The sequence below is a fragment of the Haliotis rubra genome, unplaced genomic scaffold (assembly GCF_003918875.1).
Source record: "Haliotis rubra isolate DU_JTF1 unplaced genomic scaffold, ASM391887v1 Scf216, whole genome shotgun sequence".
NCBI lineage: Eukaryota > Metazoa > Mollusca > Gastropoda > Lepetellida > Haliotidae > Haliotis > Haliotis rubra.
In genome coordinates this window covers 833,615-960,792 of record NW_025766181.1, presented here as the reverse complement: position 1 = coordinate 960,792, position 127,178 = coordinate 833,615, and the positions used below count along the sequence as shown (strand labels likewise).

Here is a 127,178-nt window from a genome sequence, read left to right as displayed (position 1 = left end):
AGGATGGCGCAACACAGGTCGCGAACTAGTCGAGATTTCTAGGATATAATCCGGGTATTTACTGGAAGAAAACAACAAAGACCGAATGCGGTCCCGGAGCATTGACAGAGACAAGTACCCCTTTAAGTTGATAACATAACAGAGAATAACCTCACCAAACCTGAACAAACCGACAGTTGAAATAACGAACTGTTCTTTTTGTCGGGGGCCCATGATGTATATTTAGTCGAAATGCGCACTTTACAACCGTAAACCCATGAAGATCGGGGTTAGAACTGATCTTCATGCTTCTCGTAAGAAGCGACTAACGAGGTCGGGTGGTCAGGCTCGCTGATATGGTTGACACATGACCGTATGCCAGTTGCGTAGATCGATACTCATGCTATTGACCACTACATTGTCTGGGCCAGGCTCGATTATTTACAGACCGCCGCCATATAGCTGGAATATATACCAGTGCAGCGCTAAACCGTAGTTTCTGAAAATACCTATACATTAGTTGAAATCTGTGAGTGAGTGAGTGAGTTTAGTTTTACGCCGCACTCAGCAATATCTCAGCTATATGGCGGCGATCTGTAAATAATCGAGTCTGGACCAGACAATCCAGTGATAAACAGCATGAGCATCGATCTGCGCAATTGGGAACCGATGACATGTGTCAACCAAGTCAGCGAAAATGACCACCCGATCCCGTTAGTCGCCTCTTCCGACAAGCATAGTTGCCTTTTATGGCAAGCACATGGGTTGCTGAAGACCTATTCTACCCCGGGTCTTCACGGGTCTGTTGAAATTTGTACTCTTATGTAATACACCTTTGTCTTTCGCGAAGATCAATACAACGATACAACCATATCAGCGTCCAACAAGATATATATAACTACATGTATTACATACTAAATTATATATCAATGTCTCTTGAGATGCACAACAATAGTTACTATAGGAATCAAAATCAATAAACACCAAGAGACACAATATGATATTACTTGTACACTAGCAGGGGACTTTTGTCCGAAGATTTAATCAATAATACATAATGTACTCCGAACAGCGTGAGGCCTGACAGAGAATATGTTCACCTCATTTGTACTTATCTAATGACCCACATCCTGGGCGCGCTGATGTCAGAGTCGGAGACCTCACGAGGTCACCACTGGGGTGTCACTGCGAGGCGTCACAAGGAATACTGGCACGCCAGGGGTTGTATCAGGATACTAGTTAGACTTGAGCAATCTCCATTGTATTCTTGTAACGCACTTATTGTCTCAAAAATCTTAAACAAATGAACAACATTTCAAAGTTTGAACAAAGTTTCAAATTTTATATTAAACAGATATCCTTGAGAGAGTATTGATTCAATGGAACACGCTAAGGAAGGGCCGGGGTTCCCATATGCAACAGAAGTTCATTCAGTCTGGGTTAGATGGAGGGCCTGTCCTTACCCAGGGGTGGTTTGGGTAGCCTAGTGGTTAAAGCGTTTGCTCGTCACGCCGAAGACCTGGTTTCAAGTCATACATAGGTACAATGTGTGAAGCAGATTTCTGGTGTCCCCCGCCGTGATATTGCTGAAATATTGCTAAAATCGGCGTAAAACTAAACTCACTCACTCACTGACGTTTCTTATCCCGGTGCTAACACAACAGGTAAAAGGGAAAAGTTCTAAAACAGAAGCTGTTATACATGCGCGCTGCCAGTATGAAACAGTCTGATTCATACACTCTGTTAGATATGCATTTAGAAACCCCAGATGCAGTTACATGTCGATGAACATGCGGACTGCGGGTTAATTAAAGATGTACATATTCTGGTTGCTGATGTTGTCAATGTTATGAATGCACGCACTATATGCACTGGATTCTCGAGTTGTCATGCTTTGCTATCACCAGACAAAGTGGGGAATCCCCGTTCTTCCCCGATCTTGATAGCATACTATTATCATAGTCGTGACCATTCATCTCATTACGTCATTATCGATAGGGAAGTAGCGCGAAGGAACGTTCGAGGAACAGACTGGAAAGGCGGGTCAGTGTAATTCCAGACACTTGATATTTTTACCGCATTGTCAACTGCGTATTGTCCCTTGTCCGTCGTCAATTTTAGTCCTCTGTTATCTATATCGATCGAAACATATTCTTTTCTGCTGACTATCAGATATGGCTGGGTGACAAACGGGAAACCCGGGAGTTCCCAGGCTCCGGGAGATTCCAGGTCCCCGGTCTTTCCCCATAAAAAAAACACGTTAGATGTGGTGTTATACTAACAGCCCGATTACGCAGCTTCATTTAATACTCCCCGGGAAGCTGAGTATATTAAGGTGAGCGCTTCTAAGCATGCTTGAGTGGATATATACTTGACATAAACACTCATTATAGTGACGCGAGGTAATCTTGGGGACAGAAGAACACAACCGACGTGACATCTATAAATGAAACAAACACGATATTGTTGATTATGAAATACATTTACAATCAATCGATAAGAAACACAAGTGATAGGATTCTTTCCAATGTACAGTAATTCGTATGTTTATTTCAAAACAAATACACATACACAAATGATCCCTTACATAACCGATACGTATACTATACGTACACATATTCAACATTTTGCAGAAAACATCTATTGAGATGACCCCTCGCCCGAGCGTGTGTTCAGGTGTCAATTTCACCTGTCGATACCGTGGATGCTGATGACGTAACACAGGCAGTTAATGTTTGTATCAAATAACGCCCCACTACCCCTTATTTTTCTAAGTTTTTGGTATTTTCATCAGTAAATCACATTTTAGAGCATGTCTCAAAATTTATTCCCTCGGTCTACATTAGGTAGATGTTTCTTGAAGTGATATTTGTTATTTAAGTAACTGTAATACCTCTGAATTTTAAGTAAAAGTCAAAAAGCATTTTTCTAGCATTTCCGACAGTACTTTAGTTAGACTTGAGCAGTCGCCATTGTATTCTTGTAACGCACTTATTGTCTCAAAAATCTTAAGGAAATGAACATCAGAACAAAGTTTCAAATGTTATATTAAACCAAGATCATTGAGAGAGTATTGATTCAATGGGAACGCGCTGTGGAATGCGCATTTCCATAAACAACAAAGTTTTATTCAATCTTAGTTAGATGGAGGGCCAGTTCTTACCCAGGGGTGGTGGGGTAGCCTAGTCGTTAAAGCGTTCGCTCGTCACGCCGAAGACCTTGTTTCAAGTCATATATAGGTACAATGTGTGAAGCAGATTTCTGGTGTCCACCGCCGTGATATTGCTGAAATATTGCTAAAATCGGCGTAAAACTAAACTCACTCACTCACTGACGTTTCTTATCCCGGTGCTAACACAACAGGTATAAGGGAAAAGGTCTAAAACAGAAGCTGTTATACATGCGCGCTGCCAGTATGAAACAGTCTGATTCATACACTCTGTTAGATATGCATTTAGAACCCCAGATGCAGTTACATGTCGATGAACATGCGGACTGCGGGTTAATTAAAGATGTATATATTCTGGTTGCTGATGTTGTCAATGTTATGAATGCACGCACTATATGCACTGGATTCTCGAGTTGTCATGCTTTGCTATCACGTGACAAAGTGGGGAATCCCCGTTCTTCCCCGATCTTGATAGCATACTATTATCATAGTCGTGACCATTCATCTCATTACGTCATTATCGATAGGGAAGTAGCGCGAAGGAACATTCGAGGAACAGACTGGAAAGGCGGGTCAGTGTAATTCCAGACACTGGATATTTTTACCGCATTGTCAACTGCGTATTGTCCCTTGTCCGTCGTCAATTTTAGTCCTCTGTTATCTATATCGATCGAAACATATTCTTTTCTGCTGACTATCAGATATGGCTGGGTGACAAACGGGAAACCCGGGAGTTTCCAGGCTCCGGGAGATTCCAGGTCCCCGGTCTTTCCCCATAAGAAAACACGTTAGGTGTGGTGTTATACTAACCGCCCGATTACGCAGCTTCATTTAATACTCCCCGGGAAGCTGAGTATATTAAGGTGAGCGTTTCTAAGCATGCTTGAGTGGATATATACTTGACATAAACACTCATTATAGTGACGCGAGGTAATCTTGGGGACAGAAGAACACACCGACGTGACATCTATAAATGAAACAAACACGATATTGTTGATTATGAAATATTTGATGCTGATATTTTAAACTAATGCTTTGAATTGTTTCGATCTAGTAACGTTTTGACGTTGGTAACATTATGTTCAAGTCCATTTTAAAACGTAAACTTTCTTTTGCCTTGTAATTAACAACATATCGAGTTCCAGCGAGGTTTTAACACCAAACTACATGTAAATCGACACATTTGCGAAATGAAAATTAATCACTACATTTGACGGGCTTGTATAACGGTACATTATTCCCATACTGTTAATATCATCACTTTCAATCCGAATGTTTACGTTTCTCACGCCGAACCCAACACATGGCGAGATATATGATTTCTCTTGCTATACAAGTTAATGTTTAGCTCTATTTTCACCTGTCCGCCACACCTGTAATTAGCTATTAATACCACGTGATCATAGCACGGAGGTCTATTGTACGAACGTTTACCTTGCTACACCCAACATAGTACATATTTGTTCTTGACCGCTCGGACAAACAGTCCGTGCCCTAAGTAGGGACGCTCTCAAAAGTGAACAAATTACTTGTTTATGTTCATTTCATCTGAAACCCTATCCATTCAGGTTTGAAGTAAATGGAAAATGAGTTCTAGGAATGGCAACTCATACTACGTATTCAAAATTAAAACTTTATTCAAAATGATTTGACATACTTTAATATATTTTGATACGACCCTTTTTTCGCCCTAGACTATCGGTAACAGCATGATCAACAGTCATACAATTAGCCGATATATTACAGTAACCATACTTAGCTACACGTGCGTTCTCCTGGCGCCCCCTGCAACGAATTGTAATGATAACTAGTCACTAGGTAAACTGTATTATGTAAATGAACTGACTGGTGGACAGCTATTAACTCATGACCTAGTTAATTAGCTCTGTCAGAACGTATACTTTGAGACTGTACTGGGGTACGGGGCCACCCAATGACCTTATAAGGCCGGAATGTGTTTGTCTATTGGTATCGGTGGGGGTGCAAATACTGATAGTTTTTACTTTAAAAATATTCTGGAAAATGTTGAATAAAAATTTCATCAGGGTTTTACAAATCTTACAATGGAGATGAAGGGTGTGCGGAATGATCTGACAAATTGTGCTTTTCGACCAGAAGATGTTTTATGTAATTGTGATAATTACAAGAAAGATTAAGAAACACAATTCATATGCCTTAAAATGATAAACTAGGGCTCAGTTTTGATACATTGCTTTACAATGAACCTGAAAAATCAATCAAACATATGACACACGTATATGATCGGTGGGCGGTGGGGTAGCCTTGCAGTTAAATCGTTCGCTCGTTACGCGTGAGTGAGTGAGTGAGTTTAGTTTGACGACGCACTCAGCAATATTCCAGCTATATGGCGGCGGTCTGTAAATAATCGAGTCTGGACCAGACAATCCAGTGATCAACATCATGAGCATCGATCTGCGCAAATGGAAACCGATGACATGTGTCAACCAAGTCAGCCAGCCTGACCACCCGATCTCGTCAGTCGCCACTTAAACAAGCATGGGTTACTGAAGGCTCATTCTAACCCGGACCTTCACGGGTTCGCTCGTTACGCCGAGGACCTGGGTTCGATTCCCCACATGGATACAATGTGTGAAGCCCATTTCTGGTGTTCCCCATCGTGATATTACTGGAAGCTAAACTCACTCGCCCACTCACATGAATGATCCTTCTCATTACCATGGATACATCTAATAAATCGTTGTACGTTGCTGTACATTTCCAATGACTCATAGTAAATTAGTTACGGTAATACCTTTTACTGTAGTCTATTGCAGTGACTTAACACTTCCGCCTTGACTACACAGTTATTGACGACTCACCGACATATCAACGCACGCTGTTTCTCTGCTTTCAGCCCTCTGGATTCATATATGGTTCACGGATTGCTCTTTGTCAATATATTTTTTATAATATAAATATTATCCATAGGATGGAAACAAAATGTGAAATATATTTGCAACTTTGGTACTTTTTGCAATAACGGTAAAATTCGTTAATTCCCTTCCATAGCTTTACCACCCTTATTGAGTGAAAGAGTTTAGTTCTGTGTTGTGGATGTTACTTTTCTCACTTTGTCTTTGAGATGTGTCATTTACCTGCTTTTGCATGTGTTTAGGTCGGATGGGCCAGGATACGCCAACCCCTAATCATCGATATTTAATAATAATTCATGCTCATGATATGTTTTTTTCTGCTTATTTCATAGGACTGTTTTTGTCACTTTATCCACCATTTTTTTTATAACAAGACGAATGAAATGTAAATTTGACTGATCAAACTCACCCATCTAAATATCAGGGTCCTGATCCACAAATCGTGCGTAGCGCTACGACATCCGCAAGCCTACGATTAAGTATGGAGTTAGGGCAGGTCGTAACGTTACGAACGCTTCATGGATAAGGACACAGATCGCATGAATTTGGTCAGACAGACAAGAATGTCCTCTCAGGCGTGCAATATAGGCCAATGGGTATAAGAGTTCCGCCCACGTATGTGTAAAGAAATTACCGTAATGAGTAATGTGGCGCAAATTCCTCACGAGGAATGGCATTGACTTAATCCACAAGAAACATTTGCTGACTGGGTTTAGTCTACCAACGCACAGACCGGTATTGTAACGTAGCGACAATACATCTACTTGGTTATTCACGATCATGAGGTTGCGCAATATAAATAAATATTGGTTGGTACTGAATAGTTTGCTTCATTCTTTCAGACTTGTCTAATTTCCAATATATTACGAATATTAGCTCCAAACATTGCTGGTTTGCCATGGCCTATAACTGAATTGGTAGTTAATCCCTCTTGGCTATCTACTTCTTGGGCGATCTATGTTGCCAACAGCATGTCCACATCGATAATAGAAGGCCACTTTCATTTCAAGGGATTCAGAGATCTCTTTAGAGGGTATACTCGGTACTGACAAGTGTGGTATGGGGGACGCACATGACATGATGTTGGGTACGCAGTTGACATGTTGTAATTGTTTTATATTTCCGATATTTCTGCACATGTAAAACTTTTGTATTTTCGATATTTCTTCCTAAGTTCACTTCAAATTGCACCTTTTTATGTCCGAATTGGGGCGTCAATTTTTTTATGTGATTCACGTAGCTACCAAATTCTGAACATGGGTCGGTCGGTCGTGGAAAAAAATTAAAACATTTAATAATAATAAAGACAAAATTATCCGAATAATGTTCTTGACTCTCATTTATTGTAATTCTTATTACAATGTCTCGCGTACTTTGGACTTGTGGCAGCGAATGATTAAAACATTTTAGATAGATAAACATTTATATGACGAGGCAGTACGTTTAAGGTTCGAGTCGGCGGCGTTGGAACGAAAAAAACGTCTTGTGGGGGAATCGGCAAAATAATTAGAAGGGTCAGTCGGGCGGTGAGAAACAAAATAATAAAAATGCTGCTCTTATCATGGCTGCCTTTTTAGAGTGAATTCTGACATGTGCTGTAGTGATTTGAGTTAAGTTGTATTCGCCAGTGAATGAGTGAGTCAACAGTTAACGTCACATCGGCAGTATTTTAGCCATACCTTGACGGGGAGTAAAACGTTTGCGGGCATTTGGCATTCAGGAGGGAGGGGTTAGCACCCACCGAACAGCAAATGGAGTCTTCTGCCACGACGACATAAAATACAATAAGGAGACTGAACAATTCAAGTAACTACGACTAATAGTGAGAACGTTTGTGCATATGTTTGAGTATATAAGTACATGTATCTGTGATTTTGGTTGATTTTCATTACAAAACACGACAAAATAGAAGAAAAGCACACTCGTACTGATTTGTGGTGTTTGGTCATGAAGCCCATTTCTGGTGTCCCCCGCCGTGATATTGCTGGAGCATTTGCTAAAAGCTGCGTAAAACCGTACTCACCCACTGTGTTTGGTCACAATAGGCCCATGAACATGGACAGGTGAAAATTAGGCGATAGATGTGCTCGCGTTGTTCCCGTGTACTTCCCGCCCCAGACCATGTATTGCGTAACCCGAGTAGCGAAAGCACGTGCTGTACGTGAGAACGGCACAGGGAGCATGTTTCTCGTGCACCAGGCAGTGTCGACTTCACGATCGCGCAGTGTTCTTAGTTGCACGTGCAGTTTACGAATATGTGATTAAATACAGTTATCAAAACAACGTTGTTCAACATTTCAGCTGCTGAGGCACTTGGAATGCCGACAAGGGAATTACAAGGTATATACAATTCTAGTACTATTGTGGGGTTGAGTCCCATCCGGGATTAGAACCCATACCCTCAGAGTCAGGTACTATCGCCAGCACACAAAGTCAGCCGGCTAAGCGGCTTCCACAAAAGTACTAGAATCTGTACTTTACTCAGAAATGTAATCATACATATATCTAATGTTACCTTTGACAACTTTCTAAATGGCATTGTGTATTATTATCATTTACTGTCAATAATCGGTTGTTTAATATGTGGGAATCCTGTCAATAGCTGCTCGATATACCGTTCGCAATAAGGAAATTGATCTACATGCATCAATAATGAATAACTGATTTCGACAAAAAGGTACAGCTGAAATGCAAAGGGTAACATGACTGTATTCCTCGATATATCGGGTAATTATTGGCAGGAAAGGTATAACATGAACTGTCTCTGAAGGTTGAATAGTAGTATAGTCAGACAATCAGTTCATCGCCCACTTGCAGGGTGGTGCCGTACGACTTTCGTTTTAAATATGTTTAGGGAAACCATTGTCTGAAATGTGCAAAACATGCGCCATATGTCTATGCCGTTACCACAAGAAGACACTGACGAATAACGTGTGTCTGTGCACATGGATTTCATCGGATTTCAATATAAATCATTCACATTTCCAAAGCCGTTTATACAGATATCCCATGCCCCATCTGCAAATTGGTTTGTGTTCATGCTTGGAAGTCCGTGGACATATAAACAGGAACTCTGGCTTTTGTCGGCATGGGTATGTTGGTCTGGACTCAGTTCGATTTGGAACATCCGTACATTCTGAATTTCAATTCTGGTGTCCCTGGAGCTAGTTGGTTTTGGTTTTGAAAAATGTAAACTTTTATTTAGTCAGGCATCCACTGATGCCAGATAACATTTATCAATCCACAACCGGGGCGGAAGGGAACGACCATTTAATTTGGGGTTTAAGGTTGGCATTTGCATTTGAAATGGCGATTGCTATTCTGCCTATATTAATAAATGCACTTTATTTTAATAACAATAAACCATGTCCTGCCAGCATTATTGTTATTATAATTGGTTTCATTTTTATTAATCCCAGGTGCCACCAGGTTTTGAGATGTACTGTGACGTAACTGAAGTTGGTGTCATACTTGTTCTACTATAGATGACGGCGTGTACCACCCAAATGGTACATTTGTACCACCAAATGGGAGCATTTGTACCTCTTTAAGAGCACATTCGTATTTCGTCGAGGGGCCCATGCACCATCCATAGGCATGTTGGAACACGGTAGATATGTGCCACCGTAGGCGTACCTTGTACCACTTCAGAGCACTTGTGTACCACTTTAAGAGTAGATCCACGGGGCACACGTTTTACCAAACCCTTCATTGCTGCAACCCTCATCTCTTAACATCACCAACATGTGCTTATAAGGCAGAAATGCTCGGATAGGCATCTCTTAAAAAAAATCGGTTAATTGAACTGGCGTTGTTTTCAACACGTTCGAAACTGTGAAAACTGTCTCTGTGAAGGTGAGATATTTTACTAACTGACAAGCTCCTCAGGATTTCATAAATCATGCTGTAATTTGTCTTCGTTAAATATATGTAGATACACACATTTTTTAAATTAAGTTTAAAAATGCTAAGCCTTCACAAATGACTGCCATTGATGTCTGTATAGAGGTTTGGTTTGCTGTTTTACGCCGCACTCAGCAATATTTCAGCCATCTGGCGGCGGTCATTAAATAATCCAGTCAATTCAGTGATCATCAGCATGAACTTCGATTTACGCAACTGGGATACGATGACAACCAAGTAAGCGAGCCTGACCACTCGATCCCGTTAGTGAGGTGAGGTGAGGTGAAATTGGGTTTTACGTCGTGCTTGAGAATATTTTGCTCATATGACGACGTGCATGCATGTGTATGTGTATGTGCGGCTGCTTGTACTAGCCCAGACTGAAGCTGGTTTTACAGTGCTAGCCCACTGAGATACCATGCCGCAGTGAAGCATGAATACCCCACTCAGACACATTATACTGACTTAGAGCCGACCAGTCCTTGGTGTACCCATTAATGCCGAGCGCCAGACAGGGACAACAAGTACCATATTTTAACGTCTTTTCGGTCGATCCCGTTAGTCGCCTCTTACGACAGGTATGGGTTACTGAAGACCAATTCTAACCTGGATCTTCGCGGGTCTTCTGTATGGAGGATTATCATCAAGACAATATGACTTGTTGACACTGTCGGTGACACACTCACTTATAAATCTTTGCATTTGCTGTGACGTATATGTGTGAACTTCTGATGCGAACTTCTGCCGAAGAAAGCTGGGTTCGATTCCCCAATTTGGTACAGTTGACGAAACCAATTTTTCCCTGAGATATTACGGGGACGATGCTAAAACCTGCGTAAAGACCATAGTACCCCAATCACTCAATTCGACGTGGAAACTCGGTTAATAGTGCAGTGGAGAATATATGGCATTGTTAGTCGCACCTGGTGCCGTGTGTGGAATGGTATTTTTAACGTGCGAAAGTACGCAACACCTTCTGCAATGTCAATAACCGATGCCGTTCATCATGTGACCAAAAAGGTCAGAATAGGATGTGATGATTTTAATCAGCGCATTGCAGCTCCTGTTAGAGGTTGTCAATTATTTTGATGCCATGCATTACTTAATATGTCCAATGTATAGGGATGTTAGAAACGATGCAGTTTTCTATACCACGGTCGTATCCTTACAAACTTGTATTGAGGGGAAACCGTGATACGGCAGCTGCAAGTCAGGTCCCAGCTGTACATCGTTGACCAAAAGGATATCACATAGCACTAGTAAACTTTGAAAGCTTCTATAAAATTTCTTAAAATAAACTGATCATGAACGTCAAATAATTATTGTCTATTTTATCAAATTTAGATATAACAACGCAATGCTTTATATTGTGCTCTCGTTACAGTCGAGCCTTTGCTTTTGGAACTCGTGGATACCTGCGACCTGATTTCGACCTGAAGAAGCGCTAACATAAGATGGGTTTGGTTTTACACTGACGATTCACTCTAGATAAAGGGCGGTGGGGTGGCCTAGTGGTTGAAGCATTGGTTAGTTTCCCCACATGGGTACAATGTTTGAAGCCCCGCGCCGTGATATTGCTAAAAGCGGCGGCAAACCAAACTCACTCACTCACTCACTGCCCGTGGATTTCAGACTTGAGTTTAAACTTCTCTGCCTTGTCTTCCGCTGTTTGTCTGGAACTTCCCGTACATATTTATCCAGCCTTCTTTCTCTGTACAAGCCTTTTCGTTCGCTCCATGAACAAGATAAAAGTCTTCTTCTTGTCCCTAAAACTAGAACAGTGCAGTATGGAAACAGATCATTTGCCTATGCAGCACCAGTGGCCTGGAACAAACTTCCACAGAATCTCAGGGACTGTACTGACTTTGTCACTTTCAAATCCCAGTTAAAAACACATTTGTTCAGGACAGCCTGACTGTGTAATTTGTTACATTCTATCTGCGCTTTGGGCATGGACTGCATGGATACCAGGGCATTACAAATGTGTTATGATGATGATGATGATGATGATGATGATGATGATGAACTGCTGGACAGAGCAATCTTTAATTCATTTTTTTCATGACGTGAATATTGTGTTTCAGAACCGTTCGTTTTTATTGTTATCATGTTTTGTTGTTTTTTTTAACCATATAAGTCATACCTTCCAAAGCTCACGACTTTGGCTTGAGACTCACATTCTTATTATTCATGTCACGCCATCATGGCAAAACTCATCAATCTCACGCTAAACTAGGTTAAGATGAAAATATAGAAATAAAAATCCATTAAGTATCTCTCAAATGGGTCTGAATACATTTCGGTGGGGTTTTTTTCAGTGACATTTCTGAAAAGGGAATTTTATTTATGCGTTGGCTTCAGATGGGCTTGTGGACCCGGCCGTGATCTGAGGCCCTTGGAACCAGGCATCTCAAGCTTATTCTTTCTCTTGGGGCTGGAAGCCCTGCATACATTTATGATATAGGCGTCATATACTGAAATCAAATGGCTGAGGATTATTTATATTTCTCTTGCTGTCATTTTGAAGAAAATAAAGAAGCCCGGTCTCATCTACAGACTTCGTCCGCATAAAAACGGTCTAATGTTTCATATTCATTTAAAGGAGACCCCTGTGGAAATGAAAATTGTTTTGAAAATATAAACTAATCTTCGTGAAACATTCTTTTAATAGTTTTTTAATCATCGCATCTGAAACATTCACAGGTTGCAATCAGTGGCTAGTTAATCCAGGTAACCTATTCCATCCCCTCAGGTGTTGGAGGGTCGTCAGTTGATGACATATCAGATAACAACATGACATCTAACAAGGGAAACAGTGTTTTCAAGCAACCGGCATGAGCTGATGGCGCCAAGGGAGTGTTCAGCAACACTACTCCCTTATTAGGGATGAATGACCTGTCAATCATTGTTGTAATGTACACGGAATCCACACGTTTGACCTTTTTTTCCGGAATCAGCGATCAGGGGAAAGATTAATCTGGTGTGCATTTCACCAACACAATACTGACAGTTTGACAGTGTGTACCCTACAGAACATGCGGGTGAATATAGTAACGTTATACTAGTGAAATATACTTCGATAACCTGTCTACATGCTTTCTTTATATAGAAGACAGTTCAAATCTAATACCTTCTGTAGGAAGGTCCCCCTTGCTGATGGAAATATTAATATACAGTACATTGTCACAGGATTTTATTATTAAATTCAGCGTTATATTATAAATATTAAACCTCAAAGCCTGAGAGAGCAAAAACGTGGCGATCATCAGTCGAAACATATTCCATTTGGCGTAAAAACAAAGTATCGGTGAAGATAGTATGAATTGATCTGTGGGCAATGTCATTTATAGATCGTTTATTAACGGTATTAACGTTCGTGTAAAATTCACCTAATTATACTGCTGTTTTAATGCTTATTAATCCATGTAGTAAGAGTTTCAATATGCAAATCTTTTAGTGAGTATGGTTTTACACCGCTTTTACGAATATTGCAGCAATATCACGGCGGGGGACACCAGAAATGGGCTGCGCACATTGTATTCATGTGGTAATCGAACTCAGGACTTCAGCGTGACGAGCGGACGCTTTAACCACTAGGCCACCCGGTCACCCCTGCAATTATTTTAAGTGGAGGGCAGGATTTAATAATTAGTATGCAATAACACAGTTTAACCATATTTAGAAATCAGAAATAACCAATGAGCAATTGAGTTTCTATTTGTATAACATGAGAACCAATCCATTGTTTCCAGTAAATGCAGCAAGAGGCCATTTTGTCGAAACAAACCGGCGGTCAAACGGTTGTTCCTTAATTTCCAATCCGGCAAAGAGTGTTATAGTGTAGGTCAGGTCGCAGTCCCATTGTGATCTAATGAAATGTGTTTTACATAAGTAACTGACTGCCTGAACATATATAAGGTTATATCAAGCAATTTTATTGAAATCATTTGTTTTTACTCAGAAACGATTGAAGATTCGTCACCACTCGCCCCTTTCCGTAACCTTCAAAAGGCGGCTGGTCCCGGAATAACACGAGTGCGTGACGAATGGATCTGACACCTCCATGGAAGGTCATGTCAGGTGAACGCTCAGTGGAACTTTACTGTCCAATCCAAATCAAGGATGCATAGATTCTTTTGCCAATCACATCATCATGTCAGTTTTCTGTAACGATTCGGCTTCACTCTTTCACCAGTTCAACTTGGAAATTCGTTTATGCTAAAGAAACCCCACGCAGGGAACAAATATGAGTACAACATGATGTATAAAATAGCCACTTTAGTCTGTTTGCAGTGAAAACGTACAGGTGAATTTAACTTTAAACAAAAATGTAAATCAAATAAAGAGAAATTAAGATTGCGAATCCTCATAATTCTACCTTGCCAATTTCAAAATTAAATCTTAGATTTTTATTCAACTTAGGAAAAAAGTTGTTTAACAAACGATCATTGTTTCAAATCGCTTATATTGGTTTGTATTACAAGGGGGTAAGCGCAGTAGTTGGAACAGTGAAACAAATGCACGTGCGGTACGTGATGAGCGTTAACTTAGACCAACCCTCCTTGTTCTCGGTATTTCATTTAATGTGCATACCCCCTTGAAATACAAACCAATAATACCGATTTGAAACTATGATCGTTTGTTAAACAACTTTTATCCTAAGTTGAATAAAAATCTGAGATTTAAATTTTGAAAAGTTAAATTCATCGGTACGTTTTCACCGCAACAGACTCAAATACAACACTACGGGTCAATGGCAACGTCTACAATCAACGGCGTAACAGCCAACTGTTTACCTGTGTCACAGTATATACAGATTTCTAGTGGTCACGTCTTTTAAAGTCCCTCCACAAATGTGCAAAAATGTATATGCATAACATACATAAGAAAAGTACTCATATATTTGAGGTGAGGTGAGGTGAGGTGGGGTGAGGTAAGGTGAAATTTGGTTTTACGTCGTGCTTGAGAATAGTTCGCTCACATGACGACGTGCATGCGTGTGTATGTGTATGTGCGGCTGCTTGTACTAGCCCAGACTTAAGCTGGTTTTATAGTGCTTGCCCACTGAGATACCATGCCGCAGTGAAGCATGAATACCCGACTCAGACACATTATACTGACTCCGTGCCGACCAGTCCTTGTTGTACCCATTAATGTCGAGCGCCAGGCAGGGACCAACAAGTGCCATATTTTAACGTCTTTTGGTACGACGCGGTCGGGGATCCCGCTCTCCGGGCGGACGCTCTTACCACTACACCACGGAGGCGGTCTCATATATTTGAATACATGTGAATACTTTGTTTACATGATCATGAAAAATATAATTCATCGCGTCTTTTGATAGCTGATCCATTTGTATTTGTTTTTAATAGGTATATGGAAGGGGCTAAATCCAAATGTTATGCATCAGTAACAAGAATCAATGTGTTGAACAAATGACGTGTCTTTGCGTGTCTTTGGAACGGATGCCACTACTCGGGTATGAGAACTTTCTTGGAGTGATTCATAAGAACGTGATCATGATAGAGTCGGAATGTTACAATCATCTCTGCTTTAAGGAGGCAGTGGTGTAGCCACGTGGTTAAAGCGTTCGCTCGTCACTTTGAAAACCCGAGTTTGCTTCCCCACATGGGTCAATATGTCAAGCCCATTTCTGGTGACCACCCTGATATTGCGGAAATGGTGTTAAAAATGACATAAAACTCAACTCACTCACTCTGTGCTTTTAGCAATCAATTGTGTGACTTTTGAAAACGTTCGACATTCTTATTTCAACATATGTCCTCGCGTTTACATGTACAAAATCTATTGGAAATGGATAAGAACTGACCTCCAGTTGGTCTCAGAGGCTACTTAGTGGACTAGGTGGTTAGGCTGGGCATATTGGTCAATAGTGTATCACCACCCACAAACGGATGCTCGTAATATCATCCACTCGTATGCCTGGCTCAGAGAAGTACTTTTACACACCAATGTCTTATATTTCAATATTGCCGAGCGCGTCATTAAACAACAAACTCTCATAACACTTAAATGTTTATTAAAAATCAAATTAGGCGGGTAGAAAAATATTTTTGATGGTGTAAACAAACCAATTCTTCGGAAAAAACTACTGAGTACTTGGGCGCATTTAATTGGTCACCAAGCTAAAGCCAGGATCAGATCACTTCAAGCAACAGTTGACCCACCACTTAAAAAGAGGGGCGGTAGGGTAGCCTAGTGGTTAAAGCGTTCGCTCGTCAAGCCGAAGGCCCGGGTTCGATTCCTCACATGGGTACAATGTGTGACGTCCATTTCTGGTGTCCCCCCGCCTTGATGCTGCTGGAATACTGCTATAAGCGGCGTAAAACCCAACTCACTCACTCACTCTCAATACAAGATATTGAACCCAGTCCTGAGCACCCAACAGGGGAAGTAACTCTATCAGTTGTACTCCTGTTGTTTAAATGGACATTGGACGTCTAGGTAGGTAGGTAGGTAGGTAGTAGGTAGGTAGGTAGGTAGGTAGGTAGGTACGCAGGTAGGTAGGTAAGGTTTTAGGGCGACCTTGGGCCTATATGCGCCCAACACTTAACAAACTGTTATATTTTTGTTCAGTTAAATTACGTTGTACTTACCCATTTTAACTAGGAAGTCTAAAACAGCTCTTTGTATGCAACCATATATAAAATTATCGCCAAGTATTGCGTTCATTGTAAAAGTATTTTTGGCTTTGTTAAGCACAGTTTCTTTAAGAGCCTTACGTGGATTTTCATGCTCTGGACATTCAATCATTGGAAGTCTCATAGCATAACGACTTATCTCCCTTTATCATACCACTCAATAAAATGTTCATTTTAGTTTATTTTGAATACAGTATTGTTTTAAATATATATATTGTTTTAATCAGCGACAGATGTTCTATTCTAAGTTATCTATACTGGTACAGAGGTCGTGACGTCACTTCCGCAAAGAAGCTTTGCGTCAATGGCTTGTACGTACTGCCTATGTCTGTGTACAATGTTGTTTTAATGGTTTTCTTCGTGTCAGATGGTGTATCTGAATGACAGATCAATACCCGTCATCCGATCCTTGTATACTTGATCAAACCATTCATTATCAGCAATGGTAAACCAGTTCTTCCAGTCCCCCACCTCACCTGGAAATAACATTGAGATTATAAGTGTGACTCAACCCCGCTTTAAACAGAACTTCATATCACTGCATTTCAGCATGGGCGGAAAGCTCAAAGTGATAGAGGGATATGGGTCTACAAGCACGGGTCTGGTGCTAAAGTTGGTTGTTGAACGCCGCACGCGGTAATATTCCAGCTATATAGCGGCGATCTGTAAATATTCGAGTCTTGTCCAGATAATCCAGTGATCAACATCATGAGCATCGATCACGTTAGTCGCCTCTTACGACAAGCATGGGTTACTGAAGACAAATTCTTAGTCGGATCTTCACGGGTGCATGTTACTAAAGAACCTTTAAACAAAATCATGGCAAACAGGGATTCGAACCCGCTGAGAGAAATCAAGCCGATACGGAAGTTCTGAGACAAAGTATAATTTGGTATTTTGGGCATACGGTATTAAAAATCTACAAAACGGAAAAGGAGCCACATTGATACTGCAGCACGTACCTTTGCGATACATGATTGGCTGCCCTTCAGGGGTCAGGTCATACTTCCCCTTCCGTTCGCGCATGCGCTTAAAGGAGCACCAGTCATCTACTTTCCGTAAGAAGGCGTCGTCATGAGACAAACCCAGAAAATGAGATATTCTTCGTATCTGGGATAAAGCATCCTGGAAAGACAAAACGCCTGTTGTGTGACAAGCATCTATTTGTATATCACACATGGACATAATCCTACATTGCCATAATGGTGGGACACACATGCCAGGTGGTTTGTAAATCAAACTAAAAAAATCCATCTTAAAAAGGTAAAACAGCCAGAGAGTCGGTACCCATTGGTCCCGAAAAGCTAGTTGCAGTCAAACACGGAAACAGAAGACACCTATGTGTACAGTTCGAGTTAGCCGGCTTTCGACATAACCGAAAACAAAATTCTTAAAGAAGGAACTACTTCGAGATAACTTAATGTTCGACATAAAACTGTACGGCTGCATAATGACTATTTCAAAGATGCCAAATTACAAAGAAATGCCGTGTTACAAGACTCGCTATATTGTTTTAAGATTCCTTGTTTTCCCCATGGAGTTTTTGGAGTCATGGTTTGTTCCGTGTCAAACCCTATACTTAGCTTGCAGATCAACAGTGTCATTAAAATTAGATGCTTTACACCAGTGTATGAAATAAGGCCCGTCCGACCGCCGAGACGGGCTAGATTTCTGACGGACGGTCTAAATTTACAGCTAGCAAGCCCGACGGTCTGGTGCTAATTTTAGATGTTACATACATTTGACTGAATTCTCGGTGTCTGGTCTGGTTAAATCCATTTTGGGCTGATGGCTGGCTGGGTTTATTCCACACACTGTTTACACCGATACTACTTACATTCATTTTCACGTTAGAGAGGTATTTTATCGAAGTGAAATATCCAATCTCAATTTAATACAGTCCCGTAAATTTACTTATACAGAGGCAGGCAGACAGAGAGACAGACAGAGACAGAGAAGCAGGTAGAGAGAGACAGGCGGAGAGAGACAGACAGAGAGAGACACAGAGACAGACAGACGGAGAGAGAGACAGATAGAGACAGACGGAGAGACAGACAGACAGAGAGAGACAGAAAGACAGACTGAGCGAGACAGAAAGACAGACTGAGAGAGACAGACAGACAGACAGAGAGATGCGTTGAAAGTACGACTGGTGAACAATCTGTATACTCCATTAAACCCAAAACGTATGAGAAACCGGAAGCTAGTCATATCTGGGTAACGTGATTGTTGTGTATTCACACCTGACATAACACGTTGTAATGTGTGTAATGTAAATATGGCTGCCATGTCACCTACTTCCTTCATGTCTTCATACACCACAGAGAGCGAGGGGATGTCAGGGTGGCTTCTCAGACCTTCATGCCAACTTCGGACGTAATTAAACCACGACCCATAGTCAACTGTTGGCGAATACGTCATCATCATCATCGTCATCATCATCGTCATCACATCGTCATCATCATCACCATGTCGACATTTTAGAAAGAGGAGTGAGTGAGTTGAGTTTTACGCCGCACTCAGCAATATTCCATCTATATGACGGCGGACTGTAAATAATCGAGTCTGGACCAGACAATCCAGTGATCAACAGCATGAGCATCGATCTACGCAACTGGGATACGATGACATGTGTCAACCCAGTCAGCGAGCCTGACCACTCGATCCCGTTAGTCGCCTCTTACGACAAGCATGAGTAACTGAAGATCAATATTTTAACCCGGATCTTCACGGGTTTAGAAAAGAGGAAAACTGTGAGGTAATCATAACGTTAGAACATTAAATGCATCCTTTCAGAGAATTGGTAACATGAGAAAAGACTGAAAACGACCAAATAGGCCCCGAGTCATAATCCACCTCCCCTCCCCTCTCCTTCCCCTTCTGCTCAATGGAAACACTCCCAAAATATCAAATGCTGACCCCCTTGGTGACAAAAGCTTCAAACCTTTTCCTCCAACCCACAACCGCAGATAATCCTTCAACTTTCCATGATAATCGTAATATTCCACCAGTTTCCGATGATGGTTATAAAACGACACGGCCGAATCTTTTGGGTTCCGTAGCAGGTATATAATCTTGGTCTTTCGTTTGTGTATTTCCTTGGGCAGCGATGTAAACTGGACGTGCGTGTTTAATATTCTGGGGGAGGGCTTTTTGGCCAGTTGATCCTGGGGCACCATCTCGATCATGAAGTCATCTTTCTCCATCCCTCCCCCGTCGCATGAACCTCTGAGTAGAACACGCAACACTTCAAACAGCCAATGGGTGCCTGGAATAGAACCCAGAAACAAATACAATACGTACGTGCGTATGGCTGCTTATACTAATACGGACATGTGCTGTTTTTTATATCGCACGACCACTTCGGATCCATTCAGTCACACTGACCCCATGCCGATCAGTCATTGTCTCATCGGGGCGGTGGGGTAGCCAAGTGGCTAAAGCATTCGCTCGTCTCGCCGAAGACCCGGGTTCGATTCTCCACATGGGCACAATGTGTGAAGCCCATTTGTGGTGTCCCCTGCCGTGATATTGCTGGAATATTGCTAAAAAATGCGTAAAAACCATACTCACTCACTCACTCATTGTCTCATCCCTTTTAAACCAAGCAGGCCAGGGTAACATCAAGTCCCATCTTGTGGCATGGGTTTGGACCACCGACCATCCGATCTACATTGCTACCACAGGGACAGGGTCTAACGCAGAATAGGTATTGCAGAGGTGCTGATATATGATCACGCAGTTTGCTAGAGTATCATGCTATATAAATGATCACATTGACAGTGTAAAACCGGTTAGAAGTGAAGAAATTATATCTGTACCAATGATCTTCCGACTTTTGTCTTTTGTGTATACATACTGAAAAAATATTCTTTTGTCTTCTTTTGTCAATATTTGTTTTACTGCTGTACACCGCTGAACTTCAGGGAACATTGTGTGTGACAATGTTGTTTTGGGGTAGTTATTTGTGTTTGTTTGTTTTTTGTTTTGTTTTTATTTTGCGTTGTTGTTGGTTTTGTTGTGTGTGTGTGTGCGTGCGTGCGTGCGTGCGTGTGTGTGTGTGTGTGTGTGTACTCGACAATGTTTGTGTTAGTAGAAGTCATGGAAATAGAAAGTGGTATACCATGAATTTTTTAAAGGACTGTTAATAGTCCCTTCAATCATCACTTAATAATGATGAATCGAAATCTTCCAGTATTACGAGATTTTATTCCTACCTGCTTTAGGGTAGCCAGATATAAGAATATCGTCGTCCCTCAACTCGAGATCAGGAACGCCCCTGATGACGTCAGCAGGGAAGGTCGGGAACATGAGCCCGTCCACTTCCAGCAAGGTCAAAGTGCATCCTTCAGCATCCGGGACTTTCTTCACAGACATGATCACCCGCTCAACGTCCCTGCAAGTACACCAGAACCGTTTGATCAAAGCAATGTCGAAACTGATGGAGAAATGTCAACAAGTCCAATTGCCAAAGATCAATAGAGAGTTGCATGTACATACTTGACAGGTTGAGTTTGAGTGAGAGGAAATGTCCAATCAACACCAAAAACCGGAGACACCATACGTATTATGCTGGGAATCGAACCAGGGCCTTCGTCGAGTTGGGCGAACGCTTTAACTACTTGGCTATGACACCGCCCACCACACCTCCATAGATACATAGGTACCGATATAGATATGCTGTATTTACACCGAAGGGAGGTGATAAGAACATGACGCCCATCCAATTGATATGTTTGTCAAGCAGTCCTTTCACTGGCGATTAACATTAATTGCACTTAGGTCACCTTAATGGGCTTGGATATTGTTATATCTTAACTTCGTTTGCTATCTTTGACAGCTTACAATTAAATATCCGTTTACTTAACTACTTGCTATCATTATAAGTATTCTAATCGCTAAAAATGACAACAAAAATAACAGCGAGTGTGTTATATTTAGTGATGGAGGGAGGTGGTGTAGCCTAGTGGTTAAAGTGTCCGCTCGTCACGCCGATGACCCGGGTTCAATTCCCCTCATGGGTACAATGTGTAAAGCCCATTTCTGGTGTCCCCCGTCGTGATATTGCTTTAACATCGCTAAAAGAAGCGTACGACTAAACCCACTCACTCGTGACGCTAATGAAAGTCATAGACAAGTTATGAAGATTTTATGTTAGCTTCAACTGCTTTCAGTATCCAGGTCGCCGATACATGGGTTAAAGCCCTAAGAGATGTGTTTGTAATATGTGGGTTCCGCGTATGTGAGAGACGATCCCAATACGTTTTAATGAGGTTGCTACCAGTGTATCCTGCAATGAAATACACCTAGCCCGACTCCCTAAATCATACGCTAGACGACAGCCATTCAATTACACCGTGCATTTAATAACAGCTATTGATTTTATCTCGCGGTCCGACCCGTCGTCTCAATTCCCACTCAACACGCTCAGCATAACGCTCGATTAGGGCAGACAAGATCCTGTCAGCCAATACCGAGAATGGTTTTTTCCTTATGGGATTTTGGAACCTACCGTATGTCAAGGCAACCAGGGGAAAGGTCATGGGTTAAAAATAGTTCCACTTTGAATGTTTCCGGTGCATTCATGTGCAGCGAGAACTTATCTGGGTCATGTATTATATACAGTAAATATTACACATGTGCACATCTAACGGTAAAACGTATAAATAGTTAGTTTACTATAAGACATGAACAAAACAGACGCAAGAATGCGTCAATGCATTTTTCCTGGTACAAACTATGCTGCTGCACACAAAAACTGTCTCCCCTCAGACATTTTGCCACGTATTAAGTTGTTGCACCATTACCAGTTGTGCTTTTGCACTAAACTGTTAATTCATGTAACTGGAATCTTTAAAAGCAGTATTGCGATTATCACCTGACAAGCCTTACCTGTAACAGTAAAATGTGCTGATTAAGCGAAGTTGATAAGTGACCGGGACTGCTCACTGGTCAATGCATATTCCAATGAGGAAAAGACGCATTTACGGATGGATGAACGTGTCGGTATTCACTGTCAATTCACCCTCGGTCTGTTTGTCAGGTCGTCACTGGCTGACAGCGTGTCCTGTCGCCCGGAGATTAGAGGCTGAAGCGTGCAAGAGTTACTTCCCTTGCATAATAATTTATGCTTGACTTTAAGCCAAGTTAACAGCGTTCAAGTCTAATGACACTTCACAAGAGATTTTAGGGCTTGTAGTGGGAATTATTATCATTGCGTCGCTATCAGAAGGGCCACTTGCCATAATCCCACCCAACCAAACCCCATCCCATTAAATATTACTGACCCTTCAACCTGAAGTATACCCTGTTGAGAGGCCTATCGAACCTGTCACTGACTACGTTGTCACTTTCCATGTACTGTTTTATTACCCGTAGAGGCCATACCAGGGAGCCGTTTCACAAAGCGATCTTAGGGTAACCGTTGTAATAAACCTATGTTCAATATTTGGAGTGAAGACAGTAATAGCGCTAAGGTCGCTTTGTGCACCCGGCAGAGTACGTGACCAGCTATGTTAATTTTGTTTGTATGAACCTTTCAAAATCGCTATATATATTCCAGCTATATGACTCTGGCCTGTAGGTAATCGAGATTCAATTCAAGGGCCGGCCGGTTTTGTTTTTTTTTACAATCTCTGGCATAACTGAAGTACAAACTAGATCTATGAATGATAATAAAATTTAACGATGAACTGTGTTATACAACGTGTTTGTTATCATGGGTTCAAGAAAGATATGTACAGGGCACCACTTCTATTGATGCTTGTTTGCTTCTACTAGCAGAGAACGTGAATTGTGATTAGAGATATGGCGTTAATTTACAGAAAGCATGACTTGGAGGCCGTCTATGAGAGAACTGGTCAAGGATGATATCATCTGCTTGTGTTTGAGTGTATATCCAAACCTTTCTGACGGAGGAGAGGTTTCTCAAACGCTCTTCAGTAACAACCATGGAGAACGCGGGAGATAGTATACTACCTTGTCTTACCCCATGTGTATTCGGAACCAGCATGCTTGAGCGCTGTTTGTGAGCACACTACTCGTCATATCTTTGTGTTTAGTCAACGTTTCTTCTTCTACAGGTTATGTAAAGAGTCGGCGAAGAATATCATAGAGTGACTGAGTGAGTTTTAGTTTTACGCCGCTTTCAGCAATATTCCAGCAATATCACGGCGGGGGACACCAGAAATGGGCTTCACACATTGTACCCATGTGGGGAATCGAACCCGAGTCTTCGGCGTGACGAGCGAACCCTTTAACAACTAGGCTACCCACCGCCCAGGACAGCTTAGAAAGGGACTACATTTTAATCAGATATTAATTTTTACATTCTTCTCATCTCGATCAGATCTATGATTTCAATGCTGTGTACGTGACTCTGACAAAAGTTGCTACTTGCGTTATCTAGGGCGGTGGGGTAGCCTAGTGGTTGAAGCGTTCGCTCGTCACGCCGACGACCCAAGTTCGATTCCCCACATGGGTACAATGTGTGAAGCCCATTTCTGGTATTGCTGGAACTCCCTCACTCACTTGCGTTATCTGGTTATTATACCCATTGCTACCGTTGTCTCGATAGGAGAGATTAAGGATGAGCATGTGGATTATGATATAATCCAATGTAGATAATTTGAATGTAATAGGCACAAGTGAACATAAGTAAATGTTATACAATCTTCTTTTAGAATACGCTTCTAGTTTTCAAAGTTTACTTTCTGTAATGAAAAAGTGTATGTATGGAGAATGTGTTTGTACGTTGTTGGAACTTCTATACTTTCATTTTAACATCGGAGATACATCTTCACACACAAAACACACACTTGCCTCTCATATATGAGCATAATGGGAAAGCCATCAAAGTATCATGTTTTAAACAGATCAAGAATCACCTGCTAATGTGAAATCAATAAAATTTGTCCATGAGCAGCATGCTATTTATTTGCATTTCTTAGTTATAATTGTTCAAAATATAAGAGGTGCGGTAGGGTAGCCTAGTGGTTAAAGCGTTGGCTCGTCACGCCGAAGGGCAAGGTTCGATTCCCTACATGGGTACAATGTGCCGGAATAGTGCTAAAAAGCGACGTAAAATCCAACTCACTCACTCACTCAGGATATAAGATCAGGCCCCGATTTCTCCAAACATTTACTCAAGTAAAACTGAATTTGACAATTTGAGACAGTTGAAATTTTAACTCAACTGCATTTTTAAAATAAAAAAGCCCAAACAACTTAAGTAATCTATCCACCCAACTCAAATTGTCACAATTGTTTGACTTTAACATCGATTTCAGTTTATTCTGGGAAATGCATTTTCCTGCGTTTTCTCAAATTTGAGTAAAAACTCTAACTTAAGTCAAAACGCAGACTTCAGTTTGTTTCGAGAAATTGGGGCCAGATGTTCAACCCAAACGCACAAATCGAGATTTCAGAACCGATGTCGTATAGCAGCTTATACATTCTTAAGTTCTCTCGCAGTACACCCATCGCAACAACGTATAGAAGACGCAATAACAATAGAGATCTTCTCCCACAGAGATGTCGTATAGGATCAATATTCACAAATACAGTGCTTAAAATGTTTCTATATCACCATTAAGAAGCAATGCGTTGGAACCAGATATATATTTCCAACTGTAAATTCGACATAACGGGTATTCAACACATCCGAGTTCAAGACAACGGGTATATGGAGACTTGACTACATACATGTTGCAATCTTGTCCTTTCTTTCATTTGAAATCCAACGTTCATATCTAATTCAAATGCAGCCCTTTCCTCGTGCACCCGAGTGAGTGAGTTTAGTTTTACGCCGCACTCAGCAATATTCAAGCTATATGGACAAGCATGGGTTACTGAAGATCTATATTCTAACCCGGACCTTCACGGGTCTTCGTGCATTTGAACATAAAATAGGAAGATCAGTTGTGATAGTGTAGTGATCCTGTCGCCAGATGGAAACACAGCGACACTGGCTTTCAATACATACGTCAAATATTGACCCCTGAAGGTCCGGGTTAGAATTGATCTTTAGTAACCCATGTTTGTCGTAAGAGGCAACTAACCGGATCGGGTGGTCAGGTTCGCTGACTTGGTTGACATATGTCATCGTATCTCAATTGTGTAGAACGATGTTCATGCTGTTGATCACTGGATTGTCTGGTCCAGACTCAATTATTTACAGACCGCCACCATATAGCTGGAATATTGTTGAGTGTGGCGTAAAACTAGACTCAGTCACCCATACGTTAAATGTAAGCATTACTGTGTAGTAGACACTGATACGGGAATGGGTATAACACGACAGGTGAGAGATTTCAGTTATAACATTTATTTGGCAACTTGACAATACATGTACTAGTCATCTTTGTGACATCGACGGAATACAAATACATCAGGCTGTCTTTAAATGTTATGATCCACAACCATTAGAATAACCGTCAGCCCATATCGTCAAGGCTTCGGGATTGACATCAGAATAGACTCGTCGTGCTGCGCACTAGGCTCGGCAGTCCAGGCACATTTATTATTTTGAATAACGTAAATCCAGATTGTTTCTCTGCAGGCTACAATTTTACACTGAATATGAATCTAAATCTTTAGCCTACACAGAAAATATCCAAGATTGCCGCTTGACCCTAATCTATACTCAGACGCAAATGGAGACACTCTTTCGCTTACTCATGACCATTTCCAAGAGTCCCACCACGTCTTTTGGTGTCGACTTTTGCCACATTGCCAGGGTTACCAAGATTACCTTTGCTGCGAAGATTTCCCGATATGCCGTGATTTTCAAGATTTGTTGTTCCGCTGAAGAATTGGTCGTTTTTAAAGCTGTCCGGCGCTGCTTGTGGTGCACCAGGGAATCGAAGGCTGCCGGTCTTGAAAGGACGTCCTTGAACGTCGGAAGCAGCGTAAACTTGTCCCACGTTGCCGAAGACGTCATTACTTCCGTAACTACTTCTTCCCTCCCTGTCTTCGCCAACAGCACCAGCCACACCCAAGTGGTTGTTTTGACCATGAAGTATGTTGTTGTTTTGACCATAAGGTATGTTGTTGTTTTGACCATAAGGTATGTTGTTGTTTTGACCATAAGGAATGTTGTTGTTCAGACCGTCGTGTGCGGTATTGGCTCCGAGGTCGACGTTCCTAATACCAAGTCTGTACGTGGAGATACCGGCGTTGATGTCACCGTATCCCTTCAGTCTGCTGTGGACTGGTCTGCTTGCCACGGGGACGCCGACGTGGATGTTGTCAGTGTTGATGACGTGACCTGTCGTCGGTAAGAAGGGTTGGACGGTCGGTGGAACTCACTATTACTAGAACCAAAGGGGTTAAACTCTTTACCAAAGCTAGCGCCAATTCTGTTAAATCCACTGCCTATTTGAGAATATCCTCCTGTGTTGCCTCCGAACGAAGCTCGACCTTGCAAGTGATTGCCAATGTTGCCATTAACCAAACCACCGTTACTATGGACACCATTGTTGCCATGGACAACGCCGGACAAACCACTATTACTATGGACACTATGTATTGGACCACTGTTGCTATGAGCAACATTGATTAAACCACCGTTGCTATTGGAACCATGTACTAAACCACCATTACCAAGGGAACCATGTACTAAACCACCATTGCCATGGGAACCATGTACTAAACCACCGTTGTCATGGGAACCATGTATTAAACCACCGTTGCTATTAAAACCATTGCCAAAACCTCCATGACTGTTTCCTCCGTGGTTGTACCGGACGGGACTAAATTTGGTTTGCCTGTGTGCTACGGCGATTCCAATACCGAAGTTAGCGATTTCCGTGAGTTGTTCCCTGTCCGGATAGCCGTCGTCTAACCTGTCAAAGGTCACGGGTTTGTTGATGAAGTTCCCGTAGCCAACGTTGTTGACTCTGTGCAGGCCAGACGTGGCACCGCTCTTTCCGTCATTTCCTTTCTTTCCAGAACTTGGCAGAGTGTTTTCGTGGGTCAGTGGCCCTTTAGCCAATCGATGTTCACCACTGGGGGCATGTTGTTGCCCGCTTTGCTTTGGTGCAGCTCCTGCGTTGACTACAACAGCACCGACTGCAACAACCAGTACAATAGCGGTGACCTGAAGTACAAGACAGGAATTTGATATATGAGTATGGCATAGAACTTATGAATAATTCATTATAACAATGTATGTACTGTTGGTTGAATGGTTTGTTGTTTAACGCCACACGCCATATTCCAGCTATATGGAGGTATGTACCGTTATGTCTGGGTGAGAGAAAAAGAAGAGTGTGAGAGAGAGAGAGAGAGAATGAGAGAGAGACAATGAGACCAGGGGAGTACAACAAAGGGTACATCTTCATATACATGTATGTGGTAAATCCTGCGTTAGATATATATAACTTTCGTGTAATAATGACACGTTATACAGGTGATATATTTCTTTTTTCAGCCCTATCCTCAATGCTAAACTCATAGATAAATAGCAGTTTTATCCCGTAAAAGGTGAGTGAGTATGGTTTTACGCCGCTTTTAGCAATATTCCAGCAATATCACGGCGGGGGACATGTCTAGATTAGCGGACAATACACTAACAACACAGTTTGTTCGAGGGACGATGTGTTTTATCCATATTCTTTTAGAACTTTGAAAATTAGAAATTTATTATTTATTACCTTAAAGACTTGTGCAAGTCTAATTTCTTCTCTTTAGAACTTGTAATAGGAATGTACTCAAGCGTTATATATTGTCACATAAAGTCACATAAAGGTTTCAGCTGCTGATGGGTTAATCATATTATGTCGAATACTGTCTCTTCTCACTTTGGAATATCTACTGCATATTAGCAGGAAGTTCATCTGCTTAACAGTCGAAGCCCGTAGTATGGCAGACTATATACCATATCCACCATCTGGAGTATTTGTATGGTAACCACGTTCACCTGCAAGTCTGAAGTTGCTGTATGAAACAAGGTCGTTACTTTCTACTGACAAGAGAGAAGTTCACTGGTTAAATGGGGTCCAATGTTAATAATTATTCTCAAGTGTAATATTTACATTCGGGTGAAGTCTGACTGAGACAATTGTTGAAGGAAGCGGTCATAAAATTTGAAAGTTACTATAAAGTTTGAGATACATCCTATATCTTGTGATATTCCACAGGCATCCAGATCCCGGGTTAAATGATATTCTAACATGGGTGAGCTGAGGTGAAATTGGGTTTAACGTCGTGCTTGAGAATATTTCGCTTATACGACGACGTGCATGCGTGTGTATGTGCGGCTGCTTGTACTAGCCCAGACTTAAGCTGGTTTTATAGTGCTAGCCCACTGAGATACCATGCCGCAGTGAAGCATGAATACCCCACTCAGACACATTATGCTGACTCCGAGCCGACCAGTCCTTGTTGTACCCATTTATGCCGAGCGCCAGGCAGGGACCAACAAGTACCATATTTTAACGTCTTTTGGTATGACGCGGTCTGGGATCGAACCCGCGACCTTCCGCTCTCCGGGCGGACGCTCTAACCACTACAACATGGAGGCGGTCTCTGACATGAGAAGTCCACGAGCTTTGATCATATAAGTTTGGTGAGGAAGTATTTTTGTAAAGGTGAATCAATGTGCGAAAGTGAGATGTGTTTTGCTCAATTGAAAACATTTATGCTGGCGTAATTTGACCAGCCGATCCCGTTAGTCGCCTCTTACGACAAGCATGGGTTGCTGAAGATAAATTCTAACCCGGATCTTCACAGTTGGATCATTCACAGCCAGTTTGAAAACGGATTCGAACCCATGACAAAAGCAACATAAACAACCTTGATAACATAGAACTGCTTACTTATATCCACTTTACTTTTTAAAAATATTTCTGTTTTCAAAATCCCCAAGCCCCCAAACCGTAACTGTCCTTGTCTGACCTAATGCATATTCACCACGATATATTCACCACGATATATTCACCACAATATTCCACTCACATTTACTACAGACTGCTCATCATAAAAGTGCAGCACGCACTCAGCTGAACATGAAATATACAACCGGTCACTGAAAGTAACATCCATGTTTGAATGTGGGCAGGTATGAAACAAACAATAATTGTTGTTTGATGGTGATGTATCTAAAGCCGGCATTATGGTTGAGTTTGGACATTAAGTTTGCAGTATTTCGATGAGGGTTTTCACTCGAGTAACGTTTCTTATTATTTGGTCAAATTCTGTTCTAAGTTTATATTTAGCTCGGTAGTATATGTTCCAAATTTTAAGCAAATATTAACCCATTGTGCCATGGCACAAATTGGAAAAAAAACATGTACAAGAAAAAATGAATTATCATTTTAACAATAAATAAATAAGTAAGTAAGTAAGTAAGTAAGTAAGTAAGTAAGTAAGTAAGTAAGTAAGTAAGTAAGTAAGAAACGGAAAAGAAGTATGCTTTATGGAAACTCATTACGTAATGACTTGCCGTCTTGGTACAGAAATCGACTTACCTTCATCCTGCTGAATGCCTTCCAACAGGTGGCGCCTCTCACAACCCAGGTGATATTGACAAGGGTCCCTGGGTGTGATATGTTTATATACATGCCTACATGTAAAGTTCAGCTGATTTATTCCAAACATGATAGACAATCATTGTTTTATAATGAATGCAAGTAATTATGATTCCTAACTGCAGGTTTAGACAGGCTGTTCAATAAAAGTCCATGTTTATGGTCACTCGACTCATACTGTAGGAAACTTATTTCTGCATGTGCAATAAAACAAAATAACCAGTGTTCATTAAATCTTGAATAGTTTGGTCGCATTCTCGCGCTGTCACATTTTCACACTTGTGGCATAAAGGTTTTTTCCAAAGATCGAGGTTGCGAGAATGTCCCAAGATGATAGGCAGTCACAGCTGCTAAAAAGGGTTGATGGGGTGGATTTGGCCATTTAATTATACAATCACATATGTATCTTATACGATAAAACCACAGAGTGCACAGACTCAAACATATAATTTGTACAATCACACAAGCGCGGGCAATCATATATTTATCGTATACAATCACATATAGTGTATACAATGACACATCTAGCGCATACAATAACACATGTAGCGCATACAATGACACATTTAGTGTGTATGCAACCACACAATGACACATATGGTGCATACAATGACACATGTAGTGTATGCAACCACATACAGTGTATACAATCACATATAGTGTATACAATCCCATATTGTGTATACAATCCCATATAGTGTATACAATCCCATATAGTGTATACAATCCCATATAGGGTATACAATGGCACATATAGCGTATACAATCCCATATAGTGTATACAATTGCACATATAGTGAATACAACCACATATTGTGTATACAATGGCACATATAGTGTATACAATCCCATATAGTGTATACAATCCCATATAGTGTATACAATCACATAGTGTGTTTACAATGACATATATGTCGTACACAATCACACATATAGAAGAAGAAGAAGAAGATTTTTTTTATTTAGGTGTCACACAAGGTACATTCTCAATAGATTAAAAATTACACATATTCACAGTACGTTGTCCGGCCAGAAATGGCCTATGAGACACTAAAATACAATAAAAAGTCTTTAAGAGCGCGAAAGCGCTAAAATATAATTAAAATATATCACATAAGAGAGGTATCAGTACAATAGTCACGGATATTTGTTTAAATTATTACATTATAAAAGTAGTTTTTCTGCGCCTGAGCATAGGGCTCAATGTAGCGGCAAGTGGTGTGGAGAGCTGAGGATACTGCATAAGAAATATAGTTTGGTCTGTTGAGGACAGATTAACAAATTGTGGGTTAATTTCATTGGCTTTGAGCCATAACAAAGATCGGATATCTGAATAAAATGGACATGGGGATAGAAAATGTATCTCATCTTCAACTTCAGAGTAATTGCAGTATTTACATATACGTTGATTTAATGGAGTTTGGGGGCGGGAAAATCGACCAACTTCTACCTCTAAGGGGAGAGAGCCACATCTCAATTTTGCGAGGACACTTCGGAGACTAGGAACGAACATCAGATGAAACTACCAGAGTATTTTTGAATAATCTAAATGTTCTCATAATCTAAATGTTCATATATACTTTATGCAATCACACATTACGGAGGTAGACGCGCCATGTTCTCTGTCGGATACAATGACGCTCCCCGGAGCGGAGGTACAATGTGTCACAGTGACGCCCCCCACAGTGGATTTTACGTGGCACAGTGATGCTTCCTACAGTTGGGTATCATGGCATTTGACCACACAGCTTTCCCCTTGTCACGGCCGGATTGAGTTATAGCCAACCCGACTGAGCTAACTTCCACTTCCTTGACGGGGGTACACAGGGTTGGATAGTTAAACACTGTGAACCTTTCTACACTAGGGCTGCACCAGATTGTTTATCAATAAATATTGTTTATGTCACACAAGTTCGAATGTGAAGTATGCATGAGGGTCTAATTGCATAGTTGGGCTTAAATTACTTCCGTACATTAGCATTAACGTGTGTTATTTCTCAGTAGAACTTTTAATAAAATAAAGAAGAATAGAATAAATGTTCTTAGAGTAGGCTATTTTATGAGCGCAGGTTTCAATTCTGACAGCATAAGCATGATAAGGGCATCATGTTTTTAATGTGTTTCAGGTAGCCACCAGATTCTCAACATGGGTCGGTCGGGTTGAAAATTTAAAAAAAAAATTAATAAAGACAAAATTATCCGAATAATGTTCTTGATTCTCGTGTATTGTAATTCGTATTACAATTCTCGCGTTCTTTTGACTTGTGGCAGCGACTGATTAAAACATTTTAGATATAGATAAACATTTTATATGACGGGGAGGCGGTACGTTTTATGTTCGAGTCGGCGGTAATACAAGACACTTGCTATGGATGTGCAACTTCTTTATTGTACACACGACGTTTCTGGGATAATAAATTCACCTTATGAAGGGGCAAGTATAAGACTCATACATTCACCTGATGAAGGGGCATCATTCACCTGATGAAGGGGCAAGTATTAGCCCAGAAACGTCCACCTGATGAAGGGGCAAGTATTAGCCCAGAAACGTCCACCTGATGAAGGGGCAAGTATTAGCCCAGAAACGTCCACCTGATGAAGGGGCAAGTATTAGCCCAGAAACGTCGTGTGTATTTTTTTGGTAAAGATAAAGAAGTTGCACATCCATAGCAAGTGTCTTGTATTACCCTACCAAATTCTAAGTCTGAGTCTAACATCTGAGTCGGCGGTGTTGGAATGAGGAAACAAAGTTTTTTGGGGGTGTCGGCAATAAAATTAAAAGGGTGGGTCGGGCGATGAGAAACACAAAAAATAAAAATGCTGCCCAAATAGGACGGCGTCATATTAATTTTGCATGGTCCCGAAGGAGCGACCGCTGCATACTGTTATCGAGTTTAGACATTTGAAATAATAAATATATGTTGGGCTAGATTCGAAAATATTGCATTTGGCCTAGGAGTAATCAGCGACATCTGTCTTCATGTTTCTCTGACAGGCTGAGGTTCTGCATTCGCATAAAGATGATTTCGCATTTTAGATTGCGACAGTTTTTTACCCCGACTTAATACGAAGTGGGGAAAAGCCTGTTAACGGTCTATAATTGTCTGAGCGGAACATTCGCGGACGACGGACGACTCCCAAATCCTCGACCACTCCCATAACACACACTTCAGTTCATGCCATCGACATCCTCACAAATAGGCCTTTCAAATTAATAAATGGCGACATAATCCTGCACGCGTTTATTCAAATATTCAATGAAGATTGTTGCGTAACTATTTCATACCCTCACCACGTGGCTGTTGTCAACTAGCGGTCGGAGCGGACTGACATCAAGTGCTTGAAATAGAGGTGTATTTTTTGAAAATATATATAAACACATAAATAGAATAAAAAAGGCGCCAGGACATTTTTAATTTCAGGCAGAACCTTGCGGCAACACGCAAAATCATTCTAGGTAGTTTTAGGTGCATGACAACTAGATCCGGTCGAAGATGCATATATTCTACACTGTCTTGTGTTAAAATTTAAGTCGAGGATGGATATTATAAATTGTAACAGATTGTTTATGTGCAGGCTTGCGGGAAAATATCAAAACCAATGGTGAACAGCACATATACGTGTCTATTCAAATGAGATTCGTTTTCACTCATATTTCCACTTAGAGATTTTTAGATCGCCCCTCAAAGCGAAAGCTCTCGTCAGGGTCCAGCGGAAACTGTACGCTTTATGCATATAGGAGCGCATTCTATAACGATGCAAGGAGCGCAAGAACAAAGCCGAGTTGTCAGGACAAGTACAGCAGATACGGTGTTTTATTTGCAATGGTAGGTTGAATGTTGACTCTTCCAATCAGTTGTTTGATTCGTTTTGAAGGCATATCCACTTTTTGAAACTGCCAAATTATTGATTTGACGACAATTGCAGCAGTTATCCAGAATCGTTCGTACGTTAACACAACATGAACACTGCACGAAATGATCAATTTTACAATATGAGGCGTGTCCTGTTAAATCTAGGTTACAGGGTTTACTTCCAAGTTCAAAATGACATGCATCGGCCCGTTTTAACATGTTGTAAACACAACGAAGCATGATATTGACGGTGACATACTCTCTCTTAGCAAATACCGTGTCAGTGTATCAGTTAGGAAAATAGACCTACTTTTGTTTCGGATGGAAAATCATTGGTTAATGATTGGCAGATGTGTCAGTGTGGTTGCAGTGAAAACTGAACCAACACCCGAAATTGCCAAATTATGGATATGACTTCCTAGAGATGTCACAGTGCACACTTATTTTGATAGATGTATATACGGCAATACTTTAATTACCGTATTTAGTTGATTAAACACATTCCTTGAATAAATACTTGGTCCTCAATCAGTGTTTGCTATACTCTAATTTGCCAGTTGGCCATCAGGGCTTGCTGTCGCCTGCAGGCTTTAGAATCTATTTTGTTAAGTCAAACCAATAAAAACAAAATAGACTACACTGTACACAGTTTCAGTGTTTCTACAAAACGAATAAGCGAAGCCTATGGTGCAGAGTGACGTTTTTATTTTGTTAAAGACTGGTGTTGACATTCCTATGTGCAAAGCGCTGAAATACCAGGAAGTGAAACTGTAGGTTATCGTAACATGATGGATCATGAATGATTTCCAGATAATTTACTGAAGGCCACAAAGACCTGCTAATATATGAAATTCACGGCCGGCCCGATACAATAACAATTAACCAGCACTGGGCCTCCCGATTATTTCAAACGCTGTACTCAATTCAAACAGCTAATTTCAATTTGATGCTTATTCATGGAATTCTCCCCATTTTTAACTTTGCATTAGAAAATCTGAGTATAAGACATCCTGGTATTTAATCAAGGAAATATGGTAATGTTTAAGCATTCACAAATTCAAGCACTTGCTGGAATGTGTTGATTTTTTGCTCATTCGTAACAATTTTATACTGTTCAAAATATTTCTGAACTTTTCAATACCATTTCTAATCATTTAATTTTAGCATATTTGAAAGAAGTCAAACCATATAATCAGATGTAGATTTTAATTCTGAATGTCAGTGTGTTTTTTACTGTTTACTGTGATAGTGGACTAAGGTTTTAGTGATCTTTGTCATCACTTTTAATGCATATTGAGTCTTTCCCATAACAAAAATATCTGTTTTTCTACTCACAAATAGCTGCAAAATTGCTGATGCTGCTTTGAGCAACATTTACTAACTCTCTCACGCAACAGGCAATGAAAATGCTATCAGTGGATGATTGTCATTGAAAAAAATATTACCAAAACCCATGCTAACCTGGTTTGATTTCCTCACAAATCTTTGATGCTTATGCTGTTGATCACTGGATTGTCTGGTCCATACTCTATTATTTACAGACCACCGCCATATAGCTGGAATATTGCTCTATGTGACGTCAAACTAAACTCACTCACTCCTCACCTCTTGAAAAAGGTAGCCATTTCAATCATAATGCCATCATTGTATTTCTTTCCAATTATTGTTCAGTATTGGAAGTGTCCTTGTCATTTCTAATAACAAGATCCATTGACAGTATGGCTCTCAAATGTGTAGGTATGGCTGTTAATAATTAGCAAGATGGGGTTTAGTTGATTGGTTGGTTGTTTTTTTTGTTTAACACCACACTCAGCAATATTTCAGCTCTATAGCAGCAGTTTGTAAATAATCCAGTCTGACCAGACAATCCAGTGATCGACATCATGAGCATCATTCTACACATTTGGGATACGATGACATGTGATCCAGGTCAGCGAGCCTGACCACCCAATCCTGTTAGTTGCCTCATACGACAAGCATGGGTTACTGAAGACCAGTTCTAACCCAGAGCCTAGTAATATTATGGTTTGAAAAATCAAACAAAAATGAATACACTGTGAGACGGATATGATATGTGTCACTGAATATAGGATAACAAATGCGAATATTTATTCATGAATACTTTATGTTTAATAAATTAAATATGTATTGGCTTAGGCTGAAACATTTCAAGGTAATATTTTGTAAGAAGAAAAAGCGATACGTTTAGTCAATACCGCTTATAGCCTAACAGGGCGGTGGGATAGCCTAGTGGTTACACTGTTTTAAAAACTATTTGTAGATATTCGATTCAAGTTACCATGAATAACAAATTGAATTCATGAAGGCATGAATTGCAAAAGTGGATAAGTCTGAAACCAGAACTTGGAGGGCAACTGCTTCTTGGTTTTAAACGAGTGTCTGCCACTGTCCCTGGAGAATTTATTTTGTTAGTTTGACAGAGATTTGGTTTGGAATCTTCTTTCAGAAAACTGTCAAATTTTTTAAAAATGCTATAGGGAGTTTGCTGAATTTCTTCGGTCAAGATGCTTTGGACACTAGGGCTAGGTACATGAATAGGGAAAGTGTTAACAGTGACAAGACAATGATTCCAAACATATTTGGTCTCATCATCATCTCCAAAATACAAATGTCTTTATAAAGAATTGGCATGACAGAGTCTGAAATGGCTGTTGATCACTGGTTGTAGCTAATAAAATTTCAGTTTGACTTATTGTTTGTCTAATGAGTCAGACTCTTGACGTAGCTGTGGTTAGCTATGGCGGTTAAGTAGCAGTGTGGTTAAAGCGTTTGCTCGTCACACCGGAGATATGGGTTTGATTCTCCAAATGGGTACAATGTGTGAAGCCCATCTTTCTTGCCCCCCACCATGATATTGCTGGAATATTGCCCAAAGCGATGTAAAACTGTAGTCACTCACTCATTCATTCAGAAGAGTCATTTTGATTTTGGGTTTAAGTTCATGAGCCGGAGAGAACATTCACTGCTTTCTGATGAGACTGAAAGATCTCTGAAAAGAGACACAGGGCTATTACAAGACATCACGAGCTTTGGTGAGCTCTTTATCCAGAGTACTGGGTATACTGTAAATCATGAAATTCATGATATTTTTGCGAAATTTGCGAATGACTTGAGCTTGCAAAACTGTCATGATGCAATTTGCTGGTAAAATGCTATAAACAATCAACAAATAACGTGTTTCATTATCTGTTTATTATTCACTAGTTCATATAATCAACAACAGATCTAGACAATACATCAATTAAGCAATGACAACAACTTGGGGGAAGACAAATTACAAACATTACTGGTACTCACATGTCAAACAACGGATACTCGAACAAAAGATTCTCAATCAGTACGTCTGATAGTCCAGACTGCCGCCAACAATGCAGCCACTCTTTAGAGACTGTTTGGTAGGCCAACACCATCCAACGGGAATGGATAGGTTTCATCACACTTATCCGAGATTAACAGCTTTGGTGATGTCATTGTCATTATACTTTGCTCCTGAGTCCAACAATATAATAGAGGCATGCCAATTAATATAATCCCTTTGAACTGTTTTAAGCTTATCTGGCCTGTGCATCGTGTGTTGTTTTTAGGAAAACATCACTGACTGCATACACACGGAAGTACTCTACTGAGCTCAGTTCAAGATTAGCAGCAACCTTTAATATGTGATTGGTTTACTTTAGGTGGATCTTTCAGTTGCAATTTTTTAAGAATTGGGAAAAATGTCGCAAAAATGTCATGACGCAAAAACGTCTGTTTGTCGCCACTCGTAAAAAGATCGTGACTCAAACATTTCGTGATTTACAGTATTTCTGAATGAGAGCTCCATGAAGATCCGGGTTAGAACTGGTCTTCAGCAACCCATGCTTGTTGTACCCCGTGAAGATCCGGGTTAGAACTGGTCTTCAGCAACCCATGCTTGTCGTACCCCGTGAAGATCTGGGTTAGAACTGGTCTTCAGCAACCCACGCTTGTCGTAAGAGGTGACTGGCAGAATCTCGTGGTCAGGTGACTGGCAGAATCTCGTGGTCAGGTGACTGGCAGAATCTCGTGGTTAGGTGACTGGCAGAATCTCATGGTCAGGCTTGCTGAGCTGGTTGATGAATTCATCATATCCCAGGTACATTGATCTGGAATTTTGCTGAATGCAGCTTTAAGCTTAAAACAAATACTTGTAGAAGTTTTCTGATGGAAGGGAGATGTATTACACTGAATTTTTTCCTTTATTTTTGTGTCCTCAGCAACTATTTAGGACATTAGTTTAACAGTACAGTATACTTTATGAGAGTGAATTGTTTCAGTTAGTGGGATATTTATCACAAGAAATCTGCTAATAAAGTCTGCCCTATACCAAAATTATGTGATTATCAGAATCAGGGCTGCAGATAATTTTGTATGTTTACATATACATGCGTAATTTTGAGAAACGAGATGATTTGCTGCGGTACATGGTTTCCTTAGCAACCTGAATTTCCAGAACAGGATGAGGGAAACCCCAATGTGTCGCTATCACATAAATTCAAAGATGGGACACTGCTTGAAATCAGATTGATATGTCTCTGTCTGTAAATGATTCTAAGAGTGTACACAACTGCTGTGGTAAACATCTCCTACGTTTTCTAATTAATTTCCTACCGTATCGTGCATATCTTTTATCCATACATATGCCAATACGGCCTTTATCAGGAACCCTGAGTATAATCAATTATGTTGTTGCACCTGCCAGTTACCAAGTGCTTTTGATATGGTTCATTCGTGTTCTGTGGTATTTGTGTAAAATATAGGTCTGATTTTTATTTTTTCAGATGTGAATATAGACTACTTTTAAAATGTCAGCCAAATCCAAACATAAGGTGATCTCCTGTGAGGCTGTCCACTATGAGTGTGGCATCTGTCTCCGAGAGTTCAGCACCTCCTGGTGTCTTCAGATGCACATCAAGACTCACTCAGAACAAAACTCCTTCGACTGTCATGAATGTGGGATGACTTACCCGGACTTCTCTGCTCTCTGTGAGCATCTCAAGGTTCACATTTTCGGGGCAGATCCTGTGGAGCAGGACACAGAACCTCCAATCATGAGCGGCTATCATGACCCTGTGTCTCTGACCGAGGGAGACCAGATGAGCCAAATCTCCAAACCTCAACTAACTTGTGTGAACTGTGAGAAGAGTTTTGGTTCCTTCAAAGCCCTGAAACTACATTCAAGAATCCACAAAACAAAGAAGGTAGTTGAGACAGAAGAACTGTCAACAGGTAAAACTAGAGGGACCATTAGGTTCGACAGTAACCAAGGTGGTATTGAGGAAGAAGAGTCACAGAATGTGAAGACCAAGAGAGGCAGGCCAAAGAAAAATAAAAATACACCACCGGCACATTTCTTGAAAGTTGGCAAGAAGTATAGATGTGAGGTCTGTGCTAAAAAGCTCAGTTCCAGATCCTTGATGGAGAAGCATATACTGAAGCATCAGACAGGACAGTTTCACTGCAGTCGGTGTGATCGGGATTTCTCAACTCGCTCTGGTTTGAAAGATCATGAAAAGTTTCATGAGTCGGCTGACAAACCTCCAACACCTCATGTGGTTCTTGTTGAAGACCATGTGAAGGCTGTAGAGCTTGTGGTGGAAGATGAAAAGGGTTTTTCATGCATAGTGTGCGAGAAAACATTCAATAACAAACAGAAAGCCCATGTTCACATACTGTGTCACAAGAAGAGAAAAGGGAGATTGAAACTGAAGATGTCAAAAAAGCAACATTCAAATTCTATAAGTGATGCTTCACCGAGAAGGAAGGATGTGTCTGACTTGCAGGAGAATGTTGGAGTTGATTCTTCACACATGACTCCTGGGCCTGCAAATACATCACAGTCAGTTTGTTGTGGAGAATGTAAAGAACAGTTTGGTACACAAGAAGAGTTGGTAGACCACCAGAACCTTCACATCCGAGATCACACCATGGCACTGATGAGAATCCTGAAGCCAGGTACAAACCTCAATGTGTCCATTGCTGAGACACAAACACTCCTTAATGCTGTGCACTCAGCTTCAGATTTGGTACAAGCCACCAACAAGGAGACTACGTCCAGAAACACTTCAAGTCAGCACCAAGTGTCACCTGCCATTCTGCATCCAGAGAACTGTCAACCAGTTAAGGCAACTGAGTCAACCTCTCAACAAAATCTACTTAAAGCCTTCCCAAGTGTTCAGTGCAATGCAAAAGTTGTTCTGGAACGTCTTGAAAATGAAACCCTGCTTGTTCGGAATGGAGGTGGAAGAGTCTCCAGATATTCAAAGAAGCATAGAATTGAAAGGGATAACAGTGTGCAGCATAGAAAATCTGGTGAAAACGCTACATGGGCAGATAGAGCCATACATTGTAATAGACCCAAGAAACTGGACCGAACAGAGGACACAGTTCGGGAAACTGGGGCTGGTCATAAGACGGAGGAAACACTGTGTGACAATAACAATCTGTTGCAGGAAGGTGGAGATTACAGTGATGATGGTGACAATGATACTTTTCATGATGAAGATGACATTGACCATGTTGATAATGATCATTATTCAGTCTCGGCTAAAGGTTCCACAGATTTGATGACATCTGAACCTGCCCAGGATCTTGCCACAGCTGAGGACGAGCGAGAGATGTCAGCTGAAAGTCCCCACACTTCTGAGTCAGCCAAAAATGTCCATAACACTGTATTGACTAAAGATTTAGTGTCTACAGAAACAAATTCAAAACGTGAAACTGCAAAATTGAGTAGTCTTGCAAAATCTATCCTGGAAAATGTAGTTAAAAAGGGAGACATGTTTTCATGCAGGATTTGTGAAGCGGAGTTTACTGAACTGCAGAAAGCCAAGAATCATGTACGAGTTCATGTCTCTAGGAGACGGTTTGAATGCAAGTTTTGTCCCGCAAAATTTGTGTATGCGTCAAAGCTTCTGTCCCATGAAACAACGCACATGTCTCAAAAGCTGTCTGCCGAAACGAAGACAAGACTGACGACTAGGTGTCATTACAAGATTGTAGGGAAAGAATTCATATGCAACATTTGTAACAAGTGGTTCATGACAAAACATAAGGTACAATGTCATGTCCGCTATCATCTACTGGAAGACACTTATCAGTGCAGGTTTTGTCAAAAATGCTTCAGAAAGAAGTATTCTTTGTATAATCACGAAAAAACTCATCCTGAAGCTTCTGGAGAAGGTTCTAAGAATGCATCCATGGATGATAGACATGTTGAAGATGGGGAACCGAAGGAGGTGAAGCTCAAGTTCAAAAGAGGAAAGTACAAGGAGTATATAGAGCCTGGAAATGATATTCTCAAGTGTAAACTCTGTGAAAGTACTTTTAAGAATAACAAACAAATAATTGACCATTTCAGGAGTCATTTTGCAGAGAGAAAATTCTGGTGTCCAATTTGCTCGGCAGCTTTCAAGAGGAATACCCATTTAGATGTTCATATGAAAGCTCATGACCGGGGAAATATAAAAATGACCAAGGTGAGAATCTCTGAAGGTGTCAAAGAAAGCATAAATGCAGAAAAGAATAAGGATGTGAAAATAAATCCAGAAAACAACAGGAAAGATGGTGTTGAGTTATCTGCTGATGTTCCCATACACACACAAGGTACTGAAGATCAGGGAGAAGCTGGTAGCTATGGTCTTCAAGAGTTGCCTTTAGGTGGTCCACAGTCTGATACCTTGGATAATGTTCCTGTCAATGCAAACAAAGAGCAACAAGCAAGTGTTGCAAAATTGCCACAGGAAGATCAGAGTTGTAGTAATGTAGCAGGTGATAAGACATCAACTGCTGATGAAAACTTGAGAAACAGTAGCTGCAGTCGTCATCCTACTTCTACAACTGCAGAAATAGTCACACGTCCTCCACTGACTCAAGCTGATGGAGCTTCAGTAAGTTGCAGGTCACCTGATAAGGAGGGGCACCTGTTGGCAGAACTTTCAGAGTCCACAGTAACTTCTGCTGAAGTGCCAAAAGAAAAGGAAACTTTGTCCCATACTGAAAGAGAAATACCTGATGATAGGTCTGCTGTGACTGTTGACCTCAGTGATGGAGGAGATGGTGATGGGGAACAGAAAGACATGACTCAAACAGTTGCAGCTGCTGTTACTGCCTGTGTTAAAGACGGTACAAAAACTGACCCAAAGGTCCAAACAAATCCAGATACAGACACGGTTACTGTACATGGACTTGGTGTATCTGAAAGCCCCAATAAAAGTGGAGAGGTTGAGATGTTACCTACTGCTTCAGATGATGATGATGATGGTGGTATGATTCACGATGATGATGTCAGTGATGATAATGATTGTGACAGTGACTTCCAGTATGAACCCGATATGGACTGTGATTCTGACATATCCAGTGAAAATGGTAGCCCTGCCAGAACTGGAATACCCACAGTTAAATATCTGTATGAGTCTCCAGCTGACTGCATTGCTGATGAAAGGGAAATAGAGGAACCTAACATCAATATGTCTTCAGGATCAAAGAATCAGGCTGGTCCATCCAAGAATGAACAGGATGCAATACAACCTGAGTTGTGCAGTCCAAATAAGAAAAAGTCAAAGTCTTCAAATAAACCAACACTAAAAGATAAAGCTGTTACATCAAAAGAACGAGGGAGACGGGTTATAACACAGGACACAAGTGTAAAGATGACCCAACTTATGAGACCGATAGAAAAGTTAAAGAAGAAAATTATCAAATGTCAAGGTCAGGAGGGAGATAGTGACCTTCATCACGAGGATGAAAATCATCAATGTCACGTTGGACCGAAAACAAGCGAGACAGAAGAAGAATGTTCACTGATGGAGACTGCATCTTCTGACAGTAGTTTTGCTCCTCAGATGTACCAAACTGAGTATACAATTGAAGCTGGGGGTTCCTTCCGATGTGCCTTCTGTGATAAAGTCTTTAAATCTCTGCTCAGCATTAAGAACCACCTCAGTGTTGAACATGATCTCTTCCGCTGCAAGACTTGCATTGCCGCCTTCCAAACTCATCAGGAACTTAAGAAACACAACGAGGAAAACAAACACTTGCAGTTAAGAGTCCTGAGCAACAGAAACATTGCATCTAAAATGGAAATAGTTAGGGGATATTTAAATGCACTCTTTGTCTAAAAACATTTTCTGACAAGGAAAAGTGTGTACTTCATGTGAGACATCATCTGACCGCGTTTAAATATATATGTGACATCTGTTCTCAGGCCTGTAAGTCCAGGTCTGTTTTGGCTATTCATATGAGCCGGCATAACAACAGCTGCATATTTGAGTGTAAAGTTTGTTGCAAAAAGTACCCAAATATGGGAAGTCTGAGATATCATGAAAAGAGCCACAGTGAAGAGGAAAAGATCAACATTTTGAACTATGTCAAGTGTGAAACATGTGGTGATCTTTGTTTCAATAGGAAGATGTTGGAGAAGCATATCTTGAAACACAAAGACACCCATACTTGTGACTTTTGTAAAGCATCCTTTCCTACACACTCTGCTCTCTTGAATCATCAATCACTGGAACAGCATTACAAGTGTGAACACTGCGGCAAAACGTACAAAGATCAGAAGTATTTCAGGAAACACATCCAATCTGTCCACATAAAACCAGATATTCACATGTGCGATAAGTGTGGCAAGACCCTCAGCAGCTCGGCGGGGCTTCGAATCCACATGGCTCTTCACACAGGGACTTCCAAATTTCAATGCAGCATTTGTAAATTGAAATTTCAGCACGCAGGTAAACTGGAACACCATATGAAAGCTCATGAAGCTGGTGGAGGTCTGTGTGACTTGTGTAATAGGTTTTTCTCCGGAACAAGATTAGTCTCGATGTCCACAAGATGATGCATGAGGCTCTAGAAGCAGCAGGGGTAGATCTGGGCAATCCTAAAGGGTTGCTGATACGAGAGCAGTTGGAGTACACGTGCCCATGTTGCAAGAAGACGATCGGGACTGTGGAGCAGCTACGGCAGCACATTAAGCATCACTTTGATGAAAGGAGGTTCAAATGTACTATGTGCGATATGGCCTTTTTCAACAAGTATTACTTGGAGACACATATAAGAATCCATAACAAGGACTTTAGATTTCAATGTGATCAGTGTCCGAGGAAATTCGCCTCATCCAACTTTCTGAATAATCATATCAAGAAGATCCATCTGAAAGCTGACAGGGGTAGATTTCCTTGTGATATTTGTAAGAAGATTTTCAGAACGAAGGCAGGTGTTGCCAGTCATAAAAGGCTGCATAAAGACCGTGTGCGTAGTCATCCCTGTGATCAGTGCGCTATGAGCTTCTTCTCTCCATCCGAACTAAAGGCACATAAGCAGACTCACTCCAAACAGAGAGCGTTTATGTGTGACCTCTGTGGCATGAGTTATAAGACCAAGTATATGTTAAGGGATCACATGCTCAGGCATGAAGGACGGAAGGACTTTAAGTGTGAACTGTGCGGAAAAGAGTTCTACCTGAAAGCGTATTTGCAGATTCATCTGAGGAATCACAAAAACGAGCGGAATTTTAAGTGTGACATTTGTGACAAGGGTTTCAATCATCCTAATTCTCTTGTTGACCACAAGCGAATTCATACTGGTGAGAAACCATACAAGTGTCAGATCTGTGATCGGAGGTTCACAGACAGGTCAGCGAGGAGAACACATCAAATGTCCCACAAGATGTCCTCAAAGAAGAATAAGGGCAAAGATGATCTGTGATCAGCAGATCACAGACTGTTAGAGGAAGCCACTGATGTCATACTAGATGTCCACAGGCACAAGCAAGGATGAACGTGATCTATGTGTTAGTGGTAGGCACTAATGTCCCTCAAGATGTCCATGGACATGATCAAGGTCAAGGTCAAGGTCAAAGGTCAAAGGTCATTGGTATTCCATGTATAGACAAACTGTTGGAACAGACATCACTGGTCACCAATTATGCATAACAACAAACCTCTGACAATATACAGTGAGACCCTGGATATCCGGACACATTCGTTTTAGCGTAAATTGTCCGGATAACTGAATATCCGGATATCTAGGTTTCTGTCATCCAGGCTTAGGTGTTGAAACAGTAGCGAGCATACACTTCTGGTTTAAAACCACTTCCAAAACAGCATGGTCGTTTTGATTTGCCAATTACAATTCACTCTTTGTCAGATAGGCCTACTAATCACCACCAATACCCTGCTGATCGGTCATTAATCCGGATTAGCAGACCTTGTCTCGTGTTAAGACATGTGGGACACTCGCGCTTCACTTCACACGGTCAGCGGAAGATCAAAGCTTCGTGCCGATAAGTAAGTCACTTTTGTGTTGATTTAGCTGGTTGGTTTGTAAAATTGACCGTCCGGGAAAGGAAACCGCATATCCGTTATAGACAGTCACTTTTATAACATAAGATATTGTTGGGTTTTTTTAATGAAAATTTACCAGAAGGCTAGGTTTCCGGATATTTGGGGTCTGGGTAACCGGGGTCTCAAAGATACTCAACCAAACAAGTTAAGGACCACACCAATATTCAATATTTAAGTATTATACGGATCACAATATGAACTGCAGTCGAACCCCGTTTATCCGGACATTTTGGTTACACTCGGAAATCGTCCGGATAGCTAGGCGTCCAGTTACCTGGATCAAACAAGCAAAACATATTGATGATGCATATTGACAAGACGTTATATACAGTACAATTACAATGTAGTTAATCCTAATTAACATGTGTTTTCGTTACTGATGAGATGTTCTCACACCTGCCAAATCCTAATTAACAACTGAAGTGACACATGTCCCTTGTGTTTTGATGGGTAATTATTTCACATCAAACGCCTGCCGAGAGAGATTAACAATGAATACACTTTGTCGGTGGTAAACATGCACATGCACATGCGCACAGACCTTTCCGTCCGGATAACAGGATCATTTTTCAATGAACATCTATGGAAATGGTTTGAAAATTCTCCGTCCAGGTCCGGAAGCGTGGGGTCCGGCTAAGCGAGTACAATTACTAAAGGTTAGTTTTGTTTCACCTAAAAATCGTCCGGAAGGCAGGGTTTCTGGATACACGGGGGTCTGTGTAAACATGGTTCGACTGTATTCAATACTTTAATATTGAAAATTGGGATGGTCCTTAACTATTTTTTTTGAGTATATGATAGCTATCAATGACAATTCTTCATGGCTTATGTATACAAGCTGACTTTGTGTACTGACGATTAGAATTTGTACTTTAATAAGTAAGTGTAATTTCAAATATAACATATGTTACAATGTTATTCCATCACCACAAATGTATAGACATGTGCTTTAGTCACTATTTGTAACAATGAATCAATCAGCAGCTGGCAGTCAACACGAGCAGTCGGCTCATTCAGCTGTACAACAGCTGTGTACTCACACACTGCATCTGTATCCGTTTGTACACGAAGTTCATGCTCAGCGCACTGCTCCTTTGAATTACGCATCTTTTGCTATTTTACTGTTTGTACACAAATGGTTTGAATGGAGGATTCTGCCCGCAGGGCAGGTTATTTGTATCTTTTCATGAACACATGGTGTCGTCAGTGATTTTCACTGATATATTAATATAATTTTTACTGCATTTTTACCCCTATTTGCTTCTGACTCAGTACATGATGGAGACAGGTTGTACTCTGGCATGGTACTGACATTTATGGGAGAACTTGGCATGTACAATACAACTGATTCATATTTTAATTCCGTATTGATTTTTTACATCACTATTTATATATTGTCGCATGATGTAATTCTGTGTGATTTTCATGTCAATATTTATGTGTTGTTGCATAATGTAATTTTGTGTTGAATTTTTCATAAGAAAATGTTTACGGAGGAAATGATTTTTATGAATGTCAACTGCTTTATTATGAGAAACACAACGTTTCGAAGTATATTCTTGCTCCTTCATCAGGTGAATGAACGCTATGAGGCAGAGAGCTTATATATATGTACATGTAAGAACAACAAAAGTAGCAATACAACGAAGGTGAAGGCTGAACAAGGGAAGCTAACACTTGACAGGCTCTGATAGGTGCCTCATAGCATAAGGGGTGGTGGGGTAGTCTCGTGGTTAAAGCATTCATTCGCCATGCCAAAGGCCCTCGGGTTCGATTCCCCACATGGGTACAATGTGTGAAGCCCATTTCTGGTGTCCCTCTCTGATCTTGCTGGAATATTGCTAAAAGAGGCGTAATCACTCACTCTCTCACTCAAAGCGTTCATTTACCTGTTAAAGAAGTAAGTATATACTCCAAAACGTTCCTCATAATAAAGACATTGACATGTTCAAATACCTAATACTTACAAAGTTTTGATCTGACAAGTATATGTATTATCTTACCAACTGCCATGAAAACAAAATGCTGTGAGGTAAGCCTAAGTAAACCAATCATCCTGGTTGATACAACAGTGTTGTGAGACATAGAGAAGGAAAGACCTGAGAGAATCGTATGCAAAATCACTTGAAGATTTGGTGAAACCTCCTTGTAAAAAAACACTTGTCTATACGATTACACGCACATTACTCTCACACACATGCACACCCTTACTCAGATGTTGGTTTGTTGTTTAATGCCGCACTCAGCAATATTCCAGCTATATAGCGGAGGTCTGTAAATAATCAAGTCTGGACCAGACAATCCAGTGATCAACAGCATGAGCATTGATCTACACAATTGGGATACTATGACATGTCAACCCAGCCAGCGAGCCTGACTACCCGATCCTGTTAGTCGCCCCTTACGACAAGCATTGGTTATTGAAGACCAATTCTAGCCCGGATCTTCACAGGTCCCCCTACTCAGAGATATTCTTGTGGCCTCAGAGTATAAAACAGCTTCTGTCCATACTAATACACACACCACACATGGGCACACACTCACACACATATCCACAACAATATGTTATGGCCTTTATATTTACATTAAAATATGATCAGTTGATTTTTCTGTCATTTCATTTGTTACACATGGTTGGGTGGACAGGTGTAACAGCACTATTAACTCGTCTTAGTAATCTGCTTTCAACAAAAATGCCATGAATGCCAATACAATTGCTGGTCTTATATGCAGTCATCTAACACCTATGTAAATATGTAGCATATGCATCAGGCTGTATCCATTGTTGTTGATATTCACAAGCAACTGCATACTCCGATATATACATCTCCATCCCCTTGTTGACAAACAGTACTCTTGCTGAAGTAGAGACTGGATCAAGAGACAATATTTGACCTGGGTCTACAGCAAATGTTTATCAAAGCTTCCAATTGAATTTATATTTCCTAATTTATGTTGATATAGTTATAACTATTGTGACATATTGGTTGATGTGGTGAGAGTTTCAGTCATAAAAACCCCAGTAAACGGGGAAAACCCTTTGATTCTTCAAATCTTTGCAAGGAAGCATGAGGAAAGTAAGATTTATGGATGTCAACTTCTTTATGAACATATATGAAACAGCTAAGTGTTCATGTGGTCACTCGAAATATTCACTACCCATAAACCAAATGTCGTCGGTTATTCACAATAAAGAAGTTAACATCCATCAAACTTGCTTTCCTTTAGTCCTTAATTTCACATTTTAGCAGTACAAATTATGGAAATATATGATCTTGTTAAATCTCTAAATTGAAAAGCAAGAGAACTCCAGTTTTGAAAAAAATCACAATTGAACTTCAAGTGGAGTTTTGAATCCTGGACACATTCCTCCAAAACCTGAATCTGTGTCCTATGTGATGTCACAGTGTTTGTCACAGTATACTACCCATCAAAGTTTAGACTCACTTCGTGTAAACCGTATACTAGGCAATGTTCTAAATAGGTTTTGCAAAATATTCCCCATCAAGGGGCGTGGGGTAGTCTAGTTTAGAGCTGGCTCGTCACGCCAAAGACCGGGTTTGAATCCCCACATGTGTACAATCAGTGAAGCCCATTTCTTGTGTCCCCCGCCATGATGTTGCTGGAATAAAAAAGCGGTGTAAAACCAAACTCAGTCAGTCAGTCAGTACTTCATAGGCAAATGTAGCCACTGTTCTAAATGTTCTAAACTAGGTTTTGCAAAATATTCCATACTGTTTAAAAGTACTGTTTACACATGAGGGGCGGTGGGGTAGTCTAGTGGTTAAAGCGTTGGCTCGTCACGCCAAAGACCCGGGTTTGAATCCCCACATGTGTACAATGAGTGAAGCCCATTTCTTGTGTCCCCCGCCATGATGTTGCTGGAATATTGCTAAAAGCGGCGTAAAACCAAACTCAGTCAGTCAGTCAGTCAGTTTACATATGAACCGATGTATTGTAAAACAATTTGGTAACGTTGAAAAGATTATTGTCATGAGTTCAGTAAATAATGAAACTCAGTGAAAATTGGCGAATTCTTAACAAAACTTTACACCAAAACGCAGCTGTTCACATGCAAGATAACTGCACATGCTGTTCCGCAATTTGATGCATGATCCTCATGCAATTCATTACTGCATAAAGTTTGCAGTTGGTTCCCCCAAAGTTAATCTTCAGTGTAACCACATATGTACATAACATATAGTGAGTGCTTGAAGTGAGTCTTATCTTTTGATGGGTAGTATATTTAAATATACAGGAATGAGGATGTGATTGTTCACACTAACTGAAGGTCAGGTAGGAATCGGAATGAAACTTGACTTGAAGCTGTATTGTAAGAGCTTGTGTTGAAGAGTGATCCTTCGTGTAATGAAATCCATGGCAAGTTGTCATCTCTGGACAAATTCATGATAAATGCAAATTCAGCAATATACATATTTTACATCCCTTGTTCAATTCAAGGACATGCAAACTTGTCTGTGTTTTGTAATCAGTTGTTTGCTGTAGTACATGTAGTACCTGTTAGTATTTATTCTGCTCACTACATAGCCAGGATATCCTTGTCTTGTTGGTATTGTTTTAAATCCTCCCATTTAGTGAGAACTCCCAGTTGTGAGACACATTGATTAATGGTTCAGTACACATAGGTGGTGTTTCCACATCCCCACAATGAAAGTGGGATCAGCCCAGTTGTTGAAGAGTACCCACGGGAGGCATAGTTCATTGATGAGTTGATTAATGAATAGATTATCAAAGATTTTATTTACAAAGACGAAATAATTCATTCAATATTTTATTTATTCAGAAGAATATGTAATTATGATAACACATTTTTATTGACTATTATGAAGTTTCAAAGTCATTTTGGTTTAAACATATTATCATTATCAAAGTGTTTAATTTTTAAGGACATTTACTGGAGTATGTTAATCAATTTATCTTATAAAGTTTCATTATGTTACCTCAAAAGATTCAGTTACATAGCAAATCAGTAATTAGCTAGGGTTAATCCATTCTATCAGGCAGGGGAGTATGGTGTGTTTTCTTTGTTAATTACCTACTCCACTGTCTCATAACTGGGAGTCTCACAATTGGGAGTTCTCACAAATGGGAGTAGACCATATAGTCTCTTGTTTCAATACACTTTTCAAGTAGATCTGAGCAAATCGCCATGTGACAATTGGCATGATGTCTGTTTTAATGTTGAGATAATTTCTGTACTTAGTGTGAGATAAGTATGATTTTGGCAGATGGATTCAGGGTAATTAGCGTGTTAGAATAGCATAATATTGCATGCTTAGTTTGTAGCTAACCTGGTTGAGAGTGAAGAGATTTCATGGCCTGTTCGGGCATGTGTTGTTGAGTTTTAAACAATATGCCCTCCATATTGAAGACATATGTATTATGACATGTTTGTTCAAACTGTAGTGTAAGTTTGTAGTTGGTAGTAGAAGACAACACGCCACTCAAAATGCCTTCACTTCCACAAATGACAAGTGAATTTGTTAAGGTTTGACAACTTTCAATTTGAGCACATGGCAGCCATATTGAAGAAGCATTTACATTGTATGGCCATTACTCTGCTTTTTTTTTCACAAAATGCATGAGACTATGTACTTCGTAGTGGGGCGCAATATACACGTTCCAGTTGTTTTGAATGTTTCATTTTCCTCATTTTTTCACAATGTTCTTAAATTGTCTCAAACTGCCTATTTGCCTCTGTGCACTTCCCACAAATTACCATGCATGTTTCTGGATAAAAAATAATCATCACATTTTGTTCATTTCGATTTCTGTTAGTCATTAGTAATTTATGCAGGAAATTTGAATGTCAGCAGTGACAGTAGGTTATTCAGTAGTTGTCTTAGTGTATTGACTACGTAATGTAATAATGTAATCGTATTGAATGTTTCAAAATATATATAGGTGGCATGACCACCTGAAGATAGATAGACTGGATATTATTTGTAAATTGTTATGACATGCCGTGTACTTGCCCAGTTTAATTCCCCTAAAGAACTATCTTATCTTAGATGGTATCTATATCCAGATATCTACCTAGCCTGACCCCAACCACCGTCCTGGTTGTGCTTTTGAGACTATCCCTCCTACCTGTTTCTTTTTATGGTGATAGTCACTCCAGAGTAGCTACGTCCTTAATAGTTTCAGTAGTAAAGTTATCACCTTTACGCCAGCTATCGTTTATAATGAAGCTAAGTCTAATTTCAAATTGGGCATTTAAAAAGTGTCCTTTGTAATACAATATCATTGCACACTGATTTGCATAAAGCCATGGTCTGTTCCAAATAAGTTGCTTTGGACTTAGAAAAAACCTGTATTTCTCATTTCTGCACTGATCTTTAATCAGTAAAGTCCATTTTTTACGTTTCCTATCCCCTACTACTGAGACCGAACTTAATTTAACAGATATTTCACGCTATCACATATTAACTACATTAATTATAGATATGTATGAGAAAAAACAGGGTTTTTTTTTCTATTTCCGACAGTATTTCAATTATTGTCCAGACTTGATGTGGTCCAAACCTGTGCTCCAGATATGAGCCAATGACAGAGATGCATATCACATATTCTGAATTTCCGGTGACTCATGACTGCAAATTCCTTTGGAAATGGCATCTGAGAATTTGTTAACATCAAATATTTATTTATGGAAATAATTCAGGCAATATTTTGGAATATTTATGAGACTTATTCCAGAAATGATGCAGAATACCTGTTGAAAATTGTTTTGACTTTGATCAAGTTGATATTCTGTACTGTAGCCCCTTGCATCTGTGTTTGCTTTGGCATCTTTTTGTTTTTAGCATTTTCCAAACTAACTTTTCTAACCACATTTAGTCAGTTTATTATATGTTTAACAAGGTGACATGATATCCTCACCTCACCAGATTGCTGATGGGATTTGTGGCTTGTTATGTAAACAAGGTATCGGACCTTGTGTTGAAAGGTCCATGCTTCAAATCCTGTCATCAGTCAAATATTTTATGCCCTCTGTACAGATTTGCATGGGATTAGGTATGTGGAAATAAAAAGGAAATAATTTCAATGCTTTTCTTTTGTCTCTTTAGCTCACCTGACAGAAAGTCAGTGAATGAATGAGTGAGTATATAGTTTTACGCCACACTCAGCAATATTCCAGCTATTTGACAGTGGTCTGTGAATAATCGATGTCTGTAACCAGACAATCTAGTGATCAACAGCATGAGCATCGATCTACGCAATTGAGATATGATGACATGTGTCAACCAAGTCGGCGACCCTCACCACCCGTTCCCATTAGTCGCCTCCTACATCACTCATGGGTTACTGAAGATCAATTCTAACCCAGATCTTCGCGGATGGACTGAAAGTCAAGTGATCTCATGTCATGACTTTCTCATGTGGCTGTGAACTACAAGGCCAATGGGGTTTAAACTTAGTATACTTATCCAAGCTGTACACTGAACTGTTCACAAAATTCCAATCTAACTTGAAGCATTGCTTTCACTGTTATAAAAAAGTTCTTTATCCATATATTGTTATCGTTTCCTGGAGAGTACTGTCAACACTGAGACAGATTATGAAAGCAATGGATGAATGCTTTTGTCCTGACAAATTGAGGACAGAACAGACTAGTTTGTTATGTGAGATAGGTGAGATGAAATGGGGTTTAACGTCGTACTTAAGAATATTTCGCTCATATGACAACATGCATGCGTGTGTATGTGTGGCTGCTTGTACTAGCCCAGACTTAACCTGATTTAATAGTGCCAGCTCTGAGATACCATGCCGCAGTGAAGCATGAATACCCCACTCAGACACATTATACTGACTCTGAGCCGACCAGTCCTTGTTGTACCCATTAATGCCGAGCGCCAGACAGGGAACACCAAGTACCATATATTAACGTCTTTGGGTATGACGCAGCTGGAGATCGAACTCGCGACCTTCGCTCTAACCGCTACGCCATGGAGGCGGTTAGTTGGTTACGAATTTACCTGAAGAAAATTAAGCATCATGTGGGAATCTTATCCTGTGTACAGAAGCCCAGATAGCTATTGTGAAAAATACATGAAATATGTCCTCCTCACCATACACGTTTTGAGTTGTGTACACATTGGAAACAGGTACAGCACTGTAATCATCCCATCCAGCCTTTTCAGCGAAAGAACATGTGTACAGTTGAATGATTGTATCATGGATACATGAACACTGTCGGACTGAATAATACACTTAAGTGCTTTGACCTATTTTAGATATTCATAACTGATGTCAGTTTATTTGACATGTGAGACGTCAAACTATCATCTGCACTAAAGATGTTACAGAACACTCAAGTATTTCATATAACTTTAGTCATGTACGGTGGGTATTGCAGCTAGGGCTGGCTATGTTAGTATACTACCCATCAAACATTTAGACTCACTTTAAGCACTCACTGTAAGTCACACACACACACACACACACACGGTTACATTGAAGATAAAATTTCTCCATGAACTTGGGGGAACCAGCTGCAAACCTTATGCAGTTGACTTGTACGAGGATCATGCATCAAATTGTGGAATTGCATGTGCAAATATCGTGCAGGTGAACAGCAGCATTTTGGTGAATTTTTTGTTTAGAATTTGCCAATTTTCACAGAGTTTCATTATTTATTGAACTCATGACAATAATATTCTCAACATTACGAATTTGTTTCACAATACATCTGTTCATGTGTAAACAGTACCTTTAGACAGTAAGGAATATTTTGCAAAATCTAGTTTAGAACAGTTGATGGAAGTAAGTGGCTACATTAACACTAGTGAGTCTAAACTTTTGATGGGTTGTATAGATCATGGGGATCGATAATTACTAATTGAACATCGATTGAATATCAGTAATTATCAAAAAGTTATTTTAAACAAAAATGACCTGAGAGTCTGAGTATGAAAGAAGTCCACATATTTAACATCACTAGCGAGTGGTGACATTTAGGCTTGGATTACAAACAAAACTGCATCCTGAACATATTTTCGAAACAGCCCATAATATAGACCCAACTTCGTGTATTGTCTGTTTCAGGTTTAATGCCATTCCCAACAATATTCCAGCTACATGGTGTATTGTCTGAGTAAATCATATGTTTATTTAATCACAAAAACCTATGTATGATGTTATCAATGACAATTTTCACATTAATAATCATTATACTATTTTTGCATCAACAATATTTCCAGTTATCAATCTTTTTAGCCAACCCTACTTGCAACACATTTTAAATGTGGGTGTTGCATAACTTTTATTATAAAAAACAAAGTCACAGAATTTCAAGAAGGAACACTTTATTAAAAATCTATGAAATGATTATGGTAAATCTGCTTGTATACAAAAACACATGTATCAAACTAACATATCAAAAAGCCATTCCTTAGCTTTAAGTCCAGTTCACAGGACAAAATATTCTCCTTGATGTTTTCATAAACTGAAATAAAACGACCATTTGTCATACCTATGTCATATATAAACACTGATTCCTGAACTTGGAATGTCATCACTCTGAATACAATCAGATCTTAATTCTGAATAGGGTGGGGTAGCATTGTTTGCTGGACTTACCAAGGACCCGGGTTTGATTCCCCACATGGGTACAATGTAGGGGTGTTGCGATACGCGAATGTATCGATACATCGATACATTTTTACTGACGATACGATACGCGATACATGCTTGCATGTATCGATTCCTATTTTAAAACTTTATCGATTCAAATTGTTATGCTATATCCATCTGTCAAAGTCTTGATAGTAAAATTATATCAGATGGCTCCGATAAATAGATGTAGCTAGCTTTACTTAAAAAATAAGTTGGAAACTAACAGCTTTTGTGATTGGCTAGACTATTTTGATGGACCAATCAGCGCAATAGCGTCGTTGCCGGTAAGGTAATGCTATGAAAAAGCGCGATAATTATGTATCGCGATCACGATCGTATGATCGTGACCTTAAAATCATTGATAATGTGTCGTGATCGTGAGATAGGTCAATGTGTGAAGCCCATTTTTGGTGTCCCCCGCTGTGATATTGCTGGAATATTGCTAAAAGTGTCATAAAACTAAACTCACTAACAACTCCATATCAGACTTCTTCTGTGGTGGGATTGTGAGATTCATGTAAACATGCCTGGCATTAGACTGAGATCTTATCCTAACAGGACTGGGTACATCCTAAACATTCATTGTTGCATCAGCAAAACTTGTGTGTGGTACCTTCAGTCACCTGAATCAAACTCTCCCAATGTGAATGAGTGAGTGAGAGAGAATGGGTTTATGGCACTTTAGCAATCTTCCAGCAACATTTCTGCATTGGACAATAGAGATGGGCTTCACACCTTGTACCCAGCGGGGATCAAACCCGGATCTTTAGCGTGACGAATGAACACCTTAACCACTAAGCTAGCCCACTGCTATTCTCAGTGAGAAAGCAGGCTGAAATTCCCTGGGATTAATCTGTGTTCACAGGGGCTGATATCTGGTCTCATATCCACTTAGGATTTTACATTTATCAATTAATGTATTGTAGTGAATGAGTGAATTTTGATAAGGTGGGATGAATTACTCCCTAATTTCCCCCTGAATCAAGAGGCAAATGGTGATTTGATTTTAATCCACCAGTATCTTCACAGCATACATAAAACCTATAGTAAATACTTGATGGGGGATCATCTATTACTGTGGTTCTCGCAATCTCAAATTATCCGCCCTTGAATTTCATCATTGTGCTACCCATTCTGGCCGACCAATCAGAATGCAAGTTACAAACCAGGTTGAGTGTTGGGTAGGGGATATCAACAACATGATGGCCAGTCCCACTTATAATGATAAGCTCAACACTGAAAAGTGACTGACATGCCAAAGAAAGAAATGTTTTAGATGGAAAGTACATCTCCATTTCTAAAAAAACCTGACACCAGCAAGTCTCTCCCTTATGCATTTCCTTTTCTCAACATTTAATACTCAGTACTAAGGACCTAGGCCAATAATATCAAATCATGAGATCCACAGGAATGGAACCAGGGGTTAATGTAGATGATGATTTTGATCATCGGACATGCTTTTTCTATTGGCATCCATCATCGTATGGTCTTACCCCTGAATACATACAGCCATTTTGCACTGTAGTTGCTATTGTTAGTCAATCAAACCACGGCCTGTTACCAGTGAGAGGGATATATGCAAAACATCTGAGCAAAGGGCACTTCGATTACTGCACGTGTGTGTCAGTATTTCTTGTGTCAAAGCCTTGTGGCTGGCTAGACTACATATTGATTCAGTATCACAACAGCAGTGTTTGAACAAAATCCATGCACACAGGGTCATTTTATTGTTAGAACAAGCATTGTCACTGAGGTGACATAATGCCCAGCCGCAAATTATCACATCAAACTTAAAAAGTAATGAAAGAGAAGGTTGTAGTTTAAGATGAAGTTAAATGTCAACAAAAGCATTATCAGTCAACCTGCACCTTCCCAAGATGATGCTTTGTGTCAGATATGAAGAAAATCCAGTGAATGGTTCTTGAGATATCTCGCTGAAGAGCTTAACATACAGGTAACATGCTGAAATCTTCAAAGAGTCGCTGTGACCTTGAAAATTATATGAAGGTCACCAAAATCAACAGGGCCCTGCGTCTTCCCTAGATGAAGCTTGGTGTCAAATATAAAGAAATCCAGTGAATGGTTCTTGAGATATCTCGCTGACAAGGGTAAAATGTTAAAGTCCCCTTGTGACCTTGAAATGAAGGTCAAGGTCACCAAACCTGACTGGGACCTTTTGCACACTGTGATGAACCTAGGTACCAAATATGAACAGAATCTAGTCAATGGTTCTTAAGATATTCCAATTCGTACGGACGGATGGAGCCTAATATTATATAACATTGGCCTGAGGGGTGGCAAGGTAGCCTAGTGGTTAAAGCATTCGCTTGTCACGCCCAAGACCTGGGTTGGATTCCCCAAACAATGTGTGAAGCCCATTTCTGGTGTCCCCTGCCATGATATTGCTTCAATATTAGTCACTGATCCCCTAGTACAATAGAAGAATCTTGATAGATTACATGTTTCCTTCCCAAATCTAGCCATTTTACGTAACACCTTGTTTGAAATGACCCGCTGATTAGTGACATATGACTAATGGTGACCAATGTGTTCAACTGTTGATGAATAGTGCTTAATGCTGTATAACATAATGCCCTTATTATCTGTAAATCAACTTTCCTTCAGGACAGTTTACGTGGTGTAACATGATATTCACTCCCTCACTCACTACAACTGCAGCTGATTTGGTAACATAGTGCACACAAGTCTAAGATTAAGTCCTTAGAGAAAGCTTCACACTGATGCACTGACTCAATGTCTTGCACCATCAATGTCGGACCAATCATCCCCAGTGACAACACCCATTCCTATGTTCCACTTAATAGGACAACAAGTTTAACTTCATGACCATTAAATGTTACAAACACAAGATATAACCACATTTAACAAGATAACAAAGATGAAAGAGCACTTGATTGAGTCTCCTCTGTGCCCCATGACAAAACATGCAAAAATATGTCCCAAACAAACACAGAAATTCAAAGACGTCTAACAACAAAGGAAATATTATTGTACTGGGATTCAAGATTTATCGAATCCTGCTCCAGATCATCCTCCTTTATCAGGGGACTATATCTCTATTCAGCCATGACAGATACAGTAACCTAGGTTTGTAACACTAATAACGAACTGAAAGAACTATTTGTTTTTGTGCCAGCCACTTGCTGTATATAACGATCTACGGTTGTACCAAACTATCATAAGTGTTCCTTTTGATTTTGTTACAACCATAGTTCACTGCAACCTTCAAACCAGTCACCATCACAGCTTTGTTTCAAACAGTGAAACATGCTAAATATAACCAACCAATCAAATCACATACATGAGCAGGAGAATTTGAGCTCAATGATACAATACATGGAGACAGTGATGATATTATATGGAACTACTATGAAAAACAATGGACAAATGCTTTTGTCCTGACATAATGAGGACAGATTTGTAGATTCATATCACACCAGCATCAGATTGGGGAAGGTACCGGTAGTAAAAATCATCTTGTAACCTTCCCAGTACATTTCTTCCAAATTTGAAACCAATTTGAAAAATAAAATGAGTATATACATATTAGAAATGAAGCAGATCCTTCCTGATAAGTTCAAGCTTGACGGCCAACACTAATACAAATGAATATGTCATCGCACATTGAAATCTTCATCAAAATATTCCAAATAATTTGTAAACTCCATAAGGTGTTCTGCTCTGATACAATACCTCTCTAGTAGGTATCAATAGTAGGTCATGCTAGGTAAAATTCCTTAGTCGATAAATGTCTGTACCGAAATACTTGAGTGGACAGAGGTTTCTGACAAGCATAACTGATTTTTGTATTTTCAAAACAAAATTTTTGACCAGTTAATAATGTAAATTGAAAAAGAACCGTCAAGTAGATATATCCACTTGTCACTAGTGAAACTTGTGCATCAAGGTAACTGTGACCTGAGTATCACTTTAAACGAGGGACATATCACACATGTATCACATTCCCCAGCCTGACGTTGCCGATCAAGTGCCACTTTCTCATCGCGAAAGAAGCAAAACAGAATACTATTTGACACAAAACAACTTCTATACACTAACTAAAATGTTTCAAAGATTAGGTCTAAACTTATATGTTTACGATAACCAACTACTGCAGAAGATTGCATGAAGTAGATCCGGCAGTCGTGCAATATGGAAATTAAGGTGGAACAGCTAATTCACCTAAGCTTGCTGTATTGCTATTGTAAGATTGAATGACTATCGTATGAGTGAGTTTAGTTTTACGCCGCACTCAGCAATATCCAGCTATGTATATGGCGATGGTCTGTAAAAACGAGTCTGGACCAGACAATCCAGTGATCAACAGCATGAGCATCGATCTGCGCAATTGAGAACCGATGACATGTCGACCAAGTCAGCGAGCCTGTCCACCCGATCTCGTTAGTCGCCTCTTACGACAAGCATGGGTTACTGAAGATCAATATTCTAACCCGGACCTTCACGGGTACCGTATCGTATGATTGTATGTAATAAAACGTAATGGCAACGGTAAGATTTTCAATATGGCCCCGGCAGCTAAAATCATAGGATTTCCAACATGGCTGCTGATGAGGCCATATTGAAATTGGATTAGAACAGCTTGACACAGGACATCATTGGTAGGAACAGCCATGTGAAATGTCACTGCTGAAGTGGATTATATATGTCAGTATATAGTGCAAGTAAGTGCAGTATGACAGAATTTAGAAGAATCGATTAAATGCAAAAGTCACATAAAGCTTGAAAACAGAACAAATATTTAGAGCTGACGCTAGCTACACATAAACCAAATTCCATTATCATGTTGAACACAAATAGTTGAGTAATTCTAACCAATAGACTTATCAATAGGGCATCAGTGGTGGCAGTACTGAAATCTATTCAAAACTCATGGTCAAACTGGAGTGTTACTATTGGCAGGCACAAATGGCTTCTAAGGCAGGGCTGTTTACAAATGGCAAAGGATAACCTACAGCCACGCCAGACAAACAGGGCATGAGTTAAGCCCATGTCTTTCAGTCCGGTGAGCATAAACTGAAATAATCGTTTCCAGATGATCTTCCTCAATATATAAAGAGAAACATTTCAAAATATTACATCTTTAACATTTTGCAACTACACCACTCAATCTGCTTTAAAAATTCCCACAGTTTAGGTCAGAAACATCAATTAACAAGCAAGTTATTTCAGCAACAAGTCTCTGCTGATATCAACAAACACTGCCATCATGTACTGTATTCACCACAATGGGTACTGGGTATATAAATCATTAAAGGGATGATGTTAGCAAAACCATTCAAGAAAAGACAGGTTTGTTGGCAGATTGAGTCATACCACAAGAAACAAGTTCGCTCATACATCGATGAAGATGTATGTGACAATAGTTGAAAGTCAACATTTACCAGTCCACAGAGATTTTTTTGGCAAATACAGACAATACACAAAATCATGCTATTTTTCAACTTAAGTTGGAGCACTCATTGGGTTACTTCCTGCCTGGTCTAACATGTTGACAAGGAGGGGGTCAATGGGGCTCATAATACAACAAACATATAGTGAAACTGGTTACTTCTGGACTATGATAATCCGGGAACCAGAAAATTACCCTTTAGACCAGACCAATTTTATTTTTTGTATTACGGATCCGCTGTTTGTATTTTTTCAAGAATAAGAAAAATAATATTAAAAATTTCCCTGTTCAAAAAATAAAATCCTTATGTTTTATTAGCCAAAAATGTAAACTTACAAGAAATTTTTGTACATTGTGTTTTGCCCCCTTATACACTTCATAAATTGCCAGAAGTTAAATAATTTGATAATTAAGAGGGAATATTACTTTGCCGGTGATTTTATTTTTTTTTTTTTCCCTCCTGCTTTTAGGTTTTCTGAGGACAAAAGTCTGTAAAACAAGAAATAAAATTTGTCTGGACTTACATAGACACACAAAATGCAATAATGGGTCAAAGAGACTTGTATCTCTGTTTACACAGACAATCTTACTCTATTTCACTTTGATCCATGCCATCTGGAATGATACTGTATAGGGACAGAAATAGCCACTTGTCCACGAGTCCAAGACAAGCAAGAAATCCAGATGGACTGTTTTTTTCTTCCCTAAATCATCTGGGACTTGTCCAGCCGGGTCTGTGGACTAGTTGGACATGACCAATGTTGCCCACCTCAAGTCTTAGTTACTGTATATGCAGTCATCTCTGTGTATATCCAACTTAGCATAACTGGTAAAAGCGTCTCCACATTCACACACAAAGTGCCTGGCCACCACACAATGCTGATGCAGCTCTGTAACCTTGGCGAAGTACAAGTTGCAGTGAGAGCACTTGAGCCACACCTGATGGCCGACCTTGTGCTGGTCCAGGAGCTTCTGTGTCCTGTACCTCTCGCCACAGATCTCACAACTCACACACTTCGATGTCCCAACTGTATCCTCCACCAAGTGTCTGTGTTCATGTAGTTCAAGGTCACCTTGATTCGTAAATATTCTCTGACAAACTCTACAATGTTTCTTGAACCCAACATTGATGATGGTTTTCTTGCGAAAGTTCCTGGCTCTGCTCTTCCTGTGACGTGCATGCTGCTTCAGATGATCAGCAGCGACGGTCTCTGAAGCAAATGTCTTGTAACAGAGTGAGCAGACATATCTTCCCTGCCTGGATTTCTGATCTCTCTCTGTAGACCTGTCACAACTTTGGCTACAGGAAGTCTTCACTGACATCCCTCGCACACTTCTGGACATACTGTCACCATCATCCAAACAATCCTTAAACTGTCCTTTCTCTTCTTTCTGTCCTCTTTCAAACGTCACTTGTTCTGGCACATACAATTCATTCCTGGTCTTATACAAAGTTGACTTCTTCCTATTAACATCAGATGATGATGTGTCCACAAAGTCTATCTGTCCAGAACTTGTTCTTGAACATTCCAAAATGGCCTTGTGACCGTGACCTTCATGAGTTATGCGATCATCAGAAATCTGTTTATCATCCCCTTCACCTGCAAATTGGTTTGCTGCATCTTGTTTGCGTTTTCTCCATCTCTCACTGTCACCAGATGGCATGAGCTGGAAGTTAAGCACATCATAGCTTTGCTTTGGCTTACATACTGTTTTCATCCTACATTTAGTACTTGCTGCAATTCTGTTTTTACCATGTTTGCTGTTTGGTAAGTTCTTCCTTCCAGCTCTTGCTGAATCCATGACATCAAATCTTTCATGCAACATGTCCGAACGAATCTGTGACTTTTGGGACCTTTGGTCATTATCTTGTGAAACTCTCTTTCTGGAGATGTTCAGTGTTTCTTCTTTCCTGCTGTGTGGACCATAATGCATGCTATTGTCTTTGTGGATGTCAGTCAGAGGCATGAACTCATCATCACTCGAAGCCAGGTCTGGGTGTCTGCAGACGTCACTCATGATTAAGTCTGCATCCAAGGAACAATCCCGGACCACAGCAACCTTTCCATACCGGACTCACTCAAGCCCCCGTCGTCATGTGAGTCTGTGTCTGACCTTTCCAGAAGTGTTCTTGAAAGACAGTTAATATCATCAGACAATGCAACATTCGAGTCTCGGATATTCATGGATTCATTTTCCATATTCTCTTGGTTGTTGTTGTCCTGTTCTTGTTTACCCTGGTTCATCTCTGATGATAAATTTATGCAAGTTTGATACAACTCCTGATACTCAGTCTCGGTGGGAGCCTTTGCTCCATCAGACATTATGTTACTTTGTTGCTCCTCATACCATTCAGCAATACAAAGATTATCCCGAAGATTATCATCTTCATACTCAGAAAACAGTATATAATCATCTTCAACTGATTGTCTTTCATTTTCACTTGTATCACACAGTTCTGAGGTCATCTTATCATCAGAACTAAGAACATCATTGCAGAGATAAGTTTGATGCCATGAGACATCAGTTCCAGAATCATTATCTGCACACACAGATTCATTATGAACATGCACAATTGTTGGAGATTTATCTTTTTTACCACTTTCTATAAAGGCTTGATCCTTGTGCCAATTGTCTCTGTTGTCTTCAGATGTCCCATAACAGGGCAGTGTTGGTGCTTCTATATCAGCATCAGCTACAGCATATACATTAGAAGCATCACCTCCTTCCACAGAAGCACCTACCACATCAGCATCTCCCACAGATGCATTGGTCACAGAAGCATCTCCCATAGATGCATTGGTCACAGAAGCATCTCCCACAAAAGCATCTGCCACAGGTGCACCTGCAGATGTTGTGCACAAAGTTTCTGTGGAACTTGACTTCAAATCACAGCCCCTCTGGATGTTAGTTTTCTGACTGCAGGCAGCAGCTGTCGTTGGTTTTGAGATTTTTTTTCTGTTCCTGCTGGTCAAATTTGAGGGATTCATAGTTTTCCTTTGCAGAGGACTTGAATGAAGGGACTTCTTAAGACAGCGTTTCTTTAGTGCTGATGAGCCATTTCCTGTGTCGTGTATCCGTTCATGCTTAATGCGATTCCCAGATGAAGAAAATGATTTGTTACAAATGCTGCAATCAAGACTAGGCCATGTAAAATGGCTCCGCACATGCTTGAATGCACCAATCCAGGACAGGATCATCTTTGAACAAACACGACACTCCCAACACTTCCTATTCTTAATAATGTAGTCACGAACAGTCAAGTTTACATTGACCATGGATGACACTGCTTGGTCAACACTACCATACTGCTCACTTTCTCCATGTCTTTGCACATCACTTGTTGGTTGGTGCATGTCATGCTGCATGTCATCACTTGTTGGTTGGTGGATGTCAGGTGCAATGTCATCACTGGTTGGTTGGTGGATGTCATGTGCAATGTCATCACTGGTTGGTTGGTGGATGTCATGTGCAATGTCATCACTGGTTGGTTGGTGGATGTCATGTGCAATGTCATCACTGGTTGGTTGGTGGATGTCATGTGCAATGTCATCACTGGTTGGTTGGTGGATGTCATGTGCCATGTCATCACTTGTTGGTTGGTGATTGTCATGCTGCATGTCATCACTTGTTGGTTGGTGGATGTCAGGTGCAATGTCATCACTTGTTGGTCATCACTGGTTGGTTGGTGGATGTCATGTGCAATGTCATCACTGGTTGGTTGGTGGATGTCATGTGCAATGTCATCACTGGTTGGTTGGTGGATGTCATGTGCAATGTCATCACAGGTTGGTTGGTGGATGTCATGTGCAATGTCATCACTGGTTGGTTGGTGGATGTCATGTGCAATGTCATCACAGGTTGGTTGGTGGGTGTCATGTGCAATGTCATCCCTGGTTGGTTGTACGTCATGACATAACACTCCATCCTGTCCTTGTATAGGATCACTGCAGTGTTCTGGCTGATGTTCTGGAAGCAAGTCCTTATGGCAGTCTCCGCCTACTCCCAGAAAACACTTGTAACGATGATGCACTTCTGCACTGTGTCTACCTCTATACCGCACACGGCATGACTTACATGTGTACCAACTACCAACTTGAATAAATCCATCTTCCACTGACCTCAAACCATTCTGAATACCAGTGCCCAGGCTGTTTCCCTGAACCTTATCGTCAACTGGCTGTGAATGTGAATGTGCCTGCATTTGTTTCCTGCCTTGTAATTTCTGACCACAGACTTTACAACTGTACCAAGTTCCAAATTGTATGAAATCCAAACATGGTGGACTAAGGTTAGGACATTCTGTTTTTCCATCATCAGGATTCACAACCTTCAGATCATGTGAGTGATTCTTCACCTGTTCTTTCCCTCGCAAGTTTTCACCACAGACTTTACACCTACGCCAAGTACCAACTTTTAGGAAATTTGATTCCAAACCAGTGACATTGTGAAGTTCCTGTTGTTCATGGTTCCTAATCTTATGGGCATGGGCGTGACTCTTCACCTGTTCTTTCCCTCGCAACTTCTTACCACAGATTTTACACCCATGCCAACTACCAACTTTAAGGAATTCAGATTCCGAACAAGAGGTATTAAGAGATTCCAATTCCTTATTGTTCTGGTCATGTGAATGTTTCTTAATCTGTTCTTTCCCTCGCAAATTCTGTCCACAGATTTCACACTTGTACCATGAGCCATCCTGCAGAAAGACCAAGGTAAGTTGACTCGAGGCATCACCATCCACCTGTGTTTTAAGTGCCCTCGATTCATCATTCTTTTCAATTGTCTGTCCTTTATGAGCATTGTCATCTCGTACCCCACAACTCTCAGCTTGCTCCTGTCCAAGTCTGTGTTCGCTGCTCTGTAGATCATCGATACTACCTTGTTCTGACAGATTTATCTTCCTTTGTCGACCTTGACACTTTCTCATGTGCTTATCTAAATATAGCCATCGCTGGAAGTGCTTCTGACACAGTGTGCAGGTATGACCTGACCTCTTTTCAAAAGACTGTTTGCCATTCTCAACACTGGGACAGGATGACTGAGCTCCAGTGTGGCACTCAAAGGCATGTAATTGGATTCTTTTCTTCCCTTTAAATGTGTGTTGACAGCCGGAACATCGGTACCAAGCGCACTGTTTCAAGTGGGACATCCTGTGCCACAATGCTGCACCATGCTGTGGTGCTTTCACACACAAAGGAATATGTTGCATAAACCTTTTTTTTCCTCTGAAATGCCTACAACAATGCTTACATTTATACCAAGATCGATTTATCGTGGCACTGGTCTCATAAGCGCTGAGACTTGTTTGCAAAGTCATCACAGTGGGAGTTGTCTGTTTTTTACCTTTACATTTACCAATATGTCTTTGTAGTTTCTTTCTCCCCTCGACCTTGACTCCACAAAGGTCACATTGATGCCAAATTCGATGCTTTGTATGTGATAATTCTTTCTCATTAGAACCGACAACTGACTCACCATCCTGATTTCCGACTGGACATTCCGGTGCAAGTTCTGCCCCAGCCTCATCCATCAATTTCCTGTCCCCAGATCCTTGACATTGCTCAGATTTGGCAGAGTGTGTGATTTGGGGTATGCTTGGCTGGATCTTGCATGTTTCATTCAAGCCTTGGTGTTTCAGTCTAACATGTTCTTGTAGCTGTGACCTTCCTTTGAAAATATGATCACAGCTCCGACATGTGAACCAAGGTCCTAGTCTAAGGTGTTTAATTTCTGTGTTGGACTTTTCAACATAAGTGCTACGCTGACTTGTGGAATCTGCAAACACTGCACATCTTGGAGGGTTTGACGAACAATTTTTTTTAGTTTTGGCAATGTTCTTTATTCTTGTCTGGCCTTTGTGGGCAAAGAAACAATGTTGGCTGAGGTTTTTCTTTCCTTTAACTCTCTCTCCACACTTGAACCTAGATGTGTTTCTCTTAACCACTGTCTTAGTCTTCGAGGAACCGCTGTGGAGGAGCTTCATGTGAGATCGAAACATGGCCTTCCCCCTCACCTTCTGTCCACAGTCAGGGCACTGGAACCATCCTGAGTATTTTTTTGTATCAGATGACCTGATAGCAGATGCCACCTTTAAGTTGCTGCTGGTGGTGATGCTAGGTCTATGTCCTGTATCCTCCGTGTCATCACTGATGCCGGCAGTATGTTTAGCAGCAGGCATACCATCACCTGATGTTGAACTTTCCATATTGGCTTCAATATGTGAAAAAGTATTAAGAGGATCAGTTGGGTTATCAGCTGATGTAGCGATCCCGTCTCTGCAATCCTGGAGATTCGCCTTATTGTCGTTTGACTGTATGTCAGTCTGCTGCACACTTATCACAGGGGCGCCCGAGAGATAGTCAGTGTCCACTTTCATGCCATCCATCTCAATGGCATTATTAGCCACAAGTTTGAGTTCTAGGTTGCCAGACATCATACTTCTGATGCTGTTTCAGTCCTCCTCAACACCATCAAACAAATCAGTCCATAGTGAAGTACATCTTCCTTGCTGATGAACAGAATCTTCAGACTGTACTTTAGGGCTTTTCTGCTGTGAAAATTCTTACAGCTGCTGTAAGCTGTGTGGCTCCCTCCAGGACCTGCCAAATATATAACATTGAGCTGGTTAAAGTCACATTGGATATTACATCATGCAGGGTGTGATTTCGGGGGTTTTCAGTACCTGCTCCCAATACAACCGGGCTAATAGGTCATCCTGTGACTGAAGGTAACCTGCACCAGCCATTTTAATATGCACCAGTGCAAGTGTAAATAGCGAAATCGCACACTGCCATGTTTTACAGTATTTCACAAACAACCAACAATTAAGGATGCAATGAATTGAATGTGAGTGAGTGAGTGAGTGAGTGAGTGAGTGAGTGAGTGAGTGAGTGAGTGAGTGAGTAAGCGAGCTAGCTACAATATAACATCACATCGACATGTTTCAGTCTTACAGTGATGATAATTTGATGTAACCATCGTATAGGTGTACATGACTGACTGACTGACTGAATGAGTTTGGTTTTACGCCGCTTTTAGCAATATTCCAGCAACATCACGGCGGGGGACACCAGAAATGGGCTTCACACATTGTACCCAAGTGGGGATTCGAACCCGGGTCTTCGGCGTGACGAGCCAACGCTGAATAACCACTAGGCTACCCCACCGCCCAGGTGTACATGAAGAATACTGAGATATTGCATATAAACATATCTTATCACAATGAAATTTCACATCATCTATTAACATCACTTGATGCATGTTCACACAGAAGCCAAATGTGTGTGTCTGTAGGGGATCACAATCACTTATGCAAGTAAGCAAAGCAGACCCACAAATATGCCTCCGAGCAAATATATAAATAATAAACAGACAAAATGGAGAAATGTGGTTGGTTGGTTGTTTAACGCAAGACAGCAATATACCAGCTATATGGCGGCGGTCTGTTGACTACATATCGATGGATTATCGCAATAGACTGGAGATGGCCTGGACATATCCAGCAGATACGGTGAATGAGTGAGTTTAGTTTTACGCCGCACCCAGCAATATTCCAGCTATATGGCGGTGGTCTGTAAATAATCAACTCTGGAACAGACAATCCAGTGATCAACAGCAAGAACATCGATCTGCGCAATTGGGAACTGATGACATGTGTCAACCAAGTCAGCGAGTCTGACCACCTGATCCCGTTAGTCGCCTCTTACGACAAGCATGGGTTACTGAAGATCAATATTCTAACCCGGATCTTCACGGGTCATGATAATGACACAACCCTGTCATAGTTTTACACAGACTTTTAAAAATGGGAGTCATGGTGACTCACAATATCTATTTTGGGGAGTCATTTTCAATATTTGGAAGTAATGAAAATTTTATATTTCTTTGTGTTAATCATTCTCAGTATGTAACTGTGTATGTCACACCACCAAATGAAACTACAGTTCAATTCACACAGCCAGGATTACTGTCTCCTCTGAGTTCACTAGAACAATCTGACAGCTCTGTAAAAGTCAAACTATCATTGAACAATATCATTTTTGGCTTATCAAATCGATTTTATTGAACTGAATTGTGAGGGCCACATAAAAAACTTGCGTTAAGCTTGACTCATATGATAGTACTTTGAGAGTCATTAACATAATTGTTGCGCCAAATACGCAGGAATCACGTGTCATGTAAAACCCTGCCCTGTGAAACACATACCATCAGACTTCAACGACAAATGCTAAGGACTAGTGTAAATGTTGTAGGGCTGTTGCTTAACTTCAACTGATTCGTGACCTGAGCTCTATGCACAGGACCACACATAACCACATAGTACCCATGTGGGCAATCGAACTCCAGTCTTTGGCAAGACAAGCGAACACTTTAACCACTAGGCTACCCCCCCGACCCCCTCCCTTTGTGTGTATGACTGTCCTAGATTTACACACTGCTGTAAAAGAAAAGCCATGAAAACATGACTCACTTTTGACGTCATCACCATTCAAAAGCCTTGACCTTCCCAAAAAGTTACAAGCACAACACGAACTCAAGCTGTAGTTCTGTATTGTCCTTACCTATCCACCATGGGATTTTCTTTCTTCTCATTCACAATAACAGGCTGCTATTAGCTTGACATGGTAGAGGGCACACACACATATACACACCCATCCTCTTCAACTCATTTTTCCAACACTGATGTATACAATCTATCTCCATTGTGTTCATAATAAATGTTGTGAAGAATGATGTTAGATTTTCTCATTGATACTCAGCCAGTCAGTGAAAGATCGAATAAAAGGGAAGCAAAAACTCAACTCTCGTCTACCCAGTGTCATTGTAACTTGCTCATGTAATCATCAGATGATAGTTCGCCTCGGTGATACAGAAAACTGGGTTTTAGACAGGCATGGAAAGACTTTTTAGATAACTAGCGAAATCCCCTTGAATTATCATATTATGTAATACTCTGAAAGGCATTTAGAAGTGGAATGCATAAGAAAAGCAAGATTTATGGATGTCAGCTTTTTATTGAGAATAACACGACGTTTCAGAGTTTTTGCTTGCTCCTTCATCAGGTGAATCGGCTGAAGGAGCAAGCAAACTCCGAAACGTTGTGTTATTCACAATAAAGAAGTTGACATCCATAAATCTTGCTTCAGTATACTTCAGTATACAGCAATTACCAGTAAATATTATGTTTGTAACAATGTTGTTCTGTTAATCAACTCAAAACAGTGACCACCCTTAATTTTTCAGGCAAATTGCATATTATAAGTTCTAACTCGGTTCTTGTGCGAAATACACATTTTGTCGGAAAGCGCGCATTAAATCTCAAAATCATCATCATCATGCAGTCTTGTCATCCATGTTATATTGTATAAGACCATGGGATATTGACAGATATATTGCTCAAACAAGGCCTGATATAACATTTATTGTATATATCAAAAGGTCAATTGTATATACTCACTATATGCAGCTATGTATATATTCTCCATGTTACAACTCTTTGTATCACTTGCTTGATAACGGTGTTAGTACCTACACCGAAACATTGCACTCATGGAATAAAGAAGTTGACTATCCAGAACTTGGTTAGCAAAGGAGTTGTAATCGCTGAATTGCATGCAATTTAATTGCCTGAAAAAACGTATGAGCCAACACTATTTTGAGGATACGAATGGAACTTCATTGTTGCATAAGAAATGCATATAAGCATTTGCTGTGTACTTAAGTTAAAAACTGCATATGAGTCATTCTCAAAATTCGTGCATATTTAAGTTATATGTTTGTTTCCGACAAACTTAAGTCAAAATCAGTAATTTTTTTAAGGTAACCAATTTATGTCAGTTAATTCTACACTTTACAGTAACAAACTTGGGAAAAAATTATTTTTATATTCATTTTAAACCCCCAAATCCACCCAATTTTACTCAATTTTCATGTGTCACAACTCCATTGGTCGGTGTGCAATTTGACTTTTTTTGTCTTTTTCATGTTTTTCAAAAGAAATTATTTAACATATCATAATTAATGATGTTACAGCTACATGCTTGGCCTTTTTTGTATGGAAAAATTGCAATAATGATTACTCCCTGTACTGTCTTCTAATTATTATTATTTTATTATTTATTATAGGATATTTATATAGCGCACATATCCATGCAACCATTGCTTGCTCAAGGTGCTGGGTGCTCATATTTGCAAGCTATGGCAGTGAGAAAACATGGCTGTCAAACACTGACACAAAAGATTCATTTTGCTGAATTTTATCCAAAACAATGTGTGTACAAAATGATATCTGATTCTTGCATGTCCTAACCGTTACGGTGGTTACAGCTGAAACCAGTTAATTTTGTGAAGCCAAACAATGCCAAGTACCTTAGACAGTAGGGGAAATCATTTGAAACCATGTGCTCAGTAAACATTGGGGAAGAGTTATTGTTTTAAAACTGATATTGTTAGTGGCTGTCACTACCGTTACGGTCACTGACGTTATCATGGGTTTTGTTACGGCAAGGACAGATTTTGTGATGGCAGTGACATTTTTCTAGTTTAATGTTGTTTGTATCTAAATTTTCAATTCAAAGATATCAAATGTTTTGGAATGTTATTTAACATAAAACTTTTGTATCGATTGAATATAACCATTAAGCATACAAGTATGATTTTGTTGTTACGGTAAGGACAGGGTAGTGTAACGGCTGTGACAAAGAAGAACACTGCTGTGATAGGGCCGTTACGGTAGTGACATTATATACCGTCACAATATCACTGCCGTAACATGCAGTCTTTACCTGTTTTTAACATGACAGGGACATCTATAAGTAAATCTTTGGCCTATTACATATTCTTCAAACATTCTAAAATATCTGAATGACAAATTTAATCAAATCATCTTTTAAAGTAAACATACAAAACTGGCTATTAATAAAAATGTCACTATCGTTATTGTGTCACTACCGTAACAATTAATGCCAATGTCTATGCCATAACATTATCATTTTCCTATTTAATTAAAATTGATTTATCTGTTTATGTTTGGAATTTGTAGTGCAAGTATGTTTAGTAGTAGAGCTTCAAGTAAGTATAATATAATTCATATTCTCATTTTGAATTTTTCGCTACATATTACTTTATATTTGCAAATCAGAATAGAAAGGAATTGTTTGGCTTGTTGGCCCCTTTTGAGCAATAAATATAAAATTTAACAAGCATTGTCACTAAGGCCAAAAAAAATAAATGTTGTGGTTCCGATTTCCTACATTTCAGAACTAGGGTAGGTAGGTAGGTTTTTGGGTTTTTTTTGCAAAATATTTTTACATTACTCATGATGATTACTCATGAGTCAGAAAATAAATTTCATTTATTATGTGGTGAGTAAAATTGCTAGGCTCGACGGGAATATTTAGGGTCGGTCGGGAAATCGGAACCACAAGCTTTTTTTTTTAGGCCTAAGGTGACATAATCCCCCGCCGCAAATTATCAAATCAAACTTATAAAGTAACGAAAGTGTAAGTTAAATGTCAACAAAAACATGACGAGTCATTCTCTCTTGATATCTTGCTCTTTAGGTGTTCAAACACACACATATTTTCAAGACTGACTTTGACCTTGACATGAATGTCGTAGTGTATGAAATATGCAAAACTAGTACTAAAGAAATTGCTTATTGAAAAGCATTCAAGAGAAGTCTTAAAGGTCTATGAAGTAAATCCAGTGAATAGTTCTTTAAATATCTCGCTGACAATTCAGGTTAACATGCTGTAATCTTCAAAGTGGCGCCATGACCCTACAAATTATGTGAAGGTCACCAAAATTGACTGGGCCCTGGGCCTTCCCTAGATGAAGCTTGGTGTCAAATATGAAGAAAATCCAGTGAATATTCTTTGCAATATCTTGCCGACTATCTTAACATGCAAATTAACATGCTGAAATCTTCAAAGTGTCTCTGTGACCTTGAAAATTAAGTGAAGGTCACCAAAATCAACTGGGCCCTGCCTCTCCCTGGATGAATATTGGTATCAAATATGAAGAAACTCCAGTAAATGGTTCTTGAAGTATCTCGCTGACAAGCATAACATGTAGGTTAATATGCTGAAATCTTCAAAGTATCTCTGTGACCTTGAAAATTTGGTGAAGGTCACCAAAATTGACAGGGCCCTGCGCCTTCCCTAGATACAACTTGGTATTAAATATGAAGAAAATCCAGTTAACGGTTCTTGAGATAGCTTAACATGCAGGTTTACATGCTGAAATCTTCAAAGTGTCGCCATGACTTGAAAATTAAGTGAAGGTCACCAAAATCGACTGGGCCCTGCCCCTTCCCTAGATAAAGCTTGGTATTGAATATGAAGAAAATCCAGTGAACGGTTCTTGATATAGCTTAACATGCAGGTAAAATGTTAAAGTCCCCTTGTGACCTTGAAATGAAGGTCAAGGTCACCAAACCTGAGTTGGACCTTTCTTATACTGTGATGAAACTAGGTACCAAATATGAAAAGAATCTAGTGAACGGTTCTTAAGATATTCCAATCCGTACGTACGTACGGACGAACGGAGCCTAATACTACACTAGCCACATAAAGAAACTGTGCATTGTCAAAATATTATCCCAGTTGATAAGTACGATAACAATGTCAAAGGTACATATAAAATTAAATGGAGGGATCATGACACCATAACAAGTCGGGAGAATTTCAATTGAAAAGTCAATCACAATGACGTCATGAGTCCACAAGCGGGACAGGGGTCAAACGACCATGTCACAAGCTCAATAACGGGTATGTCAACTATCGGCATGGAGAACAGCAGTGCATCGACGACGCATAGAGCCTATCAAACGTGCAAGGAAGGCTTGTGGGATGTCACGCCAGATTCTCTCAAGTTTTGTTGCAAGGTCAAGGACGTTATCTGGCGGATGAGGAAGACGGCGTAGACGTCGATCCATCTCGTCCCAAACATGCTCTATCGGGGAGAGATCCGGTGAATTTGCAGGCCAAGGCAGTAAGTCAACGTTGTGGTGTTGCAAGAAATCCACAGCAACCCTTGCCGTATGAGGGCAGGCATTTTCCTCTTGGAATGTTAACCCAGGGCCATGACGTTGCAGAAAAGGAATTGGCACAGGTTGAAGAATCTGATCCCTGAACAATCACCAAAGGAGTTCTTTGGCGTGCTGTTATTCCACCCCAAATCATCACGGAACCACCACTAAAGCGATTCCTCTCCAAGACACAGGCCTGTGCATAACGTTCTCCCACGCGTCTATAGGCACGTTGACGTCCATCACTATGGGAAATGTTAAACCTGGACTCATCTGTAAAACAACATTTCTCCACCAAAACGAGGGTCTGCGGACATGATTTCGGCACCACATTCGGCGAGCTTGTCTATGACGTTGTGTCAGGATAGGCCGTATGGCGGGACGTTGTGGTCTGATCCTGTGATGACGTAAACGTTGTCGAACTGTGTTGGGGAAGATACGGCAAAGTCCTGGGATGGTTCGGGCAATCATCACTGCAGTCTGAAACCTGTGGCGAAGATGGGTCACCCTTATCCATCTGTCCTGTCTTGGCGTTGTTACACGTGGACGTCCAGAATGTGGCCGATCGATGACGCCATTTGTGTTCTGTTAGCGTCTCACCAGTGCTGAAATGGTGTTCCGGTGGCAGTGGAAATGTGCAGCCACTTGTCGTTGAGACATTCCCCCACGGACCATCCCAATGGCCTCATGACGTTGTGCAGACGTGAGCCTTGGCATGCTATGCTTTTCAATAGCCGTTTAATTTTTTTGAACGATCGCAAGGGCAGGGGTTGAGCTTTCCAAAGTGACAGTATTGTGTGGCATTCATTTGCTCTGTTTCTCTTTCCTGGAATGCACGTGCAACAACGTATTGCAGGTCTCAAGGACCTATGTGCCTAGTATATATCCTCCCCTTCGTGCTTAACGCGGGGGATAAAAACTCATTAGCCATATTATGTTGTAAAACTAGATGTTTTAATATATATGTACATTAAGGGATATTATCTTTGGATTTTTTCTTTCAAACGGTAGTGATGAAATTTCGGGAAATTTCTAATAAAAAGAGTAAAATATGAAAAATTACATGTCGTTAAGCTTGCATAATTTATGTTTTGCATATTCAGAATACTATGAATGTAATCAACAACATTTCAAGGTAAAACAAGAATACAACATTTACAATTTTTGCCTACATGAAATATGCACGAATTTTGAGAATAACTCAAATACCAATTTTCCTAAGTAAATTCCAGATTTTTCTAGCAATGGCAAAGTGGGGTTGTTTAGTATACGGATTCAAATAAATATGAAACTATGTGCCATCCAAGCATTTCAAAATCTGAAAAAGCCCACACTGCTGGGATACTTTATTAAAATTAGACAAGAACTACCGGGGATATTTAACGGCATCTGATGGGCATCCACCCTTCCTAATGTCCCACTGATTAATTAGGTTGAAGAAATTCTGCCAAGGCGGACAGTAGCCCAGTCGCCGTGTCCGTCACGGTCTAGGGAGCAGAGGCTGACTAGTTTGCAGCAAGGTTTCGTAATTAGACTGTTGGCGAGAAACATTATATAATCGCTCTGGATCAGTGCCAAGTCATGTAAGGTTTCATCAACAAGTTGACAGAAACAAGGTAGCTTAATTTGTACCTCTTTTTTGTATATCCTTTGTTATGAGATACAGCTTCTCATTCTTCAATCCCACGATAGGTGCCACTTCACACAGTGCAACGTGAACAGCACTGTCAGCGTTGTGTCCCTTTGCAGACCTACATGCACTTAAAACTTTTGAGCCCTGCTTATAATTTGTGCAATGTACAGCGCTATATCGTGTTGCAAATTATTTCGCCGTCAATCAATAATAATAATACTTTCTAACTTTGAGTATCGACTTAAATGAACACACGCGTGCTGACTGCGAACGAAATTTTCAAACTTAAAACTAATTGCTTAATTATATTACTCTACCATCGCCATCTCTACGTTTGGTTCGTCTGGACATCGACCTTGACCCCAAAAATCTGGAGTTTCTTTGCGAGCACACTTTCTGGCGCAAGCAACTGTTGTCAGTCAATTATTGTCGCGTAGAATTCCATGTACTTGTACACTCCTTCATAATCAAACACTTACACACAACGCAGAGCTTCCAATCTCAGCGCGTCTTCTTAAAACTGCGTCTTCGAATCGGTTGGACTAACTCTAGCACATGTGCCACCACACAACATCTCTTAACAGCGAGAGGAATCGCTCAATGGGGCTAAAGCTTGCCATTAATTACTCCATGCGTAATTCGGAGTTTTTGGTCTCTTTCCCTCTTAATATTGTAATGATTTGCCAATTCTTTTATAATATGGTTTAAATAATCTTCACGATTACAGTAATACTTGTTATAATGACAATTTTGCAATTTACGGTGATGGGATTACGAATGTGGTGAGGGGCGACTAACGGGATCTGGCATGGTCGTCATGTCATCTCAGATCAGTGGTGGAGAATGATAGAGATTGATGTTCAGTCACTAGATTGTCTGGTCGCTTTTTGCATACGCCGTCATATAGTCTGAAACTGATAGGTGTGTTCTTTAAACTTATGCAGAAGTGGTTAAAAGTGGTAACTGCATGCATACACACATCTGATCATATATCGGTATATATGCATGGTCTGTACGTACGTAGGCCTACTGCTTGAAGGTATGTGTACAAGCAAATTAATAGAATGTTACAATGACCATTACCAGCTAGTGGTGGTATGGGCATACGATTTGCCATACGATACATCACGATACTAAAAGTTTAGTCACGACGATATATTGCCAAAGTACTATGCACTTACCCTGCGATACGATACGAATCCCGATATAAAGGTGGCGATGAGATGCGTATCACGAAAATCTTTAATTCTAACACCAACTATAAAACACCTAAAGATCAAAACAAAAGCAATTTGAATGTATTTCGTCAAATTCCGCCAGCGTTGTTCAATGTTCATTCCCAAACGAAGCTTTGTGAATGTTGATAACATGCGAGCGCAATGTCTACACAGTTCTTGAAACAAATATTTCCGAGAAAACGCTTACTTATGAAGGGAACATAAATAAGCATATATTTTAATCATCAAACAAAAGAAAGTTTTTTTTCTTGGCAGATATCGCGATTTGGCAATATTCACAGTTAAACATCGACGTATCGTGGCGTATTTAAAGTATCGTATCGGGATTTATTACCCACGTGGTCAACGTATGGGTAGTTGCATACTAATCTCGTACGTCACACGAGTGTCGTATCGCGTTGACCTGTGTCGTAACGACTTGACCTGAGATTATAACGACTTGATTGGATAACCGATGACCTCTCAATTAGGTCACATTCTGACGTAACTATTTTTTCATTCTTAACAAACACGTGAATTCATTCATTCTACAACATAAATGCATTGTGGGAATGTAAACATTGCGAACGTTGCCGTGTCGCTGTTCAATTGTGAGTCGAACTGAGACATTATATCCATCGAAAGACATAAACGGAATGTTTCCACCAGTAATGTCAGCCGAATGAAGCAACTTTGTACATAAGAACATGTTTAAAATTATGCTTACAAATTATGGGAAGGGAAGGGGGGTCATTGATTTTGTACATGACATGCAGGGGGTTGGGGGTCATTCACATTGTACATGCCTCTCCATACAAAATATCATCATCATAATTGTGTTCAGGAGGTCTATATAAGTCTTATATAGACTCCCACACATATCTGCTGTCAACTGCTTTTGATCCTCCCGAACAATAGCTCCTACATTACATAAGCACACGATTTCATAACATATGTTGCATTCCCATTGTGCCCAATGCCACGATATATTTTGTCAATATTGATCTTTGAGACGCCCCCTTAAAGTGTTGCAAAAGGGGCATAACTCTGACATCTTCGAGTACTTGTTTCCCTCAAAACGTAAAGAGTGCCAAACATGGCTGACAACAGGTAGGATGTGTCCGGAAATTTATGTCACATATCTATTTACATAATTAACTCGAATTCTGTATCCCTAAAAGGGATACCATCGGACAATTCTGGGTCCTTTACAAAAGCAAGTGATGAGTTCAATGAATATTTTTTTTTGTCAAATATTGATTCCAAACACGTCTGTTGTTGAAATAGTGAGAAATCTATCCCCCAGTCTGTTTGAGTCATTGAGAGGGATGACAGTTAAAAGGCTTTGATTTTCCAATACACGAACGCAGTAACTGCTCCTAACATTTTCAATGTATATGAAAAATTGTTGTCTTTTAAATGTTTTTTTCGTAACAACTGTTTGACGAGGAATATTAGGACGTCTTTTTAAGGAAATAGAAGAATCATTCGAAAACTCAGTAAAGGATGAAGGTTATCGTCTGAGTGACAGCCTCTATTATTTTATAAAGAATTTTAGTTTATCATTTATTCATTCACTGGCATCATTGTTATAATATATATCTGATGTTGATAGTGTAAGGCTGTCAGTGATTTGAGCCATTCATCAATGCTAGTCTAAGCCTGAGACTAAACAGCAGACTAGTATTAGTAACATATATTGCGATTTGATAAGCAGATGTCTGAAACTGGCAACTGCCTTGTTAGTCTACAGTCTGAGACTGCCACTACACCTACACCCCAACACACCAGTTCTTTGTAATCGGAAATATTTTGCTTTAATGGAACTGATTTGGAGAAATAACATCTCCAAATATTATTGCACCAGGAAAAATATCCAACATCTTGTTTTCACCTTGCTGCTGTAGAGGAAATAATCATACAGGTTATATATTGGTATATTACCTGTCATATTCTTCTGTTTGGTACGATTTGAGATCCACCAGTCAGCGACTTTGTCATGACAGCTTACCATGGTTATCATTTTCAACTGTGAAACATGAATTTGAACTACACTAAATATGACTTGATGAGTCAAAATATGACATTTATGATATAAATGTTTCTTTTCTTTATCATGTAAGATCACCCATGAAGATCCGGGTCAGAATTGGTATTCAGCTACCCAGGTTGTCGTAAGAGGCGACTAACGGGATTGGGTGGTCAGGCTCGCTGGCTTGGTTGACACATGTCATCGTGTGTCAATTGCATAAATTGATGCTCATGCACTGAATTGTCTGTGCCGGTCCAGACTCAATTATTTACAGACACCGTCATATAGCTCAGCTGGAATATTGCTGAGTGCGGCATTAATCAAATATCATATAAGATCAGGTTCAAGGCATCAAAATCAACAATCTTATTGTGTTTGCATGTTAGTTGGTGTTGTTCTCTGATCAACTGAAACGTTACTTTGTCAAAATTAATGTAAACAGTACTGAATGAAACTTTTAATCAAATTAGTTAAACAGATTTTTAAAACTGAAATATATGAAAACTATTTACCAATTGGTAGTGTAATCATCAATAACAAGATTAGCTTCAGTAATTCAGGATTTGTTGACATGCTGGTTTCGGTATTTATAAATAATGTATTTGCTTAGGGGATGAAACAAGAAACTAGTTTATTTTCTGAGTTTTCTCCTGAAATCAGAAACTATTTTGATGATTTCAAAAGTTTCAAATTTAAACAATGTCAAACTTGTTTGAAGGACACTGTTAGAATAGTCCCATTTGTCAGCCTGCTATCACACTGTCGTAATTCACAGAAGAATGTCATATGTGGGTGATGTCATGTGACATTTGAGTTTCATTCACTGCAAGTGTCTGCAGTGACAGTGATGACATGTAAATGGTGCATTGTTAGATTAGTCACCTCTATGTCTGAGGGGAATAGCCAGGGGCACAAACGTAGTAATAACGCAGATGACTTTTGTTCAACAACACATTCATGAACAGCCCTGAGGGATCTCACTTTTCCACCATAAGTGTAGAGATCAAGTCATCTGAGGTCCTCAGTTTGCTTAGCAGACCTAAATCCACACCAGATTTAGGGTTAAAATCCCTTTTTTGTCTGATTTTAGGTTTGTCAGCATCATATGTGTGATAGTGGTGGTCCGATTGATTGAAATAATCGAAGATTGGTCGCAGTGACTAAGCCACCAAGCAATCGATAATGTTTTCTCAGAATCGAACACAAACAATTTTTGGGGGACACTTGTTTGCATTAACAATATTTTGCACAAGGTTGTTTTTTTCTGTGTCATTAAATTTACATTTCATAAGCGTTACAAGCCTGACTCACAGTCATGATTGAATTCATCTTAAAGACTCCAGGAAATTTATGTTCCTAACATACTAGTAATCCTTTAAAGATGTGAAATTTGCAAATTCATTTAGTGCAATTTGCCAAAAAACCGAAAGAAACTTTTGTGCAACAAACATAACAGGAAAATTTGATAAATGATGCTCACCAATTATTTCGATGATTGATCGGTTGCAATGAACCAATCATTAATTATGATATTTTAACCAATTCCCAACACTAATGTGTATTTGAAGGTTTCACCAAAATGCATGGAACATCCATTGCATCATAATGTCCTCCTAAGTTTATCAAGCATGCCCTGATAAGACTGGAATACTTGTCAAAGTGGCATTACAGGGCTCGATTTAGTGTTTTGTTACTTGCACTGGTGCAACCAAATATTCTAAAGTGCAACCTAGTTATTAGTCTGACTAAGTCAATTTTTGAGTGGGTAAACGTCTGAATAAAAGATCTAAATAATTCAATAGCACATTTCTTTCTTTACATATTGCAATAAAAGCAGTGCAACTGGAATTTGGCTGGTGCAACTATGTTTTTTATCTTAGGTTGCACCTGGTGCATGTAGGTTAACATCTCTTAAATTGAGCCCTGCATTAAACCCACCTCACACAATATCATGGTGCCCTGTAACTTCTTGAAGATCTTCTTGGTAAAATATTCAAATGTATTAGTGGGACAAAGCATCGAGTCGGGTACTGTCACCATGGGGAGCTGCAACACACAGGGCACCATGATATTCTGGGCTGGTTCTTGCCCCTTCGTCAGGTGGTTAATGATCATAGTGAACAATACAGTACTGTAAATCATGAAATTAATGCGTCACACATTTAATGCGATTGCGGGGGTCTAGTCTAAAATGCGTCACAAAATTAATGCAAGCTCAGGAATCTGTGTTGATGATAAATGGCACACCCTGAATCTTTGGTGTTGTTCCTTTTCTTTTCACACTTGTTATTTACCTGAATTGAGCTTGTTAAGCTATGAATGGAAATGAGCTGACGATGTTTTGATTACGCTGCCATGTTTGATCACGAGCTTGCTTGCTACTACTTGTCTTATGACAACATGTATAAACATAATCCGACAAGACACAAGTCATCTACCAAGGTACAACAAACACGTGGCTGGAGAATGTCCGGTCTGGCTGATGTGCTTGAGTGACTTTAAACAATAACCAGTGATAATTACATGTGGTTTGAGACACCTGGAATGAGGAAGTGACCTGTATTGGTGTAATGTGTAGTGTCAACAGATTTACGTTTTCTGTCTTTTATTAAGTAGACATGGTCAGACTGAAATGCGTCATTATAATAATGCGAGAAGAGTGCAGACGCATTTTTCGCATTAATAAAATGCTTGCATTAATTTCATGATTTACAGTATATATATATATATTGATGTACAGGAAGCCAGATATGTAAATAAGTATATACAAGCGCAAGGGAAAAAGGAGGTATAATTAAGTATGTACAAACAATGCAGTGAGATGAAAGAGAAGAATAAAATGATAGGGTATGTTTTTACAATGAGAACAAAAGTATGTTTACACAGCAGAGTGGTTTGAGAGTCTATGATTTTCTTGGTGATGCACCAGGCGCTAGGGAGGTAAACCCCTTGATCCCTGTTCATGTATCCCTTGACAATTCATCCAACAAGATCACTCCCTCTGTCTACAGAAAACAAACACACACTGACCACATAGAGCTTGAAATTCAGTGCTTTCTATGTTCAACTGTGACATCATATTTTCCTCATGACATAATGACCTATGTGACATCACAATGCAGACATTCAAAAATTGCTTAGCTGTCTTTCTTTGTTTTGTCAGAGGGATGCGGTTTCCTGGTCATCAGCAGCCAGGAGCAGGTAGGTGTGGTCGCTGTGTTCAGCTGGTCTGTATCTATACAAGTTGCTGTTAGTTCATATATCTGCAAATAAAGGAATTTTTTGTGGTCATATAAGTGTGTGTGAATCTCATATCACACAGTAATAATGAAAAGTGTAATGATATTAGCTTGTGGGAGGGCATTAATTCTAATATTACACTTCCAGACATTTAATGTTTATGGATTACAATTTGTATTTTGTTTGTTATGACGTTTCAGGGCTGTTTGTCTTCATGCTCTTCCAACTTCTATTAGTTCTAAATATGTTTCTAAGATGCTTCGCTAAAAGACCAAAGTCAGACACTTTGTCAGACAATAAAGTACACTTTTTGCATTAAGTCACACTGTATTGACGTCACTGTGCCATTTTAGTCTGCCCCCTCGTTATCAAACATAACCTTGGTAACCAGTGTCATGATGCATTTCATTTGTCATTTCCCAGTAGTAGTACAGTCTCTTACGGTATAACTAACTCCGTAGCACCCCGGTTTTTGGTTTGCAGTCGGATAACCTCACTGGTGGAAACATTACATTTAACTTTTTTTACATCCATGTGCTTTAACTGTAACAGTTCAAGGCAAAATGGTACTTTATTACACTATACATGGGAGTACAACAATCTATATTTCTTAAATCAAAAGCTTAATATTACGTTTGCCATCAACAGACAAATCTGGGGCTTTTAAATACAGAGCCAGTGAGACTCACATCATGGTATAGTGACTGAAATGACATGGTGCTCCATCTTTATCCTGGTTTAACATGTAAATGTGATATATAAATTTAAAAGGTATGTGAACTTGATAATCCAGTTTTGTGAGTTTCTTTCAGTTCCTGGGTATGGAATGATGCCCAACATGGGAGGGCAGTTTGTTGGGATGCAGCCTGGCGGATATCCCATGATGCAACACCAAATGATGGCTGCCCCCGGTGTCATGCCCCAGATGTTCCCGATGCAGGTCAGTGTAACAGTGGAGGTACAGTCAGTGTAACAGTGGTCAGTGTCAGTGTAACAATGGAGGTACAGTCAGTGTAACAGTGGTCAGTGTCAGTGTAACAATGGAGGTACAGTCAGTGTAACAGTGGTCAGTGTCAGTGTAACAATGGAGGTACAGTCAGTGTAACAAAGAGGTAGTTGGTAACAATGGTGGTACAGTCAGTGTAACAGTGGTCAGTGTCAGTGTAACAATGGTGGTACAGTCAGTGTAACAGTGGTCAGTGTCAGTGTAACAATGGAGGTACAGTCAGTGTAACAAAGAGGTAGTTGGTAACAATGGTGGTACAGTCAATGTAATAATGAGGTTGTTGGTAACAATGGAGGTACAGTCAGTGTAACAATGAGGTAATTGGTAACAATGGAGGTACAGTCAGTGTAACAATGAGGTAGTTGGTAACAATGGAGGTACAGTCAGTGTAACAATGAGGTAATTGGTAACAATGGACGTACAGTCAGTGTAACAATGAGGTAGTTGAATGCGGTAAATGGAGCAGACTATCCACACAGGTCTGTTACTCTGATAGCTTCTGGCCTTGAATGCAGTAAACGGAGCAGACTATGCACACAGGTCTGTTACTCTGATAGCTTCTGGCCTTGAATGCAGTAAACGGAGCAGACTATCCACACAGGTCTGTTACTCTGATAGCTTCTGGCCTTGAATGCAGTAAACGGAGCAGACTATCCACACAGGTCTGTTACTCTGATAGCCTCTGGCCTTGAATGCAGTAAACGGAGCAGACTATCCACACAGGTCTGTTACTCTGATAGCTTCTGACCTTGAATGCAGTAAACGGAGCAGACTATCCACACAGGTCTGTTACTCTGATAGCTTCTGACCTTGAATGCAGTAAACGGAGCAGACCATCCACACAGGTCTGTTACTCCTTGATAGCCTCTGGCCTTGAATGCAGTAAACGGAGCAGACTATCCACACAGGTCTGTTACTCTGATAGCCTCTGGCCTTGAATGCAGTAAACGAGCAGACTATCCACACAGGTCTGCTGATAGCTTCTGGCCTTGAATGCAGTAAACGGAGCAGACTATCCACACAGGTCTGTTACCTGATAGCCTCTGGCCTTGAATGCAGTGGCAAAATGGAGCAGACTATCCACAGGTCTGTTACTCTGATAGCTTCTGACCTTGAATGCAGTAAGCAGACAGACTATCCACACAGGTCTGTTACTCTGATAGCTTCTGACCTTGAATGCAGTAAGCAGACAGACCATCCACACAGGTCTGTTACTCTGATAGCCTCTGGCCTTGAATGCAGTAAGCGGGCAGACTATCCACACAGGTCTGTTACTCTGATAGCCTCTGGCCTTGAGATGCAGTAAGCGGGCAGACTATCCACACAGGTCTGTTACTCTGATAGCTTCTGGCCTTGAATGCAGTAAACGGAGCAGACTATCCACACAGGTCTGTTACTCTGATAGCTTCTGACCTTGAATGCAGTAAACGGAGCAGACTATCCACACAGGTCTGTTACTCTGATAGCTTCTGACCTTGAATGCAGTAAACGGAGCAGACTATCCACACAGGTCTGTTACTCTGATAGCTTCTGACCTTGAATGCAGTAAACGGAGCAGACTATGCACACAGGTGTGCTGTTTGTCAGTGTCGTTCAGGAATAGGTTAATGCTTCTGTCTTCACTCAACCATGTAGTTGTGTATATTATTCATGAAAATGGTCAGGTGTTGTGGTCTGAACATGCATGCTTGTCGCTGCATTAATACAAGTAAAGTCACTGAAGGCCATTTGTTACTCTTTCATGACAAAGATTTGAATACATGACATTATAATCCAGTTCAGTTTATTATTCGATATGATGCTCATGTGATAATTGGACAAAATAATTCCATTATCGAAAGATGCCGGACATGAGCACAATCTTAGTTGAAGGTTTGTGAACAAAGATCTGGCAGCACTGAAAACAGTTGTGTCAGAACCTAACATTATATGTAGCAGGAGTCATCCCACGGATGACATCCTTACCTTGTCAGTGTAGCAGGGTGTGGAGTCATCCCACAGATGACATCTTTACCTTGTCAGTGTAGCAGGGTGTGGAGTCATCCCACAGATGACATCTTTACCTTGTCAGTGTAGCAGGGTGTGGAGTCATCCCACAGATGACATCTTTACCTTGTCAGTGTAGCAGGGTGTGGAGTCATCCCACAGATGACATCTTTACCTTGTCAGTGTAGCAGGGTGTGGAGTCATCCCACAGATGACATCTTTACCTTGTCAGTGTAGCAGGGTGTGGAGTCATCCCACAGATGACATCTTTACCTTGTCAGTGTAGCAGGGTGTGGAGTCATCCCACAGATGACATCTTTACCTTGTCAGTGTAGCACTAGCAGGGCGTGGAGTCATTCCACAGATGACATCTTTACCTTGTCAGTGTAGCAGGGCATGGAGTCATCCCACAGATGACATCCTTACCTTGTCAGTGTAGCAGGGCATGGAGTCATCCCACTGATGACATCTTTACCTTGTCAGTGTAGCAGGGTGTGGAGTCATCCCACAGATGACATCCTTACCTTGTCAGTGTAGCAAGGTGTGTGGAGTCATCCCACTGATGACATCCTTACCTTGTCAGTGTAGCAAGGTGTGTGGAGTCATCCCACAGATGACATCCTTACCTTGTCAGTGTAGCAGGGTGTGTGGAGTCATCCCACAGATGACATCCTTACCTTGTCAGTGTAGCAAGGTGTGTGGAGTCATCCCACTGATGACATCCTTACCTTGTCAGTGTAGCAGGGTGTGGAGTCATGTGGATGTCATCCCTTACCTTGTCAGTGTAGATGACATCAGATGACATCCTTACCTTGTCAGTGTAGCAGGAGGTGTGGAGTCATCCCAGATGACATCCTTACCATGTCAGTGTAGCAGGGCATGGAGTCATCCCACAGATGACATCCTTACCTTGTCAGTGTAGCAGGGTGTGGAGTCATCCCACAGATGACATCCTTACCTTGTCAGTGTAGTCATACTGGACAGGGTGTGGAGTCATCCCACTGATGACATCCTTACCTTGTCAGTGTAGCAAGGGTGTGGAGTCATCCCACTGACCATGGGGAGCTGCAACACACAGGGCACCATGATATTCTGGGCTGGTTCTGCCCCTTCCGCCAGGTGGTTAATGATCATAGTGAACAATACAGTACTGTAAATCATGAAATTCAACGCCACACATTTAATGCGATTAAGTGGGGTCTAGTCTTAAAATGCGCCACAAAATTAATGCAAGCTCAGGAATCTGTGTTGATGATAAATGGCACACCCTGAATCTTTTGGTGTTGTTCCTTTTCTTTCACACTTGTTATTTACCTGAATTGAGCTTGTTAAGCCATGAATGGAAATGAGCTGACGATGTTTTGATTACGCTTGCCATGTTTGATCACGAGCTTGCTTGCTACTACTTTGTCTTATGACAACATGTATAAACATAATCCGGCCAAGACACAAGTCATCTACCAAGGTACAAACAAACACGGCTGGAGAATGTCCGGTCTGGTTGATGTGCTTGAGTGACTTTAAACAATAACCAGTGATAATTACATGTGGTTTGAGACACCTGGAATGAGGAAGGACCTGTATTGGTGTAATGTGTAGTGTCAACAGATTTACGCTTTCTGTCTTTTATTAAGTAGACATGGTCAGACTGAAATGCGCCATTATAATAATGCGAGAAAGAGTGCAGACGATTTTTCGTGATTAATAAAATGCTTGCATTTAATTTCATGATTTACAGTATATATATATATATTGATGTACAGGAAGCCAGATATGTAAATAAGTATATACAAGCCAAGGGAAAAAAAGGAGGTATAATTAAGGGTATGTACAAACAATGCAGTGAGATGAAAAGAGAAGAATAAAAATGATAGGGTATGTTTTTACAATGAGAACAAAAGTATGTTTACACAGCAGAGTGGTTTGAGAGTCTATGATTTTCTTGGTGATGCACCAGGCGCTAGGGAGGTAAACCCCTTGATCCCTGTTCATGTATCCCTTGACAATTCATCCAACAAGATCACTCCCTCTGTCTACAGAAAACAAACACACACTGACCACATAGAGCTTGAAATTCAGTGCTTTCTTATGTTCAACTGTGACATCATATTTTCCTCATGACATAATGACCTATGTGACATCACAATGCAGACATTCAAAAATTGCTTAGCTGTCTTTCTTTGTTTTGTCAGAGGGATGCGGTTTCGGTCATCAGCAGCCAGGAGCAGGTAGGTGGTCGCTGTGTTCAGCTGGTCTGTATCTATACAAAAGTTGCTGTTAGTTCATATAGTTGCAAATAAAGGACTTTTTTGTGGTCATATAAGTGTGTGTGAATCTCTTATCACACAGTAATAATGAAAAGTGTAATGATATTAGCTTGTGGGAGGGCATTAATTCTAATATTACACTTCCAGACATTTAATGTTTATGGATTACAATTTGTATTTTGTTTGTTATGACGCTTCAGGGCTGTTTGTCTTCATGCTCTTCCAACTTCTATTAGTTCTAAATATGTTTCTAAGATGCTTCGCTAAAGACCAAAAGTCAGACACTTTGTCAGACAATAAAGTACACTTTTTGCATTAAGTCACACTGTATTGACGCTTTCACTGTGCCATTTTAGTCTGCCCCCTCAAGTATCAAACATAACCTTGGTAACCAGTGTCATGATGCATTTCATTTGTCATTTCCCAGTAGTAGTACAGTCTCTTCACGGTATAACTAACTCCTCGTAGCACCCCGCTTTTTGGTTTGCAGTCGGATAACCTCACTGGTGGAAACATTACATTTAACTTTTTTACATCCATGTGCTTTAACTGTAACAGTTCAAGGCAAAATGGTACTTTTATTACACTATACATGGGAGTACAACAATCTATATTTCTTAAATCAAAAGCTTAATATTACGTTTGCCATCAACAGACAAATCTGGGCTTTTAAATACAGAGCCAGTGAGACTGCTGACTCAGTCGTCTCACATCATGGTATAGTGACTGAAATGACATGGTGCTCCATCTTTATCCTGGTTTAACATGTAAATGTGATATATAAATTTAAAAGGTATGTGAACTTGATAATCCAGTTTTGTGAGTTTCTTTTCAGTTCCTGGGTATGGAATGATGCCCAACATGGGAGGGCAGTTTGTTGGGATGCAGCCTGGCTGGATATCCCATGATGCAACACCAAATGATGGCTGCCCCTCGTGTCATGCCCCAGATGTTCGATGCAGGTCAGTGTAACAGTGGAGGTACAGTCAGTGTAACAGTGGTCAGTGTCAGTGTAACAATGGAGGTACAGTCAGTGTAACAGTGGTCAGTGTCAGTGTAACAATGGAGGTACAGTCAGTGTAACAGTGGTCAGTGTCAGTGTAACAATGGAGGTACAGTCAGTGTAACAGTGAACAATGGTAACAGTCAGTGTCAGTGGTCAGTGTAACAATGGTGGTACAGTCAGTGTAACAGTGGTCAGTGTCAGTGTAACAATTGTGGTACAGTCAGTGTAACAGTGGTCAGTGTCAGTGTAACAAAGAGGTAGTTGGTAACAATGGTGGTACAGTCAGTGTAACAGTGGTCAGTGTCAGTGTAACAATGGTGGTACAGTCAGTGTAACAGTGGTCAGTGTCAGTGTAACAATGGAGGTACAGTCAGTGTAACAAAGAGGTAGTTGGTAACAATGGTGGTACAGTCAATGTAATAATGAGGTTGTTGGTAACAATGGAGGTACAGTCAGTGTAACAATGAGGTAATTGGTAACAATGGAGGTACAGTCAGTGTAACAATGAGGTAGTTGGTAACAATGGAGGTACAGTCAGTGTAACAATGAGGTAATTGGTAACAATGGACGTACAGTCAGTGTAACAATGAGGTAGTTGAATGCGGTAAATGGAGCAGACTATCCACACAGGTCTGTTACTCTGATAGCTTCTGGCCTTGAATGCAGTAAACGGAGCAGACTATGCACACAGGTCTGTTACTCTGATAGCCTGGCCTTGAATGCAGTAAACGGAGCAGACTATCCACACAGGTCTGTTACTCTGATAGCTTCTGGCCTTGAATGCAGTAAACGGAGCAGACTATCCACACAGGTCTGTTACTCTGATAGCCTCTGGCCTTGAATGCAGTAAACGAGGAGCAGACTATCCACACAGGTCTGTTACTCTGATAGCTTCTGACCTTGAATGCAGTAAACGGAGCAGACTATCCACACAGGTCTGTTACTCTGATAGCTTCTGACCTTGAATGCAGTAAACGGAGCAGACCATCCACACAGGTCTGTTACTCTGATAGCCTCTGGCCTTGAATGCAGTAAACGGAGCAGACTATCCACACAGGTCTGTTACTCTGATAGCCTCTGGCCCCTTGAATGCAGTAAATGGAGCAGACTATCCACACAGGTCTGTTACTCTGATAGCTTCTGGCCTTGAATGCAGTAAACGGAGCAGACTATCCACACAGGTCTGTTACTCTGATAGCTTCTGGCCTTGAATGCAGTAAACGGAGCAGACTATCCACACAGGTCTGTTACTCTGATAGCTTCTGACCTTGAATGCAGCAAACGGAGCAGACTATCCACACAGGTCTGTTGGAGTCATCCCACAGATGACATCCTTACCTTGTCAGTGTAGCAGGGTGTGGAGTCATCCCACAGATGACATCATCCCACGGATTACCTTGTCAGTGTAGCAGGGTGTGGAGTCATCCCATCACCTTGATGACATCATCCCACAGATGACATCTTTACCTTGTCAGTGTAGCAGGGTGTGGAGTCATCCCACAGATGACATCTTTACCTTGTCAGTGTAGCAGGGTGTGGAGTCATCCCACAGATGACATCTTACCTTGTCAGTGTAGCAGGGTGTGGAGTCATCCCACAGATGACATCTTTACCTTGTCAGTGTAGCAGGGTGTGGAGTCATCCCACAGATGACATCTTTACCTTGTCAGTGTAGCAGGGTGTGGAGTCATCCCACAGATGACATCTTTACCTTGTCAGTGTAGTAGCAGGGCGTGGAGTCATTCCACAGATGACATCTTTACCTTGTCAGTGTAGCAGGGCATGGAGTCATCCCACAGATGACATCCTTACCTTGTCAGTGTAGCAGGGCATGGAGTCATCCCACTGATGACATCCTTACCTTGTCAGTGTAGCAGGGTGTGGAGTCATCCCACAGATGACATCCTTACCTTGTCAGTGTAGCAGGGTGTGGAGTCATCCCACTGATGACATCCTTACCTTGTCAGTGTAGCAGGTGTGTGGAGTCATCCCACAGATGACATCCTTACCTTGTCAGTGTAGCAGGTGTGTGGAGTCATCCCACAGATGACATCCTTACCTTGTCAGTGTAGCAAGGTGTGGAGTCATCCCACTGATGACATCCTTACCTTGTCAGTGTAGCAGGGGTGTGGAGTCATCCCACAGATGACATCCTTACCTTGTCAGTGTAGCAGGGTGTGGAGTCATCCCGCAGATGACATCCTTACCTTGTCAGTGTAGCAGGGCATGGAGTCATCCCACAGATGACATCCTTACCTTGTCAGTGTAGCAGGGTGTGGAGTCATCCCACAGATGACATCCTTACCTTGTCAGTGTAGCAAGGTGTGTGGAGTCATCCCACTGATGACATCCTTACCTTGTCAGTGTAGCAGGGTGTGGAGTCATCCCACAGATGACATCCTTACCTTGTCAGTGTAGCAGGGTGTGGAGTCATCCCACAGATGACATCCTTACCTTGTCAGTGTAGCAGCAGGGTGTGGAGTCATCCCACAGATGACATCCTTACCTTGTCAGTGTAGCAGGGGTGTGGAGTCATCCCACAGATGACATCCTTACCTTGTCAGTGTAGCAGGGTGTGTGGAGTCATCCCACAGATGACATCCTTACCTTGTCAGTGTAGCAGGGCATGGAGTCATCCCACTGATGACATCCTTACCTTGTCAGTGTAGCAGGGTGTGGAGTCATCCCACTGATGACATCCTTACCTTGTCAGTGTAGCAGGGTGTGTGGAGTCATCCCACAGATGACATCCTTACCTTGTCAGTGTAGCAAGGTGTGTGGAGTCATCCCACTGATGACATCCTTACCTTGTCAGTGTAGCAGGGTGTGTGGAGTCATCCCACAGATGACATCCTTACCTTGTCAGTGTAGCAGGGCATGGAGTCATCCCACAGATGACATCCTTACCTTGTCAGTGTAGCAGGTGTGTGGAGTCATCCCACTGATGACATCCTTACCTTGTCAGTGTAGCAGGGTGTGGAGTCATCCCACAGATGACATCCTTACCTTGTCAGTGTAGCAGGTGTGGAGTCATCCCACAGATGACATCCTTACCTTGTCAGTGTAGCAGGGGTGTGGAGTCATCCCCAGATGACATCCTTACCTTGTCAGTGTAGCAGGGCATGGAGTCATCCCACTGATGACATCCTTACCTTGTCAGTGTAGCAGGTGTGTGGAGTCATCCCACTGATGACATCCTTACCTTGTCAGTGTAGCAGGTGTGTGGAGTCATCCCACAGATGACATCCTTACCTTGTCAGTGTAGCAGGGTGTGGAGTCATCCCACTGATGACATCCTTACCTTGTCAGTGTAGCAGGGTGTGGAGTCATCCCACAGATGACATCCTTACCTTGTCAGTGTAGCAGGGTGTGGAGTCATCCCACAGATGACATCCTTACCTTGTCAGTGTAGCAGGTGTGTGGAGTCATCCCACAGATGACATCCTTACCTTGTCAGTGTAGCAGGGTGTGTGGAGTCATCCCACAGATGACATCCTTACCTTGTCAGTGTAGCAGGGTGTGGAGTCATCCCACAGATGACATCCTTACCTTGTCAGTGTAGCAAGGTGTGTGGAGTCATCCCACAGATGACATCCTTACCTTGTCAGTGTAGCAGGGTGTGGAGTCATCCCACAGATGACATCCTTACCTTGTCAGTGTAGCAGGGTGTGGAGTCATCCCACAGATGACATCCTTACCTTGTCAGTGTAGCAGCAGGTGTGGAGTCATCCCACAGATGACATCCTTACCTTGTCAGTGTAGCAGGGTAAGCAGAGGTGTGGAGTCATCCCACAGATGACATCCTTACCTTGTCAGTGTAGCAAGGTGTGTGGAGTCATCCCACAGATGACATCCTTACCTTGTCAGTGTAGCAGGGTGTGGAGTCATCCCACAGATGACATCCTTACCTTGTCAGTGTAGCAGGGTGTGGAGTCATCCCACAGATGACATCCTTACCTTGTCAGTGTAGCAGGTGTGTGGAGTCATCCCACAGATGACATCCTTACCTTGTCAGTGTAGCAGGGTGTGGAGTCATCCCACAGATGACATCCTTACCTTGTCAGTGTAGCAGGGTGTGGAGTCACCCCACAGATGACATCCTTACCTTGTCAGTGTAGCAGGGTGTGGAGTCATCCCACAGATGACATGGTGTGGAGTTACCTTGTCAGTGTAGCAGGTGTGTGGAGTCATCCCACAGATGACATCCTTACCTTGTCAGTGTAGCAGGGTGTGGAGTCATCCCACAGATGACATCCTTACCTTGTCAGTGTAGCAGGGTGTGGAGTCATCCCACAGATGACATCCTTACCTTGTCAGTGTAGCAGGGTGTGGAGTCATCCCACAGATGACATCCTTACCTTGTCAGTGTAGCAGGGTGTGGAGTCATCCCACAGATGACATCCTTACCTTGTCAGTGTAGCAGGGTGTGGAGTCATCCCACAGATGACATCCTTACCTTGTCAGTGTAGCAGGGTGTGGAGTCATCCCACAGATGACATCCTTACCTTGTCAGTGTAGCAGGGTGTGGAGTCATCCCACAGATGACATCCTTACCTTGTCAGTGTAGCAGGGTGTGGAGTCATCCCACAGATGACATCCTTACCTTGTCAGTGTAGCAGGGTGTGGAGTCATCCCACAGATGACATCCTTACCTTGTCAGTGTAGCAGGGTGTGGAGTCATCCCACAGATGACATCCTTACCTTGTCAGTGTAGCAGGGTGTGGAGTCATCCCACAGATGACATCCTTACCTTGTCAGTGTAGCAGGGTGTGGAGTCATCCCACAGATGACATCCTTACCTTGTCAGTGTAGCAGGGTGTGGAGTCATCCCACAGATGACATCCTTACCTTGTCAGTGTAGCAGGGTGTGGAGTCATCCCACAGATGACATCCTTACCTTGTCAGTGTAGCAGGGTGTGTGGAGTCATCCCACAGATGACATCCTTACCTTGTCAGTGTAGCAGGGGTGTGGAGTCATCCCACAGATGACATCCTTACCTTGTCAGTGTAGCAGGGGTGTGGAGTCATCCCACAGATGACATCCTTACCTTGTCAGTGTAGCAGGGTGTGGAGTCATCCCACAGATGACATCCTTACCTTGTCAGTGTAGCAGGGTGTGGAGTCATCCCACAGATGACATCCTTACCTTGTCAGTGTAGCAGGGTGTGGAGTCATCCCACAGATGACATCCTTACCTTGTCAGTGTAGCAGGGTGTGGAGTCATCCCACAGATGACATCCTTACCTTGTCAGTGTAGCAGGGGTGTGGAGTCATCCCACAGATGACATCCTTACCTTGTCAGTGTAGCAGGGTGTGGAGTCATCCCACAGATGACATCCTTACCTTGTCAGTGTAGCAGGGTGTGGAGTCATCCCACAGATGACATCCTTACCTTGTCAGTGTAGCAGGGTGTGTGGAGTCATCCCACAGATGACATCCTTACCTTGTCAGTGTAGCAGGGTGTGGAGTCATCCCACAGATGACATCCTTACCTTGTCAGTGTAGCAGGGTGTGGAGTCATCCCACAGATGACATCCTTACCTTGTCAGTGTAGCAGGGTGTGGAGTCATCCCAGAGATGACATCCTTACCTTGTCAGTGTAGCAGGGTGTGGAGTCATCCCACAGATGACATCCTTACCTTGTCAGTGTAGCAGGGTGTGGAGTCATCCCACAGATGACATCCTTACCTTGTCAGTGTAGCAGGGTGTGGAGTCATCCCACAGATGACATCCTTACCTTGTCAGTGTAGCAGGGTGTGGAGTCATCCCACAGATGACATCCTTACCTTGTCAGTGTAGCAGGGTGTGGAGTCATCCCACAGATGACATCCTTACCTTGTCAGTGTAGCAGGGTGTGGAGTCATCCCACAGATGACATCCTTACCTTGTCAGTGTAGTAGGGTGTGGAGTCATCCCACAGATGACATCCTTACCTTGTCAGTGTAGCAGGGTGTGGAGTCATCCCACAGATGACATCCTTACCTTGTCAGTGTAGCAGGGTGTGGAGTCATCCCACAGATGACATCCTTACCTTGTCAGTGTAGCAGGGGTGTGGAGTCATCCCACAGATGACATCCTTACCTTGTCAGTGTAGCAGGGTGTGGAGTCATCCCACAGATGACATCCTTACCTTGTCAGTGTAGCAGGGTGTGGAGTCATCCCACAGATGACATCCTTACCTTGTCAGTGTAGCAGGGTGTGGAGTCATCCCACAGATGACATCCTTACCTTGTCTCAGTGTAGCAGGGTGTGGAGTCATCCCACAGATGACATCCTTACCTTGTCAGTGTAGCAGGGTGTGGAGTCATCCCACAGATGACATCCTTACCTTGTCAGTGTAGCAGGGTGTGGAGTCATCCCACAGATGACATCCTTACCTTGTCAGTGTAGCAGGGTGTGGAGTCATCCCACTGATGACATCCTTACCTTGTCAGTGTAGCAGGGTGTGGAGTCATCCCACAGATGACATCCTTACCTTGTCAGTGTAGCAAGGTGTGTGGAGTCATCCCACTGATGACATCCTTACCATGTCAGTGTAGCAAGGTGTGTGGAGTCATCCCACAGATGACATCCTTACCTTGTCAGTGTAGCAGGGTGTGTGGAGTCATCCCACAGATGACATCCTTACCATGTCAGTGTAGCAGGGTGTGGAGTCATCCCACAGATGACATCCTTACCTTGTCAGTGTAGCAGGGTGTGGAGTCATCCCACTGATGACATCCTTACCTTGTCAGTGTAGCAGGGTGTGGAGTCATCCCACAGATGACATCCTTACCTTGTCAGTGTAGCAAGGTGTGTGGAGTCATCCCACTGATGACATCCTTACCTTGTCAGTGTAGCAAGGTGTGTGGAGTCATCCCACAGATGACATCCTTACCTTGTCAGTGTAGCAAGGTGTGTGGAGTCATCCCACTGATGACATCCTTACCTTGTCAGTGTAGCAGGGTGTGGAGTCATCCCGTAGATGACATCCTTACCATGTCAGTGTAGCAGGGCATGGAGTCATCCCGCAGATGACATCTTTATCTTGTCAGCTTGCTGACGGGGTTAACCTCTTTGGTCATGTGGACAAGGCGTCTGACTTCAAATCAGAACGTCCATGGTTCGAATCTCAACATGGGACTTGGAAATATTATGGCTGCTACTTATGTATGTTTCATTTTGTAATTTTATTAAGAAAAACCTGTAAATTAAAAAAACAACTTACATAATTATAGAATGAAACATGATTCACTCAACATGATCTAAAAACTAACATGATCAAATGTCCATTTTGCAGCAGATGGGAATGAGAGGAGTTGCCCCCCCTCCCTACACCCCACAGATGGCGCAAAACTTCCGAATAAGGTACGTACATCTACCACCTGGACGGGGTCATCTGCTGGCCATGGGGGTCCAGTCACCTGAGGCTCCTAAATTTATGCAGAGTTGTGTCCCTTGGTTCCGCCAGAAACAATTGATTGTGGGTTTAAATGTAGGTTCGTTCCAATTATGTTTCTAGGTTTGTGAGGACCAATTCTGTGATCATGTGGTCCACCAATGTATCAGATGTGTAGTGCCTGCATCTCATGGCCAACTTATGAATTTTGTGATTTGTCACTTATCACACATGCTTATGTAGACTTTATATGTTTATAAGATGAAAATTTACATGATTTTTCAGAACCAAATAAATTGCTGCTTTAAACGTATTGTGATGGTTACTATTGAGGGAGAGACAACTATTGTGATAGCAATAATCTGTTGCAACATACTAGTGAGATAGCGATAGTCTATTGCGACCAACTATTGCAATATATTATTGCAATAAGGTTTTTTTCTCCTTGAATTGTCTTATTTGAAGTCATTTCCCAAATGAATGTAGAGTTTATATGAAATAAAAACAAGCTGACGTACTTTCAGTCTCTTTTAACAACTGACAAGAAACTTGAAACCCAGATCAAGTTTGTTTAAGAGGTAACAGGGGATGGATAACTCAAAATAAAAGTGAATGAATCTGGTACTTAATGTATTTTGTGCTGCGCATTTATCAACGGAAGTCAATTACTAAACTACCGGTATTGATAGTCACACATACTATCGATGCATCGATAGTGTTTCGTTTCTACCATCGATTAATTGCTATCAGAGACTCAACAATTGCAATACATCAATTGCCTTAATGTATATACACCAGAATTTAAAATGTTGCATATAATGTATATATACTTCCCATCAAAAGTTTAGGCTCACTTAAAACACTCACTATATGTTATCTATATACAGTCAAATCCCGATGAGTCGAATGCCGGTGTCTCGAATATTATGCATAACTCGAAGTACCTGTCAGTCCCAACCATTCCCTGTTATAGTTGTCATCATTTGAATACCGGTTACACAAATTCGTCTCATAAATACACACGATGACTAGAGAAAGAAATTTGGTCCCATGAGATTCAAACAACAGCAATCTTGTATACATAAGCCGAAGTCAGTCAATGAGAAGTTGATTGGTGTAGCAAACTGATCCAATTAACAAACCAGCGCAGCTCACACCTTTCCGCCATTGACGGGTAAGTTCAAAAGGCAGATTAGTGATTTTACGGAAATCACTGTCTGTGCTAATCAGACTGGAACTGATAAGATGTCCCTATTAGTGATATGGAAATCATTAGATAAACAGATGCTTAGGCGGAGGAATTAGGACTGGATCATCTTTTTTTCTACCCTCATAGACATACCTATGTGTCGAATACATCGATAAGTCGAATTTATTACTTGGTCCCCAGCGATTCGACTCATCGGGATTTGACTGTATATAGGTAACATCGAAGATTGATTTCTCCACTAACTTGGGGTAACCAACTGCAAACCTTATGCAGATGAATTGCACAAGGATCATGCATCAAAATTGCTCTAAAGCATGTGCAAATATCGTACATGTGAACAACTGCGTTTTGCTGCAGTTTTCTTACAAATTCTCCAATTTTCACTGATTTTTATCATTTATTAAACTCATGACAATAATCTTTTCATGGTTACAAATTTGTTTTACAATACATCAGTTCATGTGTAAACAGTACCTTTAAACAGTATGGAATATTTTGCAAAATTTAGTTTAGAACAGTTGCCTGAAGTAAGTGGCTGCATTTACACTAGTGAGTCTAAACTTTTGATGGGAAGTATATTATATAATTTTTCCTTATCCTGACTCATGCTTATTGCTTGTCTTCTTCTTCTTGCGAACATAGTGGAACACGTGTATCTCCCAATTGAAGTTCCCTTCAATTAAAAAATCACTAATTAGTACTCACCACGAGTTACCTCCCTTCCACAAGCGCGGGAACGAGGGCACCACCTCCACCCATGTGCCTCACTCTCTCCTTCTTCGCCCAGTGAGCTGGACGTGAGAGCACCTGTGTCTCCCAACACACTATATCCTTTATTTATATTTAGTTTAGTACCTCTTATATTCAGTTATAGAGGTGTAACTAGTATCCTTATTCAACTTGCATTGATTATTAGTCGTGTTTCTGCTGTTTTATTCACGGTTCACCGTGTTTGTTCAGCAGTTTACGTTAATGAGAATCTGCACAGGTTGTAAACTACGTTATTCGCTACCGATCCACATTTAAAATGCCCTAGTTGCATTACTCCATGTTCTATTGTTTCTCGTTGTAAATTATGTATTAATTTACCAATTTCTGCCTTTGATAAATATTTATGTTCCGCTTTGAGACGGAAGGCAGATAAATCTTCATAAACAATCTTCAGTCATGGCTAATAGATCGGAAGCTATTATACCCTGTCAACTGTTGACTGATCGACCGCCACCGCTGGTGGCCTGCCGGAGTTTCCCTCGGGGGATAAGCGTGGGACGCAGTCCGCTATGTCCAAGAAGTGACCTGCATCTCAAGACATTCCGTCTTCACAGTCTAAGACTAGGAAAGCGTCCACATCATCGCAGCGTACGCTTCGAACCCCCAGGTCCACAGCTTCGTCAAAAGGGAAATCTACGAAAGCTACAAATAATTTTGCCTCCGATGTTCTACCTGTCTCAGAATTATGTTGATATGATGATGACATTCCGATTATCATTCCAGATGTACGTCATAAGAAACGTCCAGTATCTGCTACCGTCACTACAGCACAGATCAACACGCAACCAGAGATGCCTACGCTGACGCCTGAGTTTATGATTGAGGGTCCCGTCACTGTCACAGAGAGGCCACCCTCAACGCCAGCGCAGACTGTCCCAGACGACCTGGTTAACCAAATCACGAGACTGATGGAGGACCGTTACGGTTTACAGAGGCCCCAGAGCCACGGGCCCCAGAGCCCAACACTTAATAAGTCATACAGGGCCCCAGAGCCCGCCTTTGGCTTCGGCAGTGAGGGCCCCAGAGCCCACAAACAGCCTGGCCAAGGGCAACCCAGCCTGTAGCGATCACTTCGCAAAGGAAGTCCCAGGCTGCCTCCGCGAAGGAGCTAGAGCCGATCCAGTTGCGAGGGACATCGCGAAGAAGGAGCGCTTCGCCGAGCCCACACCCTGTAGAACACAGAGGTTGTTCGTGAAGCAAGCGCTCATATGTCGATTCGGACACTGACTCGATACATTCGCGAAGGTCGCGAAGGCTAAGTGGCTCGATATCTACCTCGCCCAGAAGATTTAGAAGAGCTTCGCGAAGTCCCCAGCGTTCGACGAGGATGTCTCCTGCAAGGTCTCCTTACACTAGCCACTCGTCAGTCCGTTCACCACAGTCCTCTCATAGATCTTCCTACAGATCTAGGACTCCGACATGTGACCCTACATCAGAGGAAGAAGGTATCATTTTCTCAGATGCTGAGATTAGATACTGGATGGTGAATGAGTTACAACTTGCTTCCCCATCGAAGAACGAGAATTCAACTCAGACTTACCTGATGAAGGATGATGATGTAGACAATATCACCTTACCTCCTATTGACCCGATTGCAGCGGTACCAGCTAATCTGGATACAGCCTGTTCCAAATCTTCGAAAGTCCAATCTACACATTTCCCGATCTTCAATGCCAAGAAATTTGCTGGACACAATATGGACCCCTTTTTCAAGGCCCAGGATATTGATGACAACTTTAAATTAATCAGCCATGCCAAGTCCAGAAGTTACAAAGTAGACGATCGCAAATTCGCTCAACTAGATACCATCGCCAGGAGAATGTTCTTTGGATTGAATAGATCTAGAACGATTAATGAAACTCTCATCACCAAGTTCAAGAATTCTACAGAGGAGGAAGATAGAATGATCTACTCAGCTCTACTCATGCAGAAAAGAGACCACCAATTTCTTACAGAGCACCTGTCAGCGCTTACTGAAACTACTACCATGGCTCATCGGCAAGGCTTACTAGCCTCCTGCTCTTGGGATAAGCAATTTACAGAATCTCTATACACAGCTCCATGGTCATCGCCCTTACTGTTTGGTGGCAACATAGACAAGGTCTCCAAAGAAGTATCTAAAGACTCGAGAGAGGTTCTTATGATCAGATCCATAGATACCTTAGCGAACATCATTAAACAGTCAACACAGAGATACTCAGGCAAGTCTAAGTTTTCGGGGCTACAGAAAGCACGGGACAAGAAATTAGCTGCAGCTAAAGATCCCAAGGATTCTTTTCAGCCCATACAACAAATTTAGGGAGGATCAGCTAGAGGCAGATCATCCAGAGGTGCCCGTGGATTTAGACGATGAAATTCAGGTTCAGAACGACTGGAGTCTTCCACCCCCAGCCGTTCCAGTACAACCGTCTCAAGTGGGTGGACGCCTTCAGCTACACTGGGAAAACTGGGGAATGCTACAAGATCCATATGCATCCAACATCCTACAGCACGGATATCTAATACAACTCAAGGCCAAGCCTCCGTTAACAGTCAACCCCACAGGGTTCAACCGGCACAACTACCTATGTTAAGAGAAACAGTACTTACTCTGCTAAACAAACAGGCCTTAGAAGTTCTGGATCAACGAAACATCGTACCAGGTTTCTACTCCCCAGTTTTCCTAGTGCCGAAGAAAAACTCCAAGGAGAAGTTTCGTCTCATATACAACATGAGCATCTTCAACAGAGAATATCTATGCAAACCACCAACGTTTCGCATGATACATTTACCGCAACTTCGGCATTTAATTCGTCCCAAAGATTACATGGCCAGCATAGATTTGCAAGACGCATATCTACACATTCCGATTCATCCCAACTCAAGGAAATATCTAAGATTTATCCTAGACGGGAAACATTACCAATGGAAGGTTCTTCCCTTCGGAATCACACCGCCCCTTGGGTATTCACAAGAGTGACCAAGCCTATTGTCTCATACCTACATCGTCAAGGTCTTCGCATGGCGCTTTTACCTAGGCGATGGTATACAATGGATCCAGATCCACAGCGTCTCAGACTACAGCTGAACTTTATAATCAAGCTACTAACACAATTAGGATGGTTAGTAAATCTACTCAAGTCGGACCTAGAACCAACGCAGGATCTGCAATTTCTGGGTATACGATTTCTAACAGCTCAGAATCGTATTGTAGTCCCGGAGGACAGATGGATCAAGATCCAACAACTTATTCCTCAAGCCCTACTCTCTCCGTTACCACTACGACAGTGGCAGAGCCTATTGGGACTACTCACATCAGCTCAAGACTTGACAGTCAGAGGCAGGCTTCAATTACGTCCGTTACAAGGGTCATTCTCAAAAAAAGGCCAAATTCGTGCTATGAAAAATATGAAAATACAAAGCATCATACTGAATTATCTCATAATTGTTATGAATGGTCAACACCTTAAAGAATGCGGTCATGATAATTTGCACACAGGAAAGTAATAAAATATTTTTAAAACAAACCTTTTTAAAGTATCCACTGAAAAAAACCGTCAGTGGTGTAACAAGCATAAAAGTATTCTTTTTTCAAACTTTGATGTCAGATAAGGAATTTTTCACATTTGTCATTATTTACAAACTTTTTCTATTTTCAAGTATAAATTAAATCGTTTCATTATTCTCACATATTTAATTGTAAATTTGGCAAAAAGGGCTTGGTGTGAGAAGAATGTAATGGTAACATATGATATTTTTCTGAAATAACTTGTATACTTAAGACTGATCATGTTTTATGTATACAGTGCTATTAAAGCTGTTTTAAGTTATCATAAAATATCAGTCTAACTGTTAAATTATTCTTTTGAAATAATTAAATGTTAGCAAATATGCATGTTACACCACTGATATATTTTGATATCCTGCCTGTTACACCACTGAACTTTCTGCAACTTACTGGAACAGTAAACCAAATCAACAGCCATATGATGCTTTGGATTACTTAATAATCATCATTTGAGAACAGCTTTCCAATATGTGGCGTTGGAAAACAAATGATATCAACAGTTAAGATTAAAATGTACAAATTCAAAGAGTACTGTGACACCAATGACATTTTTTGTTACACCACTGATTTTTCTTTACCTCACTCTAAATATAAATCCAAATTACTTGCCTTTAATTGATAATTAACAGATTTAAACAGCTCAACAGCAAATTCTGAACACTCAGATTTTAAAAGGTTTTTAAAAAATAATATACAAAATCAATAAACTGAACAAATAGTAGTAATATTGTTACACCAATGACATTTTTGTTACACCACTGATTTTATTGAATTAACTTCAACGATAAATTCAAATTAATTGCCTTTAATTGATCATTAATATAATTGAACAGCTCAATAGCAACTTTTGAACACTCAGATTTTAAAAGGTTTTCAAAATAATATTAAAAACAATAAAATGAACATATTGTAGTAATACTGTTACACCAATGACATTTTTGTTACACCACTGATTTTTCTGAACTTTATATACTAATATACCAGAACAAATTACCTTCACAGACTTTACATGAGTTAATGGTAATAAAATATACTGGATAAATACAATGCAAAGCAGTTGAGTTTGTGAACAAGTGACTTAAATGAACATTTTGTCAGTGGTGTAACAGAAATTGTCAGTGCGTAACATTTTCCCATGTTATACCACTGACAGTTACACCACTGACCTATTCCCACTTTATGAACTTTATAACAATTAATGCTTCCTAATCACAGACCACCTGGCATAAATGTTGATGTTTTAGTAACTTTGATGTACTTTAGATAAACATTGTTATGAAAAGAACACATGAATAAGAAATCAGCGTTACACCACTGGTTGTGATAAAAAGTTATGATATGAAGTAGACTCACCAACTGCATCAAACTTCAACATCAAAATAAAATTTGGCCTCCACAAAACTTCTGCCCGAGGAAGAAAGTCATCAGCAAAGGGACCATTTAGTTTTCATATTTTTTACTCAAGCGAGATAATTATTAATGTCACATGTTTATATTAGTTACACCACTGACTGTGACATTTTTTGGACAGTCATTGTTTTCATTGTAAATATGTGATTTTCATTTTTGTTTTCAATATTTCATGCAGGAATGTGTTTTTAATATTGGTGTTTCATTATAAATCTTTAAAAATATGTATAAATACCCTGGAATTTAAACTTTATGGTACTGCAAAGTAATGTCGCTGTCCACTGACAGTGGTTTTTCTTTCAAAATGATGATAAAAACCCAATTTTGTCCCAAAAATAACAAACAGGTACACTATTTTACATCATTATGAGGAACAAAATACATTTTTCTTTCATAATATGATTTTTGAAAAAAATTTGAAACAATATTTTCAGAGCAATGTGTTACTGACCAAAAGTTGGGCAAATTTTGAGAATGACCCACAAGTCCTCATCAGTGCTCATCTCGAGGACCCTCTACCATTCAGTCTACCAGATTATGTCAAACCACATCTACTCTGGTGGACCAAGAGATTGAATGTTTGTGCAGGCGTCTCCTTAGTAGAGCCAGAATCGAACACACATCTCTACGTAGACGCGTCACTACAAGGTTGGGGAGCCCACCTTGCCGGCAGGACAGCGTCAGGCCTATGGAGCAATCAAGAGAGCAAATGTCACATAAATCTGCTAGAGATGCAAGCAGTCATAAACGCCATAAGTCACTGGAGCAACATACTACAGTACGCTCAGTTGATGGTTCACACAGACAATTCAACAGTGGCGTTTTATGTGAACAAACAAGGTTCAACAAGGTCACAGAACCTACTGACTCGATGTTTCAGACTGTTCGATTTAATCGACAATCTAAACATACACGTCAGAGCTTGCCACATTCAGGAGCAAAGAATGTATTAGCAGGCGCTCTCTCGGCCACACCAACCGTCGCCGACAGAATGGATGCTCCACACAGAGATATTCAATCAAATAATCATGGAAATAGGATCTCCACTGATAGACCTATTCGCCACTCGATTCAACAAGCAACTGACAACATTCGTGTCGCCAGTGCCAGACCCACTAGCATGGGCAACGGACGCACTATGCATATCGTGGGAGAGACTCAACGCGTACGCTTTCCCGCCTCCAGCGTTGATCCCACAAGTCTTACAGAAAATCAGTCAAACGCAGAGCCTCCATCTGATTTTGGTCGCGCCCTACTGGCCAGCAAGAACTTGGTTTCCAGATCTCATTCAAGTAATGGGAAAACCAATTCTTCAGCTCCCACAACCCGCCAATCTATTGATACATCCGCTCACCAAACAAGTGCACGAAACACCAGAAGCATTCCAACTTCACGTATGGATTGTATCAAGGCATGTCTGCCAGAGCGGCTAAAGCGGTCACGCTTGCACTACGTAACTCAACTCGTAACTTGTACGATGACAAATGGCACAGTTTTGTCAATTACGGTGCTAAGAAAGGATTTACAGCCAGATATGCTACACATCCTCAAGTGGCAGATTTCTTATGTTATCTACGGCAAACTAAGAATCTAAAAGGCTCAACCTTGTCCACTTATCTTGCGGCTATAAGTTCTGTCATAACTATGCGAACGGGCGTCAAGTTAACAAAAACACCAGAGTTACTCGCTTTGTTACGAGCGTTCCGATTGGAGGATCAGAAACGGAAGTTTCACCCTCCAGCCTTGGATCTAAATATAGTGCTCCAACACCTCACTAGTGAGGCTTATGAACCATTGCTATCTACGTCGTTTGAATCACTGACCCACAAAACCTTATTCCTGTTAGCACTAGCTACGGCTACCAGGATGTCAGAGATTCGCGCATTGGATTCTGAGAGAACAGCTTTGATGATATTCATAACATCGGCTCATCTGGGACTTGGCTGGGATTTTATAGCGAAAACCAACTGCCAGGTCAACCAGACAGATTATTCCGCGTCCCAGCTCTCTCATCCATACTTGGACCGCATGATACGATGGATCTATCACTATGCCCAGTGAGGGCACTGAAAATATATCTCCAGCGATCCAAACAGAGCAGAGGGAAATTCAAGAGATTATTTATCCCTATATCTACAGCTACATGAGCGGAGTCTCACGTACTCACGATCTCTATCTGGATCAGAACTGTCATACTACGTGCCTACAAGGCTGCAGGTCTCGACCCTCCAAGAGCTTCTAATCCTCCGCGAATTAGAAGGCTAGCCTCAACTCTCGCTCTACATGGGAATTGCTCGTTGAATACCATAATGGAGGGATGTTTCTGGAGATCCGATATGGTGTTTGCCAACCACTATCTGAGAGATATCACCACCGAGGACGCGTCTCAGGTATCCACCATTTCGGTCCCATGGTCCCTCGCTCAACAGTTGACAGTTCCACGGAGAAGATAAGTCTATCTTACAGATTTTATACTTATCTGATAACAGTACTAATAGCTACATGCTATCTATATATTTTGCTTAAGTTTAATTTATTATCTTAAGCTCAGTACTATGGTTTTTATATCATACTATATATAAGCTTACAACTCCTAGGAGTTTTGCTACTATATATATGTTCAGCTTAAGTTTCATCAATCCTTAAAGCATGATCATATGGTCATATGCATAAATGTATTAGCTAACAAACTCTAAAGAGTTGGTTACTATTATACAGCTTAAGTTATAATTATATCTTAAGCACTGTACTATACTATTATAGCTTAAATATATGCATATCTTAAGCTTAATACTTTGGTTAATTTATAAAAGTATCCACTATAAACTCACAGAAGTTTATACTATCACATTAATAGCTTCAGCTTACATTAATGTTGTATATACTTTTATCATATTCAATAAATTGTAATAACCTTTATATGGCAGCTGATAAGTTAAACAGCAGGAATTCATCAGTTCAGTGCCTTTATGAAGTTCCCATAGGGTTATTACAATCATCACAGTTTAAATCACTAATTATTAAAATGCAAAGTATATATATTCCCACCTCCTGTTCCGTCAGATTCTACAAGCAATAAGCATGAGTCAGGATAAGGAAAAATATGAAATTTTTAGAGTAAAATTAATATTTTATACTTATCCTGACTCATGAGGTAAGCCCTCCCGTCCTGTCCACTTAACTCTTTGGATTTCTTCGGAAAAATAAAGTGTCGGGCTCGAATCATAAGGAGAGAGTGAGGCACATGGGTGGAGGTGGCGCCCTCGTTCCCGCGCTTGTGGAAGGGAGGTAACTTGTGGTGAGTACTAATTAGTGATTTTTTAATTGAAGGGAACTTCAATTGGGAGATACATGTGTTCCACTATGTTCGCAAGAAGAAGAAGACAAGCAATAAGCATGAGTCAGGATAAGTATAAAATATTAATTTTATTCTAAAAATTTCATTATCACAACTGTCTAATAATATGAGATCTATGTGTGGAGCCTTTAGTCACTGAAACAAAAACCTAATTCATAACATATTTCAACCCTTTTCCTAGTTTCATTACAAAGTTGTAACCAAAGTGCTATTTTCTTCACTGTGTGTCAGAACTGGTACCGTGTCGACGCGCCCCAAGAAGGAGTTGAGTGAGAAGGAACGACAGTTCCAGGTACAGCAGCAGCGTCTGAAGCAGTTCAGGAAACCTGGTGCCATCACAGCCGATGCCGACAGACTTATAGCCAACATGTTTGGAGCAGAGAAGCCCAAGACTAGAATGTCCCCCAAACCTCAACAACCAGGTGAGACATTAACGCCAATATATATTCTGGATTTGATCCTCTAACTATCTTCAGCATGTTATGTATAAACTGTTCCTCCTCCATCACCACCTTCGTGAAAGGATTCAATGGATGGGGACTTCAGACAATACCAGAAAAACCTATGAGTACTAATTTTACATCTCATACACAGCAATATCTCATACTTAATGTTTCTGATGCTGTCTCCCAGCATTTTTCCATCTTTACGACGAGGGTGGTGGGGTAGCCTAGTGGTTAAAGCGTTCGCTTGTCACGCCGAAGACCCGGGTTCAATTTCCCACATGGGTACAATGTGTGAAGCCCATTTCCGGTGTCCCCCGCCGTGATATTGCTGGAATATTGCTAAAAGTGGCGTAAAACTAAACTCACTCACTCACTCTTGACGACGATGTAGGGCCTTTCAGGTAGTGTTTTTCATCTACGATGGGATCAATTTACTCACCATTTTTGCCAAAATAATTTCATTAGGATAAACTTAACACATAACCATCTTAACAGGTATTGACAAGAAAGATGTTTGGAAACCTTTTGTCAATCAAACACAGCATTCCAAAATGTTTTATTGCAGCCTCCAAGTCAACTGAGGACGACGGATTTGGTGACTTCATGCAGGGACCGTCCGTCCCATCTGGACAATCATCAATGGCCACTCCACCATCTAACCTTGCCCCAGCAGATGGCGGTCAGCTTGGCCCAAGTATGCTCCCTCCCGGCCCAAGCATGTTGCCTCCTGGCCCAAGCATGCTCCCACCCGGCCCAAGCATTCAACCTCCTGGACCAAGCAACGATATGCATTCAAGTGGAACAGCAGGTCCACAGGCTGAAAAGAAGCTGAAGGAGGAAAAAAAAGGTGATTATCAAATGTGTAAATTTATGGCTAAACAATCAAATACGATTTGGATGGCCGAGATGGTGCATAGTACTCTGATGTTGGATCTTGGGGACCAGCTTGTGACAAGGCCATGGTCCTTCATCTTCAATATGAATAGTTGTGTAATGATGTGGTGTTACAGTATAGTATCACTCACTCACTCACTCACTCACTCACTCACTCACTCACTCACTCACTCACTCACTCACTCACTCACTCACTCACTCACTCACTCACTCACTCACTCTCACTCACTCACTCACTCACTCACTCACTCACTCACTCACTCACTCACTCACGGATACTGAATACAGGATCAAGACAGGATTCTATACATGGGTTGGCACATTGTGTATTTAATTATAAAGCTTACATTTGCTAACAGGATCGGGTGGTCAGGCTTGCTGACTTGATTGACATGTGTCACCATATCCCAGTTGCGTGGATAGATGCTCATTCTTTTGATCACAGGATTGTCAGGTCCAGACTCGATTATTTACTGACAGCCACCATATATGTGGAATGTATATTGAACAATAAACAAGCAAAACCCAATGCATCTATATATGAGTGACGTGTGACTGCCCTTATTGCTACCCCCATGTCTACAGCCCCTGACCTGATGGCCATGATGATGGAGTGCTCCGACCTGAACGCCCCCCAGAGAGCCAAGCAGTTCCACAAGCCGTCCCTGAAGGAGGTGCATATAGAACACCACGCCAACATCCCCTCCTTCCACCAGAGTGGCTCCTCACGCCAATGGACAGGACATGATAATCTGGATGGACTCTTTGCTACAGAACGTGAGACACCCAACATTTCTCATGTTGTTCTTGTATCCATTATGTTCCCATTTCCTGGTAAAACCACTTCCTGATAGAAGTAATCCCAGGTAGTGTCTGACGTTAGAGATGATTGAGTGGATTAGGTGGTCAGGCTGAATTGTGTGACTCTGATGACGTGAACCGATGCTCATTATATCAATCAAGTTGGAGGGTGGGATTAAACAATAGACACATTGAAGATTTGAAAGAGCTAAAAATATACCAAGTGAGACAGAAAAGTGTTGAAAAAGGAAATGCTTCAAGACTGTTGCCGGGGCGGATCCAGGGTTTTGGAGAAAGTTTGGTGCACATAAATCATGAAGTCCAAAGAGTAGAGAAATGCTCCTCAGAGAAATCTTTTGTGGGGAGAAGGGGGGTGGTAGGGTGCGCACCCTCACACACCCTTCTGGATCCGCCCCTGTGTTTGAGTGATACATATAAATATGCTCAAGGGTGAAAATTCAGAAGTCTTACATCTACAGCTAATGAGCTTAAGTTGTATATATGATAACCAAAATTATCCTCTATCTTACAGCTCCTCCTCCTGCTCCGGTTGCCAAGACAACCAAGAGACGTCACTCGTCAGGGGCAGGTAAAGCTGTAGTTGCTAAGACAGGTGCTGGTTTACCTGTGTGGTGTGAGCTACCTGATGATCAGCTTCCCCCTCTGTACAGACAGGTGATGGAGGCAGTCACAGTGTGAGTAGGACTGATCATATAGCACCTATCGGGCTCGAAGTCTCTTAGTCTCATAATGAGAATGATGAATTGTAAAATAACAAAATATTGGGAACAGTCTATTAAATGACAAAATGGTACGTGACAATGAATGCCCTCTACCCAACAATATCTGCTGTTTTTAGGCCTGTGGGTGGAGTGGGCGTAGCCTAGTGGTTAAGGCTTTCGCTCACACACGGAATACCTGGATTTGATTCCCCACATGGGTACAATCTGTGAAGTCCATTTCTGGTGCCCCCATACTGTGATATTGCTGGAATATTGCTGAACGTGTGTAAAACTGAACTCACTTTCTGACTTTTTTAGTTGTTTAAATGGTTGTTGAAAAGAATATGATGTTGTTATCTGTTGACATATTTAACAGACGGGGCACGATGGTTGGAGGAACACTGCAAACACACACATGCTACACAGCGGTATAGGTAATGACAGCGTAAGAGGGGTCATCTCATAATAATTTAGGTTGTACAGAACACCAGTAATAGAACTGATTGTGTTGTGTTCTATGTGGTAACCAGCTCCGACTCCTTCCTTACAGAGAAGGAAAGATTGAGACAGACCGGGTGTACCCGATTCTAATGCTGAGCGGTCTGCCCCGGGAGTTGCTGGGTTTGATCTGGCAGATGGCCAACAAGGACACCCCGGGTCAGCTGTCTAAACCAGAACTGTTTGCCATACTGGCCATTATTGCTCTCACACAAGTAAGTCATGTGATGTGTAAAGAAGTATTTGTCTTTTGTGACAACTATGTCAATACAAGTTAATATAACCTGAAGATTTGCTGAGGATATTAAACCGTTTTCCTACATTTCTATTTGTAACTTGTAATAGCTAGAGTACCAAATATTGCAGAGTATCCTTAGTGGCAGAGATATTTGTGATCTGTTTTGAATGTGACATCATGGTGAATGACGACATCCCAATGGTGTGAGTTCATTGTGATCCAGTCTCACCCAACATGTGTCTCCTATGGAAGCAATTTTGGGATGATATGGCCTATTCCTTATTTATTGTTTGGTAACCATAATGGAACTCAACCCATTCCCCACCTGTGAAAATCCGGGGTAAAATTGGTCTTTACCCACCCAATTGCTTGTCATAAGAGGCAGTTAACAGGGTTTGGTGGTCAGGCTCCCATATTTGACATATATTGTATCCCAATTGCGTAGAAAGATGCTCATGCTGTTGATCAGTGGATTGTCTGGACAAGCAGCCTCGATTATTTACAGAGCGCCGTCATATAGCTGGAATATTGCTGAGTGTGGCATTAGACAACAAACAAAATGAACACAAGCCTCTCCCACTCTTTGTCAGGCGATAAGGAGACAATTAGCTGCCAGGAGGTGTGGGCTATTAATTTTAGGTTTAAGATACCCAATCACATGTCTTGAAATAATTTGCGATGTATTTATTGATGTATCAGCTGACAGAACTAGCTGATTGTTTCCAATGTGCTTTCTCCTTCAGAACAACTACACAGTTGCTTCTCTGGACATCCTCCTGAGGTGTCCTCAGCCACCGGTGCCATTCCTTGGCCCACAGTCAGTTGCGATGCCAACACAACCAGGAACCAATCAGGGCCAGGTTCCAGTGGCAGGTCAACCAATGGGACCACACATACCTGGTAACCAGGCAACAGTGGCACCCAATGGGGAGGCCATGATAAACAATACTCAAGGACAATGGATGGGCCCTCAACCAGGGACTCAGAATGCTGCCACAATTCCTCATACCAGTTAGTTAAATTCATTGTTCAAAGTTTGAGTTAATGAAAGTGTTATTAGGTGTGTGTTGATTTAGGTTAAGCATGCATGCAGTATCTCAATGGCAAAGTTGCACTTCCAGAAGGCAGTGTCAATCACCACATTTTACTTCAAACAATGAGACCCTTGTGAAGATCCAGTTAGAATTGGTCTTCAGTAACCCATGCTTGTCGTAAGAGGTGACTAATGGGATCAGGTGGCCAGGCTCGCTGACTTGGTTGAGACATGTGGTCATATCCGAATTGGGTAGATTGATGCTCATGCTGTTGATCACTGGATTATCTGGTCCAGACACAATTATTTACAGACCGCTGCCATGTAGCTGGAATATTGCTGAGTGCGGCGTAAAACAAACCAGTCAAACACTGAGAATTGAAGTATTTACAAAAGTCCAAAATTTTCCTTATCTTCATACGTATTTTCTGCTTCTCATTCACTTAAACCAAGATATACTCTGTGTTATATTCCCCAAGAAGAGGAAAAACATCTCACCCAAACACACCTCTCCATAGTGCATGTGGCATAACACAGAATCAGTCTAAGTAAACTTAGGCTCAGTGTTTTTCGTTACACTGCTATACTGAGTCCAACAAAACCTAGTAGAAGGTCGCGTCAGCTAACCTTTTGGACTGACCAATCAGAACACAGCTTACTAAATCGTGAAAGTTAACATTCGAACATACCGTTTGAACCGTTACCTCAAAACTGGAACGATTCCGAATGCTATTTTCCGCACGATCACTTTTTTAAATATGGATTTCATAGAGTTGATAGAAATTCAGATACACTTTGAACATGGAAAGATTGTGATATGTTGCCAAGATAATGACAGTTCTACAAATGTTTTCCTTCAGATGTTCCAGCTCAAGGAGGTCCTGCCATGCCTCCTCCCAACCAAATGGGTCCTCCACTTGGCTTCCAGCAGCCTCCACCCCCATACCAAGCCCCGCCTCAACAAGCTCCACCCCCACAGCCTGTCCCCACCGTCCCTGTGGCAGATGATGACTTTGCTGACTTTCAAACAGCCCCTGCGCCCTCACAGCCTGCCAAAAAGGCAGCAGGTATGTTGTCCTGGAAGATGATATCTGTAGGACAGAAGTGACGCCATCATTTGTCATACAGCTTTTCACTATTATCTCTGTTACCACTTCTATGGTCTAGTGGATTGAGTGTTTGCCTTGGAAGAAAGTCTATGGTTCGACTCTGTCTGTCAGGGCTCCAGATAAGGGCCGTACCTGCGTATGTACGGATAAAAAATATGCACGATAAGGTAGGAAATAAGTTAGAAAACGTAGCACATACGCACCACAGCAATGCTGTACGGTCTTGGAATCATTTACAGACGTATTTATCTGAAAGAGTGTTGTTTTATTGTTTATTGGCCTGTTTACACAAGACTAGCAATGTTGTGGTGCATATATGAAACGAAACACAAGATTACTGATACTCCATTAAATTCCATTCAGTACTCTAAATGTAGGCTTAAGGTTTTCCAGTACTCCTATATTGAATAAATAAGGAGTACGTACTTCTGATCATGAAACATTATCTGGAGCCCTGGTCTGTGTCATACCTAGAGTCATTTAAACTATGGTTTTAATTAACTTATAGGGACCATCATTATACGCATTTTGAGTAAGATGCTCAGTAAGTGCCTGGGACCCAAATATCAGTTTGTTAATGCATCAGTTTGTTTTAAGCATGTTCGTGATAAGGTAGTTTACTGTATGTAGTGTGGTGTTTTGTTATACAAGATTTTTGTTTCCAGATGACAGTTATGGCGACTTCATTGGCGGGGCACCTGCAGTATTACCGACACCACCTCCTCTCAAGGAAGAAAAACCTCCGTAAGTATTAGAAATCCAGCCTATGACTTGTATCTGGTTTTAGATCACAGTTCATATTCCTAACTCATGTACAGGTGACCGTGTTGTCTGAGGAGCTGTGACTGACTGTGCTGAGTTGCATCACTTACCCTAACAGAAACTTGTGTTCGTGGGTTTGAATACTTTTTGTCCTTAGTTTGTGTCTCAGGTTGCCAACTCCATCCCTACACTTGTTTGCTTGCAAAGGAGTAAACATCTAAGACCTTCGTCGACACTGCCTTCCTTCTGGATGAAGCTGACTGAAATATTGTTGAGTGTGCAGTTGAACCAATGTCAAGGTCATTTAGGCCAGTGGCATTTGAAACTTTCTCCGTGAAATTTGTACCACTAAACCCTGAATCAACACGCTTGGTTTGTTCCAAAAGTGCTATAAAAATACTGTTAATTGCAGCCATTTTCAGGATACTGCTTTTTAAAACAGTTTCTGTCGCACTGACCAACCCACTATTGCCAATTACCAAAAAAATCTATGGTACACAATTTTCAATTTTCTACCCATATTCCATAGAAAATGTAGAATATGATTGTCCTTACCAGGGTATGTATCTGTGTTGTAAATCAAATATCATTAACTTGTTGTCTTCTTGGCTTCATGATGCAACCGTTGAATTAAGGTGACTCTTCCACTGTAACAGTCATTATCGTCACAAGTGAAACCGGTAGTTCTTTGAAATCCCTTAAAACTCTTTTGGGGTGTTGGGGTAGCCTAATGGTTTCTACGTTTGCTCATCACAGTGAAGACCCAGGTTCAATTCCCCACATGGGTACAGTCTGTGAAGCCCATTCCTGGTGTATCCTGCCGTGATATTGCAGGAATATGGCTAAGAGCTGCGTAAAACTCACTCACTCACTAAAACTCTTCTGTCAACTGATAACCTGTTTTGTTTCCATAGTTACATCATATCAGCTCCAAAGCTGGACCCAGAGATGGAGATGATATCGCCGGATGACAAGTACAACTCCAACGTCAGGAGCTTCTTCTGCAGCAGCGACTCCTCCACGGGTCAGTGACAAGCCATACTATGACGCTCCTCTGCTGAGACCCTCTTGTACTGATTGTCCTTGTACTAGGAGCCCCCTGTGTTAACAACCCTTATTCCTAGTGCTGACCCAATGGTCTGGTGGTCATTGACCTCCCCAACTCAGAGCCTTCTGTCCTTAGAGCCTCTTGTACTAAGGCGTTCTTGGTGCACAACCCTTATTACTGGTACTGCCCCAGTAGTCTTGTGGTAAATTACCTCCCTTACTCGGATCCTTCTGTCCTTTGAGCCTCTTGCAATAAGGGCGTTCTTTGAGCACAACCCTTATTACTGGTACCACCCCAATATCTGAAAGTGAATTACCCCCCTTACTCAGCCTTCTGTCCTTTGAACCTCTTGCACTAAGAGCGTTCTTTGAGCACAACCCTTATTACTGGTACCACCCCAATATCTGAAAGTGAATTACCTCCCTTACTCAGAGCCTTCCTCCCTTTCTTTGACAATCCTATACTTTAAATCACCCATACTCAGAACTGTGTGGCACACCTGTACTCATGTCCTTAGAGAGCTTCCTTTACCTGAAATGTCCTTACTTCGCGCCACTAATTAGAGCCTACAGTACCCATACTTCTGTTCGTGTAAACCCCCATGCCGAAAGTCTCCTGTAGTAGGAGCCCTAGGTGCCTAAAGGCTCCCACACTCAGATTACTATTTGCTTCCAGAAACACATACTCATTCTTGAGCCCCATTTGCTCAGACTCCCCATACTCAGAGCCTCTTGGGCTTAGAGTTTCCCTGTACTGAGAGACTCCCATACATAGAGCTTCCTTTCTTGGAGCCTCCATTGGAAGAGCATCCAGTACTCAGTCTACAGGGAAAATATCTTCAAGAAATCTCCATTTAGGGGCATGTTATACAGTCCCCCTTGTCACTGCCCCAGACGTCTTGCCCTGTCCCTGAGTGCATCAGTTGGATAGAGACTAAACATTGAGTCCATAATGTGGTCCGAGTGACTGACCAGTATCTTGTCCACAGCTATTCTCAGGAATGAAAATCTCTGACACACACTTTTTGTTTTTTCACTTAGTCTTGACTAAAATCTCAAAAGTTTTCTTTAAAGTACAAACTTGATGTAGTGGTAGCAATCTTTATCAGCATTGTAGGCCAACAATGTTTTCTTCAGGCACAAATATGGGTCAGAAGTGGCATCGTTATCATTTGAGCATTCCAATTCTTGTTGATAAACTGTTAATGATCTGTACCAGACTTACTAATCAACTCTATGTTCATAGAGGCACTGGGAGAGAGCCTACTTAGACATCGCACTGTGCTAGACAGAGTTATGTCCCTTTGGCCATGACTATTCTTTTAGGTTATTTATTTTTCTCCGAGGGACATTTTGTGAAATATTTTATCACTGTTTGCATTGCTGGATATTTTTTTAAACTTTTGCTGCTATTTCTTATTATCCATTATGGTATTTACTAGATAGTCTCTGTTGGGAATCTGTTTTGTTTCTTTTCATACTTAGAAACCATCTTTTTGGCCTTCAGAGGGCTTAGGCATAATGACTGTCTGTCAATCCATCAATACCTTTCAAACAGGGACATGTCAGAGACTCTAAAAGTGTAATGTAATTTGAAACTTCAACTTTGCATTAACTGATACCAGCTCTGATTTCTTTAAGTAAGGCTCAAAGTATTGTGATCTGACATGTCTGCCAAGACGGCCATATTGAAAGTATCACTTTTGCTTTTAACTCTGCCATTTCTGCATGTGTCCTAAAGGACTATGACAAGCACATTCCATTTTTTGTGCTGTTTAACATCTAATGCATTTATTGGCATAGTTTGATTTTTTTATTAAGCTTTGATCATTGACCTTCATTTACCTCTGGTTTGTAAGAGTGTTTTTTTCCATCTTCTTACCCCTCAGAAACTACAAGCCTGGAACATATGAACGATCCAAGGTGTGATGTATCTAAAAGTCACACACAAAATTCTGATATGTCTTGACAAAATTGGGGCGGTGGGGTAGCCTAGTGGTTAAAGCGTTGGCTCGTCACGCCGAGGACCCGGGTTCGAATCCCCACATGGGTACAATGTGTGAAGCCCATTTCTGGTGTCCCCCGCTGTGATGTTGCTGGAATATTGCTAAAAGCGACGTAAAACCAAAACTCAGTCAGTCAGTCAGTCTTGACAAAATTAACTCAAGTTTGTATACCAATATTTCTGTTGTTTGGTGATATTATGTAATGGGATGGGGAAGGTTGGGCACTGATTTTCCACACCCTGTGACAATACCATGTTGAAGTAGGACTATGTTGCATACAGCAAACACTGATGAGTACAAGTCATGCATTCCTCGTACAGGATCTTTACAATCTGAGAACAAACAAGCGTGATAACTTCTTTATCATATGTTGATATTCTTACATTTGATCACTGGAAAATATGTCTCTTAGATAGTACCTGAACCTTTCAAGTTTAGCTGGATTGAGAGAAAATATTACGTCACAAGCTAATTAGTTTGTCCGTGACATCTGCTTTTGTAGTTTCAGGTGAAACTTTTGTGGAAGTACCTTGTAAGCAAAACAAATGTAATTCTATAAGGTTGTAAGCACGGATTATATAAAACATGAAAAACTTAACTCTGTCAGTGATAATCTTATACAGCCAACTATGGATCTGACTGCTTGAGTAACTGCCCTTTATTAAAGGGAGACTACACAAGTCATAATGTTTGTTTGAAGTCTACCTGGTCAATTTACATTGTTGTGAGTATACAAGACGTAGTCATATTCAGCGACACAAGTCATCAAAGGTGATGCGATTCACTGTTCAGAGTTGCTTCCCTTGAGTGCATTATTATTATCCATTTCTTACCATGTTTGTCATCACCTTCATCATCATTGCCATCATCGTCAACATCATCATCTTCATTTTGGGTTATGATATATATCTTCAGCAGAAGCTTAATGGGTAAACCCTGTCATGCTTACAGGACTAAACTTAGATTCAACTTTTCCACGTTTTACAGAATATGTTCCCTTCTTTGCTGTACCAGTCAGTATTGGACAGGGCGGTGGGGTAGCCTAGTGGTTAAAGCGTTCGCTCGTCACGCCGAAGACCCGGGTTCGAATCCCCACATGGGTACAATGTGTGAAGCCCATTTCTGGTGTCCCCTGCCGTGATGTTGCTGGAATATTGCTAAAGGCGGCGAAACTAAACTCAAAGTCAGTCAGTCAGTCAGTATTGGACAATATGGACACAGACTGTCCAAACAGCTAAATTATGAATATTATCAGTGATGAATAAAAAACACTTTTCATAAAAACACAAATGGTAAAAGTCTGTGGTTCAGTCTAGACGCCTGATTTTGTCTGTTGGCAGCATTTTTTATTTTATTTAATCTTGACATTGGCCAATTGAGTCATTTTACTACTTATTTACTTGCTTGTTCCAACTAATAGCTTGTTGAAATTGAGCTTCTGATGAGAAATGTAGATGCTGTTTAGAAAGAATAGAGGGTCAAATAATACCTCATCAGAGGATTTGCTTTGAGATGGATGTACAAATATTCCCAGTAAGCAGAGAAGGCTTAGCTTTGACTAGTGACTTTTTACAGATATTGAACAATTTTTGTTTATCAACTGTAATGTAAGATCTTCAGTCTGCCTGAACTTGTGTAATACATACAAAGTTTGCTGTTGACATTGGTTAATATAACATCACAATATAAATATTATAAGTAAATGGTTACAGTAAATTACATAATCACTTCATACATAACTCTCTATGACAAACCAGGGGGGGCAGTGGGGTAGCCTAGTGGTTAAAGCGTTCACTTGTCACGCCACAGACCCGGGTTTGATTCCCTACATGGGTACAATGTGTGAAGCCCATTTTTGGTGTGCCCCCTGCCGTGATAATGCTGGAATATTGCTAAAAGCGGCGTAAAACCCAACTCACTCACTCACTCTATGACAAACCAGGACTGACAGTTTCATTATATTCTATGACAGCTCCCTCGGCTAATTTGATTTTCCTTTGTTGAGTGTAACTTTATTTGCACTGTTTCAGCCCATCCCTCTAAGCACGACTCAGATCCGAAAGGTACTGCATGTTAATTATCTCCCTTGTTCCCTCCAGGTGTTCCGGCTGGGTGCTTTGTTTGTGTTGCCCGATGATGTTTTGTGATGTTTTGGCTTCTGAAAGTGAGCATGTCATCACATATGTTTATTTCAGTGGTCAAGGATGAAGATGCTGACCTGACGTGTGGAATAGCTCTTTTAGTTGGGTTGGAAATTGTTAGAAAAGTACTTGTTTCTATGTATGGGCCATAACAAGTTTTGAACTTATTGCCCAAATTACAGCCTTTTCCTTTGTAAGATTTTAAATACAATCCTCAAATCATCCTTTTTAAATTATTCAGGTTTAAGTAGAAAACGGAAATGTGAATGAATTTCATTTTCATAGAGGGGTGTGGTAGCCTAGTGGTTAAAGCGTTCACGTTGAACACCCAGATTTGAGTACCCATGAGTTCAATGTGTGAAGCCCATTTCTGGTGTCCCCACCATGATATTGCTGGAATATTACTAATAGCAGCATAAAACTAACCTCATTGTCATAGGGGCGGTGGGGTAGCTAGTGGTTAAAGCGTTGGCTCGTCACGCCAAAGACCCGGGTTCGAATCCCCACATGGGTACAATTTGTGAAGCCCATTTCTGGTGTCCCCCGCTGTGATGTTGCTGGAATATTGCTAAAAGCGGTGTAAAACCAAACTCAGTCAGTCAGTCAGCTCATTGTCATAGGTAATGACTTATCAAATACAATTTAGACTAGTGTTATTATAACTGAATTTGGATTTTTAGAAAAATGAGGAGTAATTTGCTGTCAACATTCATTCCTTATTATGAATCTGAACCATGTTGGAATACTGGATGAGAATCGGTCCCATTTGGCCAATACTGTCCTATTAGGCAAGGAACTGGATTGGGCAGTCAACTCTGGTGACTTGACTGCATGCCATCATACCCTGTATAGCTGCACACATTATCAATCACTGGATTGTCTGGTCCGGATCTGATCAGTAGGGGTTGGTAACTGACAGCTGGAAGACAGCTGAGTTTGGCATCAAATGAGCACAATCAAACTGTTGATGAACAAATGTGATAGTTAAGATTCTGATTTCTAATGGTCTGGAAAAGCTGATTAGGACTCTATTAATGTAGTGGTGTTACTTTAAATAATACTCTCTGTATATTTATTTTAACACTGGTGGCAAATTTCCTTTTGTTCTGGTTAAAATGATAAAGTATATTAAAATAATGAGTCCAACATTCTAACAACTTTTAACAGGTTAAGGATATTTAATCACAATACCTGGATGTAATACTGACATGTGTTACAGTACAATTATTTCAATTCCTTAAAAGATTATTGTTATTACCCATTAATCATGACAAATACATTAAGAAACCCTCCAACCGAATATTCACATGCTGCAACTGCCTGTATCCTCCTAGCTAAATAACAAAGGTATATTTTCTTGCATGAACATTTCATTATCAACTGACTATTTTAAAATTAGCATGTTTTTCAGATTTCCTTGCTTGAATATGCTACAGTTGTGTGTTTTTCATGTTTTGTAGGTATAGCTAAAGATTTGCTTGTTGAGTTGAGTTTCACTTAAGTTTGATCATTGAATATGTTGATATTGCCTGGATTATAACTTGTTTAACTGATGGCAGCTTGTAATGTTGGAACCGACACATAAGCAATTTCACCAGGGAACTATTTAAAGTTTGACTTTTTTAGAAATGTTAAGTGACTGCAACTTGTCAAGCCAGGGACAGTGAGAGACAGTGAGAGACAGTGAGAGACAGTCTTCTAAGCTCCCATTTCCTATCAGGGTTAGAGCCTAAGAGGGTCGGTGGGTTAGGTTAAGGGTTAAAGCATTTGCTCATCATGCTGAAGACCGGGTTCGATTCCCCACATGGGTACATTGTGTGAAGCCCGTTCTGGGGTCCCCTGATATGGCTGGAATATTGCTGAAAGTGGTGTAAAATCAAACTCACTCACTCACTGTCAGGGTTAAACACAGCTCTGTGTCTCAGACTAGTGTAAATCTAGTAGGTCTAGTATTTTGTTCCAGTATCTAGTTGTTTACATAAAGTTGTCTTGTACATGACCAACGGTTCCTACCCTGCCAGTGCTACAGTGACATCTGTCCTAAACTTCACCTAGTTCAGTGCCGTTCATCCCACCCATCACTCACCCCCACCCATTTCTCAGTCACCCAACCCCATCACCCTAACCCAGCCCTGTCCCCACTGTCACCCTCGCCCCTAGCCCCATCACCTCACCCATGTCCTGATGACCAGACCCCTTTCCTCATCACCCAAATCCATCCCATCCCCATAGCCCCACCCCATAGCCCCACCCTGTATCCAATAGCCCCACACCACCCTCGTCCCCACCCCCTTCCAATCATACCACACCCCAATCCCCATCACTTCCATCCACCGTCCCCAATCCCATCACCCCATCCACCAACCCCTGTCCCTAATGCCCATCCCATCACCCCACTCCTATTCCCATCCCAGCCCCTCTCCTGTCCCCCTTCCCCTCTCCCCAATCCCATCCTCCACTCATTTCCCCCCACATCAAGCTGACACCCTATAACTCACTATACTGTTCACAGCGTTTGAACCACTCACTCACTTATTCCAGTTCTTATCCATTTCTTGTCATAATCAGTGCTCACTATGAGAAACAAGGTGCCAACACAAACCTGCAGCATGTCGAAAGATGTTTGTCGGTATCACCCACTCTCCCATGCTTATTGCACAGGTACCGTGAATAGTAATTAATGGTTCTCGTCTTAAACAATGTGTTTGTTTGCATGAAGCTTGGATTATGTTCTGTTATGCTTGGGGTCCTTGGGTTCAACACAGCAAACAATCCAGATTACTTTCATGAAATAGATAATTACCATTTTTATTGTCATTTTCATCATTTTGACATTGACGTCATTTTCATTTAAGAACTATTTAAAAACGATATGTTCAAAATATTTGTTTGGCAATTAAGAAATTCTGAACATTTTGTGTTACATTTGTTTTTGTGACGATGCGGACGAGGAATGATCGTAAACCAGGTGTTGGGCGTGAGCATCCCCACTTTTTTTCAGACCAGTAACAAGTTGACTGCATCCGACTTTGGTATGATGATGATATGCAGTCCATCTATGGAGACCGTATTGCTGTCAGCAAACTGAACTGGATATTTATATGATATGGCACTTAATGCAAATATTCTGAGATATCATGTCTGTCGTGTGCTGCATATATACATGGCACATAAACCAGGCCCACAGTTTCTTTCAGCATCTTCAGATACCACTAAATTATGCTCCAGAAAAATATAAATCCAGTTTAGATAGCTGTTGTTGACTCTTTGTATTTGAGGGCTGTTTTGACAGTTTTTGAGTGGCGTAGGAGGTGCCTAGTTGGTAAGATGTTCGCTCGTCACGCTGAAGATCCTGGTTTGATTCCCCACATGGGTACAATGTGTGAAGCCCATTTCTGGTGTCCCCTGCTGTGATATTGCTGGAATATTGCTAAAAGCAGCGTGAAACCCAACTAACTTACTCATTCACTCAACAGTTTCAAATACTTCAGGTATCTACAAGTCATATCTGAATCGTAAACATTTTTGTCCTGTTTAGACAGGATTAGGTTCATACTCTGACGACTATCTAGTGATATAAGGTTTCTACAAGTTTTCTGTACTAGTCTTCCAAAAAGCTATTGCCCTGGGCTACTGCAATTAGTGCTGAAATTGACAAGATTAGGAACAAAGAACACCTCAAAAGAAAAAGATATCTATTTATTATTTGAAAAATTTCTCAGTCAACCTTTTTCGACATGAAAGAAACTGATTTTTTCTCTATTTGTCATGCTAATAGAATGTGTCAGAAGAAGTTTCAGTTATATAAAGTGGTCCCCAGTAGATTGAGCTTTAGATATGTACTCATATTATCAATCACTTGTTGGTCTGTTCTGACACAGATTACAAATGACATAAAATATTACAGCATTTCTAAACATACAGAATGTGGACTGTTGTTACAAGCGCTTCCTCAAAGTCATGTGTTCATTTTGAGAAATTGAAAACATTTATGCTTATGCAGAAACGGGATGAAAATATGCTTAAACCATGTTAACATTTCAGATGCTTAACCGTCAGTACTACCCATGAAGGTCTGTGTTAGAATATTGATCTTCAGTAACCCGTGCTTGTCATAAGAGGTGACTAACGGGATTGGTTGACACATGTCATCGGTTCCCAATTGTGTAGATCAATGCTCATGCTGTTGATCACTGGATTGTCTGGTCCAGAGTCGATTATTTACAGACCTACCGCCATATAGCTGGAATATTGCCGAGTGCTGCGTAAAACTAAACTTACTCACTCACTAACCAACAGTTACATATTCCTCTAAAAAATTAAAACTTTATTACTCATATCCATGGTAAGTCATAGGTTTTGTCAGCACTTCCTTCCTCCATCACCAATAAACACAAAAGTTTTATTTTCCTTGCAACCTCCCATAAGAAATTACCTGGCTCCTTTCATAAGAAACAAATTGTCTGCCTTGAAGCAGAAACTAAAGAAATTGTCTTGCTGCAAATAATCCCCTGAATAGAAAATGGTCAGACTCAAGTACAAGGTTATGTACCAGTATACTTCTTCGTGGTGACTGGACGGATGAACGACTCTTCCACCTGTGTTGTATATTGTGGCCAGTGTTTACATGACTGTTACTATAAGCTGTATCTACCTTATGCCTCCAGGACACAGCACTCCCAGCCTGGAGGATGAGGACTACACCGACTGTCGGGACAGCAGTCAGGTCAGTACCTCTGAACAGTCGGAAAATGAAGACATCCGAGCATTTGAATCCTACGTGGAGGAGTTCCATCGCAAGAAAGAACTTAGGGAACACCAAAGTCCTAAGCATAGATCTCTTGCTCCTAAAACTAGTCATGTTGTGCAGCCTCAGCCAAAGATCCCAGTTTTACCTTTACCATCCATGCCACCTTCATCGCAAGGACCAAGACCGATAGGTTCGGATGATTTCACAGATTTTAAGTCTGCCCCTGGTGGGTCCAGTTTGTTCAGACCTGTTCCAAAGAATGTGTACGCTACTCAGGCAGCCCACGCAGAGAAGACCGTGACTGCAGCAGCTCAGAAGCTGGCTACTGAGACGGAGTTCACTGACTTCCAAGAAGCTCCTCCAGTGGGTGACAGAGGAGGTGCAGCAGGTCCTTCTGATGCTGACTTGATGGGAGAGGAGGACAAGTACAATGCACTCCGGGTCCTCTGCATTGATGACGTTCCAGAAAACGAAGTTCAGTCAGATCCTCCGCCAAAGCAAGAGGACTTTGCCAACTTTGATGAACAAGGGGAAGACTGGTCTGGATTTACAGAAGCTCCTTCAGAGTCCACCGATAAAGATGTGGGCAGAGGCCAGTCTTCAGCTTCTATAGATAATGCCTCAATACTTAGTTTGTTTGGTTCTGACCGAGGGGAGGACAAGGGAGAAGAATGGGCTGACTTTGAAGCAGCAAGTGCTCCTCCACCTGTGGAGGACAGACCAGCTCCTGCTGAAAGCTGGTCATCTTTCACTCATGGTGAGTCAACCGTTGTTGGGACTGATGCAGATTTAGACAAGAAAGCCACTTTGCCAGTTTCTTCTGATTTCCAGCAAGGTTTTGCTGGGGTTTCAAAAACTGATAACGACTGGGGTGGATTTGCTCAGTCAGACATTCCAGGTCCTGAAGTTCAGGAAATACAAAGTGACTGGTCAGACTTTCATACTGTACAAGATAATTCCAATATACTGACTGTTAAGAAAGAAAACTTACAAACAACGGAAGTGCTAGGTGTGTTCAAGGTTAGGGATGAACCAAATGCCAGTTACAAGTTATCAAAAGACTCTACAAAAACATCTGTGCGTATGCCTTCTCTTGAATCTGACATTGATGATGACCGCATTCCTCCTCCTATGGATCAAATTGATGATGAGGATGACAGTAATGCATTCTCAAGGGGGTATGACCTTGATGACATGGTTCGTCATACAGCTGTCACTACAGCTTACAACATGTATGTAGTGACGTCTCATCACTACAGTGCTTCAAAGAACAAACAGGAGACCAAGACGACAGACTCCTTACGCAGTAGCGAAGAAAGGGGCCACAGCATGTCACCTGATATCCAGCTGACGGAGACGGACAGCTCTTCTTCCAAGGACATGGACAGCTGGGGCTGGAAGGACAAGTGTCAAGGGGTTCGAGAAGACTCACAGTCAATTTCTAGTCTTGAGTTTCCAAGTACGAAGGGTGTGTCAACTCAGAAGGACTCAGACAATGGTGGCACTGACAGTCAGTCTGTGTCCAGTGTGGAGTTTGGGAACTTTGAGGGGTCGTCCCGTGCTGCGGCCAATGTGGAGTCTAAGTCAGTGGACAGCCTGGAGCTGTACAAGAAGGATGAGGGGTTCCTGGAGGAAGGGCAGCAGAACGGGGAGACTCAAGGTAAGTTGCCATGATATTCATGGCTTACTAAAACTGTTTTATAGATTCCCAGTTACAACAGGTTCCTAGCAACGTACGCATGTCTTAAAGATCACGTGGTCATGTTTGGTGACTTGTCATGTTATAGCATCATAGTAACCTGATATCGTTCACAATACCAATCACTTGATTGTCTAGTCCAGACTTGATTCTTTACAGGCTATTGCCACATAGCTGGAACATTGCTGAGTGCAGGTGTAAACAAAACAAGTAAACAACCAAGGTGTACCTTTGCTTCAAGTAACTACCACAATGTTCCAGATTGTCATGTGTATTAGATGTCCACTGATGAATACCATTTACCCATTTGTCACCGTAGTTTCATTTACTTCGGACTCAAGTGACTCAGTGTTAACAGTAGATGTCCAGTCAGTTACACTGATCTTTCATAATGGAAACAGGTTTCAGTATGTGTATCACCAGTGATGCATGTACTTTATGTGTACATGGTTAATATTTCTTTCAATGCACAAGAAAACAGTTTACCTGATAAAACCAAAAGATCAAGAGATTAAATATTTCAAAGGGTGACTTGTACAAGGATGCATTTATGAAATTAGGACTTTGCCAAGTATTGTTTAGAAGTGTTATTTTGATTTGCTGTGAAGTGGCTGGCTGGTAAGAAGTTAGATGCTTATGGAGACCTCAGACCAATAAGTGCAGAAATATGTTATCAAGATACAGCCTTCAAAATACTCACAGTAGTCATCTACGACTACTAGCTTGTACTGATTGTTGTGAGATGTTGTCCTGTGTTGCAGGTGTCTGCCAGCCGGTGATGGCGCAGTCACTGCTGGTGGGGGGAGGTGAGATGCGGGCGCTGGCCGACCGGTACAACATCGACGGGGAGACACATGTGAGTCATCCACACACCGTCTATGTTAGATTGTTTATACACTCAGTGGGACACTGTGTTGAAGTTTGTGTGGACTGTTTTCTCCATCAATCAAACCAATTCCTGTTGGTTTCACCAAAGTGGTCGCCATCTGTAACAAATTGTGTTTTCCTCCCACAAGATGACATGCTGTAATATAACTGAAATGTTTTCAGTGCCGTGTTCAACCAAACTCACTCACTCTGTGTCTGATCCTGTTCTATTGTACGAGATGTTCAGAAGCTGATTTCTCATCCTCAGGGGAGCAACAACCATGAGTACCAGTGGGAGCGTTGTTTCGACAACTGTTGTCGGATGATCAAAGATGCCAACAACATCTTCAACTCTGTGAGTCGGTCAGCGGTCTGTAACGAAGTCATCAAGTCATCCCAGGGGTCGGAGTATGTCAACGGAATCATTGAAATCTACCGTGTGTCCTGTCGAATCATGGCAGCCATGACAGGTTCAGGTAAGACAGGTGCCATGAGTTTCCAGGATAGTTATAATAATTTCTTATACCTGTGTTGTCAGGTGTAACCGTGGTAGCTATTGTCAGATAAGCAACGCTGACCTGTTTTATTTTCAGGCGTAACATTGTACCTGTGCTGTTGCCAGGCAAAACATTCAACCTGTGTTTTGTCAGGTATAACGTTGTACTCAAGCATGTAACAGTGTTCGTGTGTTGTCGTTCTAGGTATAAAGACAGCCTCCCTGGAGAGGCTCCTGAAGGACATCGACCTCGCCTGGAACAACCTGACGGCCTTTTTTGTTGGAGCCTCAGTACTGGTCAGTGTGTGGTTATACACGGGGAGTGGGTGGAGCTTAAACACTTTGAAATGTTGTCTAATACACAAGACCTTTAAGATGAGAGTCACTTCTTAAGAAATAAACAGCTTTCTTTCAGAATATAATCAGTAAACCAGACATATAACTTTTATGTTTGAAAGGTCAAGGTCATATACAAAATGATCAAGGTCATATACAAAAAGGCCAAGGTTGTATGCTTGAACCCAGAATGACTATGATCAGAGACACTGTATGGGACTTTTTCAGTGGTTTAACTGTTTTAATCCAAAATGTGGTCACAATGTGTGTATAGTTCTTTATCTATGAAAATGTGTGGTTTGTGGACAAATTATTTAGTTGACTCGTGCTCACACTCTCTTTCACAGCCTGAACCAACTACCCTCAACTTCTTTCATGCGATCATCAAATCTGATAGTGACGTGGCTCAACACAACGCCTGTGGTGTCTGTCTCCTGGACGTGGATGCCCGCTCCAAGGCATTCCAGCAGATTGACGAGACGGCCAAGTTGACATATGGTGGCCGACAGTATCATGCTCCCTGTGCCAACTTCTGGATCAACTGTGTAGACTCAACATTACCTGCCCTCAAGCTTCCTGAACTGTTATAACACTGACTTTAGGAGAACTGTCAAAACATGGAGTCTTGGATAACTGTTATAACACTGACTAGGAGAACTGTCAAAACATGGAGTCTTGTAGAAGTGTTATAACATCGACTTAGAGAAATGTTATAACATGGAGTCTTGGATAACTGTTATAACACTGACTTTAGGAGAACTGTCAAAACATGGAGTCTTGGATAACTGTTATAACACTGACTAGGAGAACTGTCAAAGCATGGAGTTTTGGAGAACTGTTATAACATCGACTTAGAGAAATGTTATAACATGGAGTCTTGGAGAACTGTTATAACACTGACTTTAGGAGAACTGTCAAAACATGGAGTCTTGTAGAAGTGTTTTAACATCGACTTAGAGAAATGTTATAACGTGGGGTCTTGGAGAACTGTTATAACACTGAGTTTAGAAGAAATGTTATAAAATGGATTTATGGAAAACTGTTATAACACTGACTTTAAGAGAACTGTCAAAACATGGAGTCTTGGAGAACTGTTATATCACAAACTTGTAGAAATGTTAAGGCTTTCATGCTTACAGGTTACAAAATCAGACATGCATTTCTAAATGCTTTGATGCTCATCTGGAAAGTTTAGAAACCAAGATACCTGTTGGCTGATTGAAAAGTTTGTATAACTTGACTCCCAATGGAGGTGTGAGCTATATTCTTTCAGAGAGCTGTACTATTGGGATAACAGATCTAATTTTAATGGTAGAGAATTGTTGTCAAGACAGAACTAGTGTCACAGTCTCTAGTGTCAGTGAAGGAGAGAAGGTATCTTTACATTATTCATTCACTGCAATTGTCAAAAATATTTATAATGTTCAGGAACTAAATTGGAGCATATACCTTAGGGACCAAAGGCAGATCTGATCTTGCGTCACAAATCCATTAGTTAGAGTTCCACTGTTTATGGAAAAAGCTTCATTGTTTGTTATCTCTTGTTTGCTGTTTGTTTATGGCGCTGGTTATCAAATGGCTGATACCTGATGCCAGAAGTTGATTGTTCAAGTTGAGAATGCAAGTCAGTTGAAGCAAGGCTGTTCAAGGGAGGTACCTCTGTTTCATAATTTCATGTTTTGTAACAAATTAACAAGTAAATATTATCTAATTGTTATATTTTAAGTTAGGTGTGATCTATAAGATGTAAGCCATTTGTTAATATAACAAAGGTTGTGTATTGTCGTATAACGTC

At 41.0% G+C, this 127,178-nt stretch overlaps 5 protein-coding genes across 6 annotated transcripts; 3 read left to right on the top strand and 2 right to left on the bottom strand.

The window, feature by feature from the left end:
* Positions 1–16,770: 16,770 nt before the first annotated feature.
* On the bottom strand, positions 16,771–22,695 carry LOC124276958 (sulfotransferase 1A1-like). The gene is made up of 6 exons (XM_046712615.1): positions 22,500–22,695; positions 20,825–21,003; positions 19,552–19,875; positions 18,906–19,009; positions 17,570–17,732; positions 16,771–17,083 (listed from the first exon to the last, which is right to left on the bottom strand). The coding sequence occupies exons 2-6, from the start codon at positions 20,982–20,984 to the stop codon at positions 16,971–16,973; spliced, it is 864 nt and encodes a 287-aa protein (XP_046568571.1). The 5' UTR covers positions 20,985–21,003; positions 22,500–22,695; the 3' UTR covers positions 16,771–16,970.
* A 15,253-nt stretch (positions 22,696–37,948) lies between these two features.
* LOC124276947 (zinc finger protein Xfin-like) lies at positions 37,949–43,148 on the top strand. The gene is made up of 3 exons (XM_046712605.1): positions 37,949–37,988; positions 38,064–38,125; positions 38,811–43,148. Exon 3 carries the CDS (start codon positions 38,835–38,837, stop codon positions 43,146–43,148), a length of 4,314 nt encoding a protein of 1,437 aa, XP_046568561.1. The 5' UTR covers positions 37,949–37,988; positions 38,064–38,125; positions 38,811–38,834.
* A 613-nt stretch (positions 43,149–43,761) lies between these two features.
* LOC124276985 (zinc finger protein 100-like) lies at positions 43,762–44,881 on the top strand. Its single transcript, XM_046712635.1, has one exon. It carries the CDS (start codon positions 43,864–43,866, stop codon positions 44,734–44,736), a length of 873 nt encoding a protein of 290 aa, XP_046568591.1. The 5' UTR covers positions 43,762–43,863; the 3' UTR covers positions 44,737–44,881.
* An 18,467-nt stretch (positions 44,882–63,348) lies between these two features.
* On the bottom strand, positions 63,349–75,677 carry LOC124276984 (zinc finger protein 521-like). Its single transcript, XM_046712634.1, has 2 exons — positions 75,590–75,677; positions 63,349–67,046 (listed from the first exon to the last, which is right to left on the bottom strand). Exon 2 carries the CDS (start codon positions 66,881–66,883, stop codon positions 63,710–63,712), a length of 3,174 nt encoding a protein of 1,057 aa, XP_046568590.1. The 5' UTR covers positions 66,884–67,046; positions 75,590–75,677; the 3' UTR covers positions 63,349–63,709.
* A 1,722-nt stretch (positions 75,678–77,399) lies between these two features.
* LOC124276981 (synergin gamma-like) lies at positions 77,400–126,021 on the top strand. 2 transcript variants are annotated; one of them, XM_046712631.1, is made up of 19 exons: positions 77,400–77,437; positions 81,523–81,560; positions 82,412–82,539; positions 95,144–95,211; positions 105,770–105,960; positions 106,550–106,831; positions 107,464–107,655; positions 108,212–108,374; positions 108,952–109,114; positions 109,881–110,148; positions 111,031–111,237; positions 111,945–112,023; positions 112,956–113,065; positions 117,125–117,157; positions 121,903–123,645; positions 124,446–124,540; positions 124,820–125,027; positions 125,253–125,344; positions 125,731–126,021. In XM_046712631.1, exons 1-19 carry the CDS (start codon positions 77,424–77,426, stop codon positions 125,971–125,973), a joined length of 4,317 nt encoding a protein of 1,438 aa, XP_046568587.1. In that variant the 5' UTR covers positions 77,400–77,423; the 3' UTR covers positions 125,974–126,021. The 2 variants fall into 2 exon arrangements, with proteins under 2 accessions (XP_046568587.1, XP_046568588.1); XM_046712632.1 differs by lacking the exon at positions 117,125–117,157.
* The last annotated feature ends 1,157 nt before the right edge of the window (positions 126,022–127,178 follow it).

Bases quoted from the DNA above. Each gene is read 5' to 3' on its own strand.
- LOC124276958 (XM_046712615.1), bottom strand. From the start codon at position 20,984: ATGTCTGTGAAGAAAGTCCCGGATGCTGAAGGATGCACTTTGACCTTG. The intron at 19,010-19,551 runs GTTTGAAGCTTT...ATTCGCCAACAG, and splicing joins GTTGTGGGTTGGAGGAAAAG to TTGACTATGGGTCGTGGTTT. The intron at 17,733-18,905 runs GTAGGTGACATG...TTGTCTTTCCAG, and splicing joins TGTATGAAGACATGAAGGAA to GATGCTTTATCCCAGATACG.
- LOC124276947 (XM_046712605.1), top strand. From the start codon at position 38,835: ATGTCAGCCAAATCCAAACATAAGGTGATCTCCTGTGAGGCTGTCCAC.
- LOC124276985 (XM_046712635.1), top strand. From the start codon at position 43,864: ATGATGCATGAGGCTCTAGAAGCAGCAGGGGTAGATCTGGGCAATCCT.
- LOC124276984 (XM_046712634.1), bottom strand. From the start codon at position 66,883: ATGATGTCTGGCAACCTAGAACTCAAACTTGTGGCTAATAATGCCATT.
- LOC124276981 (XM_046712631.1), top strand. The intron at 117,158-121,902 runs GTACTGCATGTT...TTATGCCTCCAG, and splicing joins GCACGACTCAGATCCGAAAG to GACACAGCACTCCCAGCCTG. The intron at 123,646-124,445 runs GTAAGTTGCCAT...CCTGTGTTGCAG, and splicing joins GCAGAACGGGGAGACTCAAG to GTGTCTGCCAGCCGGTGATG.